Genomic DNA, 141,142 nt, shown 5'->3' with positions numbered 1-141,142 from the left:
TGTCATCTGAGGCCCTTCTCAATGTCTCAGAGAGGTTAGAAGGATTGCAGAAAGAGAAGGGGCCTTTTCTGTGGTGGCTCCCAATTATGGAATGTTCATCCCAGAGAGGCTTCCCTGGCGCCATCATTACATGCCTTTAGATATCAGGCAAAACCATTCCTTTTCCCCAGGCTATAAAGTAATCTATAGCCTGTAAAAGTGTGGGGGAGACGACTGTTATTATGATGATTGTTTTATTATTAATAACCTGTCTGTTAGTATGCTTTTTTTCCTTACTTCATGGCAGAGTGGGGATTCAAATCCCGGTTTCCCAGGTCTCATTATTCCTGGTCTCCCCATACAATTGTATCCTGAACTATTGTGTTTCTATCACTGAAAAATATGTAATTTTTTAAAATGTTGTACACCACCCTGGGTTTTTATGATAAAGGAATAAATGGAATAAATAAATAAATGCTAATACTAATATGCCACCTTTTCCTCCAAAGGAGCTCAAGGTGCTGCATGCCCTTCTCCTCTCCCCATTTGTCCTCACGACAATCCCGTGGCGTAAGTTAGGATGAAAGGCAGTCCTGACCAGTAAACTTCATGGCAGAGTGGGGATTCAAATCCCGGTTTCCCAGGTCTCATGTCTGTCCCTTATCAGTCTCTACAACCACGGCAGACACTGAAATCTACCCCCAAGTCACACTCCTCCATTGTCTCTGAAGTATTTATTGCATGATCTGCTCTCCTCCTCCTCCTCACTTTCAACACATAACAATTTTGTATCGTATTTCATCCTTTCGCAGTATTGTATACACTGTTTCCAAGTCCTTGGGGTGGCAATGAAGTCAAATAAATATAGGGCTCCATGCCAAACAATCCATTCCTCACGTAACCTGTGGTGAATGTCACCTTTGAGCAATGCCCAGAATGTGAGAGGAACAAAAAGAGAGACAGGACAAGTGAGGTTGTAGTAGAAGCCAGCTTGTAGGACTCTGCAGAGTTTAAAACACTGATATTAGGGGGAACCTTGGGAGCACCTTGGGTGGGGGAACCACCCCCACTGAAGAAAATCTAGCATTGTCCTCAAAGACCCACTAGGACCCACTGGCTACGCACTTAAAGGATAAAGTTTTCAACTTCAGAGTGCATTTGTTTTCCCAGATGTTGCATTTCCTGTTGAAGAACCCAGTGGCTCTATAGAGGACGTTTAGTGGGATAGGTTTCACCTTATGCAATTAGCTGACATGGAGAAGGTACTGGCAGCAATGCATCCAACCCCTTGGCCCCTCAACTCCAATCCCTCCTGGCTTACCAAATCTATCAGAGGGGGCTGACTGGTTGGGTCCAGATTGTGGTTAATGCTTTGCTGCATGAGGGGGTGGTCCCTGCTGCATTGAAAGAAGCAGTGGTGTGACCACCGCTAAAGAAAGCAGCTCTGGACCCTTTGGATTGGAACAGGTGTGGGCCGTTGCCAATGTTCCCTTTTGAGGGAAGGTAGAGGAGAGGGCCATGGTAGATGCCCCAATGGCTAGAAGTGGCTTTTACCAGCTGCAGCTGGTTCAACAGGTCTGGTCATTCCTGAACCAAGATTCCTTGCCACAACAGTTCATACTTTGCTCAGTTCAAGACTGGATTACTGCAAAATGCTCTATATGAGGCTTCCCTCGTGCTTGACCTGCAGTTGGTGCTGAATGCTGCAGCATGATTGCTGACAGGAGTGAGGCCTTGTTAGATATAACTTCTTTGTTCAGGGATCTGCGCATAGCATATTTGGTCTGAGAAGTACCATTCATTTCTTTCCCTCTTTCTCTTTTTGCACCCATTAAAAATTCACTAGCCAGATTTCTAACAGATTTGGGTCAACAGCCCAAAGTACCAGACACAGACTGAAAGGTGCAAGGGAGCTCCACCAGGTCTCCTGTGAAATTCGACCTTGCTGTAGCCAATTCCTTCTAGACAGTTTCAGAACTGTTTTTGAGTACAGAGTATATACCAAAAAACCTAGAATGAGCCACCATTTAAACAGTTCGAAAGAAAATATAGGAAACAAAACCTGTAGTACTGACATGATGGGAAAGAAAATACTTAATAATAATAATAATAATAATATAATATATTTATACCCCGCCCATCTGGCTAGGTTTCCACTGTAATGGAGCTGTTGCCCTCAACAACATGGCCTTTTGACTGTGTCCATACTATTTAAAATCCTGTACCTGATAGAGAACTTGTACATAGTACACAGAGAACTTGTGACCTTCCCTATGTTGCTGGTTCGCAGTTTGAGACCGTCACCCTGTAATTTCACAGGGAAGAGCCCTAGTGGGCCAGAGCTAGTATGCTCATCCCTACGGCCCTCTGCACATGTGCTCACTTAAAGCACCTGAAGAGAGCTACCCATTCTCTGTTTCCAGCTGTGCTAATCTGACTGATATTTCAAAACGGGATTGGCACCAGAATGTGCCATTCTAGCCTGTAATGGAAAAGAGAAGTCTGTCCCAATGGTTCTGAAATCGCCTATTGCCTCAAAGGTTTTGGCACCTTGACCTTGACCGATAAAAGTGGTTTCTGAGTAACTTACTAATAGCCTGCTGTAGTTCACTGATTTTCTTTTTCTCTTCGGATATTGCCGCAGATATATTCTCAGCTTTCTTGAATTTTGTGATATCTAAGAGAGTAGCAACAAATGAAGTCGGGAGGAATCTCAAACAGCCATGTACAGATACTGAGCAGCCATGTTTCTCAAAATATAATATTTACTTTTCATATATAGGAACCTAGGAAGTTGCCTTATACAGCATCAGACCATTCATTAATCTAGATGAGAATTGTCTGTGCTGAGTAGCAATGGCTCTCCAGGGCTTCTGAAAGAGGTCATTCCCACCTCTGCCTGGAGATGCTGAAAATTGAACCTGGGGCCTTTTTTAACACAACAGCAACAATGGCATTTGCACGTCCACTGAGCTGGAGTCCTTTCCTGGAGCTTCTGGATAGCTCAGTCAGTAGAGCACGAGACTCTTAATCTCAGGGTTGTGGATTTGAACCCCCCAATGGGTGAAAGATTCTTGCACTGCATGGGGTTGAGCTAGAAGACCCTTGTGATCCCTTCCAACTCACCCATTCCTGTTTGACTTCCCTGAACTGAGTAATGAGAAGAAATGGTGGGCTGTGGAAGGAGCTCCTGCGCAGACAAAAAGTAACATATGACTTACCATCTGCCTCAAAAAGATCCGGAAAGGTGTCTTCTACCATTTGCAGAATCTTTGTCGTTCCTTCTTCAAATATGGCTCTCCTTTGCACTTCCTTAACATCTAAAGGTGATGATGGGGAAAGTTGTTCAACACACGTGGGAGAATAGCTTTGCTTCCCCCAACACTCCTTTGGAAGGGATTAAGTTGCATTTGGAATGAGACTTCTGTCGTATAAGTTCCAATATGCAATGTACTTCCCAAAATTTGTAGAGGAAGATTTCCCCCTCTAGGAAGGTCCATTTTCAAGCCTCTAGATCTAATTTAGAGTCCTTAGCCCAAGATCTTCATAGATAGATAGATAGAATGAGTGTGTGTGTGTGTGTGTGTATGTGTGTGTATTCTGAATTGCAAAGGTGCCGGGCCCTTACAGGAGATGGACATGATGGCTACCTCATTTTGACAAGGAGATCGAGACCTAGAATCCCCTTCTCCCTCCACCTGACACTTGACGGAGGTGTTCTCCAGAACGTCTGTGGGTACTCCAGCCTCTCGATATCCTTGGGAAGCTCTCCTTCCCCCAGAGGTGAAGCAACCTGCTCTGGTACTTGGAGTGGCACTCGTCCCAGGGGGTGTGGAGTGCCACCCAGGGGGGATGTGGTGTGTGCCCCGGAGGTCATGGCACGCGTCCCGGGGGCATGGAATGCTGCCCGTAGGGGTGGCGTGCTTCCTGGGGGGATGCATACCGCTGGGGTCGGTGCACAGTGAGTAGGGCGTGCCCCGGGAGACACTGCTGATTGGGGGTCGGCATCTTGTCCTCCCCCCTTTGGAATGACACTCAGTGCAGCCCCCCCCGCCACGGAATGCCCCTGCCTCCCCCTGCCTGAATCTCTTTCAGTAGCAGGATAGCTGCCACCAGGTGGGCTTGGCTTGGCTGACCAGGGTCGGGTCTACCCCTCTCTCACAGTCCAGATTTGTCAAGAAAGGAACAGCTGAATGCACATATTTACGCTGGGCCATGAACATTAGGAAGGTTTTCTACAGGCTCCCAAAAGCAACAGTCTGGCCCCCAATCTGCTTCATCCGTGAGGTAGTGTAGCTGCTTTGGGTACTTCTCAGATTTGAGGACCCTAGGCCGCAACAGATGGTAGATGGTAGAGGTTGCAGTGTGCTCATCCAAGGAAGGGGTTAATTGCCTGAGTACAAAGGAGCAAGGCACATTCCAGAAGAACTCCTAGAAGAACCAGTTGGGAAACGGCTGGTGCTGTGGTCTAAGCGACTGAGCCTAGGGCCTGCTGATTGGAAGGTCGCCGGTTCGAATCCCCGTGACGGGGTGTGCTCCGATTGCTCAGTCCAAGTGCCTGCCAACCTAGCAGTTTGAAAGCATGCAGTGCAAGTCGATAAATAGGGACCACTGCAGCGGGAAGGTAAACGGTGTTTCCGTGCGCTGCTCTGCTTTTGCCAGAAGCGGCTTTTTTTTTTTTAAATAATATTTATTAAGATTTTCATAATGTAATACAAACAGAAAAAAGCAAATAAAAAAGAACAATAACAAACAAAGACAAACACAAAAGAAATAACAACATTTAAAAAAGAATTTCATCTTTCAGAACAATTCTTGCTTCAGCTTGTTTCTTAGACTTCCCCACACCTCCCTCCTTTGTATTCCAATGCTATTGTTTGTTCAGCAAATCCTTTCCCTCTTTACTTTTATCTCAATGGAGTCCTTTGCCTTTTTTTAACAAATCAGTTAAAAGTCTCTGAGCATTTCTTCAGGGACAACCCTACGGTGCCACTGGTTTCAATGGGAGAGAGTACATTAAATGTTTATCTCACCAACTGAAATCAGGGGGTGAAAGGGCTTAGTGGAGACCAGAACCTATCCTTTCCTTTTAAAAGTCTCCACTGAAATGAAGCAAGCAAGAGTGAATTGTAATTCTGCCCTTTACCCTTTTATATTTTCCTAGAAGACTGAAACTTACACAGATAGGTCAGCATTATTGCCCCTATAACGGAGCCCATCACAAGCACTGCGCCAACATACAGGGAATATGAAGATTCGAAGAACTTTTTCACTTTTTCCTGCCAAGGTTTTAGTTCTCCTTGATGGACAGGAGGAGAGAAAATTCTGCTTTAGCCATCAACAGACAACATCCCAGTGCCACCCCAGTCAAGAAATTTCCCATAATCTCTGACAACCCATCTAGAACAACATATGGCAGTCAGCTTCCTAAACCCATGGTGGGGGGTTGCTCCACTGTGAAATGCCAGGGGGCCAGACCCTTGGAAGGTAAAGTGGATGAAGGAATCTGGCATGGAAGTATTGCTTCTTGAAGATATTTTTCTGCTCGTGTTTCCTTTCCTGAGGCCTCAGGAGCATGAAGAGACATCACCCGGGACTAGAAGGACCTTGCTCTGACCCAGCAAGCTCTTGCTATGTTCTCATAGAATAATAGACTAAGGCGCAAGGGACTACGATGTTCATCTAGTCCAACCCCCTGCAATGCATGAATCTTTCCCCAATGTGGGGCTCAAACCCGTGACCCTGAGATTAAGTGTCCCACTCTGCCCACTAAGCATAATGTTCTTATAGTGAAAGGTAGAGCTGAGCTGAGACTTCACATCGAGATGTTGATCCTCAACTAGCAGAGTGGATAGGACACCCTCAATGTGTCTGTTACCCCGGCCTGGAACAAGGACACAGCACACTCATGGGAAGATTAGGGTTGTGGAGTTCCATCTGGCTGCCCTCCATCTAGTAAGTGGAAGGGGCTGCAGCAGTGGATGAGTTGTAGTGAGGGCGAGTGCCCATCAAGGAGAGCTTTCATTTCAAGCTGGGGCTTTCACTGCCAGCAGCAGATGGTGGACACAAGCTCAAGTTCATTGCTCCTCAGTTGGACTTGGTGGATGCCCTGGTCCTATAGAAAATGCTTGTCCTCACTCTGGTCTTCCCCATCATAACTTTCCTTTACTGTTCCTTCTTCCTCCGTGTTCTAATGAGCATACAGACCTGGTGTTTTTGCGGCCTTGTCTCCTGCGGGTGGTTCAGCTTTCTCCGGTTTATCTATATAAAGACAGCATGAGCATAGTAATGTTATGTGATGAGATGAGATGATCAACATAAAAATAAACATCGAGCATAGCCCGAAATATCTCAGCTCTGTCAATTGTCTACAGTACAATGTACTGGAGGGAACATATCAAGTCAGCAGATCTCTGTGTTCCTGTGAAGAGAAAATAGTAAATGAAGGGACTTACCTGGTGGCTTTTTAGGAGCCATTGAACTGGTTTCTTAATTTTTTCACAACCTGTGGGAGTATAAAGTAGACAGTGAAGTCAATGCCTTACTTAAAAGCAGAGTCACAATGGGTAATTCATAGGCAGTGTTGCCATGGAGACCCTCTCCCAGTTAATTTCTTATCCCTCTGATCTACCTCTCTACAATCCCACTATAGAGCTCTGCAGGAATCTTTTAAATGTTGTGTGGTTCACAATAACACAATACATTAGTTAGTCTTTAAGCTGCCCAAATAATATGTATTGTTTTTGCTGCAGAAAGACTAATAAGGCAACTCTGAAGATGTTGTTATAATGCTAATTCCTTCATACCTGACCTTGATTGTTTAAAGCAGTTAAGGAATCACGGTTTCACTGCGTGTGTGTGTGTGTGTGAGAGAGAGAGAGAGAGAGAGAGAGAGAGCGCATATGTACTTTGCTTGTTGAACTTACTTCATTCTGGGAGTCTGTTCGACTCCAGGAACCATTTCAAAACCAAGGTACAGCTTTCAATTGGCTGCAGGAGTGTCCTATCTGCCATTGGAAGCCACGGAAGCCGTGTCGGAAGTTTGGCATCCAAAAAATGTTCGCAGACTGGAACACTTACTTCCGGGTTTGCAGTGTTTGGGAGCCAATTTGATTGGGAGCCAAGCTGTTCAACAACCAAGGTAATGTACATTATAAAAAGGCTTGAGGAATGTACATTATAAAAAGGCTTGAGGAAATGATTTAGGAGCAGACATAGTATAAATAGTTTTGTTTGAGTAACCTTCCCTCTATCTTAGGGAAAGGTAAAGGGACACCTGACCATTAGGTCCAGTCGTGGCCGACTCTGGGGTTGCGGCCCTCATCTCGCTTTATTGGCCAAGGGAGTCGGCGTACAGCTTCCGGGTCATGTGGCCAGCAGGACTAAGCCACTTCTGGCGAACCAGAGCAGCACACGGAAATGCCGTTTACCTTCCCACTGGAGCAGTACCTATTTATGTGCTTGCACTTTGACATGCTTTTGAACTGCTAGGTTGTGTTCAAATGCTATGGCAGCTTCTTCAGTTTTGCCTAAATTTGTTGAGCTTTTTGAGCAAAAATGCAATTTTTTTTAATAAAAAAAATGGCTGTTTTGTGTTATTGGGGGGGGGGATGGCAAAAACAGCACTTCCAACATAGGCTGCCATACACACGGTTTTTCCTGGACATTTGTCCTATTTTGTGCCTGGTCATTGCTGTCGGCTGCAGTATTCCATATATGTCCGGGTAACCCTATGGCAATCCTAAGCTAACTTCACAGCATGAACTTTGGCTCAACTTTAGATAGCATGATAGCTGCATAAGTTTGCATGAGACTTCCTGAAATGGTTTACTTCCAAACTACAAAGGTCAGGTTCATGTGCTTCTCCACAAGTATGGGCAGTAAAACACGGGGTTAGTTACAAGGTAGTAAAAGTTCCTGAATTATTGATACCGGAATTCAAGAGTGGCTTGTGAGAACCATGTGGCATGAGCTGGAGCAACCACCTCCAACCTCTTTACACACAGAGCTTCTCAGTAGGCTTGGGGGTGGGGGGAAACTGTAGGCTTGATTACCTATTTCATCCCAAGGTAAAGTAAGTGGACAGAGGTAAGCCTGGCCGGACAACTTAGCTATGGTATTAATTAACCCATTTATGCATTAATTAGAGTTAAGCATGTTGGTTAGGAGGCTGCTTAACCTACAAATGATCCATCTGAACAGGGTGACTGGGCAGTAAAATGGCAAATGTATTTCAGTGTAAGCATGTGTAAAGTGGTGCATATTGGAGATTAAAGTTTTTAATCTCTTTTATCTCAATTAATCTGGCGTTGGAAACTTCGGGGGGGGGGAGTGCGTTTTCACACAGTGCACTTAAACTTCATTCCCCCCCCCCACAAGAGGAAGGGGTGGCTGCCATCTTGGATGGTTTTGAAAATGATGTTCTGGCCCTCACTGGATGAAGAATTGGAACTTGAGGTATGGCTTCTGTCAAAATCATTCATGCCGAGATCAGTGCAGTACACAGGTGAAAAAAGTTCCAAGACTCGGCAGATGTGACACATGGCTAACAAGCTAAGACCTTGATCCAACAAGCAACCCCCCCCCCGCCTTATATGAAAGCAGAGTAGGCACAAATTTAGCACTGCAAACAGGCAAGCAAACAGGAACTCGTTCTGGAGGGCTGGACCTGATCTCTCTGGCATCTCCATGACCTTGGTGAGAGTGGCAGCTCTGAACCAGACTGAATGCCCAACTCCTGCTGAGCGGATGGGCTAAGGGCAAGCTCTAGCAGCACCAGAGGGGGGTCAGGATTGGAGGCGAAACTGGCACAGGAGGTGTGGGTGGAGGGGGTGCAACATGTCTAGGTGACATATGAGAGGATAGAGTGGAGCACTGGTACTCTCCTCAGGATCTAACTCCCTCCCAGGGTGATGCTTCTCTCTTGAGGATCAGACAAGTCCTGCTGGTGGGCTTCTCAATGAGGCGTCTGAATGGTCGCTGTGAAGACAGAATTTTGGACAAGATTGTTTGACCTAGCAGGAATTTTTTATTGTTCTTTTGAGAGATATTTTTCATGCATGCCTCTCCCTTAAACAGCAATCCACCTTTCTCAGTGAAACCCTCAGCGGCACCATCACCGCTTGGCACTGCTTCTTACTTGCCTTGCGTGAAGTCATCCACCTCCGTCTGTCTATGGAACTCCAGGGTTTCTACTATGGGAGCCGCTGCGAGCTGTAACTGTTCTGTGGTTAGAATATGCCTCAGCCTGGGATCTGCCTCTCCCCCCTGATACTCAGGCTTCTGGGAAAGGGCATCTGCCCTTTGGTTCTGGTGCCCTGACAAATACCGTATTCTGAAGGTGAATCTAGCAAAGACACGCGCCCATCTGATTTGCCTCTGGTTTAATTGCCTCCCTGTTTGTCAGTACTCTAGGTTCTTGAGGTCTGTGCACACCTTCACTTGCACTCCTATGAGAAAATGGCACCATGTTCCCAGAGCTTCTTCCACAGCGAGAAGCTCCCTGTCACAAATGGTGTAGTTCTGCTCTGAAGCATTAAACTTCCGGGAGTGGAAGGCGCACAGTCTCAGATCTCCGTATCTGTCCTATCGTATCAGCACCACTCCCAGAGCTCTGTCAGAGGTGTCTGTTTCCACTACCATCGGCCGATGTGGATCTGTGTGGGCCAAGTACACTTCGGAGGCAAACATCTCATTGATCCTCTTGAACCTGTCCTGCTCTTCCGTTGTCCAGTGGAACAGTTTCTGGCCTCTCAAGCAGTCTGTGAGGGGAGTCATGAGCCAAGAATATTTGGGCATAAACTTACAGTAATAATTCGGAAACCCAAGAATCTCTGTAAGTCCTTCTTGGTCTTGGTCTTCTGCCAATCTAGCACTGCCTATACTTTAGCCTGGTCCATGTGCATACCTTCAGGCGAGATGCGATACTCCAGGAACTCCATTTCCTTCACATGAAACTGAAACTTTCCCAACTTTGCATAAAGGCGGATGTGCCCTCATCCTATGCAACACATCCGTGACATGCTGCACATTCTGTTCTGGATCCTCTTAGTAAATTAGCAGGTCATCAAAGTAAGATAACACTGTCAAATCCAGCAATCCTCCCAGCACGTGGTTTATGAATGCTTGGAAGGTTGCAGTCCCTGATTGCAACCTAAGAGGCATGACTAAGACAATTGAGCTTTGGAATATGGAATTTACGGACTTTGTCGGCTAAGACAGATAACAAGCATCCTGAACGCAGAACTGCCATCATTGCAAGAGAGCTGTGACGTGTTAACGGATATTGCAGGGCTTCAAGAGATTTGAGCAGGTAAAGGACAACTGCAGGAAGAATAAGGAGACTACACATTCTTCTGGAAAAGTCTATCTGAGCAAGAACATTGAATACATGGGGTAGGCTTCACTATCAAAAACGGTCTTGTGAAGTTCCTGTCAGAAGTCCCTACCGGCATTTATGAGCGACTCTCAACCCTTCAAATAAAACTCACCAAAAACCAACAGGCTACTATTATAAGCGCTTATGCACCAACACTGGATGCCGATGAAGACATTAAAGAAAATTTTTACTCTCAGCTGGATACCGTCCTATCAGAGACACCTAAGGAAGATAAAATTATCCTCCTGGGTGATTTTAATGCAAGAGTTGGGTGAGATTTTGATCTGTGGCCTGGGACTATTGGGAAAGAAGGAATTGGCAACAGCAACCAGAACGGAGTCTTAACGTTTGATGATAAGCGCAGCGCATAACCTTGTTATTACCAACACACACTTTCGACAGAAAATAAATTTAAAACATCATGGAGGCATCCTCGGTCAAACCATTGACACCTCTTAGACTATGTTATTGTCCGTGCTAAAGATCGCCATGATGTGCTCTGTACCAAAGCTATGACGAGTGCTGCCAACTGCTGGACAGATCACTGACTAATACGCTCCACGGTGACTATCAAGATTATACCTCAACGCAGGCTTCAAAGAAGAAAACCAAGGCGCAAAATGAACACTCAAGCCCTTCAAGATCCCATTAAGTGGGATTGCTTCCAAATGACTCTGAAGGACCATTTGCTTTCAGAATTCCCTGATAACATCGAGAAACACAGGACCAAGCTAAAAACATCCATTATTGCAGCCTGTGAACAAACTATTGGATACCAAACCAAGAAACACCAAGACTGGTTTGATGAGAATGACAGTGAGATTGAGCGCATGATTGACAAGAAAAGGAAGACCTTTCAGATCTGAAAAAGAGATTGAAACTGTGCCACTAAGGAAAAAACCTATGCCATCGCTAAGGGTGAGGTTCAAAGAAGAACCAGAGAACTAAAAAACACCTGGTGGATAAAAAAAGCTCAAGAGATCCAGCACTTAGCCAATACTCATGATGCACAGAGTTTCTTTCAAGCCACAAAGACTATCACAACATATGCCCCCAATGCTCAGCAGACGGTATCACACTTCTAAAAGATAAAGAAGCTATTGCACTACGCTGGAAAGAACATTACCAACATCTCCTTAACCGTAACTCCCCCGTAGCTGCTGAGGTCCTCTCACAAATTCCACAAAAAGAAGTTAGAGATGAACTTGCAGTATCTCCAAATCTGGGAGAGTTCTGTACAGCTATTAACCAAATGAAAAACAACAAAGCCTGTGGACCTGATGGGACACCTGACAAAATCTTCAAAGTGGGCAGAATTGAACTTACACAACAACTTCACAAGCTCATCTGGGAAAGAGAAGAGATCCCAGCAGACTTTAGGGTTGTCAAAATTATCAATCTCTTTTAAAAAAGGTGGCAGACCTGATTGTGGAAACTATTGAGGCATCTCTATTAGATGTGGCTGGCAAAATTCTTGCAAGGATCTTAGCAAACCGTGTGTTAACAATATCCGAGGGGACCCTTCCTGAATCCCAAAATGGTATTCGGCCTTCTAGGGTGACAGTGGACGTGATTTTCATCGCTCGACAGCTTCAAGAAAAATGAAGAGAGCAAAACCAACCCCTGTATATGGCGTTTATTGAACTGACTAAGGCTTTCAACGGGGACGCGGGTGGCGCTGTGGGGAAAAGCCTCAGCACCTAGGGCTTGCCGATCGAAAGGTCGGCGGTTCGAATCCCCGCGGCGTGGTGCGCTCCCGTTGTTCGGTCCCAGCGCCTGCCAACCTAGCAGTTCGAAAGCACTCCCGGGTGCAAGTAGATAAATAGGGACCGCTTACTAGCGGGAAGGTAAACGGCGTTTCCGTGTGCAGCTCTGGCTCGCCAGAGCAGCGATGTCACGTTGGCCACGTGACCCGGAAGTGTCTTCGGACAGCGCTGGCCCCTGGCCTCTTGAGTGAGATGGGCGCACAACCCTAGAGTCTGTCAAGACTGGCCCGTACGGGCAGGGGTACCTTTACCTTTAAGGCTTTCAACACTGTAAATCGTAATGCCCTGCGGACTGTCCTTCTGAAAATTGGCTGCCCAAATAAATTTGTAAACATCATTTGGCTCCTCCATGATAATATGACAGCAACAATCGCAGATAACAATGGCTCTCAAAGTGAACCATTCACAGTGGGATCTGGTGTTAAACAGGGTTGTGTTATTGCCCCAACTCTATTCATTATTTTCATTGCCATGAACCTATACTTTATCGAAGGGAAACTCCCCACCGTAGTGGAAATCATATATCGAACAGATGGAAAGCTCTTCAATCTGAGCAGGCTGAAAGCAAAGAGTTAGGTTACTGCAAATTCCGTCATAGAGCTTCAGTATGCTGATGACTTCTATTTGCATTGTTTCTCTCCCCCAACATACTACCTCGATTGAACTATACACATTTTCGCACACATAATTTCACCCATACATCTCCACATATGCAATAACACTTTCCCAGTATGTGAATATGCAGCACGCACATACACACACAAAACCCATGTAGAATCTTCATCTATAGTGGTGTGCATAGATGTAACCATTCTTTCTCCCTATATCCATTTGGGTAAAGTGTCATGTGCAAAGCAGCCCTGCATTAAGAAAAAACCATGCCCTTCCTCTCTCTCTTACCGTGACTTACTACACTTTGATCTTCCTTCCTCCTATTTACTCCTATAACTGCATTGTACACTGTGTTGTTGTCGTTTAGCCGTGTCCGACTCTTCATGATCCCCTGGACCCGAGCTCACCAGGCACTCCTCTCTTCCACTGCCTCCCGCAGTTTGGTCAAGCTCATGCTGGTAGCTTTGAGAACACAGACCAGCCATCTCGTCCTCCGTCGTCCCATTCTTCTTGTGCCCATCTTTCCCTGCATCAGGGTCTTTTCCAGGGAGTCTTCTTTTCTCCTGAAGTGGCCGAAGTATTGGAGCCTCAGCTTCACGATCTGTCCTTCCAGCGAGCACTCAGGGCTGATTTCCTTCAGAATGGAGAGGTTTGATCTTCTTGCAGTCCATGGGACTCTCAAGAGTCTCCTCCAGCACCATAATTCAAAAGCATCAATTCTTCGGCGATCAGCCTTCTTTATGGTCCAGCTTTCACTTCCATACATCACTACTGGGAAAACCATAGCTTTAACTATACGGACCTTTGTTGGCAAGGTGATGTCTCTGCTTTTTAAGATGCTGTCTAGGTTTGTCATCGCTTTTCTCCCAAGGAGCAGGCGTCTTTTAATTTCGTGACTGCTGTCACCATCTGCAGTGATCATGGAGCCCAAGAAAGTCAAATCTCTCACTGCCTCCATTTCTTCCCCTTCTATTTGCCAGGAGGTGATGGGCCCAGTGGCCATGATCTTCGTTTTTTTTGATGTTGAGCTTCAGACCATATTTGGCGCTCTCCTCTTTCACCCTCATTAAAAGGTTCTTTAATTCCTCCTCACTTTCTGCCATCAAGGTTGTGTCATCTGCATATCTAAGGTTGTTGATATTTCTTCTGGCAATCTTAATTGGTCTCTGGTTCCTCTGCCCCTTCAAAATCCAGCTTGCACTTCAGGGAGTTCTCGGTCCACATACTGCTTAAGCCTGCCCTGTAGAATTTTAAGCATAACCTTGCTAGCGTGTGAAATGAGTGCAGTTGTGCGGTAGTTGGAGCATTCTTTGGCACTGCCCTTCTTTGGGATGGCCACTGCTGACTTTTCCAAATTTGCTGGCATATTGAGTGTAGCACCTTAACAGCATCATCTTTTAAAATTTTAAATAGTTCAGCTGGAATATCATCACTTCCACTGGCCTTGTTATTAGCAGTGCTTTCTAAGGCCCATTTGACTTAACTCTCCGGGATGTCTATTGTTTTCGTTTATTTCTTTGTATTGCTTGTTTAAGAAGGCCTTCTTGTCTCCTTGCTATTTTTTGGAAATCTGCATGTCACTATCTCCCTTGCATTTTGCTTGCCTTCTCTCCCCCGCTATTTGTAATGCCTCGTTGGACAGCCACTTTGCTTTCTTGCATTTCGTTTTAATTGGGATGGTTTTCGTTGCTGCCTCCTGTATAATGTTGCAACCTCCATCCATAGTTCTTTAGGCACTCTGTCCACCAAATCTCAATCCTTAAACCTGTTCCTCACTTCCACTGTGTATTCATAAGGGATTTGATTTCGATTGTATCTTACCGGCCCAGTGGTTTTTCCTGCTTTCTTCAGTTTAAGCCTGAATTTTGCTATAAGAAGCTGATGATCTGAGCCACAGTCAGCTCCAGGTCTTGTTTTTGCTGACTGTATAGAGCTTTTCCATCTTTGGCTGCAGCGAATATAATCAATCTGATTTCGATGCTGCCCATCTGGTGATGTCCCTGTGTAGTCGTCTCTTGCGTTGTTGGAAAAGAGTGTTTGTGATGACCAGCTTGTTCTCTTGGCAGAACTCTATTAGCCTTTGCCCTGCTTCGTTTTGAACTCTAAGGCCAAACTTGCCAGTTGTTCCTTTTATCTCTTGATTCCCTACTTTAGCATTCCAATCCCCTATAATGAGAAGAACATCCTTCTTTGGTGTCATTTCTATAAGGTGTTGTAAATCTTCATAGAATTGGTCAATTTCAGTTTCTTCAGCACCAGTAGTTGGTGCATAAACTTGGATTACTGTGATGTTAAAAGGTCTGCCTTGGATTCATATCGAGATCATTCTATCATTTTTGAGATTGCATCCCAGTACAGCTTTCGCCACTCTTTTGTTGACTATGAGGGCCACTCCATTTCTTTTACGGGATTCTTGCCCACAGTAGTAGATATGATGGTCATCCGAACTGAATTCACCCATTCCCGTCCATTTTAGTTCACTGATGCCCAGGATGTCAATATTTATTCTTGCCATCTCATTTTAGACCACATCCAACTTACCAAGGTTCAGGGTTCTTACATTCCAGGTTCCTATGCAATATTTTTCTTTACAGCATTGGACTTTCCTTTCGCTACCAGGCATATCTGCAACTGAGCGACCTTTCGGCTTTGGCCCAGCCACTTCATCAGCTCTGAATCTATCTGTACTTGTCCTCCGCTCTTCCTCAGTAGCATGTTGGACGCCTTCTGACCTGAGGAGCTCATCTTCCAGTGTCATAGGTTTTATATGCCTGTTGTCTTTGTCCATGGAGTTTTCTTGGCAGGGATACTGGAGTGGCTTGCCGGTTCCTGCTCCAGGTGGATCTTGTTTGGTCAAAACTCTCCACTATGACCTGTCCAACTTGGGTTGCCCTGCACAGCATAGTTCATAGCTTCTCTGAGTTATTCAAGCCCCTTTGCCACGGCAAGGCAGTGATCCATAAATGGGAATATATTGTGAGCATTTTCAAAAAGAAAAGCTTTGAGTTCATTTGCAAATTGACGTGCTCCTATCTTCTGCCTCCTTTTAATGGGAGGAGCTCAAGCTTTCTGAAATATGATTTAAAAGGCAAATACATAAAAACCGCACTCAGTTTGACCTCGTTAAGCCTTGTGGCCAGCGAGAACAATTTTAATGCCACAATGAAATAATTCCCTTGGGAATCCTGGCTGGTTCCAATACTATCAGTTGTTTGAGACCTATAAAAGTGACAAACGAAAAGGCTTTGCGCCAGAAAGTTCTAAATTTGAATCTGATTTGGTGAATTCTAAATCCAAAACTCTGTCCAAAATGTACTGACTCCTCCTTGGCTGGGAAGTCAAGGAGGAGGAGGTCAAAGCGGCAATGATAAAATGGGCCCAGGATTTTGGGCATGTTATATATATGCATTAATGGGAAAACTTGTGGAAGGTGAACTGGAAATTCACAGCGTGCTATACCCTGAGATAGAACTTCCAGAAAATATTTCATGGGTGGTATCTGACACCCTGGAAGCTCTCTAAAATGTACAAAAATGTCTCCAGCACGTGGTGGAGATGTAAAGAGGAAATGGGCACAATTTTTCATGTGTGGTAGCGGTGCAGGAAAATAGAGGTGTTCTGAGAGGACATTTATTCAGAGCTTAAAAGAATGCTAAATATAGCTTTTTAAACAACAACAACAACAGCAACAACCAGGTAGCCTTCCTACTGGGGATCATAGATCCAGATATTCCCAAAAATGTTAGCGAGATCTTTCTTTATGCCACAGTTGCCGCCAGGATGCTTATTGCATCAGATTGGAAAAGTGACAATGTTCCTTCTAGGACAGAACTGATTCAAAAACAGGTTGAATACTCGAAGTTGAATAATTGGAAAAAAAGAAAAATAAACCAAAACATTTATTCATTTCTAAGTGGGAAGTAGTTAAAATATATTTGAAAAATAATTGTCGCAGTCTAAACTCTGTTGTAGGGGATGCGGGTGGCGCTGTGGGTTAAACCACAGAGCCTAGAGCACGCCAATCAGAAGGTCGGCGGTTCGAATTCCCGTGACGGGGTGAGCTCCCGTTGCTCAGTCCCAGCTCCTGCCAACCTAGCAGTTCGAAAGCATGTCAAAGTGCAAGTAGAGAAATAGGTACCACTCTGGCGGGAAGGTAAAAGGTGTTTCCGTGCACTGCTCTGGTTCGTCAGAAGCGGCTTAGTCCTGCTGGCCACATGACCCGGAAGCTGTACGCCAGCTCCCTCGGCCAATAAAACGAGATGAGCACCGCAACCCCAGAGTTGTCCAGGACTGGACCTAATGTTCAGGTGTCCCTTTACCTTTTTAAACTCTGTTGTAGCATTCGAATAAAATCTGTAGTAGTTGGTAGTAAGAATCAAGACCACAGATAATTAAATATTTACTTATACTTTATTTATATTTCTGACAAGTTTTGGGAAGAAGTTAATAATGAATATGTGAAATATGTGAAATATGGAGTAGATGGGAAGTTGTATGTAAAGAAAGAAGATATTCTTTATTCTGCTTATTAGATTTCCCCCTTTTTTCTATTAGTTGATTTGTTGTGTACTTTTGTATGAATGAATGATGAAGACTGTTTCTTTTGTTTCTTTCAGTTAAGCTAATACAATTTTAAAAAGAAAAGAAACATACATGGGCTATACTGAATTCTTCCACACTTTATTTCACTGCCCAACTAAGCCTTTGCAGGTGTAAAACAATGGCTCTTTTCCAGCCTCGGAATAGCAGGATTGACAAGGTGGTATAGAGTGCAGATTATCAATTATTTCATCCACTTTTTAATAGGTTTCCTTTTGCAGACGCACCGTTTTAAGCCTTGGCACAAAACATCATGCCAACACGAATAAATATGATCACAGCCCCTTGTGATGATGACACAGTTGGTCGAATCTGGTTTTGCAGGACCTTTATTTCTTGGACGATTAGAATCCCAGTAGCTGAAAAGGAGAGGAGAAACTACTCAGTCTGAATACTTATTTTATTGTGTACCTCTTAGAATCAAATACTTGCCTATCCTCCAAACACTTATTGATTATTTTTGCAGTAACCCAGAGGAGTAACATTCAGAGAAGAATTCTCTTTTGGTCTAGAGCACTCCCCTGCCTCTCTGCCCTACCCTGTAGTCAGAGCTTACAGACTTTCTGCACTACCACCAACACCAGATGAGTCTCATTTTATTCCCTGTATCAAGAAGTTTGTAATGATTGCTTTTTTATGTTTTGATATATGCTGTGAGCTGCCCAGAGTGGTTGGGGGAAACTAGCAGATGGGTGGGGTATTATTATTATTAGTGTCTGATTGGAATGCAAATCATGTGCTAGCCTGCAGAAACATGTACATCCAACCAGCACTTATTGGGCTTTCCTCAGGAAAATACAGTGGTGCACTGCAAGACGAATGCCGCGCAAGACGGAAAACCCGCAAGATGAAAGGGTTTTCCGTCTGCAGAGGCGCTTCGCAAGACGAATTTCCCTATGGGCTTGCTTCGCAAGACGAAAAATGACGAAAATATTCGGGGGGTTTTTTGCTCCAAAACCCCTTATTTTGAATCGCTAAGCTGCTAAAAGCATTTTAGCAGCAAAACCGCTAATCCCCCCCCTTAAAAAGCCGTTTTTAGCCCTTAAAATGTCAATAGCGCTAATAGCGCTACTCCGTCAATGGGCTTGCTACGCAAGACGAAAAAACCGCAAGACGAAAAGACCCGCGGAACGGATTCTTTTCGTCTTGCGAGGCACCACTGTAAGGGGGAAAATATTCTTATAGGCAAACCCTATAAATTAATAAATGGTAGGATTTTGATTATTTGGAGTTTTGAAGGGAAGATTGCAGGCCAGTGGAAAAAAGAGGTTAAGCCTCCTTTCCAAGGCAGTGCCTCAACTGTGACAAAGTTGCACGGTGTGATGGCCTGGGACTCGGGCTTGGACTCAGAACCAGAGGAGTCTCAATCTGCACCGGATCCTTTGCCTCAGGCGGCATCTGAACCTGGTCTGGGGCCTGATTCTGAAGAGCCCCAGTCTGCACAGGTTCTCCTGCAACAAGCACCAGCTGGGCCAAGTCAGGGCCTGAGCCTGCCCTGGCTCCAGATGCAGGGATAACCGTGTTGCCTTCAGCTGGGCCATCACTTACTGCTGCTCCACTACCAGTTGGATCAGGAGAGGCTGAGGTGGCCTCTAGGTCCATTAACCCACGGACATCTCCTGAGATGCAGAGACTAAGGTCTGAGAGAATGAGAGACCTGAGTACTCGCAGGAGGAGTTCTTTCCTTTGGGCGAGACAAGGAGGTGAGTCACCGGGGGATCAGGACCAGCTGTTACCCTGACAAAGATAAAAGGATGTCGGACCCCGCCCCAGGTTGTGGGAGCAACATTGCTGTTTGCTAGAACCTGCCTGAGACCCTGAGCCTGACGTTGCCTGGTTTCCTGCCTCGTGTCCTGCCTTGGCCCTGTCAGACTGATTTGGAACTGGACCTGGACCACGTTGCTTGGGTTACCCCCGGGCCCAGCACACACAGCTTACAGAGAGGGCAATCCTAATACACTCCTTTGGCAAGAGGACGGTCCTAATCAGGTCCACCAGGCAATTTGATAGTAGCATTTTCCAGTCTTTGTCTTTTGTCCATTCAGTGAACAAAGCAGGAGAAGGTTGTGGGAGGGGTGTCTACCATTGGCAAGTGCCACAGCTCAGTAGCAGAGCATCTGATTTGAAAGTAGAAAGTCATTTTATGACTTACTAAATGTGTGCTCTATGTTTGTTCTAGGGAAGTTGGAAAGAACGTTTGAAAGTGGGATACTTTGGAGTACACTGGAAGGAGGACATTTTTAAGGGTTTAAAGCCCACATTTCCACAGTTTTCTTTGTTGTATCTTTTGCTATCTTAAATCTCTGCTGGGGTTCTCTCATCAAAGAGTACTCACCCCACACTTCGGTCTTGGCTTCCATGATTCCCAACACTCAGAGTGTGGGCTGACTTTGCACTCTGATTGAAGCAGGGGTGTCCAAACATTTTTCTAAGAGGGCCAGATTTGATGAAGTGAACGTGCGTGAGGACCGACCAAAGTTGTTGTCTTTTTTTTTGGATTGAAGTTGTTTAGCTTTTTTTAGGATTTTACCCGAGAAAATAAACTGCTGCATGGGCCATATAAAACTAACCGGCGGGCCAGATTAGGCACCTGGGCCTGACTTTGGACATGCCTGGTAAAGCATCAGAGAAGCTTGAAAAGCAATTGCTTTGGTGCACCCCAGGTCCCTTCCCTCTGGAGTGCTGGAGGAGGCGGAAGGGTGGTGGCAGCAATGGCCAGAGAATAAATCCCACTGGTTGCGCTGCAGGGTTGTTGTGCTGCAGCTGGGCAAAAAGGTGGTGTGAGAGGCTCATTTAATCACACCTTTCCTGGCTGTGGATTTTGTTCTTTTCCATTTTAACCATGTGCAATTGTTTTTGTATTTTGTAAACCACTTTGAAGCTCTCTGGAAACGAATTGGTCTATAAATTAAACCATCATAAAGAACAATACAAACACAGAAACATCTTGGCTCTCTTCAAATACTTATTGGTTATGAAAGTTCCCAGATGAGGAGGAGTTTGGACTTACACTTTATCCAGGCGAAAGCCCTTTTGATAGCAGCGCCAATCTGAGCCTACCATGTTAATTCCAATAAAGTAATCGGTCGGTCTGGGCTTCACTACGGATACAGCAAAGGCCTACATCACAGAAAAGAAGAAAGTCTAGATAAGGGGGAAACGAAGGAGCAAAAATGCCTAGGTCTTGGTCTCATTGAGGAGCAGGAAACTTTAGCTGGCAGAAATGCAATGGGCAGATTGATCACCAGAACAAGCGGGTTTGCGCATGTAACACCAATCAGGGCCCAATTGCACTGGCTGGTGATCAGTAGTCCAAATCGAAGTGCTGGTGTTGACCTATAAAGCTTTACATGGCTGAGGATCCAATACCTTAAGGATTACCTCTCCCCTTAGGAACCCGCTATACCCCGTGCTTGTCATCTGAGGCCCTTCTCAATGTCCCAGAGAGGTTAGAAGGATTGCAAAAAGAGAAGGGGCCTTTTCTGTGGTGGCTCCCAATTATGGAATGTTCATCCCAGAGAGGCTTCCCTGGCGCCATCATTTCATGCCTTTAGGCATCAGGCAAAACCATTCCTTTTCTCCAGGCTATAAAGTAATCTATAGCCTGTAAAAGTGTGGGGGAGACGACTGTTATTATGATGATTGTTTTATTATTAATAACCTGTCTGTTAGTATGCTTTTTTCTTACTTCATGGCAGAGTGGGGATTCAAATCCCGGTTTCCCAGGTCTCATTATTCATGGTCTCCCCATACAATTGTATCCTGAACTATTGTGTTTCCATCACTGAAAAATATGTAATTTTTTAAAATGTTGTACACCACCCTGGGTTCTTATGATAAAGGAATAAATGGAATAAATAAATACTAATACTAATATGCCACCTTTTCCTCCAAAGGAGCTCAAGGTGCTTAATGCCCTTCTCCTCTCCCCATTTGTCCTCACGACAATCCCGTGGCGTAAGTTAGGATGAAAGGCAGTCCTGACCAGTAAACTTCATGGCAGAGTGGGGATTCAAATCCCGGTTTCCCAGGTCTCATGTCTGTCCCTTATCAGTCTCTACAACCACGGCAGAAGTCACACTCCTCCATTATCCCTTAAGAATTTATTGCATGATCTGCTCACCTGCTCCTCATCACTTTCAACACATAACAATTTTGTATCGTATTTCATCCTTTCGCAGTATTGTATGCACTGTTTCCAAGTCCTTGGGGTGGCAATGAAGTCAAATATATATAGTGCTCCATGCCAAACAATCCATTCCTCACGTAACCTGTGGTGAATGTCACCTTTGAGCAATGCCCAGAATGTGAGAGGAATAAAATGAGAGACAGGACAAGTGAGGTTGTAGTAGAAGCCAGCTTGTAGGAGACTGCAGAGTTTAAAACACTGATATTAGGGGGAACCTTGGGAGCACCTTGGGTGGGGGAACCACCCCCACTGAAGAAAATCTAGCATTGTCCTCAAAGACCCACTAGGACCCACTGGCTACGCACTTAAAGGATAAAGTTGCTCAACTTCAGAGTGCATTTGTTTCTCCAAATGTTGCATCTCTAGTTGAAGAACCCAGTGGCTCTATAGAGGATGTTTAGTGGGATCAGTTTCACCATATGCAATTAGCTGACATGGAGAAGGTACTGGCAGCAATGCATCCAACCCCATGGCCCCTCAACTCCAATCCCTCCTGGCTTACCAAATCTATCAGAGGGGGCTGACTGGTTGGGTCCAGATTGTGGTTAATGCTTTGCTGCATGAGGGGGTGGTCCCTGCTGCATTGAAAGAAGCAGTGGTGTGACCACTGCTAAAGAAAGCAGCTCTGGCCCCTTTGGATTAGAACAGCTATGGGCCATTGGCAATGTTCCCTTTTGGGGGAAGGTAGAGGAGAGGGCCATGGTAGATGCCCCAATGGCTAGAAGTGGCTTTTACCAGCTGCAGCTGGTTCAACAGGTCTGGTCATTCCTGAACCAAGATTCCTTGCCACAACAGTTCATACTTTGCGCAGTTCAAGACTGGATTACTGCAAAATGCTCTATATGAGGCTTCCCTCGTGCTTGACCTGCAGTTGGTGCTGAATGCTGCAGCATGATTGCTGACAGGAGTGAGGCCTTGTCAGCATATAACTTCTTTCTTCAGGGATCTGCGCATAGCATATTTGGTCTGAGAAGTACCATTCATTTCCTTCCCTCTTTCTCTTTTTGCACCCATTAAAAATTCACTAGCCAGATTTCTAGCATGGAAAGGAGGACATGTGGGGACTGGTCATTGAGTCATGAGTCAGGTTCAGTATTTGGCCCTCAGAACAAATGCCTCAACAGACATGCTAATGCACCAGCTTGTTCCTCAAAGGACTATGGAATTAACCAGACATCCGTAATAATAATAATTGTAATAATAATAAGAAATATGTATACCCCGCCAATCTGGCTAGGTTTCCACTGTAATGGAGCTGTTGCCCTCAACAACATGGCCTTTTGACTGTGTCCATACTATTTAAAATCCTGTACCTGATAGAGAACTTGTACATAGTACACAGAGAACTTGTGACCTTCCCTATGTTGCTGGTTCGCAGCTTGAGACCGTCACCCTGTAATTTCACAGGGAAGAGCCCTAGTGGGCCAGAGCTAGTATGCTCATCCCTACAGCCCTCTGCGCATGTGCTCACTTAAAGCACCTGAAGAGAGCTACACATTCTCTGTTTCCAGCTGTGCGAATCTGACTGATATTTCAAAACGGGATTGGCACCAGAATGTGCCATTCTAGCCTGTAATGGAAAAGAGAAGTCCATCCCAATGGTTCTGAAATCGCCTATTACCTCAAAGTTTCTGGCACCTTGACCTTGACCGATAAAAGTGGTTTCTGAGTAACTTACTAATAGCCTGCTGTAGTTCACTGATTTTCTTTTTCTCTTCGGATATTGCCGCAGATATATTCTCAGCTTTCTTGAATTTTGTGATATCTAAGAGAGTGGCAACAAATGAAGTCGGGAGGAATCTCAAACAGCCATGTACAGATACTGAAAAGCTATGTTTCTCAAGATCCAATATTTTTCATATATAGGAACCTAGGAAGTTGCCTTATACAGAATCAGACCATTCATTAATCTAGATGAGAATTGTCTATGCTGTCTAGCAATGTCTCTCCAGCGCTTCTGAAAGAGGTCATTCCCACCTCTGCCTGGAGATGCTGAAAATTGAACCTGGGGCCTTTTTTAACACAACAACAACAATGGCATTTGCACGTCCACTGAGCTGGAGTCCTTTCCTGGAGCTTCTGGATAGCTCAGTCAGTAGAGCATGAGACTCTTCATCTCAGGGTTGTGGATTTGAACCCCCCATTGGGTGAAAGGTTCTTGCACTGCATCGGGTTGAGCTAGAAGACCCTTGTGATCCCTTCCAACTCACCCATTCCTCTTCGACTTCCCTGAACTGAGTAATGAGAAGAAATGGTGGGCTGTGGAAGGAGCTCCTGCGCAGACAAAAAGTAACATATGACTTACCATCTGCCTCAAAAAGATCCGGAAAGGTGTCTTCTACCATTTGCAGAATCTTTGTCGTTCCTTCTTCAAATATGGCTCTCCTTTGCACTTCCTTAACATCTAAAGGTGATGATGGGGAAAGTTGTTCAACACACGTGGGAGAATAGCTTTGCTTCCCCCAGCACCCCTTTGGAAGGGATTAAGTTGCATTTGGAATGAGACTTCTGTCGTATAAGTTCCAATATGCAATGTACTTCCCAAAATTCGTAGAGGAAGATTTTCCCCTCTAGGAAGGTCCATTTTCAAGCCTCTAGATCTAATTTAGAGTCCTTAGCCCAAGATCTTCATAGATAGATAGATAGATAGATAGATAGATAGATAGATGAATGAGTGTGTGTGTGTGTGTGTGTGTGTATTCTGAATTGCAAAGGTGCCGGGCCCTTACAGGAGATGGACATGATGGCTACCTCATTTTGACAAGGAGATCGAGACCTAGAATCCCCTCCTCCCTCCACCTGACCCTTGACAGAGGTGTTCTCCAGGACGTCTGTGGGTACTCCAGCCTCTCGATACGCTTGGGAGTTGAAGAAAGCATTTCATCCTTGGGAAGCTCTCCTTCCCCCAGAGGTGAAGCAACCTGCTCTGGTACTCGGAGCGGCACTCGTCCCAGGGGGTGTGGAGTGCCACCCATGGGGGACGTCGTGTGTGTCCTGGAGGTCATGGAACGCGTCTGGGGGCATGGAATGCCACCCATAGGAGTGGTGTGCTTCCCAGGGGGATGGTTACCCTTGGGATCAGTGCACAGTGAGTAGGGCTCACCCTGGGAGACACTGCTGATTGGGGGTCGGCATTTTGTCCTCCCCCCTTTGGAATGACACCCACTGCAGCTGTCCGCCCACCACAGAATGCCCCTGCCTCCCCCTGACTGAGTCTCTTTCAGTAGCAGGATAGCTGCCGCCAGGTAGGCTTGGCTCGGCTGACCAGGGTTGGGTCTACCCCACTCTCACAGTCCAGATTTGTCAAGAAAGGAACAGCTGAATGCACATATTTACGCTGGGCCATGAACATTAGGAAGGTTTTCTACAGGCTTCCAAAAGCAACAGTCTGGCCCCCAACCTGCTTCATCCGTGAGGTAGTGTAGCTGCTTTGGGTACTTCTACGATTTGAGGACCCTAGGCTGCAACAGGTGGTAGAGGTTGCAGGGTGCTCATCCAAGGAAGGGGTTAGTCGCCTGAGTACAAAGGAGCAAGGCACATTCCAGAAGAACTCCTACAAGAACCAGTTGGGAAACGGCTGGTGCTGTGGTCTAAGCAACTGAGCCTAGGGCCTGCTGATTGGAAGGTCGCCGGTTCGAATCCCCGTGACGGGGTGTGCTCCGATTCCTCAAATGTCAGCTGCCTCAGCCAGTAAAGTGGGATGAGCGCTGCAACCCCAGAGTCGTATGTGACTGGGCTTAACTGTCTGGAGTCCTTTGCCTTTTTTAACAAACCAGATAAAAGTCTCTGAGCATTTCTTCAGGGACAACCCTACGGTGCCACTGGTTTCAATGGGAGAGAGTACATTAAATGTTTATCTCACCAACTGAAATCAGGGGGTGAAAGGGCTTAGTGGAGACCAGAACCTATCCTTTCCTTTTAAAAGTCTCCACTGAAATGAAGCAAGCAAGAGTGAATTGTAATTCTGCCCTTTACCCTTTTATATTTTCCTAGAAGACTGGAACTTACACAGATAGGTCAGCATTACTGCCCCTATAACGGAGCCCATCACAAGCACTGCGCCAACATACAGGGAATATGAAGATTCGAAGAACTTTTTCACTTTTTCCTGCCAAGGTTTTAGTTCTCCTTGATGGACAGGAGGAGAGAAAATTCTGCTTTAGCCATCAACAGACAACATCCCAGTGCCACCCCAGTCAAGAAATTTCCCATAATCTCTGACAACCCATCTAGATCAACACATGGCAGTCAGCTTCCTAAACCCATGGTGGGGGGTTGCTCCACTGTGAAATGCTAGGGGGCCAGACCCTTGGAAGGTAAAGTGGATGAAGGAATCTGGCATGGGAAGTATTGCTTCTTGAAGATAATTTTCTGCCCGTGTTCCCTGTCCTGAGGCCTCAGGAGCATGAAGAGACATCACCCGGGACCAGACGTACCTTGGTCTGACCCAGCAAGCTCTTGCTATGTTCTCATAGAATAATAATGAATAATAATAATAATAATGAATCTTTCCCCAATGTGGGGCTCAAACCCATGACCCTGAGATTAAGTGTCCCACTCTGCCCACTAAGCATAATGTTCTTATAGTGAAAGGTAGAGCTGAGCTGAGACTTTACATCGAGATGTTGATCCTCAACTAGCAGAGTGGATAGGACACCCTCAATGTGTCTGTTACCCCGGCCTGGAACAAGGACACAGCACACTCATGGGAAGATTGGGGTTGTGGAGTTCCATCTGGCTGCCCTCCATCTAGTAAGTGGAAGGGGCTGCAGCAGTGGGTGGGTTGTAGTGAGGGCGAGGGCCCATCAAGGACAGCTTTCATTTCAAGCTGGGGCTTTCACTGCCAGCAGCAGATGGTGGACACAGTTCAAGTTCATTGCTCCTCAGTTGGACTTGTCCTCACTCTGGTCTTCCCCATCATAACTTTCCTTTACTGTCCCTTCTTCCTCCGTGTTCTAATGAGCATACAGACCTGGTGCTTTTGCGGCCTTGTCTCCTGCGGGTGGCTCAGCTTTCTCCGGCTTATCTATATAAAGACAGCATGAGCATAGTAATGTTATATGATGAGATGAGATGATCAACATAAAAAGAAACATCGAGGAACAGCCATAAATATCTCAGCTCTGTCAATTGTCTACAGTACAATGTACTGGAGGGAACATATCAAGTCAGCAGATCTCTGTGTTCCTGTGAAGAGAAAATAGTAACCAAAGGGACTTACCTGGTGGCTTTTTAGGAGCCATTGAACTGGTTTCTTACTTTTTTCACAACCTGTGGGAGTATAAAGTAGACAGTGAAGTCAATGGCTTACTTAAAAGCAGAGTCACAATGGGCAATTCATAGGCAGTGTTGCCATGGAGACCCTCTCCCAGTTAATATAATTGTTAGAGGGAGTTACTGTAAAAATGCACTTACCTGCATTTCTTATCCCTCTGATCTACCTCTCTACAACCCCATTATAGAACTCTGCAGGCATCTTTTAAAGTGTTGTGTGGTTCACAGTAACCCAATACATTAGTCTTTAAGCTGCCAAAATAATATGTATTGTTTTTGCTGCAGAAAGACTAATAAAGCAACTCTGAAGATGTTCTTATATGGCTAATTCCTTCCTACCTGACTTTGATTGTTTAAAGCAGTTAAGGAATCACGGTTTCACTGTGTGTGTGTGAGAGAGAGAGAGAGAGGGAGGGAGAGAGAGAGAGCATATGTACTTGTTGATCTTACTTCATTCTGGGAGTCTGTTCGACTCCAGGAACGATTTGAAAACCCAGGTACGGCTTTCAATTGGCTGCAGGAGTGTCCTACCCGTCATTGGAAGCCACGGAAGCCATGTCGGAAGTTTGGCTTCCAAAAAATGTTCGCAAACTGGAACACTTACTTCCGGGTTTGCAGTGTTTGGGAGCCAATTTGTTTGGGAGCCAAGCTGTTCGACAACCAAGGTACCGCTGTAATGTACATTATAAAGGCTTGAGGAAATGATTTAGGAGCAGACATAGTATAAATAGCTTTGATTGAGTAACCTTCTCCCTATCTTAGTTGTGTTCAAATGCTATGGCAGCTTTATCAGTTTTGCCGAAAGTTGTTGAGTTTTTTGAGCAAAAATGCAAAAAAAGAAAGAAAGGCTGTTTTGTGTAATTTTGAGGAGGGGGAAATGGCAAAAACAGCACTTCCAACATAGGCTGCCATACACCCAGATTTTCCTGCCTATTTGTCCAATTTTATGCCTGGTCACTGCTGTCAGCTGCAGTATTCCGTATATATCCGGGTAACCCTAAGGCAATCCTAAGCTAACTTCACAGCATGAACTTTGGCTCAACTCTAGATAGCATGAGATAGCTGCATAAGTTTGCATGAGACTTCCTGAAATGGTTTACTTTCAAACTACAAAGGTCAGGTTCATGTGCTTTTCCACAAGCATGGGCATTAAAACATGGGATTAGTCACAAAGTAGTAAAAGTTTCTGAATTATTGATACCGGAATTCAAGAGTGGCTTGTGGGAGCCATGCAGCATGAGCTGGAGCAACCACCTCCAACCTCTTTACATACTGAGCTTCTCAGTAGGCTTGGGGGGGACGGGACTGTAGGCTTGATTACCCATTTCATCCCAAGGTAAAGTAAGTGGACAGAGGTAAGCCTGGCTGGACAAATTAGCTATGATATTAACCCATTTATTCATTAGAGTTAAGCATGTTGGTTAGGAGGCTGGTTAACCTACAAATGATCTCTCTGAACAGGGTGACTGGGCAGTAAAATGGCAAATGCATTTCAGTGTAAGCATGTGGAAAGTGATGCACATTGGAGATTAAAGTTTTTAATCTCTTTTATACCATTAATCTGGCGTTGGAAAGTTTGGTGAGGCGAGTGCTTTTTCACACAGTGCGCTTAAACTTGATTTCCTCCCCCCCCACACACAAGAGGAAGGGGTGGCTGTCATCTTGGATGGTTTTGAAAATGATGTTCTGGCCCTCACTGGATGAAGAATTGGAACTTGAGGTATGGCTTCTGCCAAAATCATTCATGCCGAGATCAGTGCAGTACATAGGTGAAAGAAAGTTCCAAGATTTGGCAGATGTGACACATGGCTAACAAGCTAAGATCTTGATCCAACAAGCAACCCCCTGCCTTATATGAAAGCAGAGTAGGCACAAATTTAGCACTGCAAACAGGCAAGCAAACAGGAACTCGTTCTGGAGGGCTGGACCTGATCTGTCTGGCATCTCCATGACCTTAGTGAGAGTGGCAGCTCTGACGAAGACTGAATGCCCAACTCCTGCTGAGAGGATGGGCTAAGGGCAAGCTCTAGCAGCACCAGAGGGGGTCAGGATTGGAGGCAAAACTGGCACAGGAGGTGTGAGTGACGGGGGTGCAACGTGTCTAGGTGACATACGAGAGGACAGAGAGAAGCACTGGTACTCTACCATAAAGAAGGCTGATCACCGAAGAATTGATGCTTTTGAATTATGGTGCTGGAGGAGACTCTTGAGAGTCCCATGGACTGGAGGAAGATAAAACCTATCCATTCTGAAGGAAATCAGCCCTGAGTGCTCACTGGAAGGACAGATCGTGAAGCTGAGGCTGCAATACTTTGGCCACCTCATGAGAAGAGAAGACTCCCTGGAAAAGACCCTGATGTTGGGAAAGATGGAGGGCACAAGGAGAAGGGGACAACAGAGGACGAGATGGTTGGACGGTGTTCTCGAAGCTACCAGCATGAGTTTGACCAAACTGCGGGAGGCAGTGGAAGACAGGAGTGCCTGGCGTGCTCTGGTCCAGGGGGTCACGAAGAGGCGGACATGACTAAACGACTAAACAATAACAATGCAGAATTCTTTTAAAATTCAAATTTACTAACTTGGGGGACCATCCCGCCACATTCCATGATAAGACCTTCAATGTATTGTTGGCGACAATTGTATTGTTGGCTTGCAGAATTCCTTATTGGAGTTATAACTTCATAGTCAAACAAGACTTGAACTTCATGTTTTCCCCAGAGGTTTGCATGCCATTGGGTGTGTGATGGCCTGGGAATCTGATTCAGAAGCTGAACCTGAGGAATCCCAGCCTGCACAGGAGTCCCCGCCTCCAGGACCGGCTGAGACGGGGTAGGGGCTTGAATCTGAAGGGCCTGCACCTGTGCCAGATCCTCAGGAGCAGACACCAAATGAATCCACTCTGGCTCCAGAGGTGATTGAGGACCCATTGCCTCTCCCAGCCCTGTCAGGGGAAGGTGAGGTTGCCCCTGGGTCCAGTAACCCTCCAGCCTCTCCTGAGCTGCAGAGGCTCAGGGCAGAGAGGCGGAAGGAACTAAGTTCTCTGAGGAGGAGTGCTCACCTTAAGGCCAGGAAAGGCGAGTCACCTGTGGGCCGGGCCCACCCTAGGCCTCAGAGGAGATAAAGGCCAGTCAGCCCAGTCCCAGGTTGTGGGAGCAACATTGTTGGAATCCTGTTTCTGCCAGCACCCAGACCTGCTCTTCTGGAGTTCCCGACCACGCCCGGCTTCTTGCTTTGGACCCCGCTTTACCCTTGGTGGACAGCCTCCAGACCCTCAACCCAGGACCGGACTCAGACCATGCCTCACAGTACCCCCCCCCCCCCCGGGACCAGCACAGGGTGCTAAAAACTCTATTGAACTGTTCATTAAAGAATCAATCCAGTTCTACATTTTGATTTAATTCCCTATCTTTGTCCACAAACACAGACCCGCCTCCTATTAAAGGGTTAAAAACTCATTTTTAGTAGTTGGAATTTGGCTTGTTGATTTCAGGTCAGGGAGGCCTAATTCTTCCAGATGAAGAAATCTTTTTGGAGTCATTCAACAGAAGTTATAGAATAAAGCCACTTCCGAAATCAGGAGGAGGTGATGTTGAGGGCTTCCAGCCCCCACGCGATCAGGGGAATCCTCGGGCCACGTCATCCCCTGAGCCAGCCTGAGCCTGAGCCAGCCAAATAAATAAATACATGACAAAGTTCAACTTCTGTCCCCTGGATCCTTGACACCTGTTGCAATATCACTGCAGTAGTGTCACCAGGAAAAAGATATATGCATGAAATCGGCTAGAAGACACTGGAGGAGGTGAATACGATACAATACTTGACTATACTACACTCAAATGCTGAAATGTTTCTTTGATTGTCCTTGAATCTTCCTGCCACACTTTCCACCCTCTCCTGCCACACTATTGTAGCATGCAACCTCCTGTGCCTCTGTCTTCACACAAAAGGAAAACAGTGCCTAGTCTGGAGAGAATTGAATAACAATTTCTACCCTAAAAGCTTCAGGAAAGAGAAGTCTGTGATCCTGTTAGATAAACTTTGATCTAATATCACAGGAGTCCTTTCCAGACTTTTAAACATATCAGTAATCAAAAGGACAAACTAGAAACCAGATCTATCTGTTCTAACATTGCTAGATACACACAGTTAATCTATTGAAACATACACAGATTGAATTCTTCCACACTTTATTTCAGTACCCAACTAAGCCTTTGCAGGTGTAAAATGGCTCTTTTCCAGCCTCGGTATAGCAGGATTGACAAAGTGGCATTGATTGCAGATAATCAGTTATTTCATCCACTTTTGAATAGGATTCCTTTTGCAGATGCACCGTTTTAGGTCATGGCAATAAACATCACGCCAACAACTATAAATATGCTCACAGCCCCTTTTGATGATGACACAGTTGGTTGTATCTGGTTTTGCAGGACCTTTATTTGCTGGAAGATTATAATCCCAGTAGCTGAAAAGGAGAGGAGAAACTACTCAGCCTGAATACTTATTTTATTGTGTACCTACTAGAATGAAATGCTTGCCTATCCTCCACACACTTACTCATTATTTTTGCAGCAACCCAGCAAGTTATTCAGAGAACAATTCTCTTTTGGTCTAGAGCACTCCCCTGCCTCTCTGCCCTACCCTGTAGTCAGAGCTTACACACTTTCTGCACTACCACCAACACCAGATGAGTCTCATTTTATTCCCTGTATCAAGAAGTTTGTAATGATTGAATTTTTTAATGTTTTGATATATGTTGTGAACTGCCCAGAGTAGTTGGGGGAAACCAGCAGATGGGTGTATTATTATTATTATTATTATTATTATTATTATTATTATTATTATTATTTGATTGGAAGGCAAATCATGTGCTAGCCTGCAGAAACACGTATATCCAACAAGCACTTACTGTGCTTTCCTTAGGAAAATAATGGCGGAAATATTCTTCCAGGCAAACCCTATAAATTAATAAATGGTAGGATTTTGATTATTTGGATTGTTGAAGGGAAGATTGCAGGCCAAGGCAGTGCCTCACCTGTGACAAAGTTGCACGGTGTGATGGCAATTGCTTTGGTGCACCCCAGGTCCCTTCCCTCCGGAGTGCTGGAGGAGGTGGAAGGGTGGTGGCAGCAACGGCCAGAGAATAAATCCCACTGGTTGCGCTGCAGGGTTGTTGTGCTGCAGCTGGGCAAAAAGGTGGTGTGAGAGGCTCATTTAATCACACCTTTCCTGCCCATGCATTTTGTTCTTTTCGATTTTAACCATGTGCATTTTAAAAAATGTTTTGTAAACCACTTTGAAGCTCTCTGGAAACTAATTGGAATATAAATTAAATCATCATAATAAATAACAATATAAGCACATATATATCTTGGCTCTCTTCAAATACTACTTGGTTATGAAAGTTCCCAGGTGATGAGGAATCTAGACTTACGGTTTCTCGATTCTAATCGATCTATCAAAGCAATGCCATTCTGAGCCTACCATCGAAACTCCAATAAAATAGTCGGTCGGTTTGTTCTTCACTCTGGATACAGCAAAGGCCTACAACACAGAAAAGAAGAAATTCTAGTTTTCCTGTTAAAACTTTCCACATAATCCCCTTCCCCAGGAAGACAAAGTAGAGTATATATTGTTCTGTGTGTAGCAGTAGCTGACTGTGGCAGGATTTATAATAAACTACAGTATACGTAGCCGTTCAACTACCTGAATGCAGCCACCTTGACTCAAACGTAGGGAGCTCACTACATCACTGGAAACTCTGCAAAGTCAGTGTGTGTTTATGGAGAAAACCCTCCACCAAGGGTGGAGAAAGCACAATGATGTGTCTTTTTCTTCTCTGTGTTGCTGTGAGGCTCACTCTTGTATGATAGGGCTGCCATAAGTTTGAATTTTCCCAGACATTACCAGGATTTCAAAGGTAGAATAGAGATCCCATGGGGAATTTCTGAAATGTGGCGCTATGCCCTGGATCTTAGGCAAGTCAATTGAAAAAATCATCATTGTTTTTTACATTTTTTTTGTAGCTGAAACTGACACAATGGCTGCTACATTGGCAGACCCTGTGCTCATAAAACCTTAAAATCTGCCAGCTGGTGTTCAGGTGAATACAGGTTAAGAGGGGTAAAGGGTTCTTTTGTGGATGCAAATGTTTATGAGATTCCTTTGGGGAAAACATATATCCCTTTGGGGTGTCATTTTCTTCCCTCAAGAAAAGCAAGAAAAAATAGAGGGGTGAGTATGTTTATATCTTTTCAGTCCTTTTCGGGAGGTCTGAAAAGAATGGGGAAGGCCAATAAGAATGATAAGGCGGAAACGAAGGAGCAAAAATGCCTAGGTCTTGGTCTCACTGAGCAGCAGAAAACTTCAGCTGGTGAGAAATGCAATGGCCAGATTGATGACCAGAACAAGTTCCCCTTAGGAACCCACCATACCCTGGGCCGCTCTCTCTCTTATTATTATTATTGAAGATTTTATTAGACAAACAGATTCTTAAAATACGTGCAATACCAACAAAATAACATTCACTATGTTATAAAGATGATAAAGAATATAAATGTAAAAAGAAAATAATGGAAAAGAGCAGAAGAAAGAAAAAACAAAGAGAAAGAAGAATGAAAGTGTGAATAAAGGCAAAGACATAATGATATCCACTGTTTGAGTCAGCAAAGAAAAGAAACTTCCAACCATAGCCAGTGTACTAATTTACAATTAAACTATTATTTACACAGTTGTGCGAAGTTGTTTTTCGTTAACTTAATTTAACTTTATCTAACAAATACTTTATATTGCATGGCTCATTCAATAGCTGCCAGAAAGCATCTGAGGCCTTTCTCAATGTCCCCCACACCTGAGAGGTTAGGAGGATTGTAAAAAGAGAAGGGGCCTTTTCTGTGGTGGCTCCCCAATTATGGAATGTTCTTCCCAGAGAGGCTTCCCTGGTGCCATCATTACATGCCTTTAGGCAAAGGGCAAAGCCATTCCTCTTAATCAATCTATGGCCTGTAGAAGTGTGGGGGAGAGGACTGTTATTATGATCATTATTTTATTATCAGGCTGTCTGTTAGTATACTTTTTTATTATTTCATTGTGTTTCTATCTCTGATATTCTATAATGTGTTTTTAATGTTGTACACCACCCTGGACTCTTTTGATAAAGGAGTATTTTGATAAATGGAAGGAAGGAAGGAAGGAAGGAAGGAAGGAAGGAAGGAAGGAAGGAAGAAATAAATAAATAAATAAATATATGCAACCTTTTCCTCCAAAAGAGCTCAAGGTGCTGCATGACCTTCTCGTCTCCCCATTTGTCCTTATGACAGTCCCGTGGGGTAAGTTAGGATGAAAGGCAGTCCTGATCAGTAAGCTTCATGGCAGAGTGGGGATTCAAATGGTTTCCCAGGTCTCATTATTCCTGGTCTCTCCATACAATTGTATTGTGAACTTGAGTACTTGAAAAGAGGTTTCTGACTCTTTCTCATGGAGCAGAGGAGCAGGAAGCCATAATGTTCCCACTTACACATGATGGCAAGTTACCCAGAGGATCAGGATGGAGCAGCAGCCTGCTGTGATGGGTCAATACTACCTCTTATATATGATATGTATATATATATAATGCCAGAGGTGCAGCAAAACATGTCTGTCCCTTATCAGTCTCTACAACCACAGCAGACGCTGAAATCTACCCCCAAAGTCACACTCCTCCATTGTCTCTTAAGAATTTATTGCAATGATCTGCTCACCTCCTCCTCATCACTTTCAACACATAACAATTTTGTATTGTATTTCATGCTGTTGCAGAGTTGTATGCACTGTTTCCAAGTCCTTGGGGTGGCAATGAAGTCAAATAAATATAGGGCTCCATGCCAAACAATCCATTCCTCATCTAACTTGCGCTGAATGTCACCTTTGAGCAATGCCCAGAATGTGTGAGGAATAAAAAGAGAGAAAGGACAAGTGAGGTTGTAGTAGAAGCCAGCTTGTAGGACTCTGCAGAGTTTAAAACACTGATATTAGGGGGAACCTTGGGAGCACCTTGGGTGGGGGAACCACCCCCACTGAAGAAAATCTAGCATTGTCCACAATGACCCACTGGCTACGCACTTAAAGGATAAAGTTTTCAACTTCAGAGTGCATTTGTTTCTCCAAATGTTGCATTTCCTGTTGAAGAACCCAGTGCCTCTATAGAGGACGTTTAGTGGGATCAGTTTCACCTTATGCAATTAGCTAATGTGGAGAAGGTACTGGCAGCAGTGCATCCAACCCCATGGCCCCTCAACTCCAATCCCTCCTGGTTTATCAAATCTATCAGAGGGGGCTAACTGGTTGGGTCCAGATTGTGGTTAATGCTTTGCTGCATGAGGGGGTATTCCCTGCTGCATTAAAAGAAGCAGTGGTGTGACCACTCCTAAAGAAAGCAACTCTGGACCCTCTGGATTGGAACAGCTATGGGCTGTTGCCAATGTTCCCTTTTGGGGTAAGGTACAGGAGAGAGTCACTAGCCAGCTTTCTAACAGATTTGGGTCAGCATCCCAAAGTACCAGACACAGACTGAAAGGTGCAAGGGAGCTCCACCAGGTCTCCTGTGAAATTCGACCTTGCTGTAGCCAGTTCCTTCCAGACAGTTTCAGAACCGTTTTTGAGTACAGAGTAATATACCAAAAAAACTAGAATGACCCACTATTTGAACAGTAGGAAAGAAAAGAGAGGAAACAAAAGCTGTACTACTGGCATGATGAATTCCCTTAGCATAGAAAGGAGGACATGTGGGGACTGGTCATTGATTCATGAGTCAGGCACGGTATTTAGTCTGCAGGACAAGTTCCTCAACAGACAACTGTGTTCTCCAAATCAGCCTCCAGATTTCATCATGCTAATACACCCACTTGTTCCTCAAAGGACTATGGGATTAACCAGACATCTGTAATACTACTACTACTAATAATAATTTATTTATACCCCGCCCATCTGGCTAGGTTTCCACCGAAATGGAGCTTTGCCCAGAAAGGCTCAACAACATGGCCTCTTTGACTGTGTCCATATTATTTATAATCCTGTACACAATAGAGAACTTATACATTGTACACAGAGAACTTGTGACTTTCCCTATGTTGCTGGTTCTAAAAAATGTTGGGAGCCTCCATGAGGACATTCTTCTTGAGACCGTCACCCTGTAATTTCACAGGGAAGAGCCCTAGTGGGCCAGAGCTAGTATGCTCATCCCTACAGCCCTCTGTGCATGCGCTCACTTAAAAAACCTGAAGAGAGCTACCCATTCTCTGTTTCCAGCTGTGCTAATCTGACTAATATGCCAGAACGGGATTGGCACCAGAATGTGCCATTCGAGCCTGTAATGGAAAAGAGAAGTCCGTCCCAATGGTTCTGAAATCGCCTATTGCCTCTAAGGTTCTGGCACCTTGACCTTGACCAATTAAAGTGGTTTCTGAGTAACTTACTAATAGCCTGCTGTAGTTCACTGATTTTCTTTCTCTCTTCGGCTATTGCCATAGATACATTCTCAGCTTTCTTGAATTTTGTGATATCTAAGAGAGTGGCAACAATTGAAGTTGGGAAGAATCTCAAACAGCCATGTACAGATACTGAGCAGCCATGTTTCTCAAAATATAATATTTACCTTTCATATATAGGAACCTAGGAAGTTGTCTTATACAGAATCAGACCATTCATTAATCTAGATGAGAATTGTCTATGCTAGCAATGGCTGTCCAGCGCTTCTGAAAGAGGTCATTCCCACCTCTGCCTGGTGATGCTGAAAATTGAACCTGGGGCCTTTTTTAGCACAACAACAACAATGGCATTTGCACGTCCACTGAGCTGGAGTCCTTTCCTGGAGCTTCTGGATAGCTCAGTCAGTAGAGCATGAGACTCTTAATCTCAGGGTTGTGGATTTGAACCCCCCATTGGGTGAAAGATTCTTGCACTGCATGGGGTTGAGCTAGAAGACCCTTGTGATCCCTTCCAACTCTGCAACTCCAAAACGTAGGTTAATCAGCCTCATATAACCCACATGCTTAACTCTAAATAATGCATTAAGGTGTTCAAGCCATAGAGTATGCTGTCCTGCTAGACTCAGCTACATTGGGAAGAAATAGGTAATCACGCCTATTGTTTTTCCCCAGGCTACTTGAGAAGCTCAGTATGTGATGAGGTTTGATCTGGTTGCTCAAGCTCAAGCTCTTGACTTCCTGTACCAATACTCTAGGAAATTCCTCCACATTGTTGCTAAGCTACGTTTTCCTGGTTTGATCTGATTGCTCAAGCTCAGCCACATGCTCCTCATGAGCCACTCTTGAGTTCTTGTACCAATACTCTAGGATATTCCTCCACATTGTTGCTAAGCTACGTTTTCCTGGTTTGATCTGATTGCTCAAGCTCAGCCACATGCTCCTCATGAGCCACTCTTGAGTTCCTGTACCAATACTCTAGGAAATTCCTCCACATTGTTGCTAAGCTACGTTTTCCTGGTTTGATCTGATTGCTCAAGCTCAGCCACATGCTCCTCATGAGCCACTCTTGAGTTCTTGTACCAATACTCTAGGATATTCCTCCACATTGTTGCTAAGCTACGTTTTCCTGGTATGATCTGATTGCTCAAGCTCAGCCACATGCTCCTCATGAGCCACTCTTGAGTTCCTGTACCAATACTCTAGGATATTCCTCCACATTGTTGCTAAGCTAAGTTTCCCTGCCATGCACCTTTTCTGAAGCACATGGCTCTGACCTTTGAAGAGCTTGTAAGAAAAGCATTCTTTAACTTACCAAGTGTGTGTTCTCGTTTGCTGGGGGAAGAGGGAAACTTTGGAACTCACTTGGAAGAGCCTATTTTAAAGGTCTGGCAGCCTATACTTTCATGCTGACATTTGCTGCATATTTTGTGAGTGTAAATCTCTGCTGGGTTCTCTCACCAATGGGTACTTGCCCCAAACTTGGATCTTGGAATTCAGAAATTTTCTTTCTTATATCAATACATATTTTTTCCACACACACACCATGCTTATTAAGAAGTTGAGAATAGTATGAGTTTGAGGCAACCCTCCCATTCCTCTTCGACTTCCCTGAACTGAGTAATGAGAAGAAATGGCTCTGGAAGGAGCTCCTGCGCAGACAAAAAGTAACATATGACTTACCATCTGCCTGAAAAAGATCCGGATAGTTGACTTCTACCATTTTTAGAATCTTTGTCGTTCCTTCTTCAAATATGGCTCTCCTTCGCACTTCCTTAATATCTAAAGGTGATGATGGGGAAAGTTGTTCAACGCATGTGGGAGAATAGCTTTGCTTCCCCCAGCACCCCTTTGGAAGGGATTAAGTTGCATTTGGAATGTGACTTCTGTGGTATAAGTTCCAGTTTACAATGTACTTCCCCAAATTTATAAAGGTAAAATTTCTCCACCAGGAAGACCCATTTTTCAGCCTCAAGATTTTGATTAGAGTCCTTAGCCCAATATCTTCAGTATATATCTCTTTTCCCATGCAGGTCTTTAGGGAATTGCTTAGAAAACAGAAGCAGCAGGAAGTCGTAGGGATACAATACTACGTGAGTTTCCTGGGGAAAGAATTTCCGAGTAGACAAGCCTTTACTGCTATGGCCGCTCATGGTAGGGGCTTTTGAGGGAAAAGAATTTGTGAGGACATTTCCCCATCAGGTTCATGTAGAAGAAAGTGATGTAGGAAAGGAAGGGCGAGCCTTTTTGCCCCAGCAGGCCAGATCCATCTCTCTTCCCAGCCCCAAGGGCTAACCTCGAAAAGTGGTTGATTGGGACAACTCACTTGTAAATCATCTGATGCTATAATGACATGAGTGGTTGACACCTGTCAAAGTTGTTAATGAGCTGAATACTGGGGACAAATGTGTGGTGAAGGTGATCATCCCAGGAGTTATGGAGTAGAATAAAACCCTGGCTCATGACTGAAGAAGGCCCCAATGTCATTTCTGAGAGCAGTAATGCTTTTTCTGTGTGGAATGTATGAGAAGCAGAAGTACTGACAAAGCCTTAGTTGAGCTAAGAGAGTGCATCAGTGTGTAGAAGGCACAAGATTTGTTACTCCATGTGGCCAGCAATGCTGAGTGACCTCTGTGAATCTCCTTTTAAGAATATTTTTTTATTAACCGACCAATCACATCAAATCAAACCAAATTACATAAATTCCAAATTACACAGCCGAATTTTAAATTTTTGTTGGGGGTACCCATATTTCAAATTCCGAAGGGGATCCAATCAACTTCTTGCTTCTTACTGCTGTTTTATTGTCCACAAATCTAACCTTATGATGTTCACAGTACTATCACAGTCCTTTCTTATTGTTTTTTCCACATCTCTTGTTATTTTCATATATTTTTCCTTTCTCTTTGTGACCTCTGATAGTCTCCGCAAGCTGGTTAGAACAGTTTGTAATCCTGCGTGGATATTTTTTTTTAATCCAGTAGTCATATCCAGACGTTTTCCATATAACATCACTTCCATACATCAAAACAGTCTTAGCGTCATTAATCTTCACCAATCTGCCTCCTTTCTCAAAACCTCTGAGGAGATTCACTAGGAATGCAGTCTAAAAACAAGTCCGTTCTTCCTCTCGGCTATAAATCCTTTGGCAAGATGGCGACTCCGAATTAATTGCTGTGCCATTCCCAAAAGCTCTTATTGCTTCTCGATCTCCATAAAGCATACTTTTGGTTAAAGTTTATCTCCACACAGACCTTAATCATCCTGCTTGGGTCAGTTCAACCGACGATTCTAATGAGGAGGGGTTCTTGTAAATCACATAGAAGGAAAGTAAAAAAGGTTCCCCCTCCCCATTTAGTCCCGTTGTCAACATACCCAGCCTTTGGTGTATCTTCATCGTAAAATATTCCTATTTCTCCAACCCGTCGTCTTCTTTCGCAGAGGTCACTTAAATTAGCAGACTTCACTCCCCTTCTTCACTTGAAATATGTGCATTTGCTTCTTTTGTAATTAATTATTCCAAATTGCTGCAGCTAGTGCGCGATCAGAGACAGCATCCAGGAGAGCCAAGGTCCACACGGGGGCATTCTGCCTAGGGCCCTCACCCCCTTCTTTCGAATTAGGGGGTGATTTATGGGCACAGCAGGCAAGGGCAGTTCCCCGTTTCCTTGGGGCAACATGGGAGGCTGCCTACTCCCATAACAGCCTCTTAATTACCCCGTGTGGGCCGGAGAGATGGTATTGTCGGCCATCTTCCTATGCGCCCCCTAGTGACCCCCTGACCTCTGTGAATCTCCTGATAAGGCTTGGAATCATATTAACCCCCTGAAACACTGCAAAAGTGTTTTGTGAAGGTGATTACTCCATGACCTGCCATTTGTGAGCTTTTCTGTTCTACTTTACCCACACACATTTTGTACAGCTCTGATCACTTTCTTCTCAGGGGAAGTTCAGGTCATTTCCATTTCCCAGAGTCATTTCCTGTTTGGATTTTCTGCTGCTGTGTTCAAAACAAATCTTTCCAAACAGATCTTAGCCATTTGAATTCTGTAGGGGTCATTTCCCACTTAGTGGGACTCTTTAAGAACCCCATTTTCAAAATACTGCTGTGCATTGTTTTGAAGGCACCTGACCACAAACATGTATACTCAATTCACACACACCCTTGACCTGCCCCCACATTATATTATTATTTATTTATTTATTTATTTATTTACTTATTGCTCTCATGGTATCTTGTAGGGCTATCCTTGTTCCCATGAGATCTTGCAAGTTCATCCCAGTAAGCAACTCTGAGAACATAAAGGTCTTCCTGTGCCAAGAAAACCTGGTATTTGAAAACTCTCTGTCTTGAGAACAATTATTTGTGGGGTTTCAATTATTACCAGTGTTATGACCACATAACACTGGTAATAATATTTATTAAGTTTTCCGTTTTAATAATCCAATGAGAATCACAATAAAACATTTCAAATTACCATACAATAAAAATGGCCAAATATATTGCCAAATTATATATCTTTGGGTGACTTCCCATGCTCTGAATTTCGTGGAGTGCTAATCTAATAACACATTGTATTTCTTAATTAATCAATAAACCATTCCAATGTTAATCCTTCACTTAATTTTCATTTATGTTTACAACCACTGGACTGTTCAAACTTTCGTCTTCATAGTTCTGTGTGAAATATTTCCCCTTGTTGTTATCCACATTCCAGCAATTCCATTTTCAATTTCTGCCAGCAGGAGCCATAATACACCACACCCCAGACAAAAAGATACCATTAGCTCCTGGCAGCCATCCGGAAATCCCCTCTGTAGTCTTGCACCATCTTTCAACATTCTGGTACCTCTGCAAAAACAAAGTAGCTCCAATCCAGATTTTTTTCCTTCCTTCCACTGAGGGAACAGCGGTAGTGTTCTTTCAAACCCACTTACGTATTTCAAACTGTTGCCTTTTGGGGGAAATTTACCAGGTAAAACTGCAAATACATATATATCAAAATAGAATAAAAAAGGCTCACCTCCCCCTGGGGCTATACAATTAACCCATCAATTAATTCAACGAGTGGGTCAGTCCTTTGTACTGTTGTTTCTGCTCCTCAGCGATCTTTAGTTTCATTTCTGCTCACGGAGATATTTTAACTGCATCATTGTCCGCCATTAATCCCGGGCAGATATCCAGAACTCTCCTCTTGGTCTCCTTCCAGCTGTTGATGAGGTAATGCCTCCACACTAAAACGATAGCTCCATCAGGAATTCCTTTAATCTTTCCCTTATTGATCATTGCCAGAATCATAGTCAAAATATCACACAATCCGTTTCGTAATTAAGATAGTGTCCACTTACATATTTGAAGTTTTGGTGACGGTGAAAGTCTCTCCCCAGATCAAATCCTTCTCAGTGGCTGATTAAATTTGCAAAATATGTTATCTCCGCTGGTTCAGGACAGGCCTGTTAGTTAAGTCTGAATTTTTATATTAAAAAACAGGTGTCCTCTGCTCCTGGCCCTGTCTTTGGAGAGTTGCCACAACTGTGCCATCTACATCCAGCACCCCTTGCCCCCTCTTCCTTCTGGACGGGCAGCAGGTATTGGACAATCTGCGGGTGGAGTGCCTCCCCCGACCCAGGGTTGGGGGGGTTGGGAGAATAATTACTCCCATATTATCCTCTATTACCAGCACAGAAGGGCTCTGGTGTAATTGGCACAGGCGATTGCCATGGCAGACAAACAGGAAGTGCTTGACCACATAACATTGAAACTGTGCTAGTTAATTGTGCCCAAGATGTGATTGTACTGTGCCAGCAAAGCCACTTTCAGCCCAGCTCTGAATTCCCATGAGATCTTGTGAGAGCATCCTGGAGCCCCTTAAGCAATTCTGAGAGTTTAAAAGCTCTTTTTGTGCCAGGAAAACCGGGTGGTTTCATTTTTTTGCCAATTAATTTTTATAAATTTTCCAATTTTTTAACAGGTTAACAACCAATTAATTCAAATTAAACACACACACACACACACACACACACACACAGGACTTTCTACCCCGCTTTAGAGATGCTTCTTTCTCCTTCGCTGCTCACAGTAAAGTGCTTAAAGAAAAATAATTCTAATACTTTCCCATCCATTCTCTATTTCGACTGGCTGTGCATGTTCAAATCCTCCTTAGACTTTTATTGAACTATTTTCCCAATTGATCAAATAGAATTGCTCTTCCTTTATCAATCAATACAGCTTGTTCACCATGCCTTTATGCCTTCACAACATTTTAATTGATGATAATAATGATGTGATCCGCTTTAGCCCTAGCATTCTATTCAAGTTTTACAATCCTCACAAACATTGGGGGAAATCTCCTGATCGACCTTGTTATGTAGTTTCTTTTTCACAAAACAGACCTACACTCTCTACTTTCCCCGGCTTAATGCATTCTGCTCCCATCATTCTGCTCCTTGCTATGCAGCTCACTAACCCCAACAAACCTTGATTTTATCCTAGGGTTGTCATGTTTCAAAAAATTGGATTTATTTATTTATTGTCAAAGCTATTGGGCTACATACACATACACACACAATTGTGATTTTGAGCTATTTTTAAGGAAATACACCAACACCCACACCAGACAAGTGTTTCGTGCGTCCAGATTTTCCTGGACAATTTAGCAATTTCCACCTGGACACTGTTTCCGATGGCCAAATCCCAGCTATGTTGGGGAAATTCTGGATGTATGGCAACCCTATTTTACCTATTCTCCAGTCCCCATTAACCCTGTCCATGCCAAATGCTGGAGGGAGAATGAACTTTATGCCTGTGAAACATCCAAATCGCTTCTACCCTTCATATTGCCTGATTCATTCTTGTTTACAAACTACCTCCAAATTTTAATATATCAACTACATAAAACTCAGAACTGCTTCCTCCTCTCTCTCCAATTAGGTGTTGAAAAACATTATTCTCCCACACCAACCACACAAGAGTCACCAGTTCTGCTTTGCAACTCTCTTTAAGCAAAAACAGTCTTTGACAAGGTCTCTTTTCTTTAATCTGCTGGCATCTGTTTGACCTCCATGGCACTGCCCAGATCCAATACTGAATACGGAGGCAAGAATGGACCTTGTACTTGTGAATCTCTACCATGTTATAATACATTCCCCCACCAGCCCAGCCCAGCCCTACCCCATTATGCTGTCAAAACCGTTACCACCACCTTCTGTCCTTTGTGTCGCCAGACTCAGTCTCCTTTTTCTTTGCATACCCACAGCTTAATGTTCACGACTGCTTCTCCCTCTCCGTCTGGGTGCTTTAGTTAACAAAGACAGCATCCTTATTCCGCACAGATGGTTTATCACACTCGACTGTATACCCAGTTATAATCCATCTGCTCCTTTGCACATTCTTTTCCACAGGTCGGGGTAGGTCTGGAGAAGTCCCTCGTAATCCTTTGCAATAACACAACTCCACTCATTCCCTTTAATTGAGCAACTTGGCGAATGCATCCAACATAGTTAATTTGAGTTTTAAACCCTTCTGGAATCCTTAGAATTCCAATGCTCAGGTTTGGGGGAGCAGCTATAGAAAACGCTTGCAATTAAAATGACTTGAAACATTGTCTGCCCCTTCCTTCTTGAACAGGCTCATCTTCGCAGGGATAACATCTTTATGAAAGGGGAATCTGAAGCGTAACACAGTTGTAGAATGAGGCTGTCTTTGTTAAACTCCTTCCATTCAGTGGCAATCCATGTTTTAATTCTTGCCATAAGCAGTCCTTATGCAATTTGTCTCAGACGTTCTGCTGCCAAGAATCTCAAGGTTGCCCATCGGAGTCCGTTTCGCAAAAGAGGAGATCATATTTCCAAAGTCCTGTCTCTTCCTCCCCTCCATTCATTCCAAACCACGGTCAATGTTGCCAACCAGAAGAGATTCCCCTACTAAACCATTTACAGTTTTTCCTGAGAGCTCCTCCTGCTCTCCACAACCAGTCCTCCTTCAGCACTGCAAGTTGTAAATCTTTATAGCCTCCTCACTCCACAGTGCAAGTTGCAAACTGCTTCAAGTCAATTAGAGGCCAGCTCCTCTCCCAGCAAACTCCCCTCCTTCACAGTCTCAATGCAGTTCACAAAGCAGTTCAAATCTTCACACACCCAGTTTTAGCTCACAGAATTCCAGCCTCATGATTCTCCTTTAACAAACCTTACTTGAAGTGTCTTGAAGAGAGGGTAGATTTTAAACCTTGGAGACATATATACTAGTAAAAACAAAATAATACCTCTCTCTTTTATCCATTTTCTACTATGGCAGGAATTTTCAACTGAGCCTTGTTCCTTCCATTTCATCTTGTACAGAACACTCTTTCAGTTTTCAATCCAATATTCCAAATTGCAAAGGTGCCTGGTCCTTACAGCGGATGGACACGAAGGCTTCCTCATCTTGACAAGGAATCTCCTCCCCCATCCACCTGACACTTGGAAGAGGGTCTGTGGGTTCTCCAGCCTCCTGATACCCTTAGGAGTTGAAGAAAGCATTCCAGCCTTGGGAAGCTCTCCTTCCCCTTTCCTGAGTCTCTCTCACTAACAGGAGAGCTGCTGCCATCTTGCAGACCGAAAAGGAAACCAATTATGTGTGGGATTTCAACCATCTGCCCAAGGTGGATCATACTGTACCTGCAAAGCCACTTTCAGCCCCGACTTTACCTGCCCCACAGGTGAAGTCATATGAGATCAGCTATAGGGCAGGTGGGCTTGGCTCGGCTGACCAGGGTCGGGTTTAATAATAATATAATAATAATAAATTTTATTTATATCCCGCCCTCCCCAGCCGAAGCCGGGCTCAGGGCGGCTAACAACAATAAAACACTACAAACAACACTCTAAAATCATTCATTATAAAATTAATTAATTCAAGCCACTGGCAACCATTGGGCCAGAGCTCTGCGAAGATTGCCAATGGAGGGAGTCAGGCTGTGCCCTGGCCAAAGGCCTGGTGGAACAGTTCTGTCTTGCAGGCCCTGCGGAAAGATGTCAAGTCCCGCAGGGCCCTGGTCTCTTGTGACAGAGTGTTCCACCAGATCGGAGCCACGGCCGAAAAAGCCCTGGCTCTAGTTGAGGCCAGCCTAACTTCTCTGTGGCCTGGGACCTTCAAGATGTTTTTATTTGAAGACCGTAAGTTTCTCTGTGGGGCATACCAGGAGAGGCGGTCCCGTAGGTACGAGGGTCCTAGGCCGTATAGGGCTTTAAAGGTTAAAACCAGCACCTTAAACCTGATCCTGTACTCCACCGGGAGCCAGTGCAGCTGGTATAGCACCGGGTGAATGTGATCTCGCAGTGAAGACCCCGTAAGGAGTCTCGCTGCGGCATTCTGCACCCGCTGGAGTTTCTGGGTCAGTCTCAAGGGCAGCCCCACGTAGAGCGAGTTACAATAATCCAGTCTGGAGGTGACCGTCGCGTGGATCACAGTGGCTAGGTCAGGGCGAGAGAGGTAAGGAGCCAACTGCTTAGCTTGGCTGAGATGGAAAAATGCCGCCTTTGTTGTAGCTGCAATCTGTGCCTCCATGGAAAGGGTGGTGTCGAAGATTACACCCAAACTCTTAACAGACGGTGCTGGCACTAATTGTGCCCCCGCAAGAGATGGGAGTTGCCCCCCCCAATCCCATATCGTCCCGTCCCAGCCACAGGACCTCTGTCTTCGAAGGATTTAACTTCAACCGGCTCCCACGTAACCATCCAGCCACAGCTTCCAAGCATCTGGTCAGTGTGTCTGGGGCCGAGTCAGGATGGCCATCCATCAACAGATAGAGTTGGGTGTCATCAGCATACTGATGGCAACCCAGCCCAAAACTCCGGACAAGCTGGGCGAGGGGGCGCATAAAGATGTTGAAAAGCATCGGGGAGAGTATCGCACCCTGGAGTACTCCACACACCAAGGAGTGGCGCGATGACAATTCCCCCCTAAGCGCCACCCTCTGTCCCCGACCAGAGAGAAACGAGCGCAGCCATTGAAGGGCTGTGCCCTGGATCCCCACGTCGGCAAGGCGGTGGTCTAGAAGTTCGTGATCGACCATGTCAAAAGCTGCTGACAGATCTAGAAGAATCAGCAGCCCCGAACCACCTCGATCCAGCTGTCTACGAAGATCATCTGTTAGGGCAACCAGAGCCGTCTCGGTCCCATGACCAGTGCGGAAGCCGGACTGGAATGGGTCGAGAGCCGATGTTTCATCCAGAAACCCACCAAGCTGTTCAGCAACCGCTCTCTCAATCACCTTACCCAGGAACGGAAGATTCGAAACCGGGCGGTAATTGGATAGATCTAAAGGATCTAATGATGTTTTCTTTAAGAGCGGGCGCACCACTGCCTCCTTCAATTCTCCTGGGAATGTCCCCGTGCCAAGGGACAAATTGATGATATCCCCCAGGAGGGCCCGCACCTCGTCTGGACATGCTCTAATCAGCCAAGACGGGCACGGGTCGAGAGGACAGGTGGTGGGCTTTCCAGCTCGGAGGAGTCTGTCCACATCGGCTGGGGATATCCGGTTGAAGTGGTCCAATACTGGACCCGAGGACAGTCGAGGGGCCTCCAGTTCCTTTATTGTATCCAAATTGGCAGGGAGGTCATGGCGGAGCAACAAGACCTTCTCCGCAAAAAAGCTCGCAAATGCCTCACAGCTGTGTGTCAAATTGTTATTTAAATTTGGCTGTCCCTCAAGGGACGTTAAAGACCTGATTATCCTAAATAGTTGCGCCGGGCGAGAGCTAGCGGATGCAATGGAGGCCGAGAAGTAAGACTTCTTAGCAGCCTTCACCGCCATCTCATAGGTTTTCATAAAAGCCCTATAAGATGTTCTTGAGGCTCCGTCACGGGCACCCCGCCATACTCGCTCTAGCCGTCTGAGGTCCCGCTTCATTTTCCGGAGCTCCTCGGTAAACCAGGGAGCCCGGTTTCTGCGGGGTCGCAGAGGGCGCTTAGGTGCGATCTCATCGATGGCTGCCAGGAGCTGGATATTCCAGCCCTCAACAAGCTCAGTCAATGAGTCGCCAGGGGGAGCAAGGTCCCGCAAGGCTTGACGGAATCTATCAGGGTCCATCAGCCTCTGCGGGCGAGCCCAAATCGGCTCGCCACCTAAGCAGGGTGGGGGTGGAAAGTCAATCCTGGCTTTCAGAGCGTAGTGATCAGACCATGGTACCTTCATCGAAGGAGACATGATCACATCTATACCTACGCCAAAGATCAAATCCAGCGTGTGGCCTGCTTGATGTGTTTACCCCACTCTCACAGTCCAGATTTGTCAAGAAAGGAACAGCTGAATGCACATGTTTACGCTGGGCCATGAACATTAGGAAGGTTTTCTACAGGCTCCCAAAAGCAACAGTCTGGCCCCCAACCTGCTCCATCAGTGAGGTAGTGTAGCTGCTTTGGGTACTTCTCAGATTTGAGGACCCTAGGCCGCAACAGGTGGTAGAGGTTGCAGTGTGCTCATCCAAGGAAGGGGTTAATCGCCTGAGTACAAAAGAGCAAGGCACATTCCAGAAGAACTCCCAGGGGGAGGGACAGAACTTCCAGGAGACAAACCCAGCACAGATAAAGCTAGCAAATCTCCCGTTTCTTTACTGTGCTATAGACAGAGACCTGAAAGAAAGTGTGGCTATGAATTTCAGATGAGAATGCTTCCTCTCTTCCAACGAAGGAGAAAGGAACAGGGGAATGGGAAATAGGATGGAAGGCTACAAATGTGGGCCCAGGAATTTATGTTGCCTTACAAACCAGTTTAAAGTCTTACATGTTTATCTCACCAACTGAAATCAGGGGGTGAAAGGGCTTAGTGGAGACCAGAACCTATCCTTTCCTTTTAAAAGTCTCCACTGAAATGAAGCAAGCAAGAGTGAATTTAATTCTGCCCATTACCCTTTTATATTTTCCTAGAAGACTGGAACTTACACAGATAGGTCAGCATCGCTGCTGCTATAACGGAGCCCATCAGAAGCACTGTGCCAACATACAGAGAATATGAAGATTCGAAGAATTTTTTCATACGTTGCTTGAAAGGTGCTTGTTTTCCTTGATGGACAGGGAGAGAGAAAATTCTGCTTTAGCCATGAACAGACAACATCCCAGTGCCACCCCAGTCAGGAAATTTTCCCATATACTCTGGCAACCCATCTAGATCAACATATGGCAGTCAGCTTTCTAAACCCATGGTGGGGGGTTGCTCCACTGTGAAAAGCCAGGGGGCCAGACCCTTGGAAGGTAAAGTGGATGAAGGAATCTGGCATGGAAGTATTGCTTCTTGAAGGTATTTTTCTGCCCATGTTCCCTGTCTGGAGGCCTCAGGAGCATGAAGAGACATCACCCAGGACTAGAAGGACCTTGGTCTGACCCAGCAAGCTCTTGCTATGTTCTCATAGAATAATAGACTAAGGCGGAAGGGACTACGAGGGTCATCTAGTCCAACCCACTACAATGCATGAATCTTTCCCCAATGTGGTGCTCAAACCCATGACCCTGAGATTAAGTGTCCCACTCTGCCCACTAAGCATAATGTTCTTATAGTGAAAGGTAGAGCTGAGGAGAAACTTCACGTCGAAACATTTGATCCTCAACTATGTTCTCACAGAATCATAGACTTGTAGAGGCATAATGGACCACGAGGGTCATCCAGTCCAACACCCTGCAATGCATGAATCTCTTCCCAGTGTGGGGCTCAAACCCATCACCCTGAGATTAAGTGCCCCACTCTACCCATGAAGCTTAATGTTCTTGTAGCAAAAGGTAGAGCTGAGAAGAGACTTCATGTCAAGACCTTTGATCCTCAACTAGCAGAGTGTCTGTTACCCCAGCCTGGAACAAGGACACAGCATACTCATGGGAAAATTGGGGTTGTGGAGTTCCGTCTGGCTGCCCTCCATCAAGTAAGTGGAAGGGGCTGCCGCAGTGGATGAGTTGTAGTGAGGACAAGGGCCCATCAAGGACAGCTTTCAGTTTAAGCTGGGACTGTTCACTGCCAGCAGCAGATGGTGGACACAGTTCAAGTTCATTGCTCCTCAGTTGGACTTGGTGGATGCCCTGGTCCTATAGAAAATGCTTGTCCTCACTCTGGTCCTCCCCATCACAACTTTCCTTTAGTGTTCCTTCCTCCTCCATGTGCTAATGAGCATACAGACCTGATGCTTTTCTTGCTCGTTTTGCTGTTCTTTTTTTAGCTTTCACTAGCTTCATACCTATATAAAGACAGCATAGTAAGATGATGTGATATATGATATGATCAAGATAGAAATAAACATAGAGCAACAGCCTGAAATATCTCAGCTCTGTCAAGTGTCTACAGTACAATGTACTGGAGGGAACATATCAAGTCAGCAGATCTCTGTGTTCCTGTGAAGAGAAAATAGTAACCGAAGGGATTTACCTGGTAGCTTTTTAGGAGCTATTGAACTGGTTTCTTTTTTTATTCGCAACCTGTGAGAGTATAAAGTAGACAGTGAAGTCAATGCCTTACTTAAAAGCAGAGTCACAATGGGAAATTCATAGGCAGTGTTGCCATGGGGACCCTCTCCCAGTTAATATAATTGTTAGAGGGAGTTACTGTAACAATGCACTTCTTATCCCTCTGATCTACCTCTCTACAACCCCACTCCTGAATATCATCATCATCATCATCATCATCATCATCAACATAATTTTATTTGTATGCCACCTTTCCACAGTTAAAAGCAATGCTCAAGGCAGCTTACAAGATGACAAGATTTGCATAATTACAAAAGTCCTAAACAATACATAAACCACATCAAAAAAATGCACAACCAAATGGAAAACAATTTCCACATAAATCAAAATCTAAAACTAAGAATACAGCATGAATGTCACAGTTTAAAATGACATAGGTAAAAAATAACAGCATTTTTTAAAAACCAACAAAAAACCCAAAAACGGAGCCCTCTCTGACCACCACCAGCAGCAGCAGTCCTTAATGGAGCGTGTCAGGCCCCGCCCTAGGCCAGGTGGTGAGTGGCAGGACTGGGGCCCACAGGCGCTCAGCAGGAGAGTCTATCATGTCTATAGAATGCTGCAGGTATCTGTTAAAGTGCACAGTGGGCGCTTGGGTTGCGAAAGTGATCTGTGCGGGATGCACCTTTGCAACCCGCAGCGTTTGCAACCCGCTTCTACACACGCGCGGGTTGCAATTCGGCACTTCTGTGCATGCACAAAGCGCAATTTAGTGCTTTTGTGCATGCGCAACCGTCGAAACCCGGAAGTAACCCATTCCAGTACTTCCGGGATTCGGTGGTCTGTAACCCCAAAAAACGCAACCTGAAGCGGCTGTAACCTGAGGTATGACTGTAGTGTGGTTCTCATTAACACAATACATTCTTTAGTCTTTAAGCTGCCAAAATAAAATGTATTGTTTTTAGTGCACAAAGACTAATAAGGAAACTCTGAAGATGTTTTTATACTGCTAATTCCTTCATACTCGACCATGAATTTTTTTAAGCAGTTAAGCAATCACTGTTGTGTGTGTGAGAGAGAGAGAGAGAAAAAGAGAGAGAGAGGGAGACAGAGTGAGTACACTCATATCTTGGTTGTCAAACTTAATCCCTTCCGGGAGTCTGTTCAACTCCCGGAATAATAATAATAATAATAATAATAATAATAATAATAATAATAATTTATTTATTTATACCCTACCCATCTGGCTAGGTTTCCCCAGCCACTCTGGGTGGTTTCCGACAAAATATTAAAATACAATGGTCTGTTAAACATTAAAAGCTTCCCTAAACAGGGTTGCCTTCAGATGTCTTCTAAAAATCTGGTAGTTGTTTTTCTCTTTGACATCTGGTGGGAGGGTATTCCACAGGGCAGGTGCCACTACCGAGAAGGCCCTCTGCCTGGTTCCCTGTAACTTGGCTTCTTGCAGCAAGTGAACCGCTAGAAGGCCCTCGGCGCTGGACCTCAGTGTCCGGCAGAACGATGGAGGTGGAGACGCTCCTTCAGGTATACTGGACCGAGGCATTTTCAGGCTTTAAAGGTCAGCACCAACACTTTGAATTGTGCTTGGAAACGTACTGGGAGCCAATGGAGATCTTTCAAGACCGTTGTTACCAGTCTAGCTACCGCATTCTGGATTAGTTGAAGTTTCCGGGTCACCTTCAAGGGTAGCCCCACATAGAGTGCATTGCAGTAGTCCACGCAGGAGATAACCAGAGCATGCACCACTCTGCCGAGACAGTCTGCGGGCAGGTAGGGTCTCAGCCTGTGTACCAGATGGAGCTGCTAGACAGCTGCCCTGAACACAGAATTGACCTGCGCCTCGATGGACAGCTGTGATCTCTCTGAACAGGGTGACTGGGCAGTAAAATAGCAAATGCATTTCAGTGTAAGCAAGTTCAGGGGTGGGGAGTGCTTTTTCACACAGTGCAGTTAAACTTGATCCCCCTCCCACAAGAAGAAGTGGTGACTGTCAAGCTTAGATGGTTTTGAAAATGATGTTCTGGTCCTCACTGGATGAAGAATTGGAACTTGAGGTATGGCTACTGCCAAAATCATTCAAGCCGAGATCAGTGCAGTACAAAGGTGAAAGAAAGTTCCAAGACTCAGCAGATGTGACACATGGCTAACAAGCTAAGACCTTGATCCAACAAGCAACCCCCTGCCTTATATGAAAGCAGAGTAGGCACAAATTTAGCACTGCAAACAGGCAAGCAAACAGGAACTCGTTCTGGAGGGCTGGATCTGATCTGTCTGGCATCTCCATGACCTTGGTGAGAGTGGCAGCTTTGAACCAGACTGAATGCCCAACTCCTGCTGAGAGGATGGGCTAAGGGCAAGCTCTAGCAGCACCGGGGTGGTGGTGGTCAGGATTAGAGGCGAAACTGGCACAGGAGGTGTGGGTGGAGGGGGTACAACCTGTCTAGGTGACATATGAGAGGATAGAGCAGAGCACTGGTACTCTCCCCAGGATCTAACTCCCTCCCAGGGTGATGCATCTCTCTTGAGGACCAGACAAGTCCTGCTGGTGGGCTTCTCAGTGAGGCGTCTGAACGGCCACTTCGAAGACAGAAATTTGGACAAGATTGTTTGGCCTTGCAGGAATCTTCTAATGTTCTTATGACAGAGATTTTTCATGAGCCTGGTAGGTCCAGCCTGTGCAAAATATTTGCCTGCCTTGAACCCATTGGAAGTTAGAGAAAGACTATTTTGCTTGAATCTGGGGGATCTTGCAGTAATTGTTTCATGCCCTGTACAAAATACAGGAAATAACTTGTTGGTGCACATTTTCAATTTATTTCAACAGATGGAACTGTTCTTCATTTTATTGTATCCAGTGTTATCTGACTGCTTTTCTGTAGGGATGGTTGATTCCTACATCTTAAGGCATGTCACCCATAAACTTCGGATCAGGTGACTTCTTACAAACATATTTTGTTTCCAAAAAGCAAGGATAGTCATGCCAGCAACTTAGGAGTGGGCACACCTGGCTAACTAAAATACAGTCTTCACCCGTTTCGGCATCTGGCTGGCCAGTGGATCTATCCCAATATCTGAAAAAAAGAGGCAGCACTAATTAGTACAGGAAGGATGCTTATTTCATTTCTACCTTCCAGCATTATATAAATGTTAAACACACACACCCTCTTTTATATTTGTGATGGTTTGTTCAAAGGTTGGTTTCTTTTCTCAAATCATTCCCAAGAGTAGGATCAGAACCACTGTAATACATTGTCCACAAGGTCACACTCCTGTCTTGCTCAGCTGACTCAGTCCTGTTGCCAGGCCTGAACCCAGATTGGAACAACAATTACTATTGCTATTGTTGTTGTTTTTATATTTGTACCCCACCCATCTGACTGGGTTGCCCCAGCCACTCTGAGCAGCTTCCAACATATATGAAAACATAATAATCTAGATGATTTGTGTTCTCCCAAGGATGTGTGCAGCTGTCCCGCCACAACCCTCTCCAGCCCCTTCCCTCAAAAGGGGTATTTGTGACCGGTCAATTGTTCTTCCTGTCTTTAATTACACAACCTGAATTTGCCAATATGTGACGGAATCCCACCCCACAATAGCAACTGCTTAGAAGAGCCCTAACTCGGCATGTTTGACATGGATTAAGGAATGGATAGTATTAAAAAATCCCACACTAGATAGTTGGATCTGGAAGGATATGGTTGCCACACATATCTGTGATATGAAAAAGTAAAGGTCCGTAAACGGCTTTCCCCCCCAGCCAGAACTTAACCAAACTCAGTTTCGGCACCTCTTAGGTGGGTGCCATTTCCATTCTAAGAGAACAAGGGAGGTGATCAGGGTGAGTTCCAGCACCTCTTTTTCTAGAAAAATACCACTATGCATAAAGACTTCTTAAATCACTCTGTGATGAATTTATTTGGATTGTGGACCAGGTATAATTATCTACTTGAAAGGAAAACACCACTGTGGTTATCCCCATAGAGGGTTGTGCTCAAAAAGAAATATGAAGGAGAATTGGGGGGCTTACAAAGATATATTGTTATGCTGAAAGCAGTTATAAGCTTAAAAAAAGAAAAGAAAAGCAAGACCTGGTAGTGGGTTGGTTTCAGTATCATCAAGTAAATGAACTATTTAAGAAGGATGTGTTTTATGGAGCAAGGATCTGGTACTGAATGGGGTTGCTTGACAGTAATGAAAGTAATTCTAAAATATTATTAGAATGGGACACCAAAGATGAATTGGTTAAGGCAACAATGACACAGTGGGCCAAAGACCTAGGTCATAATATTGATATGGCTACTTGGGATAAGTTATGGAATTTACGGCTTGTTATACATTAAGAGAAAACTATCTTAAAATCATGTACAGGTGGCATTTAATGCTAAATAAACTTGCCAAGATGTATAAAAATGTGTCAAGTAAATGCTGGAGATTTAAGCAGGTAGATGAGTCTTTCTTTCATTTGCGGTGGACATGTAAAAAATCTAAAGATTTTTGGAAAATGATATTAATGAAATGAAGAAAATGTTTAAATGGGCTATTCCCCAAAGACCAGAAGCTTATAATATATATATTATAATCAAATCAAATTGCAGATAGGTTTCAAGATAAAAGCAGCAGAAGAAAAATGACCAAAAAGTTGTAAAAGAGAATTTTTCATAATAGATGGAAATATAATGCAGTAGAAAAGGTCTGAACAAAAATGCTGTTGTGGTGAGGGTGGGAAGTCAGCTTAAGAAACAATGTATTTGACTTAAAGGTTATTGTGAAAATATGTGATATAAACCCTAACTAGAGCTATTTTTCTAGAAAAAGAGTTTGCTGGCTCTTACCATGTTCTTTTAGAATGGCAATGGCGACCACCTGAGAGGTGCCAGAAATGATTTCCTGTAAGTTCCCCCTGAAAAGAGCCCTGGTGAGTTAAATAGACAAAGACAAAAAGAGGCTGCCAGTCTGCCCTCGTGTAGGAAGTGAAGCCAAACATGCTATTTGGAAACAGTCCTGCAGTTGCTGAGAGGCTCCCTCAGGCCACACCGTAACCATCCGTGTTTGTATCTGGCCTTTTTTCCTGAGGGGTGTATATACTGGTGTCAGAAGCAGGGACACATGATCTGAACCACCAAGGTGTGCCAAGGTCTTGACCCCATATGCCCGTCTAATGTTCGTATACACCTTGTCAAGAGTATTTTCTCCTTTTGTTGCACACTCAATGTGCTGATGGAATTTTGGGAGTACTGCCCTCACATCTGTGTGATTGAAGTCCCCCGCAATAATGTGCACAGCCTCTGGGTATCTGCTCAATTTAGCATTGATGTTTTCATGCATACTACTCACGACCCTGCATGCATTTGCAGTTGGTGCTATGTACACCGCTGTTAACACCACTGTTGTAAATTCCCGGGGAAGATAGAAAGGTCTGCATTTAATTGTCACTTTCCATTTATAACTTCATTTTTGTTTCTCAGAATCTCAGCTTTATCATTTAGTTGCTTCATTTCTCCGTACATTTGTATAGTGGGTTCTTCTATTTCATCAGATGTTCCTTCTAGTCTTGACATAGTTTCATCTAGATCCTCTATGTCATTTCTTATTCCACTTTTCCATTTCAATAATCTCTGGTTTACTTTCATTCCTCAATTCATTGACTGTTCCTTTTAATCTTTTCCATTAAGTTTCTATTTTTCTATTGAGAGACTTTGTTTACTCTGCTATCATCTGCTTAAGAGCAGTCACAGAAAAAGGAGTTTCCAACTAAACATCAAGAAGAACTTTCTTACAGTAAGAGCTGTTGGACAGGGGAAAGGACTCACTCAAGAGGTGGTAGACTCTCCTTCCTTGGAGGTTTTTAAGCAGAGGTTGGGTGGCCATCTGTCATGGGTGCATGGGTGCTTTAGCTGAGATTCCTGCATTGCAGGGGGTTGGACCAGAAGACCCTCAGGGATCCTTCCAAGTCTAAGATTCTATGATCATATGGTGGTCTCAAAGTGACCTGCAGAGATTCATTGATACTTGAGACACTGAGACTTGAGAATTCAGCTTCTGGGTCCCAAGTATCCAGGTCTAACAATGCCTGTGCCCCCGATCAAACATTGCCAAATACCAAGTATTAGTGTGTGTCCTTTTGGAGTGTTTCTGATGTGACTGGGCAGTAAGAACACTACCAGCCCACTCCTCATTGACAGAACAGTTAAAAATGTTTGCAATGGAAGAAGAAGAAGAGTTTGGATTTGATATCCCGCTTTATCACTACCCTAAGGAGTCTCAAAGCGGCTAACTGTCTCCTTTCCCTTCCACCCCCACAACAAACACTCTGTGAAGTGAGTGATCAGGGCTGAGAGACTTCAGAGAAATGTGACTAGCCCAAGGTCACCCAGCAGCTGCATGTGGAAGAGCGGGGAAGCGAACCAGGTTCACCAGATTACAAGACTACCACTCTTAACCACTACACCACACTGGCTCTCAATGGAAGCCTGTATCTTGTGAAAAACAAAACCAGTGCTGGATTCTAGATTCAAAGAATACCAGGAGCTCTTGTTTAAAAAAAAGAAAAAGGAAAAGGAATGCAGTGCAGGAGATAAGGAAATTTTGTTCACAAACTCACGTTACTTTAGCTTCCGCACCACTAACCCATTCGACACCTTTAGGTTTCTTTGGGTTCTTCTTGACGCCAATCCAGAAATTGTGTTTCTTATTCCTAGCTTCTGTATCTATATAGATCTTCAACAGAACAGAACAAATCAGACTCAAAGTCTTTACTGGGCATGTAGGGCTATAAACAAAATTGTCATGTTTAGGAATGTTACAGAATTCTGCTGGAAACAGAGGCAGAAATTGCTACTGTTTACTTATTTGTCCCGTGTATAGCTTGAAAATTTATTAGGTAGTTATTTTCTAAAATAAAAAAATCCATTGTTCACCATCTAAGTCTCAAAGCAGCTTACAACAATAAAAACATACAAAATAAAAAAAATTAAGCATAACTCTCAGGAATGTAAAATCTCAAAAATGAGTTTGTAATGAAATACTTCAGGGGAAAAAAGCACCAGAAACGTGGAAAGAAGCTTTTGTCACACTTATACCAAAGATAGAGACTGAAAAACATCAACTTAAAAACTACCGCCCTATATCATTGCTTAATGTGGATTACAAATTTTTTGCAGACATTTTGGCCAGAAGATTTAAGAAAATATTAATAGAGGAGATTCACAAGGATCAAGCAGGTTTTCTCCCAGGAAGACATTTATCAGACAATGTGAGGAATATAATAGATATATTGGAACTTTTAGAGGAAAAAATAAATACAAAAGCAGTTTTGATATTCGTGGATGCGGAGAAGGCCTTTGACAATATTTCTTGGAGCTTCATGAAGAAGAATCTCCAAGGCATGGGGGTAGGCCAAGAATTTGAAAATGGTATAGGTGCAATCTATTCTGAACAAAAAGCTAAATTAATTGTTAATAATGTAGTGACTGAGGAATTCAGAATAGAGAAAGGAACACGACAAGGTTGCCCAATCTCCCCTTTACTTTTTATATCAGTCCTGGAGGTATTGCTGAACATGATTAGAAAGGACCAATTGATCAGAGGGATACAGGTCGGAGCTAAACAATATAAATTAAGAGCATTTGCAGATGACCTAGTTTTGACACTGCAAGAGCCAGAATCCAGTGTGAAAAGAGTTTTAGAATTGATTCAGGAATTTGGTAGATTGGCGGGTTTTAAATTAAACAAAACAAAAACAAAGGTTTTGGTAAAGAACTTAACAGAAATTGAAAAAGAAAGGTTTCAGAATGAGACAGGCTTGACAGTAGTGAAAAAAGTGAAATATTTGGGAATTATTATGACTGCTAAAAATGGGAACCTATCCAAAGATAACTATGATAAATGTTGGTCGGAGATAAAGAAAGATCTAGAAATATGGTCTAATTTGAAACTCTCACTAATGGGTCGTATTGCCGTGATAAAGATGAATGTATTGCCAAGAATGTTGTTTTTATTTCAGACATTACAGATTATAGACAAAACTGACTGTGGCAAAAGGACATATCTAGATCCGTCTGGCAGGGCAAAAAGCCAAAGATAAAATTTAAAATACTAACAGATGCAAAGGAAAGAGGAGGCTTTGCCCTGCCAGATCTGAAACTTTACTATGAAGCAGCAGCTTTTTGCTGACTAAAAGAATGGCTACTTCTTGAAAATACAGACATTCTGGATCTAGAAGGATTTAATAATGTTTTTGGCTGGCATGCATATCTATGGTATGACAAGGTTAAAGCGCATAGAATGTTTAAAATTCACATTGTTAGGAATGCATTGTTTAAATTTTGGATGAGGTATAAAGATTTGCTTGAAAACAAGACTCCAAGGTGGTTGTCCCCAATGGAAGCAAAAGCACTAAAAAAACTCAATATGGAGGCCAACTGGCCAAAATATTGGGAGATTTTAGAACAAGACGGAGACAAACTGAAACTACAGAGTTTTGATAAATTAAAAAGCAAAGTCCGAGATTGGCTTCATTATCATCAAATAATGGAGGCATTTAAAATGGATAGAAAAATTGGCTTCCAGGTGGAAAAATCAAAATTGGAAACAGAACTGCTAGAACCCAAAACTAAGATTTTGTCAAGAATGTACAACTTGTGGTTGAAATGGAATACACAGGATGAGGAAGTGAAATCAGTGATGGTTAAGTGGGCCCAAGACCTGGGTCATAACATAATGTTTGCTGACTGGGAACGGTTATGGACCACTGGTATGAAATTTACGGCATCTAATGCTCTAAGAGAGAATATTATGAAAATGATATACAGGTGGTACATGACACCAGTCAAGCTTGCAAAAATCTATCACTTACCTGATAATAAATGTTGGAAATGTAAAGAGGTTGAAGGTACATTCTTTCACCTTTGGTGGACGTGCCCAAAGATAAAGGCATTCTGGGAGATGATTTATAATGAGCTGAAAAAAGTGTTTAAATACACATTCCCGAAGAAACCAGAAGCCTTTCTCCTGGGTATGGTTAGCCAACAGGTGCACAAGAAGGATAGGACATTTTTCATGTATGCTACAGCAGCAGCAAGGATACTTATCGCACAGTACTGGAAGACACAACAGCTACCCACACTGGAAGAATGGCAGATGAAAGTTATTGACTATATGGAATTGGCAGAAATGACCGGCAGAATCAGAGACCAGGGAGAAGAGACGGTGAAGGAAGACTGGAGAAAATTTAAAGACTATTTACAGAAACATTATAAGATAATGAACGTTTGATGACATCGGATTGAGGGTGAATGGTTATTAGTGAAAAAGTGAATAGAGAAAGATTCAATATTTTGTCAGATTTAAGGAAACGCAACTATCTACTAGACTTTAAGAGTATCAGAAAATTAAAATATGATAGAGGGAAAGAATTTGCAGACAGAATATTTGATTTGGAACACAGAGAAGGAAGGTCTGGGGAAGTCGGAGAAATAAGTTAATGTAAAGAATACAAGGAGACAAAAATTGTTTTTAATATGTTTATTTTCTTTGTTGTATTTTGCTGTTTTGTGTGTTGTGTGTTGTAGTGTCTATTTTTCTGTTTTTGTTGTTGTGAGGTTGATTGTTTATTGTTGTTTTACGTTTTTTGTAAAACTTAATAAAATATTATTAAAAAAAAAAAAAGTAAAATCTCAAAAATGTAACCAAAAAACCTTATACAGTGGTACCTCAGGATGCGAACGGGATCCGTTCCGGAGCCCCGTTCGCATCCTGAATAGAATGTAAGCCGCGACTGCACGGGTTGCGTTTTGCCGCTTCCGTGCATGTGCGTGACATCATTTTGAGCATCTGCGCATGCGCAAGCAGCGAAACCCGGATGTAACACGCTCCGTTACTTCCGGGTTGCCGCAGAGCGCAACCTGAAAGCGCTCAACCTGAAGCACATTCAACCCGAGGTATGACTGTAAAAGATCTGAAAAATATCTGTGATTCAATCCAACTATGATAGGTAATTGCTGCTGCTGCTGCTGATTTCAATCTGGAAACAAAATATATTTGATTACATTTCCCCCAATTGAATTACATTTCATCTGACCTGAAATAAATGGAGTGGAATAATGTAATGAGGACATAATTTGCGTAATTATATAATAGTTTAAATCACTCAAGCCCATCAATAAGTGGTGCAATGTTTTGTTGTCAGACTTTGCGTGGATTGGTAGCAATGCTTCTGAATGCCAGCTGCTGGAGAATGTGGGAGGGGAAGAGTGCTTTAGTGCTTGGATCCCACTTGTGGGTTTCCCACAGGCATCTCTTTGGCCACTATGACAGCAGGATACTGGACTAGATGGGCCATTGGCCTGATCCAGCAGGCTCCTCTTATGTTCTTATGGGTTGTAGATATGCCATTCTGCATATCTATGTTCCATTTGTGAGTCCTAGAGCGTGAAACAGGCACCACCAAAAGTGGAGAGAACTGAAATTGTCTTGCATCCCTGGCTGTAGGTGACCTTTGTAGGCACCGAAAAGGAATAAAAACTCATATGTATGGTGCAGCTGATCAATGGGACACAGTACAGTAGTGGGCAGCCTGAGGAAGCTCCATCAGACCTTGATTCCTGCCCATAAACCCTAGAGTGAGAGGCCAGGGTGAGGCCAGCAGGCTCAGGGGACCTTCTTTGTTGGGAGAGATGTTGGGGTCACCTGTGAGTTTGCTTGAGTCCTGGGTGAGAGCCAGGGATGGTGGGTTTACTCCTGAGAGAGTCATTAGACTAAGAGGTGTTCACTGTAGATAAAGGGTTAGGAAAATTCCAGTTCTGATATCAGTATATTTTTATTAGTGTTGTATGATCAATAGTTTGATTTTATACTTTGTAATATTTGTGTTTTTAATCTGCTCTGCCCTGTTTAGAGATATTTCAATATATTAAGCAGTATAGAAATGGTTTAAAGGTAAAATAAAAAATGAAACCATTAGCCTGTGCAAGATTATTCCTAATTTGTATGTGTCCAGCTCACCTGTTCTTCCCGGGTTGTAATGGAAACCAATTGGGTATTAACCTCCTGACATTTATTCACAGCAGCTTGCCATGATACTTTGTCATTGGAAAAGAGGTAGATGTTCCATCTAAAGACCCTCCATCCTGAATTAAGTTTCTGCCGAACATCATCTTTGATCCAAGCCAGAAAAAGAGCAAAACAGAAGGAGATTTAGTGTGTAGTAGGTCTGTGCAGATTTTTCTTGTGCTTTTCTTCTAAAAATTCATAAATTACAAACTCAAAATGAATTATATGCATCTATTTCATTACAATCTCTCATAATGTATTTAAAGTAGCAGCTTATAAGTACATGAGAAGAGCTCTGCCGGATCAGGTCAAAATGGGCCCATGTAGGCACTGTGGTCTAAACCACTGAGCCTCTTGGGCTTGCCAATTAGAAGGTCGGCGGTTCGAATCCCCACAACAGGGTGAGCTCCCATTACTCGGTCCCAGCTCCTGCCAAACCTAGCAGTTCGAAAGCATACCAAAAAGTGCAAGTAGATAAATAGGTACCACTCTGGCGGGAAGGTAAACAGCGTTTCCGTGCTCTGCTCTTGTTTCACCAGAAGCGGCTTAGTCATGCTGGCCACATGACCCAGAAAAACTGTCTGCGGACAAACACCAGCTCCCTAGGCCTGTAAAGCGAGATGAGCGCTGCAACCCCAGAGTCGTTCACGACTGGACTTAACTGTCAGGGGTCCTTTAACCTGCTTTCACAGCAGCCAACCAGATACCTCCATGGGAAGCCCACGTGCAGGATCTAAGCACAACAGGACTCTCCTCAGTTGTGATTCTTAGCAACCGGGCCTCAGAGGCATCCCTACCTCGAGAATGTGGCCCTGGTTTCACTATGGAATGGCATGGTGAACTGGGCAGCTGCCATTATGACACCCAAGCCGCCTCTCCAGTGTTGTGGAGCTGACTGGTTCCTTGGTATTCTGGTGAGCTTTGTGCTATGAAGCGAGCCAGATGAAGACTAGAGCACAGGTGGCTCAAGATTATTTCTTCTTCTTCTTCTTCTTCTTCTTCTTCTTCTTCTTCTTCTTCTTCTTCTTCTTCATTAGTACCCCACTCATTTGGCTGGGTTGCCACTCTGGGCAGCTTCCAGCGTATATAAAAACATAGTAAAACATTAAGCCTTAAAAGCTTCCCTATACCGGGGTGCCTTCAGATGTTTCCTAAATGTTATATACAGTAGTACCTTGGGTTAAGAACTTAATTCGTTCCGGAGGTCCGTTCTTAACCTGAAACTGTTCTTAACCTGAAGCACCACTTTAGCTAATGGGGCCTCCCGCTGCCGCCGTGTCACCACCACACAATTTCTGTTCTCATCCTGAAGCAAAGTTCTTAACCCAAAGTACTATTTCTGGGTTAGTGGAGTCTGTAACCTGAAGCGTCTGTGACCTGAAGCATCTGTAACCCGAGGTACCACTGTAATTACTCATCTCCTTAACAACTGATGGGAGGGCATTCCACAGTGTGGGCGCCACTGCTGAGAAGGCTCTCTGCCTAGTTTTCTGTAGCTTCACTTTTCACAGTGAGGGAACTGCCGGAAGGCCCTTGATGCTGGACCTAAGTGTCCGGGCAGAACAATGGGGGTGGAGACACTCCTTCAGGTATACAGGACCGAGGCCATTTAGGACCGTTTAGACTTGCACTGAAGTCATCCAAACACTGCTTGGAGGACATAATGATGCCAACAATGGGGCAGTGCAAGCCGCAAGGAAGGATCATTGGGCAGCTTGCACTGCATTTTCTCTAGTGCAGGGGTCAGCAAACTTTTTCAGCAGGGGGCCAGTCCACTGTCCCTCAGACCTTGTGAGGGGCCGGACTATATTTTGAAGGGGAAAAAAGAAAGAAAGAATTCCTATGCCCCCCAAATAACCCAGAGATGCATTTTAAATAAAAGTGCACATTCTACTCATGAAAAAACATGCTGATTCCCAGACCGTCTGTGGGCCAGATTTAGGAGGTGATTGGGCCGGATCCGGTCCCTGAGCCTTAGTTTGCCTACCCATGTGCTAGTGACTATATGCCTGGCCACTTGCCTCGATTTCTGTCCTTCTTTGCTTCTTATATCTAACAGAAAGTGGTTAGTGCTTCATTGCATGAGGGGATGGTCCCTGCTGCCTTGAAAGAGGTGGTGGTGTGACTACTCCTAAAGAAACTAGTCATAGACCCCTTAGACCAGGGTTTACCAAACTTGGGTCTCCAGCTGTTTTTGGACTACAGCTCCCATCATCTCTAGCTAGCAGGACCAGTGGTCAGGGATGGTGGGAGTTGTAGTCCCAAAACGGCTGGAGACCCAAGTTTGGAAAACCCTGCCTTAGATGCAAGGCTTTATAGTTCAACACCAACACTTTGAATTGGGCCCGGAAACTACTCAGCAGCCAATGCAGCTGTGCCAGGATTGGTGTTATATGCTCAAACTGTCTTGTTCTTCTGAACAATCTGGCCATTGCATTTTGCACCAGCTGAAGTTTCCAAACAGTCTTTGGAGGCAGTCCCAAGTATAACACATTGCAGTATTCCAACCTAGGGGCTACCAGGGCTTAGAATGCAGAAGTCAGGCTATCCCTGTCCAGATAGGGATGCAGCTGGGCCACCAGCCGAAGCTGACAGAAGGCACTCCATGCCACCGAGTCCACTTGGACCTCAAGAAACAGGTGGTTACACTATTGAGTGCCACAGGGCACTATTTTAACCCCAATATTATTCAATGTTTATATGAAGCTGCTGGGAGTGGCCATTTGGAGTTTTGGGGGAAGGTGCCATCAGAACACTGATGACACTCCACTCTATTTCTCAATAACATGTGAATCAGCAGAAGCTACACAGGCCTTTGACTGGTGCCTGGACACAGAGATGAGATGGATGAGAGGAAATAAGCCAAGCATGAATCCTGGGAATAGAACAGCACTGTGTGGGAGTAGTTCACTTGGCCACAAAATTGGTACAACTGCCTGTTCTGGGTGGAGTTGCAATCCTTCTAAAGGAGCAGGTATGCAACTAGAGGTGCTCCTGGATTGAGCTTTGTCACTAGAGGAACAGCCTCCATAGCTAGAAGTGCCTTTTACCAGCTGTGCTTGGCCTACCCCAAGCAGCCCACCCCCATACATTCGAGAGCCACGTCGAAAAGTGACCTTCAGGAGAAAATGCAGCCTAAGGGGAGGCTCCTTTTCCACTCTGGTTCTTCAGCACGGTGGTCTCAGCATTACTTACCAATTTCAACTTGCAGTTCTTGGTTTAGCATAGTCAGATTGACAAAGTAGTCCGATAAGTTCACAACCATGGCAAATTTCCCATAATCTAAAAGGTTTACAAGAATCCAGGTCAAGATCTTAAATCGCAATCTATATCTATTTCAAATCATCTCCCTACATTCTGCCATGCAGGGGAGCATCAGGCTTAATGTTGCATTTTAATCTTGTTTTTAAAGTTGTATTTCAATCAATTGTTTTTATACCTGTTGTTTGCCGCCCTGAGCCTAGTCTTGGCTGGGGAGGGCGGGGTATAAATAAAATTTTATTATTATTATTATTATTATTATTACTATTATTATTAGGCCCATGGGCACATTTGCATATTCTGAGAAAATTCAGGACACGGGCCTTGCGCCTCCTTCCCAAAGTCTGGGAAGCTTCTGCCCACCTAGTCCAGCATCCTGTTCTCACAGTGGCCAACAGTGGGAAACTTGCAAGCAGGATCCGAGCAGAAGAGAACCATCCCCTCCTGTGGCTTCCAGCAACTGAGATTCAGAATCATTGCTGCCTCCAAGTGTGGAGGCAGAGCAGCATTAGAAATCAGCCAGGCGCTGGGCGCATTTTACACCATTTGCAACCAAGTGAAGATGCCCGGATGCCAGGATGGCACCTGACGTCTCCACCATCTGGAGGTGCATGCCTGGGGAAGAAGATGCGATGCTCTGACAGGGTGTGAGAGCTCACCCAACTCCTTACCTAAGCTGGGCAAAAGCTGCTCATGTTTTGGGAAGGAGGCGGGAGAGCTCTCGCACCCTGCCAGAGCATTGCGCCTTCTTCTTTAAGTGCTTGCAATGGTTCCCATGTTTCTTTGGGGGAAGTCAAGCACTTTAAATGTGTGCCGAATGAGCTTTAAATGAATGTAAGGTAAAAGGTAATGGTAAAGCACCCTGGAACAGTTAAGACCAGTCAAAGGTGACTATGGGGTTGCGGCGCTCATCTTGCTTTTCAGGCCGAGGGAACCAGCGTTTGTCCACAGACAGCTTTCCAGGTCATGTGGCCAGCAAGACTAAACCGCTATTGGTGTGGATATGACCTTGTGCTCCTCATCAGTGTAAGGTGAAGGGGTACTACTTTAACGGGGCCCCTGGCACAGTTTTCAACCCAGCCTTGGCCATCTCCTGTTTTGAGAATTTAAGGACCAAATGCCCATGTGTGCATGTCAGAAGAAGCATGCAAAGCCCAGGGGAGGCACAGGTATGGTGAACACGGCCAGCTGCAGCTTAGAGGGACCTGGAGCAAAGTAGCCTCTGATGAGCCTCTTACTGGGTCAGGGTTATTTGGTTGTGGGAAGCATTAGCACCAGTCTAGATGCCTGCTTAGTGTCACACAACGCTCACAATATAGCATCACTCTCAGGAACTGTAGGGAATTAATATGGCACATAGATGCAGACATCTGGTGCTGCTTTGATCAATGAGCTGCAGGTGACTCTGGTAGACCCTGAGGTCTTAAGCAGTGATTTCTGAGCTCCACAGAGCGCTGTTAGCTAACGGGTCACAGTCTGCACCCCTGTCAGCTTGAGGCAGAGAAGCAGCAGGATAAGATTATAGAGCAAAAAGGGAAAGCCAAGGCGTGGCTACCCCAATGCTCAAGAGCATGGGTAGGCAAACTAAGGCCCGGGAGCAGGATCCGGCCCAATTGCCTTCTAAATCTGACCCATGGACCGCCCGGGAATCAGTGTGTTTTTACATGAGTGGAATGTGTGCTTTTATTTAAAATGCATCTCTGGGTTGTTTGTGGGGCATAGGAATTAATTCTTTTTTTCTTTTCTTTTTTCAAAATATAGTCCAGCCCCCCACAAGGTCTGAGGGACAGTGGACAGGCCCCCTGCTGAAAAAGTTTGCTGACCCCTGCTCAAGATGCACTCCATGCTGACCCCCAGGATGCACGCTATGCTTCCGGGGGTCGCGCTACGTCCCCAGGAAGCGTGCCAGCCCTGCCCCCGCCTGCTGTCCGCCCCCCCCTCGGTGCCAGAGCATGAAGCGCCGGCACTGCTGATCAGAAGAGCCTAAGGATGTCTAATTGGTTTAGAATGACAACTGTGGGTTGCAATTGCTATGGGAAGTCTGATATAATTAATTGGTTGGTTATTTGTAATCATGTGTCTAGGTTAGAAGTGTGTAGGAGTAGATGCTTGTGAAGATCATTTCAGCCTCCCTCAGAATTTTTAGGAGGCTGACCCGATGGACTCCTTTATTCAGTAAAGTCCTATCTTTTCACTTGGAGCCTCCAACCCTTTCTTTCGGGTTTCTGTGAGGGACATATCCAGCCTAGGAAACTTTTTTAAAAAAATCTATAATACTGTCACATTTCACTGGCAATCCACCCCTTTCCCCTGCAGCCTTTATTCCAGCTGAGCAATTGGAATAGGCTTTTATTGTGAACCACTGCTATATTTTTATGACACGGTGGTGTATAAACATTTTCAGAAATGGAAAAATACGGGGGAAACGACCCTAAGCAGTGTTGGGGGAGACACTTGCAGAGAAAGAAGCTTTCTGAAAACTCTGACCAAAACACATTGCTTACCATTCAGACTGTTCCACTTTGGGTAGTAGGTATTAGCAAAATCCCGAACCTTCTGCTGTGCTGCTAACACTTGCGCATGCTTTTTATAATTGAGAACATCTAAAAAGAAAGGAGGAATGAAAGAGTGGGCATACCAACACACTAGTTTTATGCCAGCTGGAAGTGTGGCTCTACCCTGTGTAAGTATACTTGAAGGGGCTTGCATGTGGGGGGCCACCAGGTGGCGCGTTGGAAGATGGCCGACAATAACGTCTCTCTGACCCATACGAGGTAATTAAGGGGCTGCTATGGGAAGTATGCAGTCTTCCTACCCCCCCCCAAAGAGGTGGGGGGCTGCCTTGCCAGCGGTGTTCACAATGCACCCCCTGATCTGAGAGATGGGGGTGCCGAACACTTGGCACGAGCCCTCAATGAAGTCAGATCTTCCTGACGCCGATTCCAGTCAGCGCGCGCTGGTTAGCTTCAGCTCGGAATTATAATTGGAAACATACGATTGGAATGAAGCAGAAGCACATACACCAAGAACCGTTCGAGAGATAAGACTGCTGATTAATGGATCTCTGTGACTGGGAGTGACGGACGGATAAGTAAATCTTCTGATGAATCACCATTAAGAGACTATGTTTGGAATGAAGGGGGGGTGTGGAGGAAAAAACTTTTTTCTTTGCACGATGTGATATTAATAACCCTTCACCCCAGATAGAAATAAGATCGTTGCGTTTTTACTAATCACGAGCATGAATTCAAGAACTGTGTGGGATGGATTATAACAGGAGAGAGGATTGGTGAACGGTGAGAAAGAGGAAATTTTTTATGACGCAGTTAAAAAATGGTGTCTCGCCAAGACAGGCTTGTCGGAGAAAGAAGGACAGGGGGAGGAGAATCAGGACCATTGGAAAGAGAAGGAATGTTGGAACGCAATCTTGACCTGACAGAGCCTCCTGATTTATTTGTCAAGCCTGAGAAAAGTAAAGGACAGACCGAAGATTAAGTTTTTTTATGGAAGCGTTGAACAGAGGCTGTCCCTGAGTGATATGATCTTTGGAGAGTACAAAACCCACACAGAGGATGCCTGTTTTCAATCTGCTTGTGAAAATTATCATAGATCGCAAAGAAAGGAATATACGATAACAACAAGAAGATGAAGAAAGTAATAAAGGACTATCTGGATTGAACTGGATAGAACTGTTTAATTAAAGCAGTAATATACGTGATGTTTGGACTGGTTCGGAGCTTTGGACTCGTTCGGAGCTTGATGTATGGGCACCCCCAACAAAATTTAAAATTTGGCTGCATAATTTGGAACTAATGTGATTTGGATAATGTGATGTGATTGTCCTGTTAATATATATATATATATATTTTAAAGAAGGGGCTTGCATGTGGAGCAGGTGGAAGGAGGAAGAGAGGTCAGGTCGGGGCAGCAAAGGGCGCCACGTTGTGGTGGAATTGCACCATGCTAGACCGATGGGCAGTGGCTGAGGAGGTGCACCAGCCAGAGGGAATGAAGAAGAAGAAGAGTTTGGATTTGATATCCCGCTTTATCACTACCCTAAGGAGTCTCAAAGCGGCTAACATTCTCCTTTCCCTTCCTCCCCCACAACAAACACTCTGTGAGGTGAGTGGGGCTGAGAGACTTCAGAGAAGTGTGACTGGCCCAAGGTGTCATGGTATTGACGGAGAACGCAGGGGAGGAGGAGGAGGAGAGACAAGCAGAGGAAGGGGGGCAGGAAGTGCCGATGGTGGAAAGGAGGGAACGTCAGGAGGAGGGAAGGCTCTCAGATGTTGGAGCAGAGCCTCAACTCCACACAGGAAGCTCTGGCACGGACAGCGATGCAGTGCCGGTCCCATCTGCTCAGGAAAGGAGAGGGTTAAAGCGGAGGGGGCAGAGACATCAAATGAGAATGCCTCGCCTCTTCTGCTGGAAAAGGGGCGGACGTAAGTCACTCCGAGAATCTGATTCACAGGATTCGGACGGATAATTATGTGTGCTGCTTGTACATATGTAAAATAAAGGATGTATATATGTATCTCTGAGTGAGCAGAGGCATTTCTTGCGGGGAGCACTCACAAGCCATCACACAAGGTCACCCAGCAGCTGCATGTGGAGGAGCGGAGACGCGAACCCAGTTCCCCAGATTACGAGACTACCGCTCTTAACCACTACACCACAACACTGGAGGGGGTAAGGGAGAGGTTGCTCCTTCTCCCTTCTGCCTGTTGCTGTTCACGCAGGGCCAGGCTCCTTGTCAGTCACACCAACAGCAATGCAACCACCATTTGGGGTTGGCTGAGCTCAAATATGGGGGAAAACATGTCTCGTTTGAAGTCCGAACAGGACAGGGGACTCTTTTGTCTAAAACAGGGGCAATGCCATTTTTCTAGGGACAGGTGGTATCACTGCTGATTGCAACATGAATCTACATCTGCCTAGTTCTGGGGCAACGCCCAAAATCATGTCTGCAGAGATGCCCAAAATCGTGGGCCCACAGAGAGATCTCCAGTGGAGTAAACCGGCCCAGGCAAGGTAAACCTTGCCTACCCCTGGCCTAATTAGTCACTAAAAGTCTCTGAGCTGTTCAAAGGCAACACTGCAATGCCATTGAAATCTCTCTCTCTCTCTCTCTCTCTCTCTCTCTCTCTCTCTCTCTCTCGTGTGTGTGTGTAAAATTGGACTCTCATCTCATTCACTGAAATCAAAGGGAAGAAAAGGGGCTTCTTCTAGTTGCCATTCTTTTCTCTCTTTCTTTTTTCAGTGGTTCTTTACACTGAAGTTAAACCAGCCAAGGCATTGGGGGGGGGGGGTGTCCTTTGCTAGAAGAGTTAAACTTACACAGTGTGACCAATGCAACTGTTCCGAGGAAGAGGATCGTGGCAGCGCATGCGGCGGCAGCTTTACCCACAGGGGAGTTGACCCACGTTACTCCCCGTTTCCATAGATCGTCGGTCTTACCTTAGAGGACAAGAGGACAGAAAACCTCACTTTTACCACCCCGCAGGGAAGCGATGGGCACAGTCAGTGCAAAACAGAACTCCACACCCTGCCCATCATAGTGATGACAAGTGGATGTGGCTTGGGGGGGGAGCCATATTGAGCAAACCTGGGCTCCTTGGTGGGCCAGGATTGGCCCGCAGGCCAGAGGTTCAGCACCACTAGTTTAGGGGGACACCTGGGCTCTCAACAGCTTTCTCTTTGGAGAGCTGACTAGGCGCCCAATAGCTAAGCAGGATCACAGTCCTCAGTTGCAGGCAACTCCACAGCAGGCCAGGAAGCCTGCACCAAATCCTTTGCACTGCACAACATGCACTTACTTGGAGTCTCGATACCTGCCTCCTCTTAGCAAAAGCAACGCTCCCACAGTTATCATCATCTCTGACAAACCTTCCTCACAGTGTTGCTATGGCGAGAAAGGAAAAGGAAGAGTTGTGCCTTGAAGTCCTGGGAAGAAGGACCAGATGGAAAGGAGGTGAATGGCTTGGAAGTCTGTGACCTACAGCGCCAAATCCATTATGCGCATGCACACACTATTGGGGCTTTGATTCCTATACGGGCCACCTGCAAATTCCTGCATTGCAGAGTGCCAGGGCTGGGTGGGTGGGGTGGACTAGAAGATCCTTGGGGTGCCTTCCGACTCTGACTCTGTGATTCTGTGTGACCTTTTTCCAAGGACCTCAAGGCAGTGAACCTCATTCCTCTTCTTCCTGTTAATGATTACAACAAGCTGTAGGCACAGGCAGCTTTTTAAGCAGAAGCTCAATGGCCATCTCTCATGGATGCTTTAGCTGAGATTCCAGCATTGCAGGGGGCTGGACTAGATGACCCTTGGGGTTCCTTCCAACTCTATGATTTCATGAAAAATGTTAAATGTCGAAGAAATGATTGTGTAGATACCCTACCTCATATTCCCATACTGTAATATGAATTTGGTTAATTTTCTCCCTCTCTCTCTTAAACAATATATCATATATTTTGGGGGGGGGGGGTAAAATAGGATGGCAGTTTTAGCAGGAAACATACCATGACTTCCCTTTTGGAGATTGTAACATGTGGGACACACCTGTCTAGAAATACACTTTCTCCCATCTATGCCTCCCTACCCCACAATTGTTTTTCTTATGGTGCCCCCACTGGAATTTCCTTCCATGTGCTTTGGAGCATACAGACCCTTGGCTGCTGGTTGTGCTGGTGCTTTCTTGGCAGCAGTTTCGGGCTTTTTACGTTGCGGGAGGTTCTTTTTCCCTTTCCCCTTTTTATCTGAAAAAGAGCAATGGAAGCTTAATGTATACATGCTTATCAATGTGGAGCCGCAACCAGCAATACCTAAACAATACCATGAAAGTTACATAGATAACAAAATACCCTTTAAACCAGGGTCAGCCTGCTCATTGGCCCTGAGGAGGACATCGGCTCAGGTGGCAGCCTATGAACACCTGAAAATGGTGGCAGACCTGGGCCCCTGAAGAACATGCTGCTCACTGCTGCTCAGGAAGAGCAGGGTTACCACTGCCTGATCCTCTCCAGCCCCCCTTTCCCTTCCCAACCACCTTCAGCACCATAGGGTTTCCCCAGGCCACCTCCAGTTGCCTCTGATTCTGCCCCTGATTCTGGGCCGCTCTCTGCCACAGCCTCTTCCTGCTCACTAAACCTTGTTGCCTCTTCAGCTTTCAATACCTCCTTCTCCCCATCTGCTCCCTCTTCTCCCTCTGACCACTCATCGTCATCCCACCACCAACCCCCTGGCTCTGAGCCTTGTTCCCTTGGCAGTTCACTAGTTGGTGCCTCCCGCCACCCCTCTGCATCCAGCCAGTCCATGACATTCCTCCTCCCTGGGGAGTTCTACCAGGGTGACACTGGGACTCCAGTGGACTGGCTGTAACAGGAAGGGAGTGCAACTCATACAGCACGTTGGCAACAAATATTCGCACAGTTGTTCACAAATAATTTTACAACATTTCTCAAATATGTGAGAAAGAGACAGTTGCTTACAAAGTGCCACAAAAACTTACAGACTACCTAAAATAAAGTGAACTTGCAATATCAGATTTTACTAGGTTCTTACAAATTCTTGACTCAGCTATTCAGTCTTGTATGCTTAAGCCACTTTACTGAGGGTGAAAGAGGAGAGCACAAAATATGGTCTGAAGCTCAACATCAAAAAAACGAAGATCATGGCCACTGGGCCCATCACCTCCTGGCAAATAGAAGGGGAGGAAATGGAGGCAGTGAGAGATTTTACTTTCTTGGGCTCCATGATCACTGCAGATGGTGACAGTCATGAAATTAAAAGACGCCTGCCTCTTGGGAGGAAAGCAATGACAAACCTAGACAGCATCTTAAAATGCAGAGACATCACCTTGCCAACAAAGGTCCGTATAGTTAAAGCTATGGTTTTCCCAGTAGTGATGTATGGAAGTGAGAGCTGGACCATAAAGAAGGCTGATCGCCGAATAATTGATGCTTTTGAATTCTGGTGCTGGAGGAGACTCTTGAGAGTCCCATGGACTGCAAGAAGATCAAACCGATCCATTCTGAAGGAAATCAGCCCTGAGTGCTCACTGGAAGGACAGATCCTGAAGCTGAGGCTCCAAGACTTTGGCCACCTCATGAGAAGAGAAGACTCCCTGGAAAAGACCCTGATGTTGGGAAAGATGGAGGGCACAAGGAGAAGGGGACGACAGAGGACGAGATGGTGGGACAGTGTTCTCGAAGCTACCAGCATGAGTTTGACCAAACTGTGGGAGGCAGTGGAAGAGGAGTGCCTGGCGTGATCTGGAAGATGGGGTCAGGAAGTGACAGACATGACTCAACGACTAAACAACAACAATGTTTAAGCCAAGAAATTGTCTCTTCAAAGATATTTAGCACTAGTAGACGCATCAATGGCACAAGACAACTGAAGAAGCCCATAAAACTGTGCTCAGGGAGTGTGCTATCCGTCAACCCCAACAAATCGGCCCCACTGGGGGCAAAACAGCAGCCCCTCAACTGCATGGACTGCTAGGGCGAAACGGGGATAGAACGCTGACACCCTGTCATCTTTATTACTCCATCTTCATCAGCACCTTACAGAAACTGGGAACAACGTTGAACTTACCCTTTCCTTGAATCTCCTTGGACTTATTTAAAAAAACAAGAAAAAAATGAAAAAATGAGTGTAAAATTATTTTTGAACAGTTGTGTGGATATTTGTCGCCAATGTGCTGTATGAGTTGCACTATCTTTATTAATGGCACAGGTTGCATTTTTCTAGCAAGAGTAACAGGAAGGGAGGCAGGTAGGTGGGGCTGGTTGAAGGGAGGGGAAGTGCCCCATTTGCCTTAAAGAATCAGCTCCCTTGGGGCCCAAATGGGAGCAGAGAAGCTCCAGCTTAGCATTCTACTATCACATCCCTCCCTTGAGAGGCAATGGGGCAGAAGGGAGCCACCACCACCTCCTCAGGGAGGACCTGCAGCCAAGAGACAAAATGGCCTGCATGCCTGTGAGAAGGAAGAGGGAAAAGACCAGAAACAACTTACCCGCCTTTGCCATTTTAGGTTGTCATTTTGATTGCTGTCTCTGAGTGTGGATTGTTGTTCTCTATTCTTTCCCTACAATCACATAATGTGGGCAGGGCATGGAGTGGAGAAAGAATATCTTAGGACAAATGCAGCATTTGAAAACCGGTCACATGAGTTCTCCATATGTCGCGAAGTTGGCATTAATAATAATAATAATAAAATTTATTTATGCCCCGCCCTCCCCAGCCAGAGCCGGGCTCAGAGCAGCTAACAACAATAAAATTACAGTAAAATTACACTAAAAACATAATGGGGGGGGCAATTTAAAATGCAGGTTAAAATGCAATTTAAAATGCAGCCTCCAAGATGTGCTATTATGTCTCCCCGCCCCTTTGTGCATGCTTCAAGCAGCTGGTAGAGTCTGAAAGATATATTTGAAGGGAAAACCTGCACCTTGCAATCTTTTAACTGCTGTAAATTAGCTAGGGAGTTGGCCTAAAGAACTTTCAGGATCCTCCTCCTTCAATTCTATAGGCTGCATTCAACTGAATCCTCAAGAATGGAGCAAAGATGGGAAGGAGGAGAAAATGAGCAAACTCGTAATAAAATAAGATAAAGGAGAGCTGGACAGTGGGCAGCACTCTGAGATGACCCCTGACCACTGGTCCTGCTAGCTAGGGATGATGGGAGTTGTAGTCTAACAACAGTTGGAGGCCCAAGTTTGAGAGACCCTGATGTAGACAATGAAGAAGTACAAAGAAGAAGGTAAGGTAAAGGTAAAGGTACCCCTGCCCATACGGGCCAGTCTTGCCAGACTCTAGGGTTGTGCACTCATCTCACTCTATAGGCCAGGAGCCAGCGCTGTCCGCAGACACTTCCGGGTCATGTGGCCAGTGTGACAAGCTGCATCTGGTGAGCCAGCGCAGCACACGGAACGCCATTTACCTTCCCGCTAGTAAGCGGTCCCTATTTATCTACTTGCACTTTGACGTGCTTTCGAACTGCTAGGTTGGCAGGCGCTGGGACCAAACGACGGGAGCGCACCCCGCCGTGGGGATTTGAACCGCCGACCATGTTGTAGTCTAACAACAGCTGGAGGCCCAAGTTTGAGAGACCCTGATGTAGACGATGAAGAAGTACAAAGAAGAAGGTACAAAATACAATATAATCTAATGCCTGGTTGCATTAAGAATCGTTTAGGGAAATTTAATGAAGGCAAATCGATAGAATTCTTCATTCAAAGATGCAGCACAAAGATGTTACCATAAAACTTAACATGGGTGTCAGTTCTTAAAAAATCGGTGTCCCAGATCTTATCTGAGCATATCTCAATCCTATCTCTCTTGCCTCTTTCCACCAGGTGTTGCTCACTCACCTGGCTGTCTCTTGGGGCACCTCTTCACTTCCCTGCTTAGTCTTTCTTCCTCTTTTCCAAGGGTGCATGAGGGGCCAAGTAGAATGGCTCCATTGTTGAACTGGCAGAGCACTTGGCCAATCAGGGACTGGAAGAAAGCGAATCAGGGAAGTTCTGGAACATTCTGCATCACAGAGAAAGATGGGTGAGGCTGTTGACAGAAGGACCCCAGGTGGAGAGAAGACAAGTGTAACAGGGTGCCACAACATCCAAAAAGGAGCAATGTAAGGTAGGGAAATGTTATTACTACATAGTAAGATTCTAAATTGTATCCTCAAGCCTTTCAAAAGCGTTTTATACTGTACATTAGTGTTACATACATGTTTTAAACAAATAAATGTCACATTTGTGTTTTGCGTCAGGAGATGGAATTTGATCACTAGGTCTTCAATATAATTTTTATCATGTGTGTATTTCTTTTTTTGATCGCAGAAAGAACAGTGAACCCCCAAAGAAACGGAACTGCTCTAAATAATCACAGTTAAATGTGAAGGAATTGGCATTATGATAACGTTTTCAGAGTAGCTATGTTAGTCATGTGTGACAAAAACAAGAAATATTAATTTGGCACCTTAACTATGAACAAATGTAGCATTGTGCTGTTGTAGGCTACATGCCACTTTAACAGACGAATGCTGTGTTAGCATGAGTTGTTTATAGAAATGATTTGGGTGAGGAGTTGTAAAAAGTAGGGTCAGAGGAAAATGAAAAGTGCCCACAAATTTCTTAACAGTGTGATTTACAGGTTACAATAATATTAAATTTTTTTTGGGGGGGGGTGTCCCCAATGCCAGCACTGTCTATGCAATAACCCATTGTGACTCCCCTTTTAATTTAAATATTGACTTAGCAATCTACTTTATGGTCCCACATATAGAGAAGAAAATGAGACACCAATTCAAATGGCCCCTAAAAATCCACCAGGTAAGTTCCTTCCATTACTATTTCCTCTTCATAGGAACGCAAATGATCTAAGCCACAGGCTTCAGTGAAGCTCAGATGGGCACAGCTGTGAAAGGGTGCTGTGCAGGCCTGCCAATAAAGCCAGCCAGTGCTCCCCGTGGGGACCTGATATGGCTGCCCCCCCAGTCCCATGCAGGTGAACTGCAGAGACACTGACACGGGACTCATAGAATCACCGACTCATAGAATTGCAGAGTCATCTAGTCCAGTGCCCTGCAATGCAGGAATCTCAGCTGAAGCCAGTGTGGTGTAGTGGTTGAGAGCGGTAGTTCTTGTAATCTGGGGAACCGGGTTCGCTTCCCTGCTCCTCCACATGCAGCTGCTGGGTGACCTTGGGCCAGTCACACTTCCTTGAAGTCTCTCAGCCCCACTCACCTCACAGAGTGTTTGTTGTGGGGGCGGAAGGGAAAGGAGAATGTTAGCCGCTTTGAGACTCCTTAAAGGGAGTGAAAGGCGGGATATCAAATCTAAACTCCTCCTCCTCCTCCTCTTCTTCTTCTTCTTCTTCTTCTTCTTCTTCTTCTTCATGGGAAAGGGTTGCCCCCATGGAGCTGTCCTGCTAAGAGGGCTGCTACTTCCACGAGCTCATAAACATCACCTTCCCCTTCCTTCCTTCCTTCCTTCCTTCCTTCCTTCCTTCCTTCCTTCCTTCCTTCCTTCCTTCTCTTTCTTTCTTTCTTTCTTTCTTTCTTTCTTTCTTTCTTTCTTTCTTTCTTTTTTTAAAAAATTGAAATTGCATTTTCCAGAAATGGACAATAAAACTATGCAGACTACATGAAAAGCCTTGCACAAAAAGATTCCCAGGGTTCTTGTGGGAATTAAATGAGGAGGTGGAGAGTTATTATTATTGGACCACAGTGAGACACGTGCTTGAGTTACATTATGATTGGATTGCTGTAACGCGCCTTTGGAAAGTGCTCGGAAACTTTAACTGAGTCAAAGAGCTGCTGTCTGGGGCTGGTTATAGGGAGAACATGACTCCCTTGTTAGAACAGTTAAGCTGCATGGGCATAGCCAAGGAGGGGGTGGGGGGGCCTCAAAAAGTATTGGAAAGCATAAAAAAATCTCCAGTGAACTGCCCCCCACTCCCACAGAAGCTACTGGTCTGTTTCTGTGCACCATTCAAAGCACTGGTTGTGACCTATAAAGCCCACTATGACTTACCGTAAGTCCAAGCTATCTGGTATAATTCTGTGGAAAAAAATATTCATGGAAATGTTGGCCCAGCTCCAGTTTCTAGTGAACATATACTGTAATTTTCCAGGTCCAGCTCCCAAGAAAGCTGCAGGTAAGGCACATGTTTATGCCGCAAACATATAAACTGTCTTCATTGTTGCATTTTTAATTGTAGATGCCTGGGACTTTAGGGTTAAAGGTGGGTAAGAATATAAGAAGGCCCGTGGCCCATCTAGTCCAGCACCCAGTTCACACCGTGGCAGCCTGCTGCTGGAATGTGTTCAAGCCCAGATATCCGAGCTCAACTGTGCCAACTGGAACTGTACAGACCCATTGGGAGCTTGCTTTTGACCTCAGCGGGAACTCTTGACGTCCTGGTCATCCCCAAGACCTTCATTGGAGCACTCGTTGCCTACAAGCTGCCCCAAAACTCCCAAAAGCAGCAGCCGGTTTGCTGCAATAATGAGCCTTGCTTCCTTTCCCCCTCGCTGAAGTCCCTTCGCAGCGTTCTTTTATATGCGTGTAGATTCCACCATGGCCACAGATTTGCCTCCAAAATGAGCTGAGTCACAAGGAGCACCATGTTGGCTCCCCTGCTCCTCTGTAAGATAGCATCTCTCTGGTCTATTGAGGCCATCCAGGGAAGACAGAGAGATACATGTCCTGAATCCACTTGGCCTTGCAATAAATAATAATAATAATAATAATAATAATAATAATAATAATAATAATATTTATACCCCACCCATCTGGTTGGGTTTCCCCAGCCACTCTGGGCAGCTTCCAACAAAACACTAAAATACAATAACCAATTAAACATTAAAAGCTTCCCTAAACAGGGCTACATTCAGATGTCTTCTAAAAGTTTGGTAGTTGTTTTTTTCTTTGACATCTGGTGGGAGGGCGTTCCACAGTGCGGGTGCCACTACTGAGAAGGCCCTCTGCCTGGTTCCCTGTAACTTGGCTTCTCGCAGCAAGGGAACTGCCAGAAGGCCCTCGGTGCTGGACCTTGCAAGGATACAGCCCCTGAGCAGTTGGCTGCCCCATTGACTTAGGAAGCTGGCTGTCGCTTGTTGATCTAGATGCGATGCCACAGAGTATGAAAAGCTTGTTTACTGTGATGAGAGTGGGATGAATCACTGGTTGTTAAATCAGAATTTTCTGTCCTCTTGCCTCTTAAGCAACACCAGCTGAAGACAAGAGTTTCTTTAAAACACCCCGTGGTGAAGCTGTAGTCGTATTTTTTCTCTTCCTCCTGTTTCTCGCCTCTGTTATGATGGCCGGTCTATGTAAGTTCAACTTTTTCAAATACATAAAACACTTCGGAATGACTGTGGTGGCCTTTACTTCAGTGTGAAGAGAAGGAATAATCCAGTCTCTGCTAAGGTTCTTTATCCATTGATTTCAGTGTGTGAGCTAAGCATGTGATCAAAATCTCTACTGCTGATATCAATGGCACATTTTTCTGTTCTCAAATAATTTGTCAAGACACTTTCTGTGCTTTGCAGGCTAATAGAACTTCATGGAGGCTGGGTTGAAAAGGACTATTTCTCAAGCATTTCACCCACCTCAAAACCAGCTGTTCAGTTTCGTAACAGCCAACTTTTTGTTCTTCTGAGCCCTGCTCTGAGGTGCTTTTTCAATTTTGTGAAATTCAGAGTGTCTCTCCATGGAGGGTGCCATTATACTGTTCAGTAGCTGAATACAATACCTATAGATATAAACATAGAGCTTTACAAAGTAGGAAGATCATTCCTCCAGTAGTTGATTTATTCAAGAAGTGTGATTACTATTATATGAAAGTCTTGTGAAGGCATCATTTGCCAAGGTCAGGCCTGGATTTATGTTCTCAATGTTTTGTTGTCATGTTCATTGTTTAGTATTACTCTGTATATTCTGTGAGCTGGTGACTGGCTATCTTTTGGGGTTGAAGATCTGGATGTCAAGTGTCATCAACAATGATGTTCCATCTCCCCTTGGGCTGAGGCATGACATAGAATCAGCCTATGGGGAAATTATTTCTAGGACATGTGAAGCCTTGACTAAGAATCAGGGCTAGCATTTGTGGCTTAGGAGTGAGGATGGAGCTGTTGGTTGGCAAGGAAAAAATAGGTATAAAAAGAGAATTCCCTGGAGGCCAAGATCCAGGTTTGGGGCAACTACTTTTTGCTTCCAGAACCCCAGCAGAGATTTAATATCACAAAATATGCAGCCTGGTAAAGCGTGGAAATATAGGCTGTTGGACCTTTAAAATATGCCCTTCTTCAGTTCCTCCCAAAGTTTCCCACTTCATCCAGCATAGAAAAAGACCACACATTTGGTAAGTTAAAATTGGTTTACTCACAAACTCTTCAAAGGTCAAATTCATGTTCTTCCCATACAGCAGTAAGAGAACACAGGCAGCAAAACTTAGATTAGTTCCAAAGTGATGAAAGCTCCTAAGCTATTGTTATAGGAACACAAGGATGGCTTGTAGAAAATCATGCATTCTGAACTTGGAGCAACTAGCTCAGACATCTTTAAATGCAGGAGTTCACAAGGTAGATGAAGGAACAATAGGCTTGACTTTTTTTTTCCTCCCCAGGGTGAGTGTGAGTGATATAATACCTTCATGTATTATTAGACTTATGTTGGTTATAGGAGGCTGGTTATCCCACAAGAGCCATGCCATTCTCTGGCAAATGACTGTTGGTTGTTGGAGCACCGTTTATTTCCCCCCCAACTTCTTCTCTTTTTTAGATTGTACATTATGGGCAGAACAGCGGTCATTCTTTTCCGGAGTAAATCAGATTCGGAATTTTGTTGAAGAATATGATCCATCTTCTGTAGGCGTGAATGGTAAGCAATGTAAAGCAGTAGGAATGTGAAGGAAATCTTCTTCTTTTTCCTTCTGCCCAACCCTGGGGTATTTTCTCCCAGCAGAAGTGATTTCAGGGATGCATCTCAGCTGGAAGAAAAACTGCTTTGGCAAAAGTTTAATGCAGTGTAAAGTGATGAGCAAACGAAGGGTCTTTTGAGGGCGATATTGATTTATTTTCAGCATTTAGATCCCATCCTTCACCCATAATTTGCCGGGCAGATCACAGCACAGAACGATCTACATGACACCCCACATGTATTACTTGGTAACAAAAACTTGTTAGAAGGCAATCGCTGAAAGACCTGGCAGAAGAAGAAAAATCTGCCAACCTAAAATCGAAACTCAATGGGAGTGGGAAGTTCGCCTGGCTCCCCTTTCCCTACACAAACACCTACATTCACAACATCCAAAAAACACAAACCCAAGAACCCGTGTCTCCTGGAGGGACCCTGTGTTGGCCCAAGGCGTCCCAGCAGGAAAGGAACAGAAAAGGGATTCGAAATCAGATACATTACATGGACAGTTATAGCTGTTGAATGGTCTCTTTAAATGTGAAGGTTCATTATTGTTCCACAAGATGTGTATTTATTTAAGGGCCAGAGCAAATAATGTGACCCGTTTTTACAGCTGTGAAACAGTATAGCAGGTGTTGTTAAGTTGTGTTAATTAAGCGGTGTCAGCAATTGGGTATAGTATATAAAGAGCAGCACCTAGCTCTCTCAGTACCCTGGGGGTAGGATTGGTCATGCTTATTGATATATTATAATGTAAAAGGAGTTTTTGTTTTTGTTATTAAAACCTAGCTAAAGTTATTTTGCATTCCTTGTGATGTGTGGTCTCCCCAGCAAGCTCTCTGCAGTGCAACTAATCTGCAAATAGCCAACACTAGCACTTGTCCACACTGGAGTTTTCTGTGTGTTTGCATTTAAGTTGCATGGTCTACGTGATGTTACCCTCAAGCAACAGCAATTGTGATGCTTTCCCCCCTGTAAAGTTGGGTTTATCCAATATAGGAATAATCCAGTGTTAGGGCAGTGGTTTTCAACCACTGTGCCATGGCACCCTGGGGTGCCTTGAATGATGGTTAGGGGTGCCATGGGCATCTCACATCTCCCAATGGCTTGCACAGCTGTTTGTTGCAGCAGCCCTGGCTACAAGCTCCCCAAGCAAATGGTGCCTCTGGGGCTGGCCAGGGGGTGCTGGTTGCCAGGAGCTGAAGCGGGCTTGGAGTAAGCAAGCAAGTGGGTGAGGGAGCCCAGACAGCCAGTTCACCTGCCCTTGCTGTTGGGAATGGACAGACAAGTCCCAGGCCCCTGTGAGGCAGTGTGAGGAAGCTCTCTTTGGGGTGGGGGTGGGGGGCAGTTCAGAGACCAGGGGTGGCAGCAATGACTGCCTGGAAGACTCTCGAGGAGAGGAGAGGAGGCTGAGGGAACACTCCACAAGAGAGGGTGTTTGAAAAAGGGTGAGAGGCTGCCAGCTCTGCAGGCAAGGGGTGACATAACTGGGCCCCTAAGCCCCACAGGAGTGCCACAGAAAGAATGTAGTTGGTCAAGGGAGCCGTGGACTCAAAAGGTTGAGGTAGGGGGAATCAGGCTCCAAACTGCTCTACTTGGAGTTGCGAATGCTTTGTTCTGTTACTGTATTTCTGGGTTGGGGGAGCAATAGTCACTTTCTGCTGCTCCACTTTCTATGCCCACTGTGCCCTCCGAAATTTCATCCCATCTCCTGCAGTTCCCACAATTATTTAAAATATGCTGTGCTGGATCCCTCATATTTGCACAAAATCAGAAGCATGTGTGTACATAATGTACACTGCTACCATTCCCATAGATGACACTGAACAGAGAGAGGGATTGCTGTTGCAGCTGCTGGGCCAACTCTTGTCTGGCATTTTTGATTACAGACCTTGCTTGTTCAAGTATGCATACAAAGGCTATTTGCAGGGGTGGCGCTGTGGTCTAAACCACTGAGCCTCTTGGGCTTGCAGATATTAAGGTCAGCGGTTCCGCACAATGGAATGAGCTCCCGTTGTTCTGTCCCAGCTCCTGCCAACCTGGCAGTTTGAAAGCATACCAGATCAAGTAGATAAATAGGTATTGCTGTGGCAGGAAGGTAAGTGGTGTTTCCATGCGCTCTGGCTTCCATCATGGTGTTCCATTGCACCAGAAGCTATTTAGTCATGCTTGCCACATGACCTGGAAAGCTGTCAGTGGGCAAAAACCAGCTCCTTCAGCCTAAAAAGCAATACAGTGGACGCTCGGGTTGCAAACGTGATCCATGCGGGAGGCATGTTCACAACCCGCAGTGCCACATCTGCACATGCGCAGGTTGCGATTCGGCGCTTCTGCGCATATGTGACCGCCAAAACCCAGAAGTAACCTGTTCCGGTACTTCCAGGTTTTGGCGCGCCCATAACCTGAAAAAAACACAACCTGAAGTGTCTGTAACCTGAGGTATGACTGTATGAGCTCTGCACCCCATAGTCGCCTTTGACTGGACTTAACCATCCAGGGGTCCTTTACATTTATCTTTACCTTTCATATGTAGGGGTACCAACAGGATTCTCCTGTTTGCCACAACTTTGACTTTGCTCATTGGGGAAAAACACTGAAAGTCTGGAGCAGGTTTTTTTCACAATGAAATTGTCTTAAATAACGCCTGTTGCTGCTTTCGTTGGATAAATAAATAAAAGTTTACAAATAGTGCCAGCATTTTCTCCATCCATCATAGATGACAGACATAACTAATGGTGCAAAGCAGCCCTATGCCCTGTACTGGCATTAATCTCTAGAACTATGTGTTCCCAGAGGGCTTTTGTTACTGGACTGGGGCTGCTGTCCAAAGTTCTGCTTCTTGTTACATGCCAGGGTATGGCAAACTCTTGAGAAATGGTTTCTTAATAGTATAATTCCTCTGATTTGAATTATTTCAAACCTTTTAGACCTTGAAATACTCGCTGTAGCTCAAGGCTTAGCGGACGAACTGCTCAACTCGACTCTCCTAAACGATGAAATTAAATCTGATATTGGTGAGTTACTTTGCGACTGTGGTGCTGAAAAACTGGAGCACAGGGGGAACTCGCTCTGAGGCTCCGCACCTGATTAAAAAGAAATCCTCTTTTGCAGACCTCCTGGAGGTGCAGATGTCCTACCATCCAATGCACACAGCCCCTTAGCTGTAGTTGAAGCTGGTTCTGAGATGTATGTTTGGTTGAAAACACAATATTTAGTGCATTTTTCCCTCAATCTCTGCTCCAGAAAATTAATTGGACTTACCAGCTTCGGGACTGGGAAAGGAAGCTCTTTCCGTTGGAAGAGTAAAATTGCCAGTGGAAATATATAAGCTGAAATCACATTTCTGTATTTGGGTTATTGGCCACATTGGTCATAAGGCAAATGAAGAGTAGAACCCAAAGTGCAACCTGGGTTGTAGCAGCAGAAGAGCACCTAGGAGAAGAAGCCAGGCTGGATGAGGAAGTGAGTTGCGTTAGCAGCCTGCAGCAGTTCTGTGTAGCTGATTGCAGCTTCTGAGAGCTCATAACCAGGAGCTCCTGACCTTGAAGATGTATAAAGTTGTATAAAGATACCCATTTAGGGGCTCTGAATCTGCCTGAAACTGGGAAGGACTGAATCTCTGTGTTGGGGGCTACTAAGTTTGCAGTTTTCAGGCACCTTGTGAAACAGAAAACACAAAGTTATGGTTATCGTGCTTTCCCAATGCAAGTCAAAGGGAGGGTTGAAACTTACATTTTCCAAATATTGCTTTGGATTTTGGATCCAAGGGGAGCAACTTTCCCTGGATCCAAGGTTCTGAATTGAGCAAGAGGGGAGGGTCTTGCTCAGCCCTACTGGTATAGAAATCCATTGATGGACACACACCCCAAAAGGGGAAGGAAAGTAATGATAGCACAGTGAAGATGGATCTATGTCTACTATTCTAATAAACATGATCATGTAGTTGCCTACACAGAGGTTAGACTCATTGCAGGATTGCAGCTTTGATATGGTGTACTGGGGTGATCTGTAATTCAGCGAGCAATACATTTTGACCTGATAGGCTTTTGCTTTTTAATCTGCATGAACGCATAAGCTGGCTTCTACTGAATATCCTCCTTTCTTTTCTCTTTCTGCTATTCCTGCATTGCTGCCTTGGCCCCAAGACAAAATTGCTGAATTGCTGAAGGACCCGCAATGGAAGATGCATAACAGGGCCTTGTACTACTTTTCCAACGAGAAACAATCATGGGAAGAGTCCAGAAAGCATTGTATTAAGAAAAAAACTTCATTAATTTCTGTCAGCAATGGTGAAGAACAGGTTAGCAGAACACTGGGATGCATAAAAGGCAAAGAAAAAGTCTCACAGGTTTTTTTTTGGGGGGGGGTTGCACATGAGCATTTTATTGCTTCCAACTCTCCTGTGATCAGAAGAAAGGCGGAGGAGCACCTTCACAAGGTCTGTGCTCCAATGAAGGGAGCATCCTAGAGGTGTACAGAAATAGAAGCAACAACAGAGAATTTAGACAAAATATTACACAGTTACACATTAAAATGTTACATTAATGCAATGTTACTAATAAGCTCTTAATACAGGATGGCAAATATGGTCTAATAGGCATTACTGAAACCTGGTGGGATGAGACTCATGACTGGAATGTAGAAATTGAGGAGTATAACATGTTCAGAAGGAACAGACCAAACAGGAAGGGGGGAGGAGGAGCAGCATTATATGTAAAGGATATGTCCACTTGTGGCGAGATCCATGGTCTGGAGCATAGAAAGCAGGATGAACGTATATGGGTAAAAATTGTAGGTGAGGGAAAGAACAGTGGTCTTACTGTGGGTGTCTGCTATAGCCCTTCAGACAGAGGACTTTGATAATGACTTCCTAGAGCAGATTACCAAACACTCAAAAAGGAGAGAGACAGTAGTCATGGGAGACTTCAACTACCCGGATATCTGTTGGAATTCAAACTCTTCCAAGAATGGAAGGTCCAACAAATTCCTCCATTGCCTCACTGACAATTTCATTTCTCAGAAGGTGGAATATGCAACAAGGGAATCATCTCTCTCAGACCTGGTCATCTCCAAAAGGGAGGAACTGATGGACAAAGTGGAAGTACTGGCAATCTTGGGAGGAAGTGATCATGTTCTCCTGGGTTTCATGAGACAGAGGCAAAGAAAAACTGAGTGTAGTTGGACATGCACTCTGGACTTTAAGAAGGCTGATTTCAAAAAGCTTAAGGAATTGCTGTGTGAATCCCATGGTCAGAAATACTCAAAGAGAAGGGGGCACGTCCAAGTAGGCTTGGATTTTCTTAAAGGTGAAGTATAGAAGGCACAAATGAAGACAATTGCAACAAGGAGGAAAAGTGGGAGGCACCTAAAGAAACTGTGTGGCTGCATAAGGAGCTTATAGTTGATCTACCAGCTCTTAGGAAAGGATGCTGTCATTATTAAGATCCAGCATGGGTTTCTCAAAAACAAGTTGGTGTGATGAATCTCATTTCTTTTTTTGATGGAGTTACAAGCTTGGAGTATCGGGGAAATGCTGTGGACATAGTGTACCTTGATTTCAGTAAGGCTTTTGACAAAGTCCCCCATGATATTCTTGCAAGGAAGCTGATAAAATGTGGGCTGAATGATATCAATAGTCTGAGCCATTCACATATTCCAGAGGTAATCCAGGGCTTCAACTGGAGCACCAGTCATATCATCCAGAAAAACCAGCAGAGCTGTCTGAAAAGTCAGTGGATCCATTAGCCTCCAAGGGTAGACCATCCAAATAGGTCTTCTGCCACTGCAGAGGAGAGAAGATCTCAACAGGAAGCATTCTGACCACGACAAGGGGCTGATATGAATATCCCCCACTTTCAGATCACCTTGTTCCTCCCTACTTGAGAAATAGGTCCAGAATGTGGCCTGCCACACGCCTTGGGCCAGTAACTCTCAGTTTGCATTTCTTAGTACAAAAAGTATTGATCAGATGTGTAGAGATCTTTCCTATTCTAATTCAAGAAGGTTCTGGAACCTTCTCTGTGCGAAAGAAACAAGCAGAAAGTTCATGATGTTTGGGTTATGCTTTCAGAGAAGCTGAGTACAGCCAGCTTCAACTGGTTTTCTTATCTTTTTCAGTCAAGGTCATGCTGGCTATAAAAGTAGGGCCAGAAGGAGCCTGAGTTTCACTCTTTCTTTCTGTCTCTTTTCCGTTTGATGTTCTGTTCTGCACATAGTATGCTTAGTGTTAAGGTTTAGGCTTATTATAAATTATTGTAAGTTTAAGTTAGGTCTGCTGCAACTGGATTTCTTATGGACAGTGCCAATCCTGAATGTATTGGATTTGTGACCACCATTATGCTAATTTGCCTTCAGTAGCAGTAAAGCTCTGCTGGATGAAATTCAATTGCCTCTGGTCTATTTTGGGGGGAATCCTGCAATTTGTTTACATTTTTACTCTGCAAACTATACATTGGAATCTACTCTGGAACAATGTTGAGTAGAAGTAAGTCCTGAGCTGTCAGAAACTTAATGCTGGCCAGCTGGCATAGATAAGGCTCCGGGCTCCCAGCCAATTTCCAAACTATTTGATTTATTAGACAAAGTTCAAACGTACATCTCCAGCGTTACTATTATGCGTCCTACCCCTGTGGACAGTTGTTCCCGCTGATCTTACTTTCTCTTTCTCCTTACCCAGCATCCCCATCGGCTAAGGCTCCTCCTTCTGTTTACTCTGTGTTCAGCTAGACTTGTGTCTGGCCCGTCCTCCTCCCCCTCTGCGTCAGACTGACTATCTGATGACAGGCTGCTTATAATCTCTTTTGGCTCTCTATAACTGCTGGTTTCTGTCCTTTCATCTTTTCCCGTTTGCCTCTCCCTGACATCCACCCCCTCCTCAAAGGCCCCCTCCCGCTCGGGAGACCCGACTATGTCCCCTTCTCTTTCCTCAGAGGTGGTTGGAGAGAACCCCGCAAAACTACCCTCTTCCTCATCTGTCTCTTCAAACACACTCCTCCAACCCCCAAGTCCTGGTGTTCCCCAGTCTACGCCTTCGTCTTCTTCCTCCTCCTCATCCGATGCTGGGAAACCTTCGAATTCCTCTTCGTCGTCTGTTGTTTCAAACACCTCTTGTAAGGACCTCATCTTGCTTCTTGGTTTGTCCGGGAAGAAATAGTGGAAGTCCTCTACCAGTTCATTGTTAGACATGCTATCTTCCGGGACCCAGGTGTTCTCCGATGCCGGGGCCCCTTCCCAAGCCACCAAATATTCCACATTCCCCCCTCTCCAACGAGAGTCCAGTATTTCCGTGACCTCGTTCCCCTGCTCCCTTTCCTCCATTTCGGGCGGTGAGCCATCCACTCCCCCACTACCCGCTCTCCTTCCTTCCCCCCCTGTAGGGAAACAGCAGTGACCTATGGAACACCGGATGGATTCTCATGCTTTCTGGCAACCTGAGCTTAAACACCACCGGGTTTATTTGCTGGGTAACCTCAAAGGGCCCCACCTTCCTGGGCTTGAGTTTCTTACAGCCCCCTTTCCAAGGCAATCCTTGCGTGGACAACCACACCTTGTCCCCAACCCTGATGACCTCCCCTGATCGCCGATGTTTGTCGGCTTCCTTCTTGTATATCTCCTTAGCCCTTTCCAAATTTACCTGCAGCTGTCTGTGGATCGCTTCCATTTCCTCCACAAATTGTTCGGCCGCTGGAACACTCCACGACTCCTCCCCCCTCCTGGGGAAGGCCCTTGGATGAAGCCCATGATTGGCAAAGAATGGTGTCATCCCTGTGGATACATTCTCTGCGTTGTTGTAAGCAAACTCTGCCAGGGCTAGTCTGTCCACCCAATCGTTCTGCTTCTGACTTATGTAACACCTCAAATACTGTTGTAAAACCGCATTCGCCCTCTCCGCTTGCCCATTGGTCTCGGGGTGTCTCGCCGTGGTAAAGCTCACTTCCACCTGGAGCAGCCCCATGAGCTTGCGCCAAAATCGCGAGGTAAATTGAGCCCCCCGATCCGACACCACCCTTGCAGGTACCCCATGTAACCTAAACACGTGCTCTACAAACAGCCTAGCTGTTTCCTCCGCCGTTACGGCGTGCGAACAGGGCACAAAATGGCACATTTTGGTCAAGTGATCAACCACCACCATGACCGCTGTCTTCCCCTTACACCTGGGCAGATCAGTGATAAAATCTACACCCACCACCTCCCACGGCTTCCCAGGTGTGGGCAATGGTTCCAGCAACCCCGCTGGTGCCGCCCTTTCCCCTTTGGCCCTCTGACACGTGTCACAACCTCGCACATATTCCTTTACATCCTCTCTCACCCTCGGCCACCAAAATTCCCTCGTGACTAGTAGCATGGTCTTATGCTGTCCAAAATGCCCCGCCGTACAACTGTCATGGAGTTGCTTGAGGATCCGGCCCCGAAGGTCTTCTCCTGGAACATACAAGGCCCCTTTGTGGTACAGTAACCCCCCTTTCACCTCAAAACCACCCTCGGCACCCCCTCTCCCTCTTAACTCCCCCATCTTTTGTCTGGCAAAGGCATCGTCTCTGAGCATTTGCATCAGTTCGTCATCCTGGATCAACATTCCCCCACACAACCATTTGCTCTCTGGAAACATCAGTCTTGCTACAGGTGGCCCTTCCCCCATCATATACTCAGGTTTCCAGGAGAGCGCATCCGCCCTTACATTCTGCTCTCCCGGCACGTATTGGATCTTGAAGTTGAAGTTGGCAAAGAACTCTGCCCATCTTATCTGTCTCTGGCACAACATTCGTGCTGTACGCCAATACTCCAAGTTCTTGTGGTCAGTGCACACCAAAATTTGGTGCTTTGCCCCAACCAGGAAATGCCTCCATTGTTTAAAGGCCGCCACGATCGAAAGCAATTCCTTATCATAGATGGTGTAGTTCTGCTCTGATTTGTTGAGCTTCCGTGAAAAGAAGGCACACGGACGCCATTCCCCTTTTTGATCTGGCTGCAGCAGCACCGCACCAATCGCCCGATCCGACGCATCTGTTTCCACCCGTAGTGGTTGAGCCGGGTCGACGTGGATCAGTTGCTCCTCTGAAGCGAAAGCCCTCTTTAGTCTCTCAAACCCCTCTTGGGCCGCCTGCGTCCACTGAAACTTCTTCTTAACACTGAGACAGTCCGTGATTGGCGTCGTCAATTCTGCAAAATTCTTGATGAATTTCCTGTAGAAGTTGCTGAAACCCAGGAAACGCTGAACATCTTTCCTGGTTTTAGGACTCTCCCATTCCACCACTGCCTTCACCTTCCCCGGGTCCATGGCCAACCCTTGGTCCGACAGCCGGTACCCCAGGAACTCGACTTCCCTTGCGTGGAACTGACACTTCTCCAGCTTGACCCACAAGCGGTTCTCCTTGAGTTTGCTCAGTACCTGACGTACATCCGCCACGTGCTGCTGTTCGTCTTCCGAGAACACAAGGAGATCATCTAAAAAACAGACGCAGTTTTTGTAGAGCAAGGGTCCTAACACGTGGTGCATGAATGCTTGGAAACAGTGACTTCCGGACTGTAAACCGAACGGCATGACTAAATACTCAAACGCCCCCATCGGGGTGAACATGGTGGTCTTCCACTCATCGCCTTCTCGTACTCTTATAAGGTTGTAAGCCCCTCGGAGATCCAGTTTGGTGAAAATCTTCCCCTTTCGCACCCGTGCCAAAACGTCGTCGATTCTCGGCATCGGGAAGGCCGCCGGTTCTGTCTGGCTGTTCAAATTCCTGTAATCAACAACTAATCTTCTCTCTTTCGTCGATCTCTTGTCGACGAAAAACACGGGACTCCCGCCTGCCGCCTTGGATTCCCTGATGAAACCCCTTCTCAGGTTCTTCTCAAGAAACTCTTTTAGGTCCTTGAGCTCTCCCTCCGACATGGAGTAGGTTTTCCCCACCGGCAACGTGGCCCCCGGTACCAGGTTGATCTGACAGTCATATGGCCGGTGGGGTGGCAATGCATCCGCTTCTCTCTCACTGAACACCTCCTGTAGATCCCTGTAACACGACGGAATCTCACTCGCCCCTACTCTGCATGTTGCTGCCCTCCTGCCCTCGCTTTGTCGATCTAGTCCCTGGGCTAGGCAGTTCTCCATACAGTGCGTCGAGCCAAACGTCAGGGACCGTTGGTGCCAGGAGACCATCGGATCGTGCAACGCCAACCAGCTCATGCCCAATATGATAGGTGGCCCCGCCAATGTGGCAACGTGAAAAGCGATGACCTCAGAGTGTGTGGCCACACGCATACGCATTGGGGGTGTTCGATGTGTCACTTCACCCCCCAGCAGCTCTCTCCCATCAATTGTTGTCACCTGCAGCGGAGAGTCCAAAGGCAGCAGGTTCAGTTTGTGTTGCTCCGCAAACTCCTTGCTGAAAAAGGATGCTGACGCCCCAGAATCAACTAGCGCCATCTCCTCCACCGTATGTCCATTGGGGAGTTCCAGCAGCACTCTCAGCATTATGCTTGCTTTGGGGTGTCCAAGCTGGGGACTTTCTGTGTTGCTCCCGCCTGGCTGTTGCCCCGGATTCCCACCAGCCAGGCCTCTTCGTTTCCCGAATGCTGGGGCTCCTCTCCCTCTGCCTTCTGGGCTGCCCCCAGCATTCCCTGCCAGTTCCGGCGCTCTGGACACGCTTTGGCAAAGTGCCCAGTTTTCTGACACACAAAACATCTTTTTCCCGCTTGCCAGTCTTTTTTTTCCTTCCAGCCAGACCGTTGGGCTTTCAAACTCTCCCATGCCCTGGCTGTGCCTATCTCCATAGGCTCTTGCGTTTGTTGACATTCTGAGGCAGCTGCAGGCATTTCAAGAATGCGGTCACCATGGAAACTCCGCTCTCTGCCTTGCTTCCTTTCCCGCCATCTGGCTTCTTGTCTCAAACCCACTCCAAGAGCAGCCTTTGTTAATTCGTCCATGTTTTTAGGTCTTGGCCCCCTTGCCAGTTCGTCCTTTATTTCTGGATTAAGTCCATTCTTAAATATTGCCTGAACTGGTTCATCCTCTAAATTCCAACCCAGTTTCTGGACTAGCATAGCAAACTCAGACCAGTAACTGCGTACCGTGGATTTGCCTTGTCTCAAAGCCAGCAGCTCCTCCTGCATTCTGTCAATTAAACTTTGGTCTGCATAGATAAAATCCATTGCTTCCCAAAACTTGGCTTCATTTCTGAGGGCTTCATTCCCCGAAGCTATTAACGGCCTGATCCAGCTTCTAGCCCCTCCTCCCAGATGCCTAATGATGTGGGCAACCCTTGCCGCCCCATTCTGAAACTTATCTGCTTCCAGTTCCAGAAAATATTTCATCTCTGTCTTGAAGTCCAAGTAACTTTCCGTGTCTCCCTGGAACCGTTCCACCCATACACACCTGCCCCCATCTGCCGATAACCCACCTTGGGTTACTCTCTGAGCAGTCCGGGCTTCTTCCAAATGACTCTGCAGGTCTTGTGATCTTTGCTCCAGAGCGACATTGCGCTTTTTTAATTCCAACAGCTCTTTCTCCATGTCGTAGCTCTTTCCAGCCTTCCAGCACAATAAGATTGTGAGGGAACAAGCTGTCAGAAACTTAATGCTGGCCAGCTGGCATAGATAAGGCTCCGGGCTCCCAGCCAATTTCCAAACTATTTGATTTATTAGACAAAGTTCAAACGTACATCTCCAGCGTTACTATTATGCGTCCTTCCCCTGTGGACAGTTGTTCCCTCTGATCTTACTTTCTCTTTCTCCTTACCCAGCATCCCCATCGGCTAAGGCTCCTCCTTCTGTTTACTCTGTGTTCAGCTAGACTTGTGTCTGGCCCGTCCTCCTCCCCCTCTGTGTCAGACTGACTATCTGATGACAGGCTGCTTATAATCTCTTTCGGCTCTCTATAACTGCTGGTTTCTGCTTTCATCTTTTCCCGTTTGCCTCTCCCTGACATGAGCCATCCCAGAGCCGGTCACCTCAGCATGGATGTTTAAGTTCCTAAAAACCAGCAGTCTGAGTGTCCTCTATCAGCTCAGGCAGGGAGGCTGCTGGGCAGAGAGGCAGGTGGTAAATTAGCAGAACCCCATTTCTGTCCCAGCTGCCCAATGCCAGGAAGAACTTCCTGACAGTAAGAGCTGTTCGACAGTGGAATTTGCTGCCAAGGAGTGTGGTGGAGTCTCCTTCTTTGGAGGTCTTTAAGCAGAGGCTTGACAACCATATGTCAGGAGTGCTCTGATGGTGTTTCCTGCTTGGCAGGGGGTTGGACTCGATGGCCCTTGTGGTCTCTTCCAACTCTATGATTCTATGATTCTAGGAACACACAATCTAGCTCCCCTCATTAATTGGACAGAGAGCCTGGAGAGAGAGAATTTCTGTAGACCACAGCAACTCCTCCTCCCTGACCCTCCAGTCTGCCCTGATGCTGCACTGAGTTCCCAGGTGGGCACAGCTGGGTGAGACTTAGTCCTCACACCTTGACCGCTGCCAAAGAAGCAGGTGGGAAATCAACAAAATCCCGTATCTGTCTCAACTGCCCAATGCCAGGAATACACAATCTAGCTCCTCTTTTTATAGGATAAGCTTTAAAGAACTCGAGCCTGCTTCATCAGATGCATCTGACAAAGTGGACTTTAGTTCCCTAAAGCTTCAGCCATAATAAAAAGGGATCGTCTTTAAGTTATCACAAGATTAGTATTATTTTACAGGTCTGTAATGTTTTAGTGCCTCCCTGGGGATGAGCCACTCTCTGGAAACCTTTGAAAGGGGAATCTAGACACTCATTTCTTCTTTCTGGTTGTGCTTTTTTGCAGGACTTTATAAACAACGAAGGAGCTAAGTTTAAGAAACACTTCTGGATAGGACTAAGGAAGAATAACAAAAAACTGAATGGATTGGAATGGCTTGATGGTTCAGCAGTTCTTGAAGTGTGAGTTCTTAATGCCTTCATTGCAGACAGACTCCCAGAAATCCATTTTCGTTTGTCAACTTTTAATTTGTCAATAGGGTCTAGAAACTTAGCTCTTGTCACTTTTGTTTGCACTCAGATTTTGAAACTTTCCCGTGTTAGTTCAGGCACAGGGATCTGCTCTTCATTATGCATGGACCTAGCTTAATCCATTAACTTCAATAGGTCTGATTAGAATTAGCAGTGAATACCACCCATGACTTGTTTCTATTCAAGTAGATGGCAAGTGGAAGCCAATGGGTTTTCTTTAGGGGTGAGGGAAGTTAACTGATAGTGGTTTGTTTGGAGAGAAACAAAACATGCGTTTGGGTTCACACATTATAAAAAGCCAGACACGGGTTTCTTTCTGGCTTGTTTCCTCTGCTAACAAGAGGAACATTCTAAAACATTGGGTTTTTAGTTTAAAAAATTGTAAAGGAGGTGCAAGGGGGGGGTATTTAATAGCTGCAAGACATTTAGTAGCCATTTGAAACTGTTATCATTGATTGCTTCGTTTTCTCAGGAGCCCTTGGTGAGAAACCTGTCTCCGCAATGTTCCTGCATACGTCTATTTATTGCTCCAACGAAGAAAATAAAGCAAACATTTAGTTTGAATTGATTTGTGCTGCCATCTTTTTTTCAGATTCTGGGATACTGAGATGAAGCAGCCCAGCGCATCGCCAGATGACAACTGTGTTTATATCACACAGAAATGCAGACATAGATATTGTTGGCACGATGCTGCCTGTTGGCACAAAATGTCATTTATCTGCAAGAAGGCTCCAGATCAGAAATGGGAGAGGTAGAAGCCTTTAAAGGGATAAAAATGTGCTCTGTGATTTCTGTTCAAAATGAGCCTAAACCCATCTGGGTTCTTCAAAAGCACCCAGTTCCTTTAAATCAATCAAGTAAAGTATTACATATGCAACACCACTTGTGTTCTTACTTTGTATCTATTATTTTGACATTCACTATCTATACAGTGGTACCTCGGGTTACACACGCCTCAGGTTACATACGCTTCAGGTTACAGACTCCGCTAACCCAGAAATAGTGCTTCAGGTTAAGAACTTTGCTTCAGGATGAGAACAGAAATCGTGCGGTGGCGGCAGTGGGAGGACCCATTAGCTAAAGTGGTGCTTCAGGTTAAGAATAGTTTCAGGTTAAGAATGGACCTCTGGAATGAATTAAGTGCTTAACCTGAGGTACCACTGTACACTACAAGTTACACAAAAAGGGCAATAGTGATGTCACAGAACAGGGCTTCCCAATGAGAGATTGATGGCTGTTCTTTGCTGACCACTTCAGAACAGCAATACCTTTTAATTATTAGAAAGCAGGCAGCTGGTGGGTCTGGAACCACTGGTGAGAAGAAATCTCTCTCGGTTTCTGATTAAGTGAAGCAGGAATATGGAGGAACTCCCTTAGGCATGTTTAGGGCGCCTCTCAAGTTACTAGGAGACCACATTTTGGTCACATCAACACCAGACACTCAAAGCACATTCCTTTCCCACAAAGGATCCCAGGAACTGTAGTTTAGGTAGAAGGTAAAGGTAAATCCCTGGACAGTTAAGACCAGTCAAAGGTGACTGTGGGGTTGCGGCGCTCATCTTGCTTTTCAGGCCGAGGGAACCAGCGTTTGTCCACAGACAGCTTTCCAGGCCATGTGGCCAGCAAGACTAAACCGCTATTGGTGTGGATATGACCTTGTGCTCCTCACCAGCCTAAGTTGAAGGGGTACTACTTTAACGGGGCCCCCGGCACAGTTTTCAACCCAGCCTTGGCCATCTCCTATTTTGAGAATTTAAGGACCAAATGCCCATGTGTGCATGTCAGAGGAAGCACGCAAAGCCCAGGGGAGGCGCAGGTATGGTGAACACGGCCAGGTGCAGCTTAGAGGGACCTGGAGCAAAGTAGCCTCTGATGAGCCTCTTACTCGGTCAGGGTTATTTGGTTGTGGGAAGCATTAGCACCAGTCTAGATGCCTGCTTAGTGTCACACAATGCTCACAATATAGCATCACTCTCAGGAACTGTAGGGAATTAATATGGCACATAGATGCAGACATCTGGTGCTGCTTTGATCATTGAGTTGCAGGTGACTCTGGTAGACCCTGAGGAAGGATCTTAGGCAGTGATTTCTGAGCTCCACAGGGAGCCATCTGTTATATAAGCATTAATATACAACACATCCCCCCCCCCAAAAAAAGTCTGCAATATATATATAGATTGAGATTTTATTTTTAAAATGCAGAGTAAGACCATTACAGGCTTTGTGACAAAAGTAATTTCCAGCCTAAAGCATGTCTAGGATTGATTCTGGGATCATTTATTTGCTAATAAATTAAAACTGTTTTATCGCTGAATCAAAGCAAATGACTACTATCTCGCATTCCCCTGTTCCTTTCTCTTTTAACATTCATTTCCAGAGAGAGGGAGGGAGGGAGAGAGGGAGGGAGAAAGAAAGAAAGAAAGAAAGAGCATTATTCTATGAAAATCATAGCCACACTTTCTTTCAGAACTCTTTCCACAACACACTATAGACCTCTGAATGAACAAGGTGGACTTGTGTTCCAAGGCCCCATGACACTTCAGTTGCCTATGGAGTAAATAACCAAACAAGACATTATATAGGTTGATGGACTTGAAAAGGCCTTCAGATCTCTTAACTCGTGTATGGTGAATCCATAGCAGCACTCCCGCAACCTTAACAGTTCTTTGTGATGTCAGCAGAACTGTGCATGGTCCTCTCCAACGAGGTGCAAGTGGGTCTTCTTTCCACTATTTGACCCACACTTCAGTACTTCCACTTTGTCCATCAGTTCCTCCCTTTTTGAACAGGTCTGAGAGAGATGATCCCCTTGTTGCATATTCCAACCTTCTGAGAAATGAAATTGTCAGTGAGGCAACTGAGGACTTTGTTGGACTTTCCATTCTTGGAAGAGTTTGAATTCCAACAGATATACGGGTAGCTGAAGTCTCCCATGACTACTATCTCTCTCCTTTTTGAATGTTTGGTAATCTGCTGTAGGAAGGCATTATCAAAGTCCTTTGGCTTTGAGGGCTATAGCAGACACCCTCAGTAAATAAATAAATAAATAAATTTTATTTGTATCCCGCTCTCCCCAGCCAAAGCCAGGCTCAGAGCGGCTAACATCACATAAATAAGACAATATGCATAATACAATATGCAAATAAAATAACATTCAACATATATTAAAACAATACAGAATAATATTAAATATCAGCAGTTCAAAATTAAACAGAAATCCACTCAACAGTTACAATAAGTAATTTCTAACCTCCAATCAATAAAACAACAGCAAACCACAGTGCACAACATAATACAATACAAATGAGAAGCAGAGACAGGAGGGTGGAGCAAGGCAGGTGGAAGGAGGCCTTGCCTGATGGAGTCTCTCCCCTCACAGTTCTTCCTCCAGGAATAGCATCCTTATGAAGAATCCCAGGGCCAGGGGGTGGGGCAAGACAGGTGGAAAGAGGCCTTGCCTGATGAAGTCTCTCCCCTCACAGTTCTAAATCGAGGCACAGCTTCCTTATCTTGAGACCCAGGGCCAAGGGGTGGGGCAAGGCAGGCGGAAAGAGGCCTTGCCTGATGAAGTCTCTCCCCTCATAGTAAGGCCACTGTTCTTTCCCTCACCTACAATTTTTACCCATATACGTTCATCCTGCTTTCTATGCTCCAGATCATGGATCTCGCCACAAGTGTACATATCCTTTACATATAATGCTGCTCCTCCCCCCCTTCCTGTTTGGTCTGTTCCTTCTGAACATGTTATAACCCTCAATTTCTACATTCCAGTCATGAGTCTCATCCCACCAGGTTTCAGTAATGCCTTTTAGACCATATTTGCCATCCTGTATGAAGAGCTCATTAGTAACATTGTATTAATGTAACATTTTAATGTGTAAGTGTGTAATATTTTGTCTAAATTGTCTGTTGTTGCTTCTATTTCTGTACACCTCTAGTATGCTCCCTTCATTGGAGCACGGACCTTGTAAAGGTGTCCCTCCACCATTTTTCTGACCACAGGAGAGTTGGAAGCAATAAAATGCTCATGTGCAAAAAAACCTCCCCAAAAAACTGTGAGACTTTTTCTTTGCCTTTTATGCATCCCAGTGTTCTGCTAACCTGTTCTTCACCATTGCTGACAGAAATTAACAAAGTTTTTTTCTTAATACAATGCTTTCTTGACTCTTCCCACGATTGTTTCTCATTGGAAAAGTAGTACAAGGCTCTATTATGCATCTTCCATTGTGGGTCCTTCAGCAATTCAGCAATCTTGTCTTGAGGCCAAGGCAGCAATGCAAGAGCAGCAGAAAGAGAAAAGAAGGGAGGATATTCAGTAGAATCTAGCCTATGCGTTCATGCAGATTAAAAAGCAAGAGCCTATCAGGTCAAAATGTATTCTTCGCTGAATTACAGTACACCCCAGTGCATCATATCAAAGCTGCAATCCTGCAATCAGCCTAACCTCTGAGTAGGCAAATACATGAGCATGTTTATTTGACTAGTAGATATAGATCAATTGCTTCGGAGACTCCCAACTTCAATAGCCAGATCTGCTCAGTTTCCAGACTGCCAATTGGAAGAACTCTGACATCGGGGTGGAGGATAGATCCCCTTACACCTCTTTTCCTGTCTTGTGCCAAAGCTTTTTCCTTGCAGCATCTTTGCAAACTGTAGTAACAATTCTTTTTGGGGGAGAAGCAATATAGTAGATATGAAATGAACATTTTCCCTGGGTTTATCCTTTCTGTGGAATTCCTATTAGGCATGGCAGATAGCCAATCAGGAAAGAGTGGGAGGTGTTCCTAGAATGTAGAAGGCTCTACATCACAAGGAAAGCGGTTCTAGGTATTGGGGGGATGAAAGAAACTCATGAAGAAACAGAGGCAGAGAGAAACTTGGAAGCAATACTGTCTCTACAAGGAAAGGCTATGATATTGTGGTATTTTAATTTCAGAAAAAGGCAACTATGGCTATCGTCCCCTGTTCCTTACCGTGAACATCCCAGGGGCCATAATCTACACCAGATCTCTCCAGAATCAAAGACAGAGCTCCAACCACAGAGCGGGACATCTGATGTCAGATCCGCACCCCCTACTGCCATGGAAACCTCTACAGCCCTAGCCCAGCAATGTTAGAGGCTGGGATCCAATAACTAAATGCTAAAAAGTGGAACATTGTTTGGTGAACGTTTGGTCTAATGTCAGAGGAGGGCCATGAGATGACTTGGATCCAAAGGATCTAATGCCTTCTTGTTTAGGGAAGTTTTTAATGTTTGACATTTTATTGTGCTTTTAATTTTATGTTGGGAGCCATCCAGAGTGGCTGGGGAAACCCAGCCAGATGGGTAGGGTATAAATAATAAATTATTATTATTATTCACACAACATATTCCCAAACCAGGAACTCATGCATGCCTGCCCAAGTGTTGGTATAAATCAATCCCATTTATTTCCCTACCATTGTTTCTAACAGGAAGGAAATGGGCTAAAATATAAAATAAAAATTATAAAATAAAGTAAAATAAAATAATAAAGGGTCTGGATGTGAGCCTATGGGGCAGGGCATTGGGCAAGGTGTTACAACCACCTTTGGTCCTCCCTCCTGCACACCTCCACACTCATGTCTAAGGCTTGAGTGGCTGGGTGTCAGGATGCTGTCAGCAGCTCCTGACTGGTTGCCCAGGAAGGGAAGGTTTCTTACTGTCCTTTTTTAATTAAAAATTTACAGAGAGAGGCTATAGAACCCAGACTCTTGGATAATGATATTGTCCCGAATGAATCTCAACCTCCCCCATCTCTCCCACTTCCTCATTCTTCATTCATCATCGTCAACATCATCATCACCACCACCTCTACAGGTGCTGCTATAGGCCCTCTGTCTTTGAGCTCTTTGCTCTCCTACTTTTAAGGCTCCATCATTTGGGGGAGCTGCCCTACCAGATGCCCCCACAAGTGGCCCTGCAAAGTGTGGGTGGGATGGGAATGGATGGTGCTCTTTTCAATACTACAATCAAGCTGCCATGTTTTTATCAAATCTGTTTTATCTTAAACTAGCAAACACAGTAAATATTGTCTCCACTTGTGATATACCAGTGGGTCAGTGCTCAGGCAATCCGAAGTGTCGTCGCTAAATCTCTTACTCATCGAGCTGTCAAGATCTATTGCAACAGAATTGCACTGAATTAACACGTAGAATAAGAAAAACTAAAACTAAAAATACATTGAGAATGCATAATTAAAGCATACCTTTGTAGTAAATGATATACAAAAGAAGACAGTATGTAAATGGCTTAAAGCAGGGGTATAGCTACAAGAAGAAATGTGAGACTATAACTAGGCCATTCACACATACATAGTTAATATCCCCAGTCCCACTAATACAAATAATAATAATAATAAAATTCTATAGAAACTTACCTGCCAAATTTGGGGGAGCTGCCCTACCAGCTGCCCCCACAAGTGGCCCTGAAAAGTGTGGTTGGGGTGGGAGGGGATGATGTTCTTCTCAATACTAAAATCAACCTGCCATGTATTTAAATAAGGCAGGTCTGGGATGTTAGAGCTGCAGCGGAAGAACCCACTGCTCTGTGACTCCTCTTTAAACACCAGAACTTCAGCAGATCAGATGACATGAGGCACCAGTACAATCAACACACATGAAATGGCGGAGGCAGGTAGGTAGCTTCAGACCTTTGTTTTCTCTTCAGGAGAATTCATTGTCTCTGGCCACAGTTCATTCATGGTGGTGGTGGTGGGCGTCCATACTGCTCTTCCAAGTAAGTAAGCAGGGCACCATTTCCCATTCCTCCCTGTACTTGTTGCCAGTGGCGGAGCTTCATGCTCCGGCACCGGGGGGGGGGGTGGAGTGGAGAGGAGGTGGGGGAGGGGCTGATACACATCCTGGGGGCGGGGCACGCCGCCCACAGGGGCCTGGTGCACATCCTGTGGCGGGGCATGTGCCTGCAGGGGCATGGCGCATGTCCTGGGGGTGGGGCACGCCGCCTGCAGGGGCATGGCGCCCAGCACGGGCAGGGGGGCAGCCGCGATGGCACCCTACCAGGATCGCGCTGCCGGGGGCGGTGCGCTCCCCCGCACTCCTCTTCTTCCGCCAGTGCTTGTTGCATGCAGTGCTGCTTCCATTCCAATGCTATTATTCCTCATCTGCTAAAACGTAAGTTACTCCCCTTCCTGTCCGTTGCGGTGAAAATGTGGAACTTACATAATTGACGTAACTTAAATTCTTCCACCCCACTCATTTGAGTGCAAAGTAAGCACAGTGCTGCTCTGGGCTCCTTTAGCAGAAAGGGCGAGAGAACTCTCTAAAATGAAATAAAAATAAAAATTCATCTACTGAGCATTGCTGTACATTGATGGAAATGTGTGTGTGTGATGCTTCTGCTGCTGCTTCCCACCCCCACCCCAAACAGCAACTGCGAAAACAAAAGGAAATGTGAAACCAGCAGCAACAGCAAAGCAGCCAGGAAGATTCAATAAGTTATTCGGACGGAACAAAAGTGCACCAAAGGCAGCCCCAGGGAAAAAGCCAACATTTAAGGGTCTGTAGTAGCTTGTTGTTCACAGGATGGAAGGAAAGCAGAAGAAAGGGAGGTTGGTGGATGGGAAGGATCTGGGCCCAGTCATGATGGCAACGCGTGCCGTGAGTGGGAAAGCCTGACCAGCTCTTTGGGCCCAGAGGGGAAAGCCACTGGGGAAGGACACAGCACATGTGGAATTTGCTGCCACATAGCTCAGTTGATTAAAGCACGGTGCAGATAATGCCAAAGTCGCAGGTTTGATCCCCACGTGGGACAACTGCACATTCCTGCATTGCAAGGGGTTGGACTTGACAACCCCAACTCTACAATTCTATGATTCTTTGATGGAGTGATGGCCACCAACTTGGAAAATGTGCTGGTCCCAGGGGATTACCATGCGGCGTGGTCCGAGTCCAGTCCGAGGTCGAGGGTGTGGTATGGGGGCTGTCTGTCAAGGCTGAAGTGGGGTCCAAGGCAAGGAGTCGGGTGAGGTCAGGAACTCTGGCAGAAGAGCAGGACAGGGTGCCGGCAGGAACAGGTTACCAACAATGTTGCTCCCGCAACCTGGGACTGGGCTGGCTGGCTTTTATCTCCTCTGAGGCATAGGGCAGCCCTGTTCCACAGGTGACTCGCCTCTCCTGGTCTGGAGGCAAACACTCCTCCTACAGGAACTTAGTTCCCTCCGCCTCTCTGCTCTGAGCCTCTGCAGCTCAGGAGAGGTTGGAGGGTTACTGGACCCAGAGGCAACCTCCTCTTCCCCTGATGGGGCTGAGAGTGGAGCACCTGCAGGCAATGGGTCCTAGATCACCTCCGGAGCCAGAGCAGATTCAGCTGGTGTCTGCTCCTGAGGATCCAGCACAGGTGAGGGCCCTTCAGGTTCAAGCCCAGCCCTGGCTCAGCTGGTCCTGAAGGTGGGGACTCCTGTGCAGGCTGGGATTCTTCAGGTTCAGCCTCTGAATCCAATTCCCAGGCCATCACAGAAAACCTTTAGAGGGACATAGGCTAATTCATGCCAGATTAGGCTATTGGTGCCTACTAGCCACAATGCCTGTGTTAGACCTCCACTGTTGGAAGGAGCATGTCTCTCAGTGCCAGTTCCTGGACATTCCTGGCAGATGGGGAGAGTGCTCCTGTACTCACAACCTGCTTGTGGTGCATCTGACTGGCTTCTGTGAGAACAGGATGTTTGACTAGATGGGCCTTGGGTCTCATCCAGCAGTCCAAAGATATTCATACAATGTCTTGTGCTGTTCAGCACAGGCTGAGCACCATAGAAAATATGAAATGATCCAAACGGACCTAGAAGCAGAGGTCTGTCTCTCCCACAGCCTTCATTCCAGCCTCCATCGGCCTTAGGCGGCTTACTCTCCCTTCAGGAGAGCTTTATTTACATATTCACTCCATGGAGTTTGGACTCAAAGGCAACTTCCTTCAAAATGGAGATTTGCTTGTCGAGCTGAACAGGTTACTGTGGAAATCTTGTTTGTTGGGATTGCAGTGGGATGTTGGCTATGGATGATTAAAGCATCATTTTCTTTTCTCTTGTCCTTCAAGAAAGGCTCATTGGGGCAAAAGCAATCCTCTATTCTCCGTACGCTCTATATGCTGCCATGATGGTTCTTGTGGGATGCATCATTGTCTCAACTATTATGATCGTCTTGTGTAAGTAACACTTGCAGGGAGCACAGTGGAAACCTTCAGGTTTACTCTGGCTTCTCTGCTTCACTGTCAACCTTTCGAAAAGAGAAGGCGCAGTCCCAACTCTGCCGAGGCCCACTTCCTCTCATTGGTTTCAGTAGGTGAGGTAAAGGCCTGGCTAAATCTTTCCCATTGAAATCAATTTTTCTCCACTGCTGCCCTTCAATAACCGCTTAAATACTTGGTGTGGACAAGACAGTTACTCCGATGTGAACAAAACTGAAATATACTCGAGTATGGATTTCATGCTCTTTATACAGCTCATAGTAGTGAGGAATTGAAGTTCCCCCGAAATGTCTGCTTTATATATATTATTTACACAAGGGGCTCCACGTGATTGGCTAATTCTAAGATTCTCCTGTAGGCCAATCACGTTGCGGATTCACTTCCACCTAGAGTTGGATTGGGTGGCTCCTGCGGACCAATCAGACTGCTGCATTCTGGATCCTATTGTTTTTTTTAAAAAAATTATTTAATCATGGATCCTATTGTTCTAGGACCAACCAGACTGCTGCATTTTGGATCCTATTCAACTCAGTACATAACAAAACCCATTGCCTTTTTTAAACTTGTTGTTATCTTTAGCTTGTTGTTTAAGCAGGGGCGATACTAGGCTTTATTTCACCCAGGTGAATGCCTCCATTTGGCAAACACACCCAATGCACATTTGTGTGCACACAGTCAGGCTTGGAGCCTCAATGGCGTTCCTCTGGAGGCCTCATCCCATGCGAAAAACCTGGCTAGCCCCCTCCCCCCCCCCTTGTAGTTACAGCTCTGTCTTAAGTGAGCTGTGAAGACTTCTTCCTGTCTCAGCTTGTGTGGCTGGAGAAATCTACAATAGCCCATGCTCTGCGTGTGAAAGCAAAGCTGTACTTCCACTTGGCATGACTAGTATCAGAACATTTGTATAAATTTCCCCCTCTCACCTTTCCATTAGATAACCGTGAAATGAGTAAAAGAACCATCTTTCTCAAAGGAGTGAATGAGATTTCAGATTACATGGGCAGGAAGTATCCAGATCTCCAGAGTTTGGAAGGTAAGCAACGAGTTGCAGCTGGGATGCTGAGCCTCCCCACTCAGCCCCTCCAATCATATTTTCTCCCAGCAGAGCATATTCCCACTGGTATGTCTCTGTTGGGACAGAAACCATAGGATGATGGGTGGGTTGCAGTGGTATATCGGTGGGTAGAATAAGTTTTTATTTTAACTGTCTTCTGCCAGGCATCTGGGAATCCACCCCCCCCCCCGACACACACACACAACAGGCAGCCAGGGAAAAATAGACAGCAAAAGCTCTTAAAGGTAAAGGTAAAGGGACCCCTGACCATTAGGTCCAGTTTTGACCAACTCTGGGGTTGCGGCGCTCATCTCTCTGTATTGGCCAAGGGAGCTGGCACACAGCTTCCAGGTCATGTGGTCAGCATGACTAAGCTGCTTCTAGCAAACCAGAGCAGCGCACGAAAACGCCGTTTACCTTTCCGCAGGAGCAGTGCTGTCAAACTGCTAGGTGGCCAGGAGCAGGGACCGAGCAACGGGCGCTCACCCCGTCGCGGCGATTCGAACCGCCGACCTTCTGATCAGCAAGAGCTTTTGCTGTGGTTTAACCACAGCAAAAGCTCTTACCAATGTCTTTTATTCAATATTCACAGAGAGAGGCTTAGAAAGGCAGCCTCTAGGAGTAATGGCGTTGCTCAGAGTAATCTCCTCCCCTTCTCACTAGTCAACAGCCCCATCCCCCTTACAGTGGCTGCTTAAGGTCATTTGTCTCTTAGCTCTCTGCTCTCCTACTTTCACTGCTTTCCGGGTTCTGGGAGAAGGGGAGTCTGGAATGCTTTCTAGTGATAACATGTCAGCCAGCTGCCCCAGCACTGCTTCCTATCCCCTTCTCCCATTCTTTCCCAGCTTTGCCTCTCCTCTATCTCTGAGCTGTGACCTTCTGTAAACCACTATTGTAAATCTATACTGTCTTCCTCTTCTCTGAAAGTTTGAGGATGAGGTCTCCACCATTCCTCCTCAGTCCAGTCCCTGACACTGTCTGTCTGTCTCGTCCCTCATCCCAAATGGAACCCAGGGCAGCAAATTCACCCATAGAAACTCTTTTTTTAATGTTTGGGTGGGGTGAGTGCTCTAAAAGCAGTTACAGTTAGGACATCTTTTAAAAAGTACATTTAAACAATAAAAAAATTCTCTCTACCAGTGATCTCAGGGGTGCCCGGAACAATGTCCTTCAGCCATTAAATGTTTGGGTAAACAGGAATGTTTTCAAATTCCTCCCAAAAAACAATTACAGAGACAGTCTCACAAACAGGGGGCCACCACTGGAAAGGTCCTATCATAAGATAACATCAACCTGGCAGCCCTTGGCGGTCGCACCACCACAAAGGCCTTGCTTGATGATCATAGGGTCCATGATGGTTGATATTGCGGAAGGTGCAACGTTCGCAAGGAGGATGGTACGTAACATGAGGTTCCACTGTACTCGCCTGTAGTCTTGCTGACACAGCCCTATCTAACTTTGTTTACTGCTAACGTCTATTGTGCCTTTGTGGCCTTTGCCTGGATACATTTTGTTCCAATGCTGTTATCAACAGAGCTGTTTGAGCTTTATGTGTATAGGTGTTTGAATTTATGTGATGGGGGGTGGGTGGTAATTGACTTCCACTACCTCAAAGCTGAGTGGGGATTGGAACACACACACACACACAAAATAAGGATAAGACTGTAGCTAGTTGCTTGAGATTTCCCTGACTTGAATTTTTGCAATCTTTTAAGATGTTGACAGAATTAATGTAGCTACGAATTTATCATTGAGGCTGACTGAAGAGAACAAAAAAAATAAGGAACTGCAAGTTGCAATTGGTAAGTTACTCTGAGACTGTGATGCTGAATAATGCAGGGAGAGCCCATTACAAAACAAAAACAAAAACCTGTTATTGACTTTAGAGGGGCGCTGCCAACCTCTGTATCTGTCACTCAACTTAAACTGGTTCCAAAAACCTGTCTGCAAGATGCCAAGCAGTGGAAATCTCTTCTGCAACCACTGCTGTTCAAATGCTGTTCTTTATATACAGTGGTGCCTTGCAAGACGAAATTAATTCGTTCTGCGAGTTTTTTCGTCTTGTGAATTTTTCGTCTTGCGAAGCACGGTTTCCCATAGGAAATGCATTGACGGTTTCCCATAGGAATGCATTGACGGTTTTAAGAAAAAGGCGCAAGACGTTTTCTTCTTGCAAAGCAAGCCCATAGGGAAATTCGTCTTGCGAAGCAACTCAAAAAACAAAAAACTCTTTCGTCTTGCGAGTTTTTCGTCTTGCGAGGCATTCGTCTTGTGAGGTACCAGTGTATCACACTCAAAAACAGTTCTGAAAGCTTTTAAAATGAATGAGCCACATACAGGTCTAATTTTACAGCAGACCTGGCAGAGCTCACACATACCTCTCAACCTGTGTCTGGTACTTTTGTCTGTCTGTGTAGATTTGTTAGAAAACTGGCTAACAAATTTTCAATGAATGTAAAAAGAGAAACAGAAGAAAATGAATTATATATCTCGGGGAAAAAAGGCTAATGTTGTTGGTGGTTAGAATAAACAATCGAATCCTGTTGCAAACTTTCTTCTTAACATAGCTCATTAATGTAACTCATTAATATAATATATAATAAAATATACTGAGACTTTGTAGTACAGTGGTACCTCGGGTTAAGTACTTAATTCATTCTGTTTTTTTTTTAAATAATATTTATTGAGTTTTCCAATATCACAACACAACATATCCACAAAAGACACATAAAAAAAAAAGAAAAAGAAAAAGAAGGAGAATAGAGGAAAAAAAGAAATAAAGACAAAAGAAAACCCAAACGAAGAGAAAAAAAAACCAAAAAAACCCCTCTCCCCCATCCCCCCCACAAAAAATCTCAAAAAACAAAAACTCAAAAAAGAGAAAAGAAAACCCCCAAACCACTCAAAGTTTCAAATTCCTTCTTTTTTAACCTGTTTCTTTGACTTCCTCCCACCTCCCTCTTTGTATTCCAATTTTTAATCTAATCGGCAAATTCCATCCAACTTTTAGTGCTTTTTCACTTATCTACCTTTACCACTTGTGAAGAAGAAAGACAATAATAGAAAAAGAAAATTTACTTTAAATCTTCTAATCTTAAACCCTATAATAACGTGCCCTTATATCCTAATGTTTCATCTTCCTTATCTTACTCCCTGGAACCAAAATAAATTCCTTCCATCATCCCCCAAAAATGCTTATTAAAATCATATTATATCAAATTTTACTTAAAAGTTTCCAAATTTGTCCCTCCATCTATTCCCCCCGGTTTCAGGTGCTGCCAGTCTTTTTTACAGTTTGTAAGGTCTTTGCAATCCATAAGTTCAATCAGTCAGCCAGGTTGTCTTATGTCCGAGGCCATTAATTCATATTCCTGGCCTGTCAGCAGAGTCTTTTTCGAGCCTGAAGTTATGTCCAAATGCACATTCCCCTCCACATTTCCTTTGTCCTTCTTGAGCAAGCTTGCCCAAACTCTATAATTCCTCTTGTGAACCAAAAAATTGTCCAAGACTTGCTCTGCACACTCCTTTAAGTTGCTAATTTTCCCTTCTTCAATTTTTCTCAAAGTGCCAGTTTCCAGAATGTATCTTGTCAGACCTGTATCACTCAATCCATATATGGCACTACTTTTCCAAATCTGTCCTTTGGGCTCTTTACTCGCTTAGTCCATTTTTTGTCCATCAATCTGAGGCTCTATTACTATATTTTCCACTGACGGTTTCTCTTGCAAAGACAGCGCCTGTTCTGTTTGATTCATATTCTTCTCATGTAACCGTCCTTGTTGAGTTGATTTCAATCCTTGAGCCGAGTTTGCTAGTTTTTCTCCTTGTTGAGCCAGGCTGTGTACATTTTCCTTCAAATCCAAAATGCCAAATTCCAAAATAGACAGTTTTTTTTGAAATTGTTCAAACAGGGCTGTTATTTTTTCTTCCATGCTCCCAAGCCTAGTCTTTCAATGTTATCTTGTTGTCAAGGTCAAATGCTTGTATTCCTCTGCCAGATTTCAGCCTGTGTGGGAATTTTCCATCCAAAACAATGTGACAGTCCGATATGTGTTTCTGTAACTTTCCACAGCAGCCTGATTTATCCACCTTTCAGTAACAATTATAGCTCAACTCCATTTTTCCTTTCCAACAAATAAAAGACGAAAAGATTCAGTTCTCCCTTGTTCTGTTCTTTTTGGTGATTATTTCTAATTATAAAAGTTCTTTCCTTTTGGCAGCCCGGTCCCGGTAGAAAATAGATTCAAAATCCACTGCTCTGCAGGGCTATAAACAGTTAAAAGGGATCTGCAGGGCTATAAACAGTTAAAAGAATCTCCCCCTCTTCCCCTGCCTCCGAGGGGGGTTTAGAAAGCTTAGATGGCAGATTTGTTTCTTTGCAAAGTACTTTTAAGGGCTCCAGTCCTTTCGCTTTTGCCTTGATCTTTCTACAGAGTGGAAGGTGGGCTTCCTGTTTTGACCTTCCATCCAATACCGAATTTCAATAATTTATAATCCAAATTCCGTTTACTTACAAAAGTTTCCTTAATCCGAATGTCCACAGGAAAAGTTGGCGCTTCCCTGACAGCAGCTGTGCGGCTTCACTCCCCGAAAACAGCGATCGATCCAAAGTGCCGCGCCGCTCACCCCACGTCGCTCCGGAGCCCCGAAACCGGGTCTCCCCGTGAGTAGGGGAGGCGCTGATGGCACAAGCCGGATCCCAAGCCCACGGTCTTCCTCCGACCGTGGTTTTTTGCGGGTCTCCGCCTCGCCGTAGGCGGTCAGACCCTTCTTTTCGGAGAGCAGTCCCCTCCGAGACGGAGGAAATCTGCCATTGCCAGGCGCGCTCAACTCGGAAGCCCCAGTACTTAATTCATTCTGGAGGTCCGTTCTTAACCTGAAACTGTTCTTAACCTGAAGCACCACTTTAGCTAATGGGGCCTCCCGCTGCCGCTGCACCACCGGAGCACAATTTCTGTTCTCATCCTGAAGCAAAGTTTTTAACCCGAGGTAATATTTCTGGTTAGCGGAGTCTGTAACCGGAAGTGTATGTAACCTGAAGCATATGTAACCCGAGGTACCACTGTATAACAAGGTCTTGGTATATCACCTGTTTCACGTTATAAATAATGCTTAAAGCTCTGCAGAGACATTCAAGCTATCTTCTGATGAATATCTTTTCTCTCTCTCTCTCTTTATTCCTCACATATTTGTGGCTTGACGGAAAGATGACATTTTGGCAAGGCTTGAGCAACATTGGACGGTGCATAACAGGAAGTTATACTTGTTTGATATCTTTAAACCACCCAGAACTTGGCAAGAATGTGCAGATTATTGTGCGGCACAACCTTTCTCTGGAATGATTAATGTTGAAAGTAGAGATGAGGAGGTTGGTTGGATGCTGGAATACACACAAAGCAGGGACAACCCATCACAGTATGATGACTACATAGCCTTCAAGTCCTATAACAGCTGCTTCTTGCTCCTCTCCTCCATGAGCAGTAAGAAGTCACATTGACCAGAGGAAACTCCATGGGTTTGTGATGTTTTCTGTAATATCCATTAAGGAGGAGGAGAGCCAGAGCTAGTCACAAAGCAGTAAGCAATAGTGTGCTAACTCTACCCTCTACCCACTGGCTACATATTGACTGCCAGCATTAAAACAGAAGATTATATCACTTTATTTGGACACTCACAAATTAAAGTTCAAACTAGATGGGCGTACTATGGCGATCACACAGGGTCCCCGGTCGTTTGACGGCCTATTGATCCCTGTGCCACCACTGTGATTGCCTCTTCGCTGCCACCAACCCGTTTCTCTCGGGTACACACAGAGTCCAGACAGTTGTTAACATTAACAAATAATCAAGTTTATTTTTATAAGCATGAACAAGTTTAAGGTTTCAGTTAATTTTTCTTGTCAATTTCTTAATCGTGGTTTCTTTACTGACCTATACGTTCCTAACAACTTCAAACTGATTATCCCAACTATCTATCTGACTCCACCTAACAGTTCCTCTCACTCCCTCACCAAACAACTCGACCAACCCACAGACTTATCCTCCCTCTTCCTTCTCCAGCTCCCAACTCCCAGCTGACTTCCACACAACTCCAACTCTTACTCTAACTCCTCCCCTTGGGTTCCCACTGGCCAATCACTTCACACTCATTTAACCCTTTTCTTATGACCCACCTAGGAGGGCAAATGCCACAGGTACCTTTTTGGGGGGGGAAGCAGCTCCCCAAAGTTGAGGTGAAGAGGTGTGGTGGGGCTGATTTTCAATGTGATGGCCTGAGGAGGATCTAATTATTTTTCTTACTTAAAAGCAAAGCAATGGCTAAGCGGTGCTCCAGATGTCTGCAAACGAGCTCCTTGAAACTGGCGAAATGGTGTGACGGCAGCTGGAATACTGGCACACAGTTCTGGTTGTCTCACCTCAAAAAGCATATTGCTGGGCATGCAAAACGATCGAGCAGGTGGAGCAATGACTCTGTGAGGAAGGATCACATGAAAGAGGTGTATGCAATTTTGCTTCATGTAGAAGAGGAAGAAGAGTTTGGATTTGATATCCCACTTTATCACTAGCCTAAAGGACTGTGTAGTTAAAGTCATGGTTTTCCCAGTAGTGATGTATGGAAGTGAGAGCTGGACCATAAAGAAGGCTGATCGCCGAAGAATTGATGCTTTTGAATTATGGTGCTGGAGGAGACTCCCATGGACTGCAAGAAGATCAAACCTCTCCATTCTGAAGGAAATCAGCCCTGAGTGCTCACTGGAAGGACAGATCCTGAAGCTGAGGCTCCAATGCTTTGGCCACCTCATGAGAAGAGAAGACTCCCTGGAAAAGACCCTGATGTTGGGAAAGATGGAGGGCACAAGGAGAAGGGGACAACAGAGGACGAGATGGTTGGATAGTGTTCGCGAAGCTACCAGCATGAGTCTGACCAAACTGTGGGAGGCAGTGGAAGACAGGAGTGCCTGGCGTTCTCTGGTCCAGGGGGTCACGAAGAGTCAGACACGACTAAACAACTAAACAACAACAAAGGAGTCTCAAAGCGGCTAACATTCTCCTTTCCCTTCCTCCCCCACAACAAACACTCTGTGAGGTGAGTGAGGCTGAGAGACTTCAGAGAAGTGTGACTGGCCCAAGGTCACCCAGCAGCTGCATGTGGAGGAGCGGAGACGCGAACCCGGTTCCCCAGATTACGAGTCCACCGCTCTTAACCACTACACCACACACTGGTAGAGAAAGAGCATAGAGAAAAGTCTTTCTCCTTGTCTCATAATGCCAGAACTTAGGGACATCCAATGAAGCCAAATTTTGGAAGATTCAGGCCAGACAAAAGAACTTCACGCAACACATAATGAATTTGCTCCCACTGGAAGTAGTGATGGCTACTAACTTGGATGGTCTAAAAAGAAGTTTAGACAAATTTGTGGGAGAAAGGTATATCAATGGCTAATAGACACAAAGAATATATTATGCTTCCACTGTTGGAGGTATTATTCCACTCAGTACCAGTTCCTGGGAATCCCAGGTGAGGAGAATGTTGTCGCACTCTCAGTCCTCTTGTAGGCTTCTCATAGGCATATGGCTGGCCATTGTGAGAACAAGATCCTGGCCTAGATGGCCCCATCTATCAGTAATTGATTAGCGTACTTTCTCCTCCAGCAGGAGAAAGACCATGCTTCCACTGGAACCTCCTGGACGGAGTCTTCAGAACCAGAGGAGAGCAGTGTGACCTACTGAGACCTTGAGGGAGGTGGCAAAATGGGGTCCTCTGGTGTGACTGATCTGTCCTCTAAGCCTTCCATGAATTTTGTATGCATTGGGGCCTCTTTTCAGACATTTCAAGGAAATATGCACAGGGCAAGGGCAAATCCTGCTATTGTGATGCCCCCCCCCCCACACACATTATATCCCCATTAAATATCTGTAAGGAGCTATTATCTTATTGGGCAAGGGATGTTGTCCAAAAAACATTTAAGAAAAATATATATAGCTTTTTTGTTTGTCTGTTTTCAGTAAATATTTTATTATTTTCTTCTGCAGTTATATTTGGAATCACAACTCAAAGGCGCAACTCATGATTTCTGGATTGGAATGTATAAAAGGGGTTACAGCTGGTCATGGATTGATGCAACCCATATGTTTAAAGTCCAGTAAGTCTAAACAAATTTCTTCTAAGGTCTGGGTTATACAACATTGTGTGTGTGTAAAATGTATATATATATGTGTGTGTATGATTTTTTTGGGAAACCAAACCCAGTGCCAAGATCCACCACTGGGTTTGGTTTCCAGAAAACCTAGATACAGTGGTGCCCCACAAGACGAATGCCTCGCAAGACGGAAAACCCGCTAGACGAAAGGGTTTCCCATTTTGGAGGTGCTTCACAAAACGAATTTGCTATGGGGCTTGCTTCGCAAGACGAAAATATCTTGCGATTCCTGGGGGTTTTTTCCCTCCCCCCCTTTTTCCCAAGCCCCTAAGCCGCTTAACAGCTGTTCGCTAAGCCGCTTAACAGCTGATCTAAGCCGCTTAACAGCTGATCTAAGCCGCTAATAGCCTTTTAGCAGCTAATCCGCTAATCCCTTAAGCCTTTAATAGCCGCTAATAGCCGCTAAACCGCTAATAGCGCTAATAGCGCTAATCCGCTAATGGGCTTGCTTCGCAAGACGAAAAAAACCGCAAGACGAAGAGACTCGCGGAACGGATTCTTTTCGTCTTGCGAGGCACCACTGTATTCATTACAAATTTGAAAGGGAAGTTTGTAAAAGGCTAGGACTGTGTTGTCTTGGAACATGTATATGTTCTCAGGGCACAATGTGCAATCCAGCTTAAAGGCCATTTCAGGAGAAGAAAAGGTGGTGCCTGGGGAGCCATCGCCACAGTTGCCAGACCATGCCGGCCAGAGGATGTGGCTTTGCTCAACTCCTCCAGCTCAAAGAAAAACCTTTCTCTGCAGCCCAAACCATCTCCATGCCATAGAAGCCAGCGGACATCTAAATTGATTCATGCTTCCTCTTCTTTTCAGCTACTGGGCTCCTGGGCAGCCAAATAACAATGGCTTTGCACGTCCAGGAACTGAGAACTGCGTTGCAATAGTTAAAAATTGTAATACCCAGCTGAGATGTTGGCATGATGCCCTCTGCTCTTCTAAAAAATCATGCATTTGTAAGATGTTTCCTCAAAAGAAGTGGCTTACATGAAACTGGATTCTAAGATCTCTGTAAAAAAAACAACAACCAATGACGATGGAAAAAGCCCACCCCCTTAAAAAATAAATAAATGCAGAGGCAACTAAAATGGGTGGTTATTCAGCTCAGCGCTCTGACATCAGGTCCTAAGAATACATCGCTTCTGCTTTCTTGAGGCTTAAACAAGACACCTTATTTGCCAACTGCAAAAACTTAAGTAGCTTCATGAAAAGCATAGAAGAATCCAACCACACTCCATTTGCTATTGTACTTAATTGAGATGAGAATCCTGAAGTTAGGTTGTGAGGGAGAACCAATGTTGTTGAATCTCCGATCCAGAGATGAGCAGTGCTCTTAAACTCCTCCATCACGTTCCAAACAAAACAAAACAAAACAAGAAACAAAACAAAACAAAAGAACCGCTCCCAATTCACTCTGCCTGCTCCCAGTTTGGGTTGATGTTATCCACCTCCCCCCACTTTAGTGCCTGTTTGGAACTGGGAAAGTGTTGGGTCCTTCAGAGCCAAGCCTTTCCTGCCCTCCCCCTCCTCCCAGCATGCTCCCAGACTCAGTGGCGGAGCTTCATGCTCCGGACAGGGGGCGGAGAGCAGGTGGGGGCAGGGCTGGCGTGTGTCCCAGTGGTGTGCATCCTGGGGGTGTGGTGTGGCGTGGCACCCATAGGGGCATGGCATCCAACGCCGGGGGGCAGTGCGCTCCCTCCGCACTCCTCTTCCTACGCCAGTGCCCAGACTACCACCGAGATGTACCCTTTCCAATCCTATTAATGCCAGTGCTCCTATGTCTGGAATCTCCTAAAAGGGGCCCTAGGAATTCTGGATAATCATATCCACCGCGATTGCTTCCTTATTATGTACTTCTGATTTCTAGTTCATCTTCATCTTGATGAACTATCCAGCCTTCACCAACCTAATACCCTCAAGATGCCTTGGACTATGGTTCCCATCAGCTGGGGGCTGTTGGTTGCTGTTGTCCAAGATATCTGGAGGGCACCAGTTGATGAAGGCAGAGCTATATATTACATCATCTTTTAAGGGCTACTGTGATCTTATATCAGCTTTCTTGAACCTGATACCCTCCAGGTGTCTTGGGCAAATAATAATACAGTGGTACCTCAGGTTAAGAACTTAATTCGTTCTGGAGGTCCATTCTTAACCTGAAACTGTTCTTAACTTGAGGTACCACTTTAGCTAATGGGGCCTCCCGCTGCTGCTGCCGCCACGCGATTTCTGTTCTCATCCTGAAGCAAAGTTCTTAACCCGAGGTACTATTTCTGGGTTAGCGGAGTCTGTAACCTGAAGCGTGTGTAACCCAAGGTACCACTGTAATAAAATTTTATTTGTATCCCACCCTCCCCTGCCGGAGCTGGGCTCAGAGCGGCTAACATCATAATAACACAATATACATAAAAACAAGCAGTCAATCGATTAAAATGCATCCCAAAATTAATTAAAATAAGTTATAATTAAAATTAAACTAAGCAAATGGCAGTCCTCAGCTTAAATTGAAAGAGGTTAATACTTGCCAGGACCACTGTTTCCACTGATATTATAAGGACCTGTGAGTGTGCTGGGAAACTTCCTTCATGCTTGTTCTTATACAAAGAGAAAGTGAGTCAGACTGAACCCTAGCCAAAGGCTTGGCGGAACAGCTCTGTCTTGCAGGCCCTGCGAAAAGATGTCAAATCTTGCAGGGCCCTGGTCTCTTGTGAGAGAGTGTTCCACCAGGCCAGGGCCACAACTGAAAAGGCCCTGGCTCTGATTGAGGCCAGTCTGACCTCCCTGGGGCCCGGGATCTTCAGGGTGTTGTTATTAGCAGACCGTAAGGTCCTCCATGGGACATACCAGGAGAGGCGCTCCCATAGGTACGAGGGTCCTAGGCCGTATAGGGCTTTAAACCAGCACCTTAAACCTGATCCTGTACTCCACCGGGAGCCAGTGCAGCTGTATAGTACTGTGATCCCACGGCGAAGACCCCTAAGTAGTCTCGTTGCGGCATTCTGCACCCGCTGGAGTTTCTGGGTCAGTTTCAAGGGCAGCCCCATGTAGAGTGAGTTACAATAATCAAGCTCTGAGGTGACCGTTGCATGGATCACAGTGGTGAGGTCTGGGCGAGAGAAGTAAGGGACCAACTGCTTAGCTTGGCGGAGATGCCCCTTTGTTATAGCTGCAACCTGTGCCTCCATAGAAAGGGAGGCATCAAAGATTACACCCTAACTCTTGATGGAAGATGCTGACACTAGTTGCGCCCCTGCAAGGGATGGGAGTTGGCCCCCCAACCCCATATCATCTCAACTGAGCCAAAGGACTTTGAAGGATTTAACTTCAACCGGATCCCACGTATCCATCCAGCCACGGCTTTCAGACATCTGGTCAGTGTGTCTGTGGCCGAGTCAGGGTGGCCATCCATCAAGAGATAAAGCTGGGTGTCATCAGCATAATGATGACAGCCCAAACCAAAATTCCGGACGAGCTGGGCGAGGGGGCACATATGGATGTTAAAAAGCATTGGGGAGAGAATTGCGCCCTGCGGTACTCCACACACCAAGGATTAGTGCAATGACAACCCCCCTCCAGCTCCACCCTCTGTCCCCGACCAGAGGGGAACGAGCACAGCCATTAAAGGACTGCGCCCCGAATCCCTACATTGGCGAGGTGGTGGTCTAAAAGTTTGTGGTCGACCATCTCGAAGGCTGCTGACAGATCGAAAAGAATCAACAGCCCCAACCCGCCTCGATCCAGCTGCCTATGGAGGTCATCTGTTAAGGCGACCAGTGCTGTCTCGGTCCCATGCCCAGAGCGAAAACCGGACTGGAATGAATCCAAAGCCAATGTTTCATCCAGAAATCCGCCAAGCTGGTCAGCTACCACTCTCTCAATCACCTTACCCAGGAACGGAAGATTTGAAACTGGGCGGTAATTTGATAGATCTAAAGCACCTCATGATTTTTTTTTAAGAGCGGATGCACCACTGCCTCCTTCGATTCCCCTGGGAATGTCTCGGTGCCAAGGGACAAATTGATGCTCTCACCCAGGGGAGCCTGCACCTCATCTGGACATGCTCTAATCAGCCAGGACAGGCACGGGTCGAGAGGGCAGGTGGTGGGCTTTCCAGCATGGAGGAGTTTGTCCACATCTGCTGGGAGGATCTGGTCAAAGTGGTCTAATACTGGACCCGAGGACAGTCAAGGTGCCTCCAGTTCCATTATTGTATCCAAATTGGCAGGGAGGTCACGGCAGAGTGACAGGACCTTATCTGCAAAACAGCTTGCAAATGCCTCACAGTTGTAAGTCTGATTTGTGTTTAAATTTGACTGTCCCTCTAGGGACACTAGATACCTAATTATGCTAAAAAGTTGTGCCGGGCGAGAGCTAGCGGATGCAATGGAGGCTGAGAAGTAAGACTTCTTAGCCTTCACTGCCATCTCATAGGTTTTCATAAACACCCAATAAGATGTTCTTGTGGCTCCATTGCAGGTACTGTGCCATACTCGCTATAGCCATCTGAGGTCCCGCTTCATTTTCCGGAGCTCCTTGGTAAACCAGGGGGCCTGGTCTCTGTGGGGTTGCAAAGGGCACCTAGGTGTGATCTCACCAGTACTCACCTGGAGTACTGTGTCCCGTTCTGGGCACCACAGTTCAAGAAGGACACTGACAAACTGGAACGTGTCCAGAGGAGGGCAACCAAAATGGTCAAAGGCCTGGAAACGATGCCTTATGAGGAACGGCTAAGGGAGCTGGGCATGTTTAGCCTGGAGAAGAGGAGGTTAAGGGGGGATATGATAGCCATGTTCAAATATATAAAAGGATGTCACATAGAGGAGGGAGAAAGGTTGTTTTCTGCTGCTCCAGAGAAGCAGACACGGAGCAATGGATCCAAACTACAAGAAAGAAGATTCCACCTAAACATTAGGAAGAACTTCCTGACAGTAAGAGCTGTTCGACAGTGGAATTTGCTGCCAAGGAGTGTGGTGGAGTCTCCTTCTTTGGAGGTCTTTAAGCAGAGGCTTGACAACCATATGTCAGGAGTGCTCTGATGGTGTTTCCTGCTTGGCAGGGGGTTGGACTCGATGGCCCTTGTGGTCTCTTCCAACTCTATGATTCTATGATTCATTGATGGCCACCAAGAGCCGGGTATTCCTACCCTCAACAAGCTCAGTCAATGAGTCACCAGGGGGAGTAGCATCCCGCAAGGCCTGACGGAATCGATCAGGATCCATCAGCCTTTGCGGGCGAGCCCAAATATGCTCGCCACTTAAGCAGGGTGGGGACAGGAAGTCAATCCTGGCTTTCAGGGCATAGTGAGCAGACCATGGCAGCTCCATCGAGGGGGACATGATCACATCTATGCCTGCACCAAAAATCAGATCCAGTGTGGGGCCTGTTTGATGTGTGGGGCCCAAAACAAACTGGGGGAGCCCTAGTGTTGCCATGGAAGACACCAGGTCCAGAGCCTGTAAGGAGGGAGCGGCATCAGCATGGACACTGAAGTCCCCCAATACCAATAGGTTGGGGAACTCCAAGGCCCAGCCTGCCACCACCTCCATTAGGTCTGACAGGGTACCTGCTGGTGCGCTAGGTGGCCAGTACACCAGCCAAACAGCCAAGCTCTTCTCAGCACACCACACCAGGCCGACATATTCAATGCCAGAGATCGATGGTAATGGCAGAACCCTGAAAGAACAATCTTCTTGGATTAACAATGCCACCCTTCCCCCCCTGGCCCATGGTCCACGACTGGTGGAGGACGGAGAAATCCGGGGGTGCCATCTCTCGTAAGGCAACTGTTTCCCCTTTGCACACCCAGGTCTCCGTCACACAAGCCGGTCAACCCCCTGTGAAGTAAAGAAATCTCACAGGGTGGCGGTTTTATTGCCTATAGACCTGGTGTTGCACAACACCAGTGACCAAGGTGAGTAGTCCTCACCCTACCTTCATCCCTCGGGATGGGGCACAGATTGGAAGGGGTGCGAGAATATCCATATCTCAGACCCCTTCGCCTATGGAATCCACTCCCACCACCATACCTCCCTCACCCCTCCGCAGTAGTAATTCCAAGCCCCATGCCTGCCTCCTTTGAGATCATTGATGTTATTCTTTCCCAGTTTACTATTCCACTTATAATATCAACAGCTCAGTACACACAAATAAGATGGGCTGACTAGTTATCTGCAGAACTATTACATTATTTGACAACCTTCAGTTTAAACTAACTGACTAGCCAATTAATTAAAATTGAAACACAAAACAACTCGCAAACTAAACAAGCTACCATGTAACATACATTCGAAAGTGGGGGATATCTGGCCCTCCTGGCACAGATATTGGGCACTAAGTTGGGGAAGGCTGCCTTCAATCATGGTTTCCCAAATGTGGTTACAACAGTCTTTCTCCTGAGAGGCTGTGGGCAGCAAAGCCTTTTATTAGCCTGTGACCTGTAGTTAAACTACAGGAACTGTTAACTACTCCTTAAACTATATTTAAGTAGTTGGGAGGTAAAAACTGCAATCCTTAATATGCCCCGGAGAGTGAGAGTGTTGTGACTATATATGAACAAATGTTGGGATGTTTTAGAAAACTTTTAAAACTCATCAGCAGAAAATTAATTTCAGTTTATGAAAGGTGAAGGTGTGATGTACAAATACAATTAATGGAAAATCAGTTATACATTGTTGTTGTTGTTGTTGTTTAGTCGTTCAGTCGTGTCCGACTCTTCGTGACCCCATGGACCAGAGCACGCCAGGCACTTCTGTCTTCCACTGCCACCCGCAGTTTGGTCAGATTCATGTTTGTAGCTTCGAGAACACTGTCTAACCATCTCATCCTCTGTCGTCCTCTTCTCCTTGTGCCCTCCATCTTTCCCAACATCAGGGTCTTTTCCAGTGAGTCTTCTCTTCTCATGAGGTGGCCAAAGTATTGGAGCCTCAGCTTCAGAATCTGTCCTTCCAGTGAGCACTCAGGGCTGATTTCCTTAAGAATGGATGCGTTTGATCTTCTTGCAGTCCATGGGACTCTCAAGAGTCTCCTCCAGCACCATAATTCAAAAGGGTCAATTCTTCGGCGATCAGCCTTCTTTATGGTCCAGCTCTCACTTCCATACATCACTACTGGGAAAACCATAGCTTTTACTATACGGACCTTTGTTGGCAAGGTGATGTCTCTACTTTTTAAAATGCTATCTAGGTTTGCCATTGCTTTCCTCCCAAGAAGCAGGCGTCTCTTAATTTCGTGGCTGCTGTCACCATCTGCAGTGATCATGGAGCCCAAGAAAGTAAAATCTCTCACTGCCTCCATTTCCTCCCCTTCTATTTGCCAGGAGGTGATGGGACCAGTGGCCATGATCTTCGTTTTTTTGATGTTGAGCTTCAGACCATATTTTGTGCTCTCCTCTTTCACCCTCAATAAAAGGTTTTTTAATTCCTCCTCACTTTCTGCCATCAAGGTTGTGTCATCTGCATATCTGAGGTTGTTGATATTTCTTCCAGCAATCTTAATTCCGGCTAGGGATTCATCCAGCCCAGCCTTTCGCATGATGAATTCTGCATATAAGTTAAATAAGCAGGGAGACAAAATACAGCCTTGTCGTACTCCTTTCCCAATTTTGAACCAATCAGTTGTTCCATATCCAGTTCTGACTGTAGCTTCTTGTCCCACATAGAGATTTCTCAGGAGACAGATGAGGTGATCAGGCACTCCCATTTCAGCAACCACACTACCTGGGGTGTACGAGACATCCATATCTTTCTGGTATAGTTCCTCTGTGTATTCTTGCCACCTCTTCTTGATGTCTTCTGCTTCTGTTAGGTCCTTACCACTTTTGTCCTTTATTATGGTAATCTTTGAACGAAATGTTCCTTTCATATTTCCGATTTTCTTGAACAGATCTCTGGTTCTTCCCATTCTGTTGTTTTCCTCTATTTCTTTGCATTGCTCATTTAAGAAGGCCTTCTTGTCTCTCCTTGCTATTTTTTGGAATTCTGCATTCAATTTCCTGTATCTTTCTCTATCTCCCTCGCATTTTGCTTGCCTTCTCTCCTCCGCTATTTGTAAGGCCTCATTGGACAGCCACTTTGCTTTCTTGCATTTCCTTTTCATTGGGATGGTTTTCGTTGCTGCCTCCTGTATAATGTTTCGAGCCTCCATCCATAGTTCTTCAGGCACTCTGTCCAGCAATTCTAAATCCTTAAACCTGTTCCTCACTTCCACTGTGTATTCATAAGGGATTTGGTTTAGATTGTATCTTACCGGCCCAGTGGTTTTTCCTACTTTCTTCAGTTTAAGCTTGAATTTTGCTATAAGAAGCTGATGATCTGAGCCACAGTCCGCTCCAGGTCTTGTTTTTGCTGACTGTATAGAGCTTCTCCATCTTTGGCTGCAGAGAATATAATCAATCTGATTTCAATGCTGCCCATCTGGTGATGTCCATGTGTAGAGTCGTCTCTTGTGTTGTTGGAAAAGAGTGTTTGTGATGACCAGCTTGTTCTCTTGACAGAACTCTATTAGCCTTTGCCCTGCTTCGTTTTGAATTCCAAGACCAAATTTGCCAGTTGTTCCTTTTATCTCTTGATTCCCTACTTTAGCATTCCAATCCCCTATAATGAGAAGAACATCCTTCTTTGGTGTCACTTCTATAAGGTGTTGTAAGTCTTCATAGAATTGGTCAATTTCAGTTTCTTCAGCACCAGTAGTTGGTGCATAAACTTGGATTACTGTGATGTTAAAAGGTCTGCCTTGGATTCGTATCGAGATCATTCTATCATTTTTGAGATTGCATCCCAGTACAGCTTTCGCCACTCTTTTGTTGACTATGAGGGCCACTCCATTTCTTTTACGGGTTTCTTGCCCACAATAGTAGATATGATAGTCATCCGAACTGAATTCACCCATTCCCGTCCATTTTAGTTGACTGATGCCCAGGATGTCAATGTTTAATCTTGCCATCTCATTTTTGACCACATCCAACTTACCCAGGTTCATGGTTCTTACATTCCAGGTTCCTATGCAATATTTTTCTTTACAGCATTGGACTTTCCTTTTGCTTCCATGCATATCCGCAACTGAGCGTCCTTTCGGCTTTGGCCCAGCCGCTTCATCAGCTCTGGATCTACTTGTACTTGTCCTCCGCTCTTCCCCAGTAGCATGTTGGACACCTTCCGACCGGAGGGGCTCATCTTCCAGCGTCATATCTTTTATATGCCTGTTGTCTTTGTCCATAGAGTTTTCTTGGCAGGGATACTGGAGTGGCTTGCCGGTTCCTGCTCCAGGTGGATCACGTTTGGTCCAAACTCTCCACTATGACCTGTTCATCTTGGGTGCCCTGCTCGGCATAGTTCATAGCTTCTCTGAGTTCTTCAAGCCCCTTCGCCACGGCAAGGCAGTGATCCATGAAGGGGAGTTATACATTAGACTTAAATTAATCTCCAGAAAAACAAAATGTAAGGTACAGTTTTTACCAGAATTTACAGGGGACACACACACACACACACACACACACACACACACACCCTTTCCTATAAACGAGATACTGTGCCATAAACCATTTCTCAAAATGGTACCATTCACAACGACAGCCTACCCCCATCATTGTGCTGTCCTGTCTGCTTCTCTAAAGTGTGCCCGTATATAAGGGTAGATCGATTGCAAAAACCCTTCCATTCATAAGTCGTTGCGCTGACCTTTCGATTCATAAAGCGCTGGACCAATAATCAAACAACATTCAAATAACTGTCAGACTTACAGCCAATCAGGTTAGCCAATTAGGAAGTCACTAGCTTGCACGAGGCGTCCTACTGGGAAGATCCAGTTTTCTGAGTGCATGTTCTGGAAGTTGGGCAATAGGGGCAGTACAGGATTCCTTTTGCTGTACCGACCTCCCCGCTGCACCAAGGATTCCCTGTCCGAGCTGCTTCAGGTTGTGGCGGATTTTCTCCTGGAGACACCTAGTTTGGTTGTCCTAGGGGATTTTAACATCCATGCCGACACGACCTTACAAGGGGCTGCTCGGGACTTTGTGGAAAGCATGGCCTCCATTGGGCTGTGACCTGGTGTTCACCTCTAGTGATGTGGGTGATCTGACACTAAGTAAAAGTGAAACAAAAGAAGTGCCATGGTCAGATCACTTCCTGGTGCAACTGGACTTCTCCGCGACCCTTCCAACGAAACAGTAAAATACAATAACCTATTAAACATTATAAGCTTCCCTCTGTAGAGAAAACCTTTAAAAATTCATATAAAATCACCCCATTGATGGATTTGCTCCGTTCCAATGGTGTTCTGATAAGAAGGATTAAGGCTACCAGAAGAGGAGCTTGGGAGATGGGCACGGACAGCCATAATCCCTGAAGCATGAGACCACGTACACAGCAGCCTCACTGCCTGGGTGATAATCTCTGGCAGCCTGGCAGCTCAGTGCCAGGCAGGTAGTAATCCCAAAGACAATAGCAAACCCAACCTCAATGGATTGGGGTCTTGGTCAAGACAAAGAGGGGTGCTTAACTTGTCTGGGAAACAGAAACATATAAATACTTACCTTTGTTTTACCTAATGGGTGTGGGGTGGAGGTCAAAGGAGGGACGGGGCAAACCTGATACTCAGGTTTCTGCCAGAAGACCCCTCTTAATTTGTGACATAGTTATGACAAATGTATGATGTTTTGCTAAGGGTGTTATGGGTAATATGGGAAACTTATAAAAAAAGATAGCCTTCCTTTCTTCAGGGCTTCCTTCTGCTTCTTCCGAGTGGTAGTTTGAAGTCTTGTTGCAACAGTAAAGATCAGGCCTACTGACTGCTGTTTTGCTCCTATAATCTTGGCTAGCATCATTGTTTGACAATCCAAGTGAGCCACGAATTTTTCCTTTAACATTTTGGCAATCACTAAGGTGTTGGAAACTGCCCCCCTCGGGAAAGGCTGGCTCCTCTTCCCAGGCTCTTGGGGCCTGTTGCCGGTGACCTACCCTGGCTGGCATCCGGACAGACCAGGGAGGTCTTGGATAAGCGACACCTCCCTCCGAGGAACTGACTCACACCTCCTGGACACAAGCAATGGGAAGGTTTCATGTTACACTGAGAACACAACTCTGAGAACAGATTGGAACTTCCTGTCCCACGCTTAGACCCATCATGTGATGTAAACATCGAGCTTGTTCGCAGCTGCTAAGTACTCATAACATAAGGGACCTTGGTGTGACGTTAACATATATGAGAGAGTGCTGGAGGGTAAATAGTTAAATAGGTTGCACAGACAGGACCCAGGGGGGTGGAGTCAGTGAGTTTATAAAACCGGTTCTGGGAGGAGTTGGTTGGGAGTTGTTGGTGGGTAGTTGGTAGGTTTTTGTGGGTTGGCTGGTTGGGAAAGGCAGTTGGTAATAGAGAGACAGTTAGGGCCGTGGGTTCTTGAGTGTGGGGAGGTAGAAGAGATAGAGAGAGGAAAATAAGACTAAGAAAGTAAAGAGCAACAACGTTTGGAATGCTGTAAAAGTTTTGTTTGTGTCTGAAATAAAATACACTCTTCTTTATTAATTGAAAAGCTGACTGAGACTGAAGTGATTTTACCAGGGAGGACCTGGTTGGTGGCAGCGGATTAGTGGTGTACGGGTCAATAGTCCATGAGATGACTGGGGGCTCCGTACGAACACCACAAAATTGGCAGCAGCGGCGGGATTCGATAAGTCTAAGAGCCTGTGAGAGGAAGCAATACACTTGCAGAGGGGAAGGGTAAATCGGTGGCGAGATTACCTGGCCCAAGGGTGTGATTGAGGATAAACCCCAGATTGCCGTGTGGCCGAGATAACAATAAGAGCAAGAGATCTCAAAAGACTGTTCTGGCGGAGGCTTAGGCTCAGGGTCAGAGGAAGTAAGCTTGAAAGGTTAGATGCTAAAAAACCTAAAGCTACACTTTGGGGACCAGGGTTTTGAAAAGCCAAGCCGGGAGGAACAGTGTTGAGAGTAAAAGTCTCTTATTTAATTAGTGCAAAATACTGACTCAGCCAAGAAGACCAAGCACCCCATGAGAGAAAACCCACATGAAAGCTCTGGAGAAGAGAATGGGAATCCCCAGGGGGAGGAAACGAGAATAGAAGAAATGACTAAAACCCCACCTGAAGTAGAGGTTCCAAAGTTCTCGGGGGATTTTGAAAAGTGGAAATTAGTACAAAAATATAACTTGAAATTAGAGTTTGAGAAAAATAGACCTGAACAAGAAAAATTTAGGCTTTAACAAGAAACTGAACAATTTAGGCTTGAGCAAGAATTGGAAAAAGAAAAGGTGAGGGCGGAGCAGGAAAGGGAACAGCAGCGGTTTAAGTTAGAGATGAGACGGTTGGAATTAACGGTTTTAGAAAATCGTAATAATAGTAATAACACTGATGGGCAGAATCAAATGAAGATAGATTTAAAACGCTTTCCTGAGTTTAGAGATAAGGATAGCCCAGAAGCATTTCTAGTATCTTTCGAGAGAGCCTGTCACGATTTTCAAGTGAGAGAGGAAGATAAAACGATGATCTTGAGAGCTAGGCTAAGCAGTCCTCTAGCCGAAATATACGCTCAAATGACTGAGGAACAATCCCGAAATTTTGAGGTGTACAAGCAGTTAATATACACCCGCTTTGGGATTACCTCAGAGCAGTTGAGAAAAAATTTTAGAAGTGTGACAAAGGTGAGGGAGGAAACCTATGCGCAGCTTAGTGCAAAGATAAAAACTTACCTCACGAGATGGTTAGAGCAAGAGAATGCAGACACGGTACCCAAGATTAGAGAAGTGACAGCATTGGAGCAATTTTACGACACAATAAATGGCCAATTGAAGTACCTGAAAAAAGAAAGGAACTCCAAGACAATAGAGGAAGCAGCTGGTTTAGCCGATAAAATAAATGAAATCAGAGTCCATGGATTTGATGGGCCAAAATTTGGTGGGAGATATTGGGAAACAAACAAGAATAAATTTCAGCAAACCAAAGGAAAGATTACCTCAGAAACCGATAAGAGAAGCAGCCCCTCATCAAAAAGCCCACGAGAAGGCACACACCCATACAGAGTTTACTGAGGGAAAAGTCAATAAAACAAGTTATGCAGGACCCAAAGACATTTCATGCTGTAGATGTGGAAAATTAGGTCATAAAAGGTTTGATTGTAAACTAGGAAAAGAAACATCTAGTTATAGCACCACACAGAAACGGACATATTGTATGCAGCCTGTGGAGCAGGGCCCAACTAGTCAGGTTGTCAAGGAAGCGGACATGCCCACTAGGCCCGAGCCTGCTGAGGTAGTAGAGGCCAAAGTCCCGCACTGTTATGCGATTCAACAAGATAATTCTTGTTAAAGAATGCTGGAGAGTATATCTGAATAGACGGAAAAAGATATCTCAGGTTAAAGGACACGGGATCACAAGTCACTATAGTCCACCCGGAGATAATCAAGGATGAGGCCATAATTCCAGGAAAAGTAATGAAATTAAAAGGAATTTTGAAACAAGCAGAGATCCTAAAGGTGGCGGAAATAGATGCCAGGTTCAAAAACTGGGCAGGGAAGTGGCAGGTAGCCCTTTCAGAAGAAATTCCCGCCCCTGTGCTCATCGGTTGGGGCATTTTAGAACATGTGCAGAGTACTTTCATAGTTACTAGAGCAAAAGGGAGCCCACAGTCACCTAATCCTGAGGAGGTGGATACAGTAGCAGAGGCAGACAGTGCTGAAGGACAGCAAGGGGATGATCTGTGTGAGGAAAGAAAAGAGACCTTTTTGTTTCCTTTGACTAAAAGTCAAACCCCAAGTTTTGCCAAAAAGCAAAAAGAAGATACTGTGTTACAAATGTGCTTTGAGGCAGCTGAGTCAGAGAGGCCGTTAACTCCTGAGTGCCCAGAACAGTTTTGTTTGAGCAGGGACCTTTTATATCGAGAAGTCCTTGCCCCACCATGTGGGGGGGGGGGTGAAGAAGTGAGAAGACAGTTAGTAATCCCACATGAATACCGAGGCAAAATCCTGCAGCACGCTCACAATAGTGTATTTGGAGCGCATAATGGTATTACACGCACAAAACGGAGAGTGGCTCAAAATTTTTACTGGCCAGGCATAGGGAAACAAATAAAACAATACCGTCAAGCCTGTGACATATGTCGGAGAAGAGGCACCGGTCAAGGCAAAACAAAAGCCAAATTGTGCCCCTTGCCTATCATATCAACCCCTTTTCAACGGTTAGGGCTGGACCTGATAGGGCCATTGCCTAGAGCCAGCAGGCGGGGAAACAGATACATCCTCACCATAGTGGATTACGCAACCAAATATTCAGAAGCCATTCCGTTGCAAAACATAGAAACGGAAACTGTGGCAACTGCTTTAATTAACTATATAAGTAGATTGGGCTTTGCCAGTGAAACAGTCACTGACTTGGCTTCTTCTTTCACATCAGGACTAATGAAAAGGCTATGGGAAGTGTGTGGTATTAAGCATTTAACATCAACACCTTAGTGGTCTACGGGTCAATAGTCATTGAGACGACCGGGGGCTCCGTACGAACGCCACACTTGGTTCTCCTGTGAGGGCAAAGGAGGATCCTGAGAGATCCAGTGCCACTGGGCAACCTTTAGCCCAGAGATTTTTCCTTTGCTGTCCCTTTTCTTCATGGGTGGTAATCAACTGTCACCCGGAAGACCCAGCCAAGGGAGCAAAAGCAAGATCCGACTGGTCAACAGAGGATCCCAGGATCCACAGGACGACGTGAGTATGGTTAAAAGCAGTACACTGACAAGAAGGTTGAAGGTAGTGAGTCACTACAGCAACCAAAATTATTTCTTTCCTCTCCTTTACCTGACTCTACCCCACACTGGGGTTCTGTTTACAAACCTGATTGCTTGGAAAGGGAGGCTTTGACCAGGGAGGGGTTCTGAACTCTATCTCTGTTCATTCTCTTACTCAGCTGCCCTGAAGTGGGATGCTTCAGATGCAATGGAGTAAGTTTCTTCTTCATCTTCCCTTTTTATCTGATCAAGTTTAGCTGCCCCTGCTGCTCAGCGATCCCCTGTTGGGGAGATACCCGGGTATGTCAGAAAGCAAAGAAACTTGTTCCTTTACAAACAGCTATCTTGCATGACCTGATCTGGCACTGAGCTGTGCAGGCATTCAGTAAGGAGACTTTTCACTAGATTATGGTGCCAGGCAGGAGGTTGCTGTGGGTAGTAGGGTGGGAGGTCCACTGACAGAAGATGGAGCACCACACCAGGAGTCAGTTAGGAAGGAAAACTGGTTAATGAATGATGCTGGGTGAATGGGAGGCTTTCAGTTGTGTTTGCGGGCAGGAAGCCTGTGGAATTTGTGGGTGGGAAGCCCATGGGAATGCAGGTTGCTTAGATAGGAAGGCGTGGGCAAGAGATCTACAGAAGGATACAGGCGAGAGGCCTGGAGAAAGCAAAATGTTTAATAGCATTTTTCTTCTTTTTATTTGTTTGTTTGTTTGTGCATGTTATTGTGTGGATGAGGCTAGAAGACACTCTATTTACGCCTCTTAAATTGATGGGTACCCATTCTTCCAAACATAGCAGATGGACTCCCCTTGGCAGGAATTATTCTGGCAAGCCTTCCAGATTCCCTCCTGATTCCCTCCTCCAGTTTGTGTTATCCAACTGGAGGGGATTGACAGGATGTGAAAACCTATCAAAGTAAAAGCTGAAATACCTCTTTCAGGTATGAGGGCCCATGTGTGGCTTATATCCATCACCTGGAACCCGGAACACAGTGTCCACCTCAGGGATCCTTCAACGAAGTTAGGTGCGAACCTTTAGAAAATATTTAGAAGATCAAAAGCCTCGGCAACTAGACTACTTAGTCGTGTTTGCAGACGGCCTTTAACACAGTGCATGCAAGAGGAAAATAAGTGTGAAACAGTTTGTACTAAAGTATTAGGTAAAGAGGTTATTACACGCATTGGAGGGTTGCAGCATGTAAGTTTAAAGTCACCTACAATTTAACCATTCCTAATCCCTACCTATAGTCCACCATTCATTCAGTTTAAAGAGGAATCTCCACTGAGCATTATAGGGTTGAGAATGCATGCACCAGACTTCACTGTATATTTCCAGCTGGCCTTACTGCATAGCCTTTAAGAATCATAGATTTGTATAGTTGGAAAGGACCCCCAGGGTCATCTAGTCCAACCCCCTGCAATGCAGGAATCTCAGATAAAGTGTCCATGTCAGATGGCCATCCAACATCTGCTTAAAAATCTCCAATGAAGAAGAGTCCACAACCCTTACAATGGACAGTGAACTATATTCTACAGATAGCTGAAAAGAGGCCAACTTACACTTATACTTAAGAAGGGACAAATTTAGTAAAAAAAAATTGACTGATTTTATTATTGAATAATGATTATAAGTTATTTGCAATCTTTTTGTCATAAAGATTTTTTTTAATTACAAGACCTTATGAATGACAAATGATTTTTACCAAAAAGACCATTAAGAGATAATGTCAGAAACGTATATTTGAATTGTAACAGTGAGAAGCATATTAGAGGTTACAACCCACACACTTCTGCTGCGCTTTTCTGCTTGTGTGGTGGCACCTCGGTAAAACCATTTCTTACATGTTTCCCCGGAGGCAGAGGAAAAGAACAAGAGTCATACTCAAATTCACAGTCAAGAACTTCTTTATTGCTTGACTGGTTGCACAAGAATTTCTATCACTATTATATACAAGCTATTTACATTCCTTCTTTATCTCTCCAGCACGGTATAATCTCTGTCCAATAAATAACAATCCTGACACAGCAAAACTCACAGTATCAGCAGCACACATTGTCTTACTGCCAACCTTGTTATGAGCATGCATAGTGACAGCATGTGTGTGTGTGTGTGTGTGCGCGCTTTTGTCATGCAGAAATTGCAGCCTGCAACTTCCTCCCTTTATTTGCACCTCCAGCTGACACCAATCAAGCCTAGAGTACCACACTAAAGAAAAATTCTGGAACCCTCTTCAAAGTTTCCAGGAACTTTTTTTCTGTTTCTTTAAGAATGTTTTCTTAACAAAGCAAGCTGTGTGGATATTTTGGGATGCAGAAAAAGCTTTCAGCAAAGTGAATTGAGTATTTCTGATTAGTGTTTTGCAAAAAATGAACTTTGAAGATAATTTTATTAAATGGGTAGGATCAATTTATTAATCTCAGACAGCTCATATAATTATTAATGGACAACTGGCTAAACTCTGAGATACAGAAGGGTTAAGACAAGGATGTCCATTGTCTCCATGATTTTTCATTTTGGTTTTGGAAGCTTTGCTTAGAGATATTCGCCAAGGTGAGAGAATTATGGGGATAAAGATTTTAAAAGAAAATTACAAGTTACAGTCCTTTCTTTGCTGATGATCTGATGATAGTTCTGGAAAACCCATTACAGTGAGCGGAGACTCTGTGGATAGGCTAAATGAATTTGGCATGCTAGCAGGTTTTAAGGTTAATCATCAGAAAATGAAGATGTTAATAAAGAACCTAAGGACAGAATATCAAAAGGCCTTGTTGGAGAACCAACTGGATTTCAAATTGACAGTAGAGATCACTTTATTAAACGTGCCATATTGAAAATTTGGAATAAATATAAACCTAGGTTGTGCTAAAAGACACCTTTATGGATTTCATCACAAGAAACTTCCTCCAGAAAAGAGATGACAGGCAAAGAGAAATGGACAACATACCAATAATCATTAATTGCATCAAGGAGCCTATAAAATTAAAACAAGAGAACAACTAATAGTGGAAAGTTGAAATTTTCAGTAGTTTTCTTATATACAATTAACATCAAGGTTTAAATAGGATTAAAAGACTTTCAGTATAGAGCAAGGTGAATGGACTTTGAAATTCAGTTGTGTGCAAATGATGAACATGTTACTGTGGAAATGTATAAACTTTTGTTGAAATTTGAAACAGAAGAAGTTAAAGAAAGCATGATTAAATGGGCAAAAATGGTTATAATATACAGGTGGAACAGTGGGGTATATGTGGACAAAAGGGTTAAAATTTATATTCTGCTATGATCTTAAAGAGAACTTTTATAAAATGATGTATTGTTGGTACTTAACTCTTGAGAACCTGTAAATGGAATGTATAAGGGTATTTCAAATGTTTGCTGGAAGTGTGAAGAACATGAAAGGACATTTTATTATGCTTGTCGGACATGTAAAAAGGCCAAATTTTTTTGCATACAATTACATACATTGACACAGCAGATTTTAAAGGTTAATATCCTATTGAACCCAGAACCTATTCTTTTAGGGTTACTGGATAGCCAATTGGGAAAGGATTTTGGAAGATTATTCCAATATAATGGTTACAGCAGCGAGATTGTTGCATGTAGAAAGATTAAAATATAGAACCCTACTTCCTGTGGAGGAATGGGTAATAAAATTATTGGAATTCACTGAGATGGCAAAGTTAACATGACAAGGTTCAGCACAGGACTTTCTCTGGAAGACGCTAACAGAATTAGACCATTTTAAAGGAGAGATTCAATTGCAGCAGCGATGAAACAATGGACCAAAGTGGGCACCGATCTGTGAACAAAATCTTCAACCCACACTTGGCAGAAATATTAACTGAATGGAACCTGGTGGACACTTGGTAGGCACTGCATCCAGAAGGCACGGAATTCTCATGTTTCTTCCGTAAATCAATGTAATGCATAGACATCATCATCATCATCATCATTTATTTATACCCCGCCCATCTGGCTGAGTTTCCCCAGCCACTCTGGGCAGCTCCCAATCAAGCGTTTAAAACAATACAGCGTTACATATTAAAAACTTCCCTGAACAGGGCTGCCTTAAGATGTCTTTTGAATGTCAGGTAGTTGTTTATCTCTTTGACATCTGGTGGGAGGGCATTCCACAGGGAGGGTGCCACTACCAAGAAGGCCCTCTGTCTGGTTCCCTGTAACCTCACTTCTCTCAATGAGGGAACCGCCAGAAGGCCCTCGGTGCTGGATCTCAGTGTCCGGGCTGAACGATGGGGGTGAAGACGCTCCTTCAGGTATACAGGACCGAGGCCGTATAGACCTAATATTAATACCAAATGGCAGGTGGTGGGTGCAGAAATTGGGCCTATAATGGTCTCTGACCATTCACCAGTCTCCATAACTTAAATTTTCACACACTCCCCCCCCCCCCAGGACCTGGAACTGGTACTTTAACACTGGTCATCTCACTGATGCAGTCTCTAAAGAATGGTTAACGAAATCTTTGAACCTTTACTTTAAAGAAAAATGACTTGCCAGACATAGGCACCCTTATATTGTGGGATGCAATGAAGAGGGCACTGCATAGGTGTGACAAATGCATGAATAGAATACTAAGATTCTCACTGCAGAAATTAAAAACCTTGAGCTGATATACCAAAGGACAGAAACAGCCCAAATCTCTGAGAACTTTGAAAGCTGCGCATGCAAAACTGCAGCTCTTAGAAACTGAATAAAATATATGTTTGTAATCGTTCAAAAATAAAATTGCAGTAACTTTTGAAAATATATAAATATACTATAACAGATCTGAAATAAACATTTTCCTGGGCTTATGCTTTATGTGGCATGCTGATTGGATATGATGAGCAGCCAATCAGGAAATGGTATAGCCTAAATGGGAGGAGTTTTGGAATGCCTGACATCACAAGGGAGGTGGTTCTTAGCCAGTGGGAGGATGAAACAACCTTAAGAAGAAATTAGTGAAAAGATTGTTCCATGGCAACACCAAGGTATCCAAACAGAAAGAGGTCTGAGGTGTGGAACACTTTCCTTACAAGCTGTGATATTTGCAGGAACTCATTCCAGGACTGAAAGGTCACCAAGAGGGAAAATGATAGGGAGCTCTTATAAACTACAGATGGTTTTTCTCTTTTAAATACTAGAATTCAGGTCACCCAATGAAAGTGAGTGGTGGTATATTCTAGGGCTGTGTACAGGTGCCCTGCTAAGATTCATGGTTCCAGGTTGTAAATCCTGATCCAGATCATGATCCAGAAAATACAATTCTTTGGAAAAACCCATTTACTAGCATATCAAGGGCTGCTAGTTCAGATTGCTTTGAAACGGGATTAGACAACAGTCCTCTTCTTTCTTTAAGCCACGGCATCAGATGTTAGGCTGGGACTTTGCAAAAAGAAAAAAAAATGGCACACTTGGAGAGCTTGGATAACAGCTTCCCTCTGCTTCTTTTCCAGGACCAACACATGATCTCCAAAGTCTTGTTAGATTCAAGTGGATTTATATGTGTCCAACTGAGACCGGATCTAGTACTCCATCTTTTCTGATGACCAGGAGGTAGTTGTATAATTAAATGAATATACCTTCCATTAAAGGTGGGGAAGATGTGGCCCTGTGATGGAGGGAGTTGACACCCAGGAACATCTGAAGACCTCATAGGTCCCACACTATCTATTAAATGGGGAACATCTTACTGGAATCTTGTAAACTAGATGTCCAGGAGTTAAGGTAGAGGAATAGGATGTAAAATGAGAATGTGCTATATTACCTAAAACAATTTTTAAAAATGCCTTGGAATCCATATGGAACATCTCTTTTGGTTTAAAACTGAGATTTAGCCAGAATAAGAAAAAGAAAGACGTTTCAGTTATATTGGACTCAACAACATCTTTATGTTGGTTTGTCTAATACTGAGAGTTGCCGCTCTATGCCTAATGTGCTCATAGCCTTATTCTCCATTTGTTGTTGTCTCATTCTAGCTTGTTGTTTCACAGACAAGGATGGGGAAGCCAGCGCCCGCAAAGCCTGCAGTGCCCACAAAGCCTGCAGCGCCCGCAAAGGCTGCAGCTCCAGGAGGAGCAGCACAACCAGGAACTGGTGGTCTGTATACACCACAGTCATATGGGATGAGGTTTCTCTTAAAGTAGAGGAATGCATGGGAAAGGGAAGTTGGTGGGGAGACAGGTAGAAAGTGGAACCAGACATGTTGTGCCAGGGAAGAGTGTGGAGAGAAGCCTACGCAGCCACTTGGGTGCCAGAGATCACTAAGCCCCATAGAAACCCCAGGATTCAGCCCACTCTTGGCTTCTGGCTGTTGTGTTCCTTTACTGTATGCAGTCCGGAATGGCTCTACCATTAGGCAGAATGAGGCAGTTGACTCAGGTTGCAGGTGTTGGGGTGGGTAGAGATGTGTAGATCACACAAGCCACACTGCTCCTCCTCAGTTAGCCTGCTGCCCCATCAGCAGCATCAAAACAGAGCCCATGGCCAGCCCAGTAAAGTTTCTGTATGTGGAATTATGTGTACAGAGGGAGTATCTTGTCCAGGGCGTTGGGTATAGGAAGTGCATGGGGCTTCAGCCATGTAAATATGTTGAGGCAAGGACCTTCTCTCCTCCCAAACTCCATCCCAGGAGTCGAGAGGGACTTGGGAGTAGTGAGGGTGATCTTTGCCTTCACTCCTCCCAGATAGATAATAATTCTGGAGAAAATATGGAAAAGAATTAGCAGGAGAAAGAGCGTTTGATTTGGAGTTACGACATGAAGAAGAATCAACAGACGGGGAGAAGAGAAATAAATAAATAAGGGACAAAATGGCATTGATAATCTTAATGTGGAATGTAAATGGATGCAATAAGAAAACAAAAGGAATGGGATGGAACATGTGGTAAAAATAAATAAATTTGGATGTGATTTGCTTTCAGGAAACGCATATTGTGATGAAACACAGAATAATTCTGATCAATAAAAGGTTAGGAAAGGACTTTGTGGCCTCTGACCATACAAAGAAAAGAGGCATAGTAATGCATATAAAACCAGAATTAGATCCAAAACAATTATTTAAAGATGAGTAAGGAAGAATACTGATAAGCCAGCTAACATCACAAGGAGAGAGAATAAGAATGTTAATAGAGGTAGATGCACCAAATGAGAAAAAAGCTGACTTTTATAAGAGATGAGGAAATCTTATTTGAATATATGAATGAAAAGATAATTTTGATGGTAGATATGAATGGGGTAGCTTCCCTGGAATGGGACAGGACTATAAGAAGAAGCGATACAAAAGAAGCGAAGCTACCTAAGGCCTTTTTCAGATGACAGAAAACTTAAGTCTAATTGATATGTGGAGAGAGAAACACCCACTGGACAGACAATTTACATTTTACTTGTCTGAGAATAATTCAGTGAGTCAAACGGACTCTGTATGGACCGATAGAGATTTGTTACACTAAGGTAAAGAAGGTAGAAATTTTACCCAGGACATTATCAGATCACAACTCTATTATTATAGAATTAAGAACAGAGCAAAATTGCCATTGAGACTGAATAAGAATTTATTCAATAATCAAGAGATATTAGAAAAGGGGGGAACATTAAGAGATTGTTTTGAAATCAATCTAAATCAGGAGACAAATTTGAAAGTGGTATGGGATGCAAGTAAAGCAAGCATGCATCCCATGCAACAAATTTTACAAGAAATAAATAGGAAAGAAAATGAATCAATAAATTCCCCTAGAAAAGAAAGGGTGAAACAGGATATTAAGATACAGCAAACACAGTTTTCAATTATAATAAATCAAGAAATAGAGTGGAAAATTAAATATTTAAAACAAAAACAATTGAGCAGTCTAATAAACCAGGGAAATTATTAACATGGCAAATAAACAAAAAGGCAAGAGTAAGCCTGTATAAATCAAATTAACATAGGAGGTAGAGTTGTGGAAAATCCTAAAGAAATAGATCAATTAATGAGTTTTTATACCAAACTGTATTGTGGAAAGTGCAAAAATATCCAGAAGATAGTATAATCCCTAAAATACCAATAGATGAAATGACAATTTTGAATGCACTGGTGACAATGATGGAAGTACAGCAAGTAATTTTACAGGCAAAACCTTTGAAAGCACCAGGAACTGAGGGTCTGTCAGCAATATCCTATAAGTAGATGCAGGATTATATAATATAAAAATTAAATGACATTATGAATATGATTTTAAAGACATGTGAACTGCCAGAATTGTGGAAGAATTTTTATATAACTCTGATTTCTTAACAAGATAGAGACCCTGAGCAACTAAAAAATTATTGACCTATATCTCTGTTGAATGATTATAAACTTTTTCAAATGTATTAGCAAATAGATTGAAACTGGTATTAAAAGAGCTAATTATTATGACCAGGCTGAATTTTTGACAAAAAGACAAATGAAAGATATTATTAGAAATGTAATTGGTATATTAGAATATTTACAAGTGAGAAATGAAAAACAAGTGGCTTTAATGTTTCTAGACGCTGAGCAAGCATTTGATAATGTCTCCTGGGATTTTATGTTTAAAGTTTTAGAGTATATGGGTTGTGGAGACAAATTTATAAAAGGAGTTAAGGCAGTATATACCGACCAGTCAGCTAAGTTGATGGTAAATAGCGTCCTGACTGAGAACTGTAAGGAACAAGACAAGGCTGTCCATTGTCACCTTTGTTGTTTATAATAGTTTTAGAAGTATTAGCACAAAGGATAATATGCAATCAAGATATTAAAGGAATGATATATTGTTGGTATCCAACAAGGTTAATGCTTACTGGGAAATTTATTTATGTATGCTACTACAACAGGAAGAATGCTACTTGCCCCAAAGTGGTAAGAAGCAGAAGTCCCAGCAAAGGAAAAACGGCTACAAAAACTTATGGAATATTCAGAAATGTTGAAACTTACAGGAACAATAAGAATGGAAATGGTTTATTGAATATTTACAGATAAGTTGAAAACAGATAAAAACATTAGGAGGATTATAATAATAATGTGCAGTTTCATAAGAGTATATATTTAAAGTAGATAATTAAATGAGTAAGTTGAATGAATTGGGATATGCAGAATATATTAAAAAATAATTTTAAGGAACCACAGAAAGAGTGGTTTCAAAGTCAAACTTTGAAATGTTAAAATGATTGTAAAACTAATGAAATCTATAAACTTGAAAAGTATAGATTAAAACTTTTTAAAAAAGAAAAAAGATGGAAAAGTTTTGTCACGCAGCAAGGCATCTCGCCTTGCTTCCTCCATCTGCTTAGCATCTCAAGGACCCACCCCCTGAACCACTGAATGTCTCTGGCTAATGGCTACCACAGTGTATGAAAATCATTTTTTCTGGGGTGGCAATGATATGTTGGCTACCGATGGCTAAAGCAGAATTTTCTGTCTTCAAGCATCTGTTTTTCAGGACTTTGTAACCCTCATGCATTCTCCCATGGGTGAATGCATTATCGTATCTGTGATTATCGCCCTTACTGTGTTGACACTGCTGATTTTCCTCCTATGTAAGTACACAATTGGCATACATTGATACTACTGTCGCGGGCTTTGCTTCAATTCCAATAGCATTTCCAAAAAGAGATGGCAGGATCCACCTTCCATTTACCCATTTCACCCCTCCTTGATTTCAAGGGTTGAGTTACAGCTGTCATTCATTGAGAGCAACGACACTGTTTTGTTCTCCCTGAATAAGTGAGTTCCAGCACTTGGGACAGAAGCACAGGCTAACACAAGTCCCTGGGACACCCTGGGCAATACCCTTTCCCAGCTTGCAATTCTCTCCTCCTTTTCCAAATAATCCTCATTTGCTGAGGGAGATCCCCCATTCCTCGTCCTCGCCAGGCTGCCCTCTGCTAGGGCTCCAGTCCCCTGAAGGAAAGTGCTTGGGGAAAACAGGCTGCAGAGGATAAGGCCATGGCCAAAGTGGGCGGGTCCAGAGCCTACCTAAATATCTAGATATATGCAGGGCTTTTTTCAGCTGGAATTCATCAGGATTCAGTTCCAGGCCCTGTCAGGTGGGCGCCGTTGCCATTTTAAGAGAACAAGGGAGAAATTCATGGTGAGTTCCTGTGCCTGTTTTTCTAGAAAAATAGCACTAGATAGATGAACACATGACCTACTTGCTTAGGTAATTCATTTTTAAAGGGCACTCCAAAGTAAGCAAATCTTGGGGGGAGGGAATCAAATGATCCAAGAGTTTGCATATTTTAAGCATATGGCAGAGTATGAGGCAGCCTGGCAAATGCACGTCCGTAGGACAAAGAGGAAATGTGCATCTAGAATGGAGTCAGCAAACTTTTTCAGCAGGGGACCGGTCCACTGTCCCTCAGACCTTGTGGGGGGCTGGACTATATTTTTGGGGGGTGAAGGAATTCCTATGCCCCACAAATAACCCAGAGATGCATTTTAAATAAAAGGACACATTCTACTCATGTAAAAACATGCTGATTCCCGGACTGTCTGCAGGCCAGATTTAGAAGGCAATTGGGCCGGATCCAGCCCCTGGGCCTTAGTTTGCCTACCCATTATCTAGACACCCAAAAATTTAAAGCTCTCTAAGGAAGGCCAACCATTTAATGACAGAAGCAACAGGCCAAATGTAAACAGGACTTCAGACCACTGTAGGAATGTTCAGGGAGGCAGGACAGAATATATTGTTTATTAATATCCTTCCTAACTTGAGCTATCATGTTCTATAACTTAGCAGAGTTTTACATTCCCCTTTTAAACTCACACCAGATAACTGGTTGCAGGCTTGTTTAAGCTTCTTAATATTAGGTTCCTGGTAAGTCCCCTTATATCCCTCTTAATAGAATAAACATACCACAATCTTGTGTAAAGTATATAAAAGTGGTTCACTCACACATTCAGTTCACAGCTGGATCCCTGAAAACAAAAGTAGTTAAAAAGTACATACATCTGGATCTACCCCATATGGGGGGTTAATCCCAGTGACTGCAGACTGGCAGTTACTGCAGTTCACACAACGTAAGGAAGATGGCAAAGAGAGAGGGTGCTGCGTGCCCTTTGCTTTTGTTACCTGAACAGGTAAGGTCATGCCCACCTCTAGTCACATACAAAAGGAAGTATGTCCCAGCCCAGGAGGAAAAAGGAAGTTCCAACTGGCTGGACCAAATATCCCCCTGCATGTCCACTCTAGGAAAACAAGGAATGTTGTACTTATGTATCAGAACCCACAACCACCAGGGGAGCCACAATCAAGGGCTGGGAGAAGAAAATATTAATAGAAGTCATATTCATGTTTTTGTTGATTTGATGTTTATTTGCATTACAAGTCAGCAATTTAAATTCAATATTAAAAGCAGTTTGAAACCAAGTATCCCCTCCCCCAGCTCATCAGTCCAGGGTTCTAGAACACAATTTCTTCATTTCTTTTCTACCTACCTCCTCCTTAGATCAAAAGGAAGCAAAAAGTAGAGCGGAGGTTCAAATGGCAATGGATATGATTCGGACCTTTGTTGTTGGGATTGATACAATCCATGAAGACAAGGATGGTAAGCATTTTTTTATGCACATTCTCACTTTTGCTAGACCCTATTTAATTTAAACAGGCTTCAATTCCTGTAGTTTGGGATTCATATTGTGTGAGCAATAAATATACTGTATTCAATGAAACTGAACACCCAATAGAGTTTATCACTGTTTCATTGCTCAGCAGAAAGAAAAACAGATGGTTGTGATTCTCACATCCCCCCACTAGAAATGCTGCCCTTCCCCATCAAACTGTAATTCACAATGTTTGTGCTAGTGCTAGATTTTAGCACTAGCACAAGGGAACTTTGCCCCCACTTCTCCCTGCATGCCATCACCAAAACTGCACTCTAGGGTGGGGAGAAACTTCAGAACAGAATGGAGGGAAAGGGGCGGAAGATTGCATTGCACAAGGAGAAATTCCTGCACTGACATAATGTTCTCCTTAGCTCTATGCGGAATGAAACCCAGTATTCATCAGAAAAAGAGTTTCGGCGCCTCTGTTTTCTTAGATTTCACGAAGCATAATTGAAAACTACAAAGTATTCTTTGTATATTCAGCTTTACTGTGGGACTCGAGGTGGGAATTGGTTTTTGACCCTGTGATTCCCAGCAGAAAAGGAGGACATAGGAAGGGAACATTAGAGATACTTCACGAGCCAGTTTTAATATGAGAATAGGATAGAAGAAGAGTTTGGATTTGATATCCCGCTTTATCATTACCTGAAGGAGTCTCAAAGCAGCTAACATTCTCCTTTACCTTCCTCCCCCACAACAAACACTCTGTGAGGTGAGTGGGGCTGAGAGACTTCAAAGAAGTGTGACTGGCCCCAGGTCACCCAGCATCTGCATGTGGAGACGCGAACCCGGTTCCCCAGATTACGAGTCTACCACTCTTAACCACTACACCACACTGGCTGCATGTATTGCATGGGTCTTTGGTTTGATCCAGCTGCAGGATTCTTCTGAGGCTTTTCATTGGTGAGCCAGGCTGATCGTTCACCTCGTCCCTGTGCTCTGGTGTGGTATTCTTCCGAGGCCTTTCATTGGTGATCTCAGCCACAGAGAATCAAGTCTGCCCTCATATTCATAAGAACCCGACCCTTGAGCTCTGCTTCTTGTTTCAGGCTAAAGCGTTTTAAAATGCTTGAAAATGGTTTCTTAATATTTGCAGATTGTTATTTCAGATACTCTTTTGCCTTGAACAATTTCAAATCTTTTAGACTTCCAAATACTCGCTGTAGCTCAAAACATATCAGAGGAAATGCGGTATTTTGCCAACAGAAATGATGAGCTGCAAAAAGAAATTGGTAAGATACCCTATGATGCTGAAGACTTGTAGTGCATTGGGAACCTGCCCTTAGTCTACACCAGCTGAAAGCCCCTCCTCTAGCCAAAAACTCTTAGAGCCAGAGCAGATAACTGCTCTCCTTTACATCCAGCCAACCTAGGGAAACATCAGAGATATTCAGTTCAGCTCTCCTGAACTGTTTAATTGATTTAGCTTCTATGGTGAGGAAATATAAAAGACTTTGCCATTCTTTGCTATAACAGAGGCAATCAAAACAGGTCAGCTAAAAGACCTGTACCCAGACCCCACAGCTAGGTCAGGATAGGGTCCTCCATTAATCTGCACAGGTTTCTAAAGTGGGTTCTCCTTCATTGGAACCACTTCTCATATAGCTAATGAATTTTAGGTGGGTTCACACGAGGCAAGATCCATTGACAACAAGAACCTTTATTAAACTAATGGAACTGGACAACAGGGACAAAGCTACTGCTTTATGCATTTCTGAAGTCCTGGGCCACTGCCACTCCCAATGTGATTGGCTTTCTAAACTCCCAACCTGTGAATCATAAAGTTAAAGGGCCAGTGGCAATAGCCCAGATCCTCAAATGTCCTGTGATTGGATATCATGTCTCAAATCAAAACAGGGTTCTCATCAGGTGCATCATCCTGTGAGCCAGGCTGATCGTTCACCTTGTCCCTGTGCTCTGGTGTGGTGGCAGTGGCTGGAGCTGGGGCATCAGCCAGGTGGCAGCGCATTTGGTCCACATGCTGGTGGTGGACCTGGACATCAAGTGAACATCCAGCCTTGCAGGAGACTGGTCCAGTCACCCTGGTAAGAGTGGTGGGAATCCAGGCAGGGCCATCCCCATAGTTCCAGATGTCCTGACCAATCCAAGCTCCTTGTCTGCCTTCTTGAACCTTACCAACTGAAACACACCCAACACAATGGAAACAGACTCTGCTCTGGACACCCTTTGAGATTATCCCATTAAATTGCCTATCTTGTTTTCTTTTTCTCTTCTTCCTCCATATCTGGCTTGACTCAAAGACCACCTTATTGGAAACTTGAATGATGGTTGGATTATATATGAAAGGACATTCTATTTCTTTTCTAATGAGCAACACTCATGGGTGGATTCCCAAAAAAAGTGTGAGATGGAAGGCGCCAAACTCATTTCTTTCGAAACATGGGAAGAACAGGTGAGCATCAAAGCTGAGTATAGGAAAGGTAGGGGATCTTCTTGAGCCAAAGGGATCCTACTATCACTATCCAGTTAAGAAGTTCTTGGTATGCAACCAAGACAGCAACTCCATCAGTCAAGCCATGGGTTGGGTGGGACAGGGAGCAGCTGCTACCATCTGGGACTATCTAAGGTTTCTTGGAGCTGCTGAACTCTAATAAACTGAAGTTGACAGTCAGAAAGGCCTTGAAGGAGGAGGAGTAGATACTTGAGGGGCATCTATCCCCTTGATTGCCTGTAGAGTCTTACTCTGCTATTTGAAATGTACTGAGTTCTCAGAAAGAAGGCTTCCCTCACCACCCTCTGGCATGAGAGTATCATGGAGATGACTCTAGAGGAGCTTACAAGGTATAAACCCCTCCCAGTGACTTAGCCCTGGCAGAGGGGCTACTGGGGTGCTACAGGGCATAGACATGTATGAGACCCCATCATCATGCCATCAAGCATACCACAACCAGACTGATACCAGTGTCTTTGAAACCAACCAACAAACATGGATGCAGAAATTGGAGTATTTGCCACATAGGTCACTGTCCTGCTAGATGTCATCCATATCAGATCACAAATTCCATTGAAGGGATCATTAGGAAATGAATCAAAAATAAAACTGCCAAAATTGTAATGCATTGATACTGCAACCATACTTGGAATACATTGTATATTTTTGATCACTGCTTCCCCAAAATATGTGAATTGGGCCTTCAATGATGACATCTACTCCTTTTGAAATGTGTTTGTTTTATTCCTGTTGAATGTCTGTAAAGGACTATAGTCTCTAAGAGAAAATGCAATGTCTAGAAAGATGTTCTGTTTGTTCCTTCTCTCCACCCCACCTCACTCTAGCTATTTGTGACTAAGCAAGTAAAAGACCGTAAACGGTGGTTTTGGATTGGACTCTTTAAAGACAAGGGAGTGACATGGACATGGCTGTCAGGGATAGTAGCTTCAATCACGTAGGTTTTTGAAGAAACATTTGTTAGTGGTATGACGTCCAAAAAGTTGCGGGTTCAGTTTACATAATTAATTCTTTCCCTCTTCAAATGTACTTTTGCATGCACTTTTCTCTACTACCAAAGACCTACATATGTACTCCTCCACATCATTGCCCAGATGAGCGGCTGCTGCTTCTCACTAGGCTGCAGAGACAGAAAGGCTTCTCTTCCTGCTTCTCTAACCTAGTGAATGAGGTGATTCAGAAGAGGGTGAAGGCATCCTTTTAAATGGTTTGTTCTGATTAGCTCAGCTTCAAAAGGAGTTGCAGGAACCTAAAGCTGAGCAACACTGTCTTTAGGAAAGTATTTCTACAGTTATCTGCTAAGCAATCTGAATAACCAGCAATCTCTAACCTAAAATGATAGCAGCAGATGAAGTAAGTGTGTAAGAGAGGGTAGTTCATGTCACTCTCTTGGATAGAATCACAGACACATAGAAATTTAGAGTTGAATGACACCCCAAGGGTCATCTAGTCCAACCTCCTGTCAGCTGGCAGT

The 141,142-nt window shown here is 44.7% G+C and overlaps 6 protein-coding genes and 1 long non-coding RNA gene across 25 annotated transcripts in view; 4 read left to right on the top strand and 3 right to left on the bottom strand.

Annotated features, from left to right (window-relative positions):
- Positions 1–26,800, bottom strand: part of LOC310657683 (uncharacterized protein) — a 37,957-nt gene extending 11,157 nt beyond the window's left edge. Inside the window, exons 1-8 of one of the 6 annotated variants that reach the window (XM_083398765.1) lie at positions 26,745–26,800; positions 26,496–26,549; positions 25,532–25,651; positions 23,829–23,927; positions 23,202–23,288; positions 21,458–21,621; positions 20,345–20,454; positions 17,400–17,693 (exon numbers count right to left, since the gene is read on the bottom strand). In XM_083398765.1, coding sequence (XP_083254891.1) covers positions 17,519–17,693; positions 20,345–20,454; positions 21,458–21,621; positions 23,202–23,288; positions 23,829–23,927; positions 25,532–25,651; positions 26,496–26,549; positions 26,745–26,766 — 831 coding nt within the window. In that variant the 5' untranslated portion in view covers positions 26,767–26,800 and the 3' untranslated portion in view covers positions 17,400–17,518. Of the gene's footprint in view, positions 1–735; positions 898–2,569; positions 2,657–3,200; positions 3,300–5,158; positions 5,279–6,186; positions 6,241–6,434; positions 6,525–17,399; positions 17,694–20,344; positions 20,455–21,457; positions 21,622–23,201; positions 23,289–23,828; positions 23,928–25,531; positions 25,652–26,226; positions 26,349–26,495; positions 26,550–26,744 lie in introns of those variants that run through there. The other 5 variants (XM_083398767.1, XM_083398769.1, XM_083398768.1 and 2 more) reach the window with 5 other exon arrangements.
- Positions 26,801–30,967: 4,167 nt separating this feature from the next.
- LOC310657685 (uncharacterized protein) lies at positions 30,968–49,744 on the bottom strand. Of its 5 annotated transcripts, XM_083398771.1 has the most exons (8): positions 49,647–49,739; positions 49,402–49,458; positions 48,179–48,298; positions 37,939–38,037; positions 36,247–36,333; positions 34,534–34,697; positions 32,229–32,338; positions 30,968–31,259 (listed from the first exon to the last, which is right to left on the bottom strand). In XM_083398771.1, exons 2-8 carry the CDS (start codon positions 49,454–49,456, stop codon positions 31,085–31,087), a joined length of 810 nt encoding a protein of 269 aa, XP_083254897.1. In that variant the 5' UTR covers positions 49,457–49,458; positions 49,647–49,739; the 3' UTR covers positions 30,968–31,084. The 5 variants fall into 5 exon arrangements, with proteins under 5 accessions (XP_083254897.1, XP_083254899.1, XP_083254898.1 ...); XM_083398773.1 differs by lacking the exon at positions 36,247–36,333 and having other exon boundaries at positions 49,647–49,744; XM_083398772.1 differs by lacking the exon at positions 49,402–49,458 and having other exon boundaries at positions 49,647–49,740.
- Positions 49,745–52,496: 2,752 nt separating this feature from the next.
- Positions 52,497–74,505, bottom strand: LOC310657678 (lithostathine-1-alpha-like). Of its 2 annotated transcripts, XM_083398752.1 has the most exons (9): positions 74,393–74,505; positions 73,036–73,107; positions 70,685–70,774; positions 69,353–69,472; positions 66,520–66,618; positions 63,950–64,036; positions 60,707–60,858; positions 56,307–56,422; positions 52,497–52,776 (listed from the first exon to the last, which is right to left on the bottom strand). In XM_083398752.1, exons 2-9 carry the CDS (start codon positions 73,046–73,048, stop codon positions 52,605–52,607), a joined length of 849 nt encoding a protein of 282 aa, XP_083254878.1. In that variant the 5' UTR covers positions 73,049–73,107; positions 74,393–74,505; the 3' UTR covers positions 52,497–52,604. The 2 variants fall into 2 exon arrangements, with proteins under 2 accessions (XP_083254878.1, XP_083254879.1); XM_083398753.1 differs by lacking the exon at positions 56,307–56,422 and having other exon boundaries at positions 52,613–52,776; positions 74,393–74,476.
- A 3-nt stretch (positions 74,506–74,508) lies between these two features.
- On the top strand, positions 74,509–93,284 carry LOC310657695 (collectin-12-like). Of its 5 annotated transcripts, XM_083398789.1 has the most exons (9): positions 74,514–74,660; positions 75,309–75,355; positions 76,659–76,682; positions 77,752–77,859; positions 79,310–79,408; positions 82,372–82,458; positions 83,590–83,744; positions 92,218–92,333; positions 92,995–93,284. In XM_083398789.1, exons 2-9 carry the CDS (start codon positions 75,334–75,336, stop codon positions 93,155–93,157), a joined length of 774 nt encoding a protein of 257 aa, XP_083254915.1. In that variant the 5' UTR covers positions 74,514–74,660; positions 75,309–75,333; the 3' UTR covers positions 93,158–93,284. The 5 variants fall into 5 exon arrangements, with proteins under 5 accessions (XP_083254919.1, XP_083254915.1, XP_083254916.1 ...); XM_083398790.1 differs by lacking the exon at positions 76,659–76,682; XM_083398792.1 differs by lacking the exon at positions 75,309–75,355 and having other exon boundaries at positions 74,578–74,660.
- A 3,908-nt stretch (positions 93,285–97,192) lies between these two features.
- LOC310657674 (C-type lectin domain family 4 member K-like) lies at positions 97,193–112,105 on the top strand. 3 transcript variants are annotated; one of them, XM_083398732.1, is made up of 9 exons: positions 97,193–97,305; positions 98,931–99,057; positions 99,811–99,939; positions 101,473–101,580; positions 102,554–102,652; positions 104,389–104,475; positions 107,881–108,041; positions 110,707–110,816; positions 111,690–112,105. In XM_083398732.1, exons 2-9 carry the CDS (start codon positions 99,045–99,047, stop codon positions 111,862–111,864), a joined length of 882 nt encoding a protein of 293 aa, XP_083254858.1. In that variant the 5' UTR covers positions 97,193–97,305; positions 98,931–99,044; the 3' UTR covers positions 111,865–112,105. The 3 variants fall into 3 exon arrangements, with proteins under 3 accessions (XP_083254858.1, XP_083254857.1, XP_083254856.1); XM_083398731.1 differs by having other exon boundaries at positions 97,200–97,323; positions 98,930–99,057; XM_083398730.1 differs by having other exon boundaries at positions 97,210–97,323; positions 98,926–99,057.
- Positions 112,106–121,910: 9,805 nt separating this feature from the next.
- LOC310685508 lies at positions 121,911–123,131 on the top strand. Its single transcript, XR_014515326.1, has 2 exons — positions 121,911–122,187; positions 122,228–123,131. It is a non-coding gene; the product is annotated as an uncharacterized lncRNA (long non-coding RNA).
- Positions 123,132–130,510: 7,379 nt separating this feature from the next.
- The window catches only part of LOC310657666 (CD209 antigen-like protein C), a 123,672-nt gene continuing 113,040 nt past the window's right edge, over positions 130,511–141,142 (top strand). The window contains exons 1-7 of one of the 3 annotated variants that reach the window (XM_083398699.1): positions 130,511–130,591; positions 131,579–131,699; positions 135,023–135,133; positions 137,045–137,143; positions 138,344–138,430; positions 139,460–139,611; positions 140,496–140,605. In XM_083398699.1, the coding sequence (XP_083254825.1) occupies positions 131,600–131,699; positions 135,023–135,133; positions 137,045–137,143; positions 138,344–138,430; positions 139,460–139,611; positions 140,496–140,605 (659 nt within the window). In that variant the 5' untranslated portion in view covers positions 130,511–130,591; positions 131,579–131,599. Of the gene's footprint in view, positions 130,592–131,578; positions 131,700–135,022; positions 135,134–137,044; positions 137,144–138,343; positions 138,431–139,459; positions 139,612–140,495; positions 140,606–141,142 lie in introns of those variants that run through there. The other 2 variants (XM_083398705.1, XM_083398700.1) reach the window with 2 other exon arrangements.

This window comes from Podarcis tiliguerta, assembly GCF_965153285.1.
Source record: "Podarcis tiliguerta genome assembly, chromosome: 9".
Lineage (NCBI taxonomy): Eukaryota > Metazoa > Chordata > Lepidosauria > Squamata > Lacertidae > Podarcis > Podarcis tiliguerta.
Note: the sequence above shows the minus strand (reverse complement) of the source record. Positions and strands in the feature narration are given on the sequence as shown.

Bases quoted from the DNA above. Each gene is read 5' to 3' on its own strand.
- LOC310657685 (XM_083398771.1), bottom strand. From the start codon at position 49,456: ATGAAGCTAGTGAAAGCTAAAAAAAGAACAGCAAAACGAGCAAGAAAA. The intron at 36,334-37,938 runs GTAAGTCATATG...CCACTCTCTTAG, and splicing joins GGATCTTTTTCAGGCAGATG to ATATCACAAAATTCAAGAAA. The intron at 34,698-36,246 runs GTAAGTTACTCA...CATTGCTCAAAG, and splicing joins TGAACTACAGCAGGCTATTA to GTGACATTCAGCGCAAGTTA.
- LOC310657678 (XM_083398752.1), bottom strand. The intron at 64,037-66,519 runs GTAAGCAATGTG...TAAACCTTTTAG, and splicing joins AAAGTGGAACAGTCTGAATG to ATTATGGGAAATTTGCCATG. The intron at 60,859-63,949 runs GTAAGTAATGCT...CTTGGATCAAAG, and splicing joins AGAACTGCAAGTTGAAATTG to ATGATGTTCGGCAGAAACTT.
- LOC310657695 (XM_083398789.1), top strand. From the start codon at position 75,334: ATGGCCCCTAAAAATCCACCAG. The intron at 75,356-76,658 runs GTAAGTTCCTTC...GTAATTTTCCAG, and splicing joins GGCCCCTAAAAATCCACCAG to GTCCAGCTCCCAAGAAAGCT. The intron at 76,683-77,751 runs GTAAGGCACATG...TTGCCTCTTAAG, and splicing joins AGCTCCCAAGAAAGCTGCAG to CAACACCAGCTGAAGACAAG.
- LOC310657674 (XM_083398732.1), top strand. The intron at 99,940-101,472 runs GTCTGTAGTAGC...TTGTCCTTCAAG, and splicing joins GAAAAAGCCAACATTTAAGG to AAAGGCTCATTGGGGCAAAA. The intron at 101,581-102,553 runs GTAAGTAACACT...CCTTTCCATTAG, and splicing joins AACTATTATGATCGTCTTGT to ATAACCGTGAAATGAGTAAA.